Source organism: Sinohyriopsis cumingii, chromosome 9 (genome assembly GCF_028554795.1).
Source record: "Sinohyriopsis cumingii isolate HCF-2022 chromosome 9, ASM2855479v2, whole genome shotgun sequence".
NCBI classification, from domain to species: Eukaryota; Metazoa; Mollusca; class Bivalvia; order Unionida; family Unionidae; genus Sinohyriopsis; species Sinohyriopsis cumingii.
Window position 1 is genome coordinate 45,977,650 of NC_142969.1, and position 125,615 is coordinate 46,103,264.

The 125,615-nt window shown below is 39.4% G+C and overlaps 2 protein-coding genes across 5 annotated transcripts; both read right to left on the reverse strand.

Moving 5' to 3' along the window:
* Positions 1-32,279: 32,279 nt before the first annotated feature.
* LOC149791735 (ganglioside-induced differentiation-associated-protein 2-like) lies at positions 32,280-58,892 on the reverse strand. The gene is made up of 4 exons (XM_089969248.1): positions 58,448-58,892; positions 57,377-57,801; positions 35,937-36,126; positions 32,280-32,694 (listed from the first exon to the last, which is right to left on the reverse strand). The coding sequence occupies exons 1-4, from the start codon at positions 58,584-58,586 to the stop codon at positions 32,519-32,521; spliced, it is 930 nt and encodes a 309-aa protein (XP_089825374.1). The 5' UTR covers positions 58,587-58,892; the 3' UTR covers positions 32,280-32,518.
* A 124-nt stretch (positions 58,893-59,016) lies between these two features.
* On the reverse strand, positions 59,017-119,203 carry LOC149791736 (uncharacterized). 4 transcript variants are annotated; one of them, XM_089969252.1, is made up of 9 exons: positions 118,999-119,203; positions 114,649-114,765; positions 111,605-111,728; positions 90,807-90,943; positions 86,721-86,870; positions 85,920-85,997; positions 63,033-63,126; positions 61,597-61,650; positions 59,017-59,312 (listed from the first exon to the last, which is right to left on the reverse strand). In XM_089969252.1, exons 5-9 carry the CDS (start codon positions 86,832-86,834, stop codon positions 59,206-59,208), a joined length of 447 nt encoding a protein of 148 aa, XP_089825378.1. In that variant the 5' UTR covers positions 86,835-86,870; positions 90,807-90,943; positions 111,605-111,728; positions 114,649-114,765; positions 118,999-119,203; the 3' UTR covers positions 59,017-59,205. The 4 variants fall into 4 exon arrangements, with proteins under 4 accessions (XP_089825378.1, XP_089825375.1, XP_089825376.1 ...); XM_089969249.1 differs by having other exon boundaries at positions 85,908-85,997; XM_089969250.1 differs by lacking the exon at positions 90,807-90,943 and having other exon boundaries at positions 85,908-85,997.
* Between the last annotated feature and the right edge of the window lie 6,412 nt (positions 119,204-125,615).

Genomic DNA, 125,615 nt, shown 5'->3' on the forward strand with positions numbered 1-125,615 from the left:
GTAACAAGGTGGAAGATTTGGATTAGTTTGGAAATTCTCCTGTAGTCACGAGGAGATACCAGGGTCTCATTACTCCATGTCCAATGTACCCGACCAGGATTAGTTTTCCTACTACCACACTGATATTTAGCACCTGAAAGTTATAGCTTTGATCTTCATACGATATATTAGAACCATTGATCAGCAGGACAGAGCATCCCCGGAGCTGTATTTGTTTATTACACAGTCACCTTTGATAGTTATTGACATAGAAACCCAATGCACTTTTGTTATAAAACATGGCACTGGTCCCATCAAAAAGAAATGTTTTGGTCCACTGTTATCTATATTAATGACTGGCTGTGTACCTCGCACAATAAATGCGGAAGAGAGGACTTGTCATTGTTTATTTATTGCACACAACTTCATACATTTGAACATGCGTTATGCAATTTGCACCAAAAAAAATCACAGTGAGCAATCATGCTTCACTACCGTTTGACAAAATGTTATGTTGTACAAACTATAGCTGCCACTTGTTTTATATACATACATTTGTTAATCTTGCTCTCTATAATACGCCAGTTTGAATTTTGAAATTTGCATGAAAATTTAATTTTACATTAAAAATTAGTTTTGTTTTAATATATTTAAATGTTTATTTAAAATTCTATCAAAATTTAATTTATTAATGTATTATATTTCGAACCTATAAGAAATAATCTTGTATTACAATTAAGGTTTTACGGCATTGAAAAATTCATAAGAACGAACCAGAAAATTTTGCTTTTGCATCACTTAGCCCAAAACGTGCACCCTGTGTAACAATAATATTGCACACATTATGACAGCAGCCACAGCGGCGCGTGTTCAAGAATGAAAAATGTCTGTAGATATCATTAATGAAAGCACGAATAGTTTGTATGTCAATCTAATGCACGCATTGTTTAATATTTCAATATAGTAACATCAAGTTTCAAAGGGGCTGAAATAGAAGACCAATCCCTTCATCATTTTCATTTTTTGTTTCATTTCTCCCGTAACCTGGCTGGTGGTTAGGGCATCACTGCTGACTTTGCGACAATCAATCTTCGTTTTCCCCTGTTCTTCATTAACCTTTGGGACTTTGCGATGTCTATGCCTGTCCACATTTTGATGTTATGTTCCCATCTCTTCTTCTGTATGCCTCGTGTTCTCTTTATATAAGCGCAAATTATATCCCGGATATTTCATTGTTATAGTAGTCATAGGCTACTAGGCAAATTTAGAGAATTATTTAAAAGAAAATGTAAAGGCATCGACATTTTGATACAGATGACATCTTTTGCCAATAAGTTGATACATATTGAAAAGCATGTCACATAAACCCAGTTTTCGAGCTCAATAATGCCCATAACAAGCTGCTTTCAAGGTGTGAGTTTAATCTCAATATGTGCAATAGTATACGGTATTAGACGTATAGATGTACACAATGTTTAAGATTTGTGTAAAATGCGCCCTGGAAAGTTGGTGAGAAATATATAGTTTTGGTGTTCAAAACATATCCATTCTTACATGGACTTTTACTGCAAGTTGGTGGCAGTTATTAAAAGGATATAAGAACAAGATCCTGTACACGGATTTAATCATTTGATTAACACTCATGTAAAGCAGGTCACAGTGATTCAGTTTTGGTGCGCAACACGTTCATCCAAAATACAGCTGTGTTAAAAGTTTGATGCCATTAGATAAACCAGTATGCGATTTTTTAATCTCGCACCATTAGGATGGGCGTAAGTAAGCATGTCTGCCAATACAAGAGCACGTTTCCATTAATAGTGTAATCGTCCAAGGCCAACTAAGAATGAACATTTGTTTTATTATGAAAAAATAATATTTGTAGTTGTCACATAGTTGATACACTTTACCAATAGTGTGAGCCATTTAATATTTTTGATATTGCAACATGTGTACATGTCACTTTTTCTGTTTATGTTATTCTAATCGGTCCAAATAAGCACAAGAAATACCTGCTCATGTTTTCTCTTTCCTGACTGGCTGCGATCGTAGGGTAATTTTCAATCTTCGCCTTGGAACTTTTTTCTATTATTATCAACACTTTTTATTTTTTTTGGGGGGGGCAATTTTTGAATGGAATCCTAATTTGGAACTGGAAAATATTCATCTGTCTCGATATGGCTCATTTAAGCAACAGGCTTACAGCATATCATTCTTGTGGCCCCGAGTGGCCGAATGGTCTAAAGCGCTCTCCGTTACGGATCACTGCCATCTGGACATAGAAAACAATTAATTTTACTATATGTTCTCTATATTTGTTTCTCAATACTACCTTTCCACCGCGTGACAATCAATGCAAATCATATGTTAATCTACAATACCTTCAAAGATGACTTCATGGTGAAGTTCTTGTCAAAGGTTGACCTGCCCTTTTTTGAGATGCTGGACTGTCAACATAGCAGCATGCAAACAGAACACAGATTTCACTTCCGGATCATCACCAAGGCCTTATTGCTCACTGTGCACTGTCGCCGAAGTACACACAGACAACAAGAGCTCATATTATCAAGAATAAACAGTTACCTTTAAATCCCTACCAAAAATCCATAAATAAATCTCTTCTAACACTACCAAAATGAGAGAGGAAAAAATGTTCTTAAAATAGACTAGAACTACATTCGTGGATACTGAACTGGAAGTATTAATTGTAACCCAATTCCATCTCACCTCTGTCTGCGTGGGTTCGATTCTAGGATTCGGCCAATGTGGGTATGTGAGAAAGCTTGCCATTAGCTTCTCGTGGGTCGGTTGTTCTTCCCGGGGTTTTCACGGGTTCTTCCTCCACCATTAATACTGGCCGCCATGCTTAGCCTATCGTGTGCTGAAAAATGGCCTTAAACCCCATAACAACAACAACAACAACAACAACAACAGCATATCATTCTTTGAAAAATGGGGCAAAATTCTAACGACAAAGCAGCAACTACAAATAAAACTAAGGACATCGGTCAGTTGACAGCGGGTGTGGGAATATGGTGGAAGGTTCCGTGGAATCCACCCTATATACAATCGTAGTTTAAGTCTTCAATATACAATTTGCAAAATACAGGCGATATTTGAAACTTCAGAGGTGGTCTAGGGGAGGTAACTAATTTGCTCCAACCAATACAGAGAGTTGAAATTAAACCTGAAAATAAGCCAAAATAATAAAAAAATAATGTTATTTGGGTTTAAAGCAATCTCTCAACGCAAGATAGGCTATACATAGCGGTTGTATAACAGGTGGAGAAAGAATCCAGGAAAATCCCATTAAGGACCACAAACCCACGGGAAGCTACTGGCAAGCTTTCTTCTCATACCCACATTGGCCGTTTCTAGAGACTCGAACCCACGCGGACAGAGGTGAGATGGCATTGGTCTGTAAAGGTGAGAACTTTAGACCACTCGGCCACCAGGAGCAGCATAACATTTGATAAATGTTAGATTCAGAGACAGAAAGGGTAGTACAGTCATATAATTCGCGTCCGGTCCAGTGATAAAAGCTCATATAGCAAAGGAATAGCTAAGATCTGTGATGAAATAAGAAAGCGAATTTGCTAGGCATGTTTTAAAGCTTCTTAAGATTTATTTGTTTTGTTTGCTCTACTTACTCTAAATCAATCAATGCCACTAAAAGGAATGTAGAGATATGCATAGCTATAATGGATAAGCACTCTATCCCAACCACTACAGGGATCGAACCACTAATTTAGTATAAGAAAATCAGATTTTCTTCCTTAGGTTCGTACACCCCCCCCAAACCCCCCACCCCACATGCATCCATTGATTATAATTATATAAATTGTTTCAATCTCGAAAAACAGGTTAATCGCAGCACCTGAGTATTGTGCTCTGAAACGTGGCAATCCCATTTCTACACATAATACCACAGCCTTGAACTATTAGTCTATAAACTATTTTATCAGTAGGAAATGTAATACACAATATAAAAAAATAAAGTGAATATTTTGTTCGCAACTATAATGCATAGATCGAAGTGTATAACGGAATAAAATTAAACTCATTTACTAGCCAATTGGTGCATCTCAAAATATTTAGTATTTCTCTGGTCAGAAATGGGATGATTGTAATTAGATGTTGAACGCATTAAATATGCGTAATGTTTTAATTTGTATAATCTACTGTAATTAGTCTTGTTGGACGCAGGTCCATCTAGGAATGTGGTAATTATAACGCTAATCTCGTACGGTAGTTCGGATGAAATAATTTAAAGTAGTGACGAAATAAAATCAAGTGCGCACATGCGTAATGTATTCTATTCGCACTTGCCTAATATAACACGGCTCCGCCATCGTATTTTCATTTTTCCCTGTGGAATCGCAGAAAGCGGCATTCGCGTATTTCCCGATGCTGCGAACGTTGGTGACATTGACTTGGAGGACGGTATTGGTTTATTCATAGTGAGGAACCAACGATTCGGGATCTGCAGGGAACAAAGGGTTTGTACTGCAGACTGGGAAGAGCAGGGCATACATGGTTACTCCTTGACCATTCGGCGAGAGTTGTGGAACCGGAAATACATCATTAACTTCGAATACACGCCACGAGATACACGTACCCTGCTTTGCACCAATGTGATTGAATACGACTATATGGGTACAAATATAATTTAACATCGTCATATGAGTGAAAATCAATTATATATCTTGCTTTTTGATGTATATACATCGTTGGTATTTTTGTATAGTCTATACAATGAACACCTTTGATGATACAGCCATAAGATAATAAGTTTTATTACATGGTCATCCATGGTGATATACGCATATATCAATCACATTTATTTATGAAGTTCATACGTGATTCACATATGATTACCCGTTGAAGTTGCATGCTCTGATTGGTTATATTTTAGGAAGGATGCCATTTTCTTGTATCCATTCTGTGAAGTCCATTGTGGGACTTTATGCACACCAGTATGGTGATATATTTCAATTACAATATAAATAAACATCTCTTTCAAGAAATTGTGCTCAGTGTCTTCGCTAGATCCGACCCCGATCCGGCTTCATCCTGTTCCAGTATGTAACCACTCTCTGCCATATTAACAAGAAGATGGAGATATTGTGCGTGTGCAATTCAGGGATGTTTCCAAATCCCCGCGTACTCAGCAAAACTGTATTGCCTAGCAGCAGAGAGGGTGAACAGACCATAAAATTCCGACAAAACAAATAAAACAAACAAAATAAATCATCTCGTAGAAAGGTCAAGATTTTTACAAATGAACTTTTCCTTGAGATGTTTTATTTCTGTAATGACCGATTGTACTAATAAAACCTCAGTTCGAAATAGTAGCTGAAAAAATAAAATACTCTACGTGTTTATTTATTCTTGTTTATTTTTTTGACGACCAACGTTGGTAGGTACCCTCTCTGCTGCTCCCCTTCTGCTGATATTAATTAAATTATTATGTTATAATAAAATGATACATCCAGAATCTCATACTGCAAGAACAGCTCGAGAACGATTAGAAGCAATTAAAAAATTTCTTCCTGTCAAAGACTCATTTAGAAAAAATCTACAAGCGCAGCAAGAAGCACAAGTTGAGTATGAAGAAGAAACTAAAAAACTATTTAAACCCGTCACTGCAGCTACTGAGAAAGTTACAACTGTCATCAAAGAAGATCTTCTTCCGGTATCAAAACAAACTGCGGAGCAGGCCGAAAAAATAGCAAGAAGAACTAAACAGGCAAAGAAGATTTTACGAGATCTTCCACCTGGCATAGCCAGGGAAATAGCTGCGGCTCAGCCTCCACCTGTTGGTGAGGAAATACTTGAAGAAATTGGACAACTTCGTGCTGAGATAGGTGATATGAAAGATGATGAGGGGAGAACGATTATGCTGAGCAATAAATTTACCAAGGTGGGAATCAAATTCATAAAAAAAATTAAGGATATTAATACGTTATCAAAACTTGCAGTAGAAAGTTTTAATAAAAAAGAAGAACTTTTAAGACCTGAATATAGTTCCACTCGTATTAGTGATCCTGAAATCTGGTATAAATGGATATATCGTATATATTACAATAAAGATAGAGTTTACTCCAGTGATGAGGTATATAATGATTATCGCAGAAAAATAGACATGTATCTTGCACAAAAAGAACCAAAAGTATCACAATCTCTCAGAACAATAAGTGAGGAAGAAGAAGAAGTATCACCCTCAAGACTATTTGAGAAAAGATCACCCTTAAGACTATTTAAGAAATCAGAAGAAGAAGGAGCTACTGGCAGTGGTCTGGGAAATAATTTTATTTGTCCTGATAATATCCTCAATGACGTGTCACGGTTAGAAGTTCTCATAGGAGGAAAACGTGCCGGAAATAATTCACCAGAAATAACCAATGAAGCAGCTGATATTTGTCGGCGACTATTTCAAGGTGGTATCATGGATATTGGCGTTTACCGAGAACTTATTGATGAGCTCGTTGATGATTAGTCACCGCGATTAGATAAATGGTAAATAAAATAAGATGATTGTGCATGATAATCATCGTAAACCCGCACAGGTCAGAGCGGTAAACTCACGATTACCAATCTATAGTGTTATTTACGGAAATGGACTTGGTGATGTTATTCAGGGATTATTTACAAGGATAGCTCCCAAAGTAGCACCTGTTGCAAAACAATTATCGATGAAGGCTATTGATATTGTTCGTGATAAAGCTCCTGGTGCAATTGTCAATGTTGCTGGTAAGGCGTTCTGGGCGATCAAAGAAAGACTAGCACGATTATTGCGACGAAAACAACAACCACCGGTGAAACTGGCAAGTACTGAGGTGATGCCCGCAGACGTAAGTAAAATAATAAATCAAGCTGCAAATAAAAAACTAGCGGCGATATCTGAAGAAGCAGAAAAAAATATAACAGCAAATTTAATAGCAGGAAGCGGTCTTCGTCGACGATGATCATCATTTGAAAAATGGTAACTATAATAAAAATGTTCAGGCGCGAATCAGACCCAGCATTTGATATGGAGGCACCTGTTCTTAAGTATGAATCTATACGTGATTATCAATTTTATTCTTATGACGCAAGACTACCAAATCAGCGGGGGAGAATCGAATTACAGGTTCATGATACAAGTAGATATTTCTTGCCCGCTGAGGCGTTTATTGAAGTAGAAGGTAGACTTGTAACGAATGTTGTAGCTAATACGCCATATGCTGCTAATTTGCGTGTTGGTTTTGTCAACAACGGGATCATGGCATTATTTAGTGGCGCCACATATATGATTGATGGAAAAAATATTGAATCAGTTCAGAATGATGTCGACGTTGCTACAACAATAATTGGTCTGGCGAGATATTCTGACGACTTTACAAGATCAGCTGGTCCAACAATGATGTTTGCTAAGGATATTACTGACCACGCTGATCATGTTCAGTATACCAAAATACGAACACCACAAAATACTGCAGTTAATCCACAACCAATTGATTTTGAACACGCAGACAGACCAGGTGCTGATTTTGATATTATAGGAACCGTTAATGCGACTTACAACCTAGGATTTGCAACACGCCGATCAGCGCTGTTAGGAAATGATAGAAATTTTTCGTGTGCAATTCCATTATCTCACATCTTTGGATTTTGCAGAAATGTTAGAAAAGTCATCTTTGGAGCTAAACACACAATTGTGCTCGTAAGAAAAGGTGATGATAATGATGCAATCTGGCGAGGTGCTGGTGTTGGTGAAGGTAAAGTAAATATATCAAAACTTTCATTGTGGATGCCAGTAATGACTCCATCTATTACTGAGGAACAAAAATTACTTTCTTTTATGGATCAAGGCGGTAAATCATTGCTATCATGGTTAACAGTAACCACAGATGCTGCTCAAAGCAATATTAATGGTTTATTTACATGGCATATAGCATCACAACAGGGTGTTTCTGCACCACGACATATTTTTATTGCACTGCAAAATATTGACCGGATAAATAATCAAGAACTTTCACATATGATATTTGATAACCTTGGAGTTAATGAAGTTTCCTTACGGATAAATGGACATCAAGAACCAACAGAAAATATACAACTAAATTATGCACAAAATCGCGCATATCATCGTTTAATGTCATTCATGGGACGTGATCAAAATATAGATACCGGTTTGCAAATATCACAATTAGATTTTACAGGTCTATATCCGATTTATTATTTTTCGCTAGAACATCTTGATTTATCCAAACAATCTGTTGTTGATATACACTTTCGAGCTCATGTTACTAACCCACCACCTGGTGGTGCCTTCTACAGAGCGATCGCGGTCATACTTAGCGACAAAGCCATGTTACTTGAAGGTGGTAGTGGTCGAATGAGGGTCGTTGATGCACCAGTGGAAAATATTTAATTATTCAGAAAAAATATTATTTATATAAAAATGTCGTATAGTCATGTTAATGTTACTCTGACTCCCGGTCAGGTAAAAAAGCTTCAATCAAAAACCGCCAACAAATGCGGAACTAAAATATCACTAAAACGAGATCATATTAGTGGTGGTCCAAACAAATTATCGTTGACAAATAATCAGATTAAACATTTCAATAAAGCCCTAGAATCAAAACCTGGAGTTCAATTCCATCTCTCCCCGAGCGCCATCAAAGACATGGTTAAAACGGGTGGTATATTCCCACTTCTCGCGGCCATTCCGGCATTAATAGCTGCAGCTGCTCCAGCCGTAGCAAAAGCAGCCGCGTTAGGTGCTGTTGGAACAGCTGCTGGAATGGCACTAAAGAAAGCAACAGGGCAAGGATACAAAAAAAAGGGACGCGGCTTAAGATTGCCAGGATCTCGTTGGGGGAGAGGCCTAAGGCTTCCAGGATAATTTCGTTAGACGTTCCAGCATCAAATTTTGATTTACTTAATGCCGCTAAAAAATTAAAAATACCTGCCTTTAGAGGTGTTTTTATGCGAGATCAATTACCGAAACAACCAAACAAACTAGAAACAGGTATTATTAATCTTGACGAACGTTCCGGACCCGGTACTCATTGGGTATCATACGCGGTTGATCCACGTGGAATTGTTTATTTTGATTCGTACGGGTTAGCTCCACCTGTTGAATTTATCAAGTATGTCGCACCACTTCACGCAGGAACCTCTGGTTCCAAAGTTTGGTATTCAACGCTACCCACACAAACAATGACAGATCCGCCAATATGCGGCCGTGAAGTAATTAATGTACTCGACGCTATATCAAAATCATCCAGGCCGCCACATAAAGTCGTGCACGATTATACAAGCAACCGATATGTTGCGCGTAAGGCGTTTTAAACAACGAGTCTTATTATAATGGTTGATATTTACGGAAGATCTTCACGCGTTAAGAAAAAGCCCGGCGACGTTGATCTGTCGAAGTATGTGACTAAGGATGACCTCGCTGATATTATGAACCTGGCTGGAGTTGACCCAGATGAAGTTGTTATTTTTCAGGATCGATATGGAAAACTAAAAACCAGCAATATCAAATGGAATGATATAGTCCGGCGAGTACTTGGTGCAGTTACGGATAATATTCCCGTGTTTACTGACGGTGGTAGAATGAGAGATTCAAGTATGTCACTTAAAACCATCAGAGATGAAATTGCAAAAAGTGTTGCTAATCGCGTGAGAAACACCGGTGACACAATGATGGGTGAACTTAGCATGAACGGGAACAAAATAGTAGTTTTAAGAGATCCAACATCTGACGAAGACGCAGCAACAAAAAAATACGTCGACGTCAACTATGGCACCGTAGACGGTAAATTATCCACGTTACGGGCCGAATATGATATTCACGTAACCGGTTTTTTGAGGCTTCGAAGAAATTTTCAAAAAACCGATGATTCCATTGATAAGTTCTTTGGCACTCCTCCAGTCATCAACATGAAACTTTCTGATATCAAAACTGACCTAGACACGATCAAACAAAAACAGCAAGACATCGTAGCGGGAATTCCTGAGATTATCAATAAAACCAATTTGATTAAAATTCCAGCTGGAATAACTCCCGGGCATATCACAAACATCGTATGCACGGTATCATCGGGATTTGCAACATGGTCGCAGCAAAATAATACTATCAAATATACCGCAACAGTCACTGGCGTGTACAGGCTGTCTGTGTTTAGTGCTGCAAAATTTGAAATATTTACAACGTTTCCATGGCGTCATTCCACCGACAGGTTTTCCGGGGTTGTATCTGTTGTATTAAATAACGGAACCGAAGAAATATTTATTCTGGAAGCAGCTGATAAGAAATTAACCGCAACATCCTTCTGGTGGTGTTTGGAATTTGTAGCTGAAACACCTCAATTGGTTACTGCATAAAAATATATATGGACGGTGCACAATACAGGTACAATCAAGCGCGTCAATGGCAGGCGGCGCTAAAAGATCAAGTCGATCAATATACAGTAAAAGTAAAAAAATATCGACGACGATTGGTTATCGTTGATGTGATTGTTTATTCAGTATCCGCCGTTGTTGCTGGAACCGGTGTAATATTATCAGCGTTGACAACTATGGCACCAGTAGCTGTAACTATTTGTATTTCAGCAGCAACAACTATTGCAGGTGTGCTTAATATCATCACAAAAAAAATATGTACTTGCACGAACGAAAAATTATCCGATTACAAAATAAAATTACATACAGCGACGGTAGCATACTCGAAATTATCCTCGTTGTTATCAACGAGTCTCAGTGATGGAATTATATCTGATTTCGAATTTTCAATGATAACCAAAATATACGACGAAGGTATCGGTATTAAAGATACAAGTATCAATAATGACAGAATTACTCCAGCAGATCGTGACCAACACAACTCCGCCAAAGATAACGATGATCTCGGTAAGTTCAATTAATCCTGAATTTAGTGTTAATTTTCCTACTGCAATTCCAGTAAAAGAAATAGCACTAGCACAATTACGAGTATATTACAGCTGGCCAAATATCAGATCAAAATCATTTAATGGTACACCAGCAAATAATTCGCTTATATTTGCTAACAACAACAAACCCGATGGAACACCTGACTGGGTTGTTGTTGGAATACCAACTGGCAGTTATGAGATTGAAGAGATCAGTGAGGAATTTGCGCGTAGAATAAAATCAATAACGGGAAAAGAAGCAAAAATATCAATTAATGTTCATGAACCCACCCTGTCCTCGACGATTGAAATAAACTCGCCTGATTATGCCGTTGATATTTATCAATCCACGATAAGATCCGTACTAGGTTGGCCTGAAATATCACCACCGATAACACCGATACCACCAGAACCGAAAAAGTCTGATTATGTCACGGATAGGCAATCATATCATGAAATTAATCCATCATACGGGGAAGAACTACGTATTTTAAAAAATAAATCAATGCTCAGCAAGGTTTTAATTCACGATTTTGATGAGTTATGGGCTTTTAAAAATTCCGGGGAAAGAGCAAATAGTTTTGCTATTTATCGGAGTGATATTATTGAATATTTTCAGGAAATCAATCAAGAATGTAAAAAACAACTAGATCAACTAAATCAATATTTTAACGAACATATTTTTGACATATCAGCGTCATCGCGTGAAAAAATCATCACGCGTGTGGAAATATTAAATCAGCTTATATCAGATATGGAATATATTAATAACCGAATAGTTCAAGCGATGCTTAGTTTAGAACCATCTGAAAAATTTTTTGGAGGTAAATGGTTAGAAAAATATAAATTAACAGAAGCCGATGTACCAAATTTTAAATTTCCCGGGTATAGTGTAACCGAGTTAAGAAAATCTGTCAGTGATGTCATTGATGAGTTTTTTCCTAAAATACTCGATGCATGGAGAAAATTAATTCCACCAGCAGTTGTTCTTAGATATGATAATGATCCACATGGCGGCGGAAGACACATATCTCCGGGAATCGTTAATATAACACCGACGGTCGCGGTCAATCTGGTTTGTGACGTAATCGATGGCAGCTATCAAATAGATCTCGGAAGATCAAATCAAGCTCAACAAGGATACATCCTGTACACGTTCACACCACAAGTTCCCCCTGGAAGTTTAATCGTGCAAGAACCAACTAATCCTGTGTATCTGTGGTGTCACAATAATATGTTAACACGAATCAATTTTAAACTCACAGACCACCTTAATCGCTTAATTGACATACGTGGAGAAGAACTTGTGATAAATCTGTATGTAAAGTCGTAAGACTTTATCGTAGATCTTTATGTAATGGAGGGTTTTTTACACACGAGGATTTCTTAACAGTTAGAAGAACATTTGTAACAGAGATCAGACTCAAATTCGATCAACTTAAAAAAAATAAATAAAAAATATTTTATTATTACTGGCACAAATTTGTGTTTGGTACAAATTAATCGGCCTAGGCAACTAAAAAAGCTGGTCGATGAAAGTAAAAATTAAAATTTCTATCACAAAAAAAAATAAGATTTATTAATTTTCCTGATTTTTATTATTTTTTTACTGAAATTGTACGAATTACTTGATTTTGACTACCAACTACCCCGTCAGAAACATAAAAATGCACGAATTACTTGATTTTGACTACCAACTACCCCCTCAGAAACATAAAAATGCACGAATTACTTGATTTTGACTACCAACTACCCCGTCAGAAATAAGAAATTTTATTTATTATAAATTAATTTTATTTATTAATAATATTATTTTTACTGAGATTTTTATTTTTTTTTACTAAAATACAACGAAATTGCTCAATTTTCCTGATTTTGACTACCAACTACCCCGTCAGAAATCAAGTAATTCGTGCATTTTTCTTTGATTTTGACTACCAACTACCCCGTCAGAATCAAGTAATTCGTGCATTTTTCTTGATTTTAGCAAAAAAAAATAAATCCTCAGTAAAAATAATATTATTAATAAATAAAATTAATTTATAATAAATAAAATTTATTAGGAACAATTTGACAAAGTTAGAATTTTCTTGATTTTGACTACCAACTACCCCGTCAGGATCAAGTAATTCGTGCATTTTTCTTGTATTTTGTAAAATAAATATCAATTTTTTCTTATTTCTGACGGGGTAGTTGGTAGTCAAAATCGCGTATTTGTGAAAAAATATTATTTTTCCCTGATTTTTATTTATTTTTTTTTCTGAAAATTTGATCATTTTACACCACACATGGTCAGCGTTGACATGGACCCCAGTTACCAAAACTTTCATTTTCATTATCACCAGTAACGAAGTTACTCTGGATCGTTTCACCAGTAACGAAGTTACTCTGGATCGTTTCACCAGTAACGAAGTTACTCTCTGACATAATTTTTCTTAATAGTCTTATGCGAGTACTAATCGTTTTCTTTGCCTCATACTCGTGGGATAATAACGATTTAATTCTTTCTACGGCGGCAGAGAGAGGAACGAACTCCTTCACATGATCATCTTCTACGGTAGCTAGCGACTGAAACATTGCCGCCTGAATCCGCTTCATGAGCCTGTATTCAGATGATAGTGTGTGTGTCCCCTGGGTTTTACGTTCTTGTAAAATCTCAAAGTCAGAAACTATTTTTTCAGGATTTAGTTCATCAGATATATTAATTCCATCTTTTTTCAATTTTTTAATAGCAACAATTACATCATTGATATTTTCATGGTTCATTATATAATATATAAATCTTTAAAATAAAAAAAAATATCCCTAGAACCCCTATCGAGTGTTTAGCGAGTTCGTCGGGATGTTTCAAGGACAGCACAACATATACAATGAATGAAGAGCTCCTATCGAGTGTATTAGCGAGCTCAGATTATGAATGAAGAGCCCCTATCGAGTGTATTAGCGAGCTCAGATTATGCATTGGACGGCACAAACATATAACTTAACTAAGGAAATGGATATATACAATGAAATGGTTATATACAATGAATGAAGAGCCCCTATCGAGTGTATTAGCGAGCTCAGATTATACATTGGACGGCACAAACATATAACTTAACTAAGGAAATGGATATATACAATGAAATGGATATATACAATGAAATGGTTATATACAATGAATGAAGAGCCCCTATCGAGTGTATTAGCGAGCTCAGATTATGAATGAAGAGCCCCTATCGAGTGTATTAGCGAGCTCAGATTATGCATGGACGGCACAAACATATAACTTAACTAAGGACAGTACAAACATGTACGCTCAGCAAAAATCCCACCCACAATAATTAATCCAGTGGGTGATACGAAAATATGTATCAACCACAAGTCAATATTGTGGTTGAATTTTGCTGAGCGGGGGGGTTTTGCGGTTCCCCCATTATTATAAAAATCGCAATTATGCGCGCACCACCGACAAATTGTCAGCCATGGGGGTTCGATCCTGGACCGCGAGCGTCACAGTCCAATACCATATTGATTGAGCTATCAAACCTTGTTACGAACATGTGTTTCGGAAGTTAATATATAGTTAAGCTATATAGCTAAGGAACCAATATTTACACTAAAACAGCGGTTTCTGAATAATAACAGTTTCTGTATTTATAACAACAGTTTCTGAATAATAACAGTTTCTGAATAATAACAGTTTCTGTATTTATAACAACAGTTTCTGAATAATAACAGTTTCTGAATATAAAACAGCGGTTTCTGAATAACAACAGTTTCTGAATATAAAACAGCGTTTTTCCTAAGCAGACTGCGAATCAATAATAACAGTGGCATGAACACACACCTGCAGGTCGATTACCATGACAACGGTTTCTGTTCCCACACACAGCTTCCTACGGATCAATAACATTGTCATGATCTCTCGTAATGTTGTATGATGGGGAAATATTTAAAAAACATAAATAATACTTCTACGAGTAATTAATTACGATGTAATTAATTACGATGTAATTAGTTAAACTGACTAATTACTATCATAAAAAATCAAAAATCTACGAAGAAAACTATATATTACAAAGTAATCTCCCTTTTATATAATCAAAATTCAGTAGTGTATGGAGGACCTACTGTGACATAAATTAAAAAAATTAATTCAATGTGGTGATGATAGTTATTGATACTGAAAGGTAATTTTCTGTTTATATTTTTTCGAGAAAGCGGTTTTATATATATTTTCTGCCACTCTTTGTACTGATTGTGGGTGAATATCAAAATATTTCGCAGCAGAAGATATTGAACGAAATATAACTTTTTCGCCAGTTTCTATGTTTGTGGAAATTACCGCCCTCTTTCCGATTGTCTTACATCTTCCTGTATTACCACATGCAGAGTTCACGCTTCGAGTGACAACACGAAGGTTGTGTAGGGAGTTATTTTGAGTATCCCCGTCAATATGATCAATAACAAGACCGTCATTGATCATCCCATTATGACATTCATACGTAAATCTATGACATAGATAATGTTTTCTCTCCCCAGCAGTAAACCTTAGATAACCATGATTATTAATACAACCAACTTGTCTCTTCAACTTGCAGTGTCTGATGATACCATTAATATTTGATTCATAGTTTGTTATGACAGGATGTGGGACAAATTTATTTTGCTCCATTATAATAATATTATTCGTTTAAATCATTGTTTGTCTGAAATCTTGATATATAATCCTCCACGGATTTTATAGCGTTTTCACCGCTATTATTTTTTTTGTCATAATATCTTTTAAGTTCTCTGAACCGTTTTCCGCCGCACTTTCCACATAATTCTATTTTTCCTCGCACTCCAATACCACACCGCAGACATGATATTGGTCCTAGACTTCCTCGTCGTATGTTTTGTGAGTGCATCCAACAAAATTCCTTTCTGCAGGATTTGTTGCATCGATTTACTGAGCCGATCATCAACCATCTGCATTGAGACATTGTATATATATATATAATTTTCTTTATTTAAATATTTGTTTTAATTATATGAACGAGTTTGAGAGATTATCCCAAACTAGGCCTGTTAAATATAAATTCAACCTTGACAGATTATCTTCTGACTTGCCAGTGCGAGATTTGGTTGATCCGAAAAATAAAAGTTTGATCTCGAAAATTCACGACGCCAAGAAAGAATTTTACACGGATGGTGCATCTCATACATGGTCAACGTTCAAGATCATACGCCTTGACGGAGTCAAGAAAGCTGACAAAGTCAGTGTCGACAAAGTCACGGACGCCACAATGAACGACAAGCGAGCGGCAACTATCATTAACTACATCGCTGAATACGAGGGCAATCAAAAATATTTCTTCAGAGTAAAATTTATTGTATTAACAGAAACAGGTAGTTGGATTATCCGTGACAAATATGATCCTGTCCTTGGTAATAATAAAACTGTCATATTAAGTAAAAATTCCAGACCGGGTCTACTGACGGGTATTGACAAACCGTATTATGAGCGAGCATATCCTGTAACAGCGGTTATTTATGGAATCTATGAGATAAATAAAAAACCCAACGTTGATAAACTAGCGCCGATGAAATTTTCAAGGTTAAATTGTGTAGCCGAACGAGTAATAGAACACTTTACAAACGCGATGCGTGGAAATGGATTAACTGATTTAAGGCGTGAAAAAATAAACTCGTGGGCAGATTCAGTTAAGGATACCGGTGCTACAATAAAAGATGTTGCTGAGTTAGGAAAAATATTAAAATTTCCAATAACCGTAGCGACAATAACGAAATATAAATCGAAGGGAGCTCCAATAAATATTATCGATCATAACGCGCACGCATGGACTAACGCAGTAACAATATTTCCACGTGATCGAACTGTTAGATTTTACCCCACAGATAGTATGTTTGATTTTATCAACGAAATAAGTAAAACCGATCCTGTATCGGTATGGTTATTTAAAAGTAATGAAGAAGGTGAATTTGATCAGTTTGTCAAACCAAACGGTGAAATATATCGCACAGAATCCCTCCATGACGAGATGAAAAATCTCGCGACGTTTTTACAGTGCAAGCACGCAGAAAATACTGACAAATTACTAACTAATTGTTTTACCGTTCCATCTGTTGCGGCTCATTTCGCCAGAGAACGAAATTCATGGAAACCAACACGATTTGATTTACTCGAGGACGTACGAGCAAGTTGCGTCGAATATGGACATGGCGGATTATGGAATACCAAATACAATTACAATGATGTTATTTCGGTTGATATGGTTGCATGTTATCCAGGAAGTTTTCTGGGATACGGAGATTGTTCTGTGTACTTTGAAAGATTTGGTCACCCTACAAACGAGATGACGCGAGTGGCAATTAATGGACCATTACCTGATTTTGATCTGACTGGATTCGCCTGTATTGAATCATTCGAGTTTAACGAAAATCTTCACAAGATTTGTTATGTTTGGTTTGGCAGACATTTTTGTGAAAAACGTTGGGCACCTATAGTTTTGTTACGATATATGCTAGATTGTGCGATACTGACATCGTTGGTGGTCAGTGAGGCAATTATATCATATCATGCACAGACCAAAGTTTGGTTGCCCATGTCAGATTCTGAAGTTATTAGCGAGTTTAAGGAAAAATGTCCTGATGTTTCCGAAGATGATATTCCTAATAAACTCAAAACCGCAAAAGATCTCGGTAGAAAAATTATAGGTAAATTTACTCAAGGTGGTGCATATGATTATAAAAGACATCACGCACGATTAATTTTAGATGATGCCGAGTACGATTTTATAATCGCTGACACAACAGCGAAAAATATATTTGTAAATCGAGAAGGTGTTTATTTATCCGACGGAACAAAATTAGGTACGATCGTTAGTTACATAAATGATGTATCCCCGCAATATACTCATCTAAGATCTTCCATGTTGGCTTATGTTTCTATAAATTTATTATCGATGATTAATAGATTTCCTGAGACCGCAGTCAGAGTCGCAACCGATTCGTTTTATATTTCAAGTAAATATTTAGAACCTGTTATGAAATTTACAAGTAATGATGAACGATGGGGTTCGTGGAGAATAAAAAAGGAACTATTACACAATTACACAGAATCAGCAGATGTTCCAATGAGAGATTTTTATCGTAGGGGTAATAAAATATCAGAAATGTCGAAAGCACCATCGTTGAGTGATCCAATAACCAGATATAAGACAGTATATCTCAATGGACCTGGTGGATGCGGCAAAACAACTCGAACGATTAATGTTTTTAGAAATTCAGATATAATCGTGCTGACACCCACACATAGACTCGCACGTGAGATGAAACAGCGGCAAGTACAATCGTGTACGTATCATAGTTTCTTTCGGTGGCGCGGAGATACATGGACTCCTGAATGGATGGGAGAAAAATATATACCTAAAATAATTATTTGGGATGAGATATGCACGGTCTCATTGGATACATTAAAAACGTTTCTTGATTGGTTGTTGACGAAAAATACCGCTATAATAATGTGTGGCGATCATGGTCAACCGCCGCCTTTTGTTGGACCATCTCCACATGATTGGTTAAAAAATTTCGTTGATTATTATGAAGAAATAGATGATGATCATACAGCTCTTGATGCAAATTTGAGGGAGTTTAAAAAATTAATCAGATTACAATCAAACAAAATTCAGTATGAAATAATACGTGGAGTGATCTTAGAGACATCAATGAGTGATTTTTTGAAATTATGGAGACCCACCGATTTGATCGTAGCAAGTAGAAAAATAATCAGAGACGCTTTACAACAACAGTTATTTCAACTACATAAAGAAAAACACTCAGAATTACCCGTACCGTTGTGTTATAGACCATCATATACACGAAAACAGAATATTAATGTTGATATTCCAGGACCCTTGACAGAGTCAAGGAAACAGAATCTCGTATTAAATGATATTGTCGCCGTTGATATCAGTGTGGTCGAAGATGCAATACACGCTGACAAATCTCCATGGGTGTTGGGATACGCTATGACAATCCACTCGTCTCAGGGATTAACTATTTCTGATACACGAGTCTGGATTGTAGACGATCGCATCGAGTGGTCAAATTTAGTTTATTTAGCGGTATCGAGGGTCAGAAATATATCTCAATTACATAGAATCATAATTCCTGAAATCGTTGATAAATTTAACATCATCGATGACGATATAATAAGAAAAAAATTAATCGGATACAAACAATCTGATAAAAAAAATAAACGTGACTTTGATCTTGATGTTGAATTTATTATTGAGTTAAAACAGCAGGAGAATAATCATTGCACCAGTTGTAATTGTATAATGTTATGGCGATATTCGAGTAATGATTCAAGACAATTTACCGTAGATAGAAAAGATAATAGTCGCGGTCATACACGAGAAAATACCATGTTAACCTGTCTTGAGTGTAATCGACGTAGAGGCGCTAGTGCTAGTTAAGTGATCGAAATCACTGAAGTGATCGCGGTGGTAGTTGTGTATCCGCGGGAATTATTTGTAGTTGTTCACGTGTAAATCCACGTTGAGGAGCGGCCGAATCTAATCTGTAGATTGCAGGTCTGGAAACGCCTGCGTTTCTCCCAGTGGATCTTGTCACGGTAGATATTTTGTGTGTGGTAACACTCCAAATAGGATCAGTCGCTCTCGCTTTACCACCTTCAAGTTCACCAGGCTCATATAAATATCTGACTGTGACATCACCTAATATTTTTTGTTTTCCAACATCTTTTCGTTGTGTTGGTATATTTTTTTTTGTGAACGCGCTAATGGGTTTCATGTTGGTTGTTCGTGTAATCTCATTATTTAATGCAGCTATCACGCCTGGTAATCTTGCCACCCATTCGCGAGATCTTTTATCCTGAATAAATTCCCTCGCGTATTGATATCCAAATAACCGCTCAGCAAGTGTTCGATTAAATCGCTCAACAATTGCTTGATCACGATGAATTGCAGTATGACCTCGTCGTATTTTGGTATTATGTCGTTTCATCAGTGATGATACTGGACCAAGAAATTCCTTACCAGGATCAACCTGTAGTAGCTGTGGCCATCGCAGACCACCTTGTGGTCCGAGTCCTCGTTGATAAATTCGTTCAAACGCATCGGCTACTTCAGATGATGTTTTCGCTGATAGCGGCTCTGCTTCTTTATATCTACTTGCAACATCAACTACGGTTAACGCGTACTTGTACGTTTTTCCACGCACAGTATCATGCGGTAAAAACAGAATATCAGCTTGATGAACTTCATTAGGAACACTGACATCGAAATACGCGTACTGAATTTGTTTAGGACGTGGTAGATAAATTTGCCATATTGCCTGCCTGGACAACCACGCTTTAGCAGTAGAATGTTTAACCGCTGCTGCATCAGCGAGTTTACCAATTGCTGCTTTGCCTCTCCAGTATCCTCTTGGTGAATAATAAATCGATTCCATTATTAATTACCAGCTCCAAGCGCTAATTTACCTTTCATCGAGGATCTTACTAACCAATTAGCTAATGATTCTCTAATATTTTTATTTTTTATAGAATTTAATGCATGAATTAATTTTACATCTGCAATATGCCTATGTTGTAGATTTTGACTTTTATAAGCTACATCATGAGCATGACAAGCTCGATCAATAGCGTTTATTGGTTCCTCGCCTGGTTTTGGTTGATCTTGATTATCGAGCCTGATATCGAGTCGAGTACCAGGACCGCAATAATTATATCCTGGTAAATGTTTTTCTCCACTGTATTTAGCCCATGGAGCACCTGGAAACTTTGACATCAAATTAGCAATATCACCACCCCGCTTATTAGGTAAAAACGAAAATTTCTTTCTACCGCATATAGAACATTTTCCACCATACGCTATTTTTTTGTTTTTTGTTATAACCGTAGCTAAATCAGTAGTTGGAGTTTTAACTTTACAGCGTAAACAATATAAATTCATGTTATAATATATATGGATATAATTGATTTCTCAGCAACTCGGCAGCGAGAGCCAGTTAAGCATCATCCTGCGCTACCGAATTCCATCAGAATGATTATCATAGGACCATCTGGATCGGGTAAGACGCAATTATTACTTAATCTGATAATGAGATGGTTGAAATGGGATAAATTATATTTAGTAGCACCATCCGTTGATGATCAACGATGTTATGATGTACTTAAAGATTTCAATGAAAACGCACGATTACTGGATGAAGATAATGATGTTATAGAGTTTATAACCGATATTGATGAAGCACCATCCGTAGATTCCATAGACGGATTTATTAATAATTTAGTTGTATACGACGATGTGATGCTAGATAAACAATCAAATCCAGCCAGAATATTTTCCCGAGGTAGACACAAAAATACAGACGTGATCTATGTTACTCAACGATATACACAAATTCCGAAGGTGATCAGAGACAACTGCAACATTTTAGTTGTGTTTAATGGCGTAGACACACACACGTTGCGAAATATTCATCAAACTTGGTGTGGTGGTGACATGGATATAATTAAATTCAAAAATTTCTTCTCACGAGTGCAAGCTACTCCGCATGGATTTATAACAATAAATTTACATGATCCAAGAACAAGATATCGTGTGGGTCTTGATAAAATATTTGGGTAACAGGGGTGATGATAAAATTAAATTTAATTAAACAGATATCATTAATATAATGAACAACTGTGCGTGGCTGCGTCAAGGAACCACTAACAAATGTAATAAAAAATGCCGTGGAGAATATTGCAAGAAACATAATTATCTTATAAAGAAAAATCTTCATGCTGGTCCACGAAGTTGTGTTGGTTGTAACAACGGCGTTAGAGGATTATATCAGATTTGCAAAAATTGCGGTGGAGATCGATACAGAAGTTTGATGAACTATTACAGAAAAAGAAAGAACATAAATCCAAAAATAGAAAAACCACCATCAGAACTTGAATATTACTTGAAACATAGAACAAATTCCGAAGATTCAGATGAAAATGAAACAGATGAGGAAAAACGACAGCGAGAACGCGTTGAAAAATATTCATCAAACTTTGTATGGTGGTAAATTAATAGCAGCAGAGAGGGTACCTACCAACGTTGGTCGTCAAAAAAATAAACAAGAATAAATAAACACGTAGAGTACTTTATTTTTTCAGCTACTATTTCGAACTGAGGTTTTATTAGTACAATCGTCCATTACAGAAATAAAACATCTCAAGGAAAAGTTCATTTGTAAAATCTTGACCTTTCTACGAGATGATTTTATTTGTTTGTTTTATTTGTTTTGTCGGAATTCTATGGTCTGTTCACCCTCTCTGCTGCTTGCCTAATTAGGACAAATGTGTACCGTCATAGCAGAAGAGATCATTTTTCACTAAATGGTATAGCTGGTTTTTGTAATTCGAAAACACAGGACTGAAGGACATAAGCTCCTATAATTGTTCATACATGTATTAACTTTGTTTACCACCTACAGGGTCTTGATGTTATACCAGTATACACCTGGGAGAATATCAGAACATATTACTTCAATATGAAGGGTGAGTGTAATAAGTCTTAACATTTTTATTCTAACGTCCACAATGCTGTCCTTTGATTCCCTTTTTGTAAAGCCATTACATTCCAGGCGATTCAAAAGTGAGCTAGGTGAAGGGCTGCGTAATAGAAATGTCTCAGTTGTTTTGTCTCATTGGATCTACTAGATACCTCTCTTTCCGTGCCTCTTGATTTTCCTCGAATCCATTAAAAGATTCAGTCTAAATGAACCTTTTTGTTGTTAGCCTTCCAGATGTGGATGTGCTTATGTGTGTGTGAAGAACCACCCACCAGATCAATAGTCTTGTTGTCGGTTTGGCCTCAATAATTCTCTTATGTCTCTTTACCAGAACACGAATATAACAAATACATACACTAGATTTTCATCTACCCCGTCATTTTATGGCAACGTCAGGTACCCTGTCCCCTACACAGTCGCCTCAGGTACACCTCCCTCATTTGCTTTTTCTTTTAAAACTCAAAGCTCGTTTGAGAGCTGCAAACGAGTGAGAGAAGATAGATCAAAATGGATGCATAAGTGTGAATTGTCAAGACATATAAGGTGCATCATTATATAGTGATACACCGAGTCAACTGGACAAGGGAAAATTGTACGCATGGTTTATAAAACTAGGTTACTTCCATTGCATATTCGGTCAGTTATGTAGTCTAATGCGTATATTAGGTTTGGTGGACATAGTTTATCGAAACATCACAAGAACATAGAGAGCGGGCATCAGGTTTATGAAATATGGATGTAATTTCACCTCCTTTAAGAAAAACCAAAACAGCTGAAGTAAGAAGTGCACAGAATGGTTTGCATTTCTTTTTTGAATAGTAGAATAAATCAAGACACATACAATCCTTGTTTAGAGATCAAGCGTTATTTGGACACGTTTATACATGTATTTCCTTTTGGTCCCTACATTTTAGTCTCTCTACATGGTTTTCTACTGTGAAACATTTTGCCTTGGCAACTCAAAAACTTGATTTATGTGTTAAGCAATATCATCTATGTAAGTGCAGACTGGAGGCTGTAACCTATTTGTATGATATAAATGTAACCACGTGGTCTATCCGAACAAAGCGTGCTCAAATGTCACTAAACTTTTTTTTTTTTTTGGGGGGGGGAGGGTTAGCAGACAGATGCCCCCCACCCTCAAAAATTTAAAAGTGTTGTTACAGGTTTTGTATCCCCAAAAGGTATATTTTATATATTTTATTATAGAATTTTGATTAAAAAAATTCAAATTTAGATTTTTATGGGGTCTTATATCCCTAGTGTGATCTGCAGGGTTGTTCATCCGACTCTGGGTTTCAGTCCCCAGTGTCGGAATTCCTTCCCTTGTTTGTTTGATGACCTTTGCCAGAGATCGTCTTAGTTTCGTGTATGCTATATGTGTTTGCTATATTGTGGGTGTGCTATATATTTATATGTTGAGACAACATACATAATCAAATTGTTGCCAAGTTGTCTTATCATATTATTATAGTTTTAGTTATTTGGACATTTTTTTCTCCAAATTGTTGAGGTTGCTTAGATTTTAAATAGTTTTAAATAACAAAGACAGTAGGAATTTTGTCGAGAAAACGGTGTAATATATAGTTTAAAAAAAGAAATATATTGTTTTAGATAAGTGATCATTATGTGTCGTTTTCTCACTATTTCTTAAGTATTTCAGATGACACCAAAATGTACAAATCTAGCCACCATATAGAGAGGTGTATTTCTTATGTGAAATCATGGATGACATGTAACAAGCTGCAGATGAATGATGATAAAACTGAGGCATTCTGATCACAACAAAAAGACTTTCTCATTCACATCCTTTACCTCAAACAATAAATATCAGCAACACCAACATTAAATTCACACAATCAGTACGAAACCTAGGTGTTACTCGGGACAGTACTCTCACATTGCACCAACATGTCATGACTATATGCAAGGCTGCAAATCTTGAGCAGAAACGCATTAGTTCCATTCGCAAATATCTTTCATTTGATGCCACTGAACACTTGTGTGTTCATTAGTACTTTCAAGACTGGACTATTGTAACTTAATTATGTCTGGTTCATCTCAATATCCAGAAACTTCAAAAAGTTGAAAACACAGCTGCTCGGATCATACTTAGTGTACCACGATCAGAGCACACGTTCTCGCTGCTCTGTACCATACACTGGCTATCCATTCGATCCAGAATTAAACACAAAATTTGTTATCTGTGTTACGTTTCACTGACGGACTCCAGTCCAACATACCTATCCGACCTCACCCATGTCTACACACCAGCAAGATACTTACGCTCCTCTTCTGACAATCGTATACTCATTATTCCCACTATGAAAACAAAGACATATGGACAGCGTTCTTTTGCATACTAGGGCCCAGCAACGTGGAATGAATTGCCCACTGAACTTAGACACAAAGACACGGTGATCCCATTCAAGAATGCTCTCAGAACGCACTTATTTCTACTGCAGGAACAAACTTAAAGACATAATAATGTTTCCTACCTTAAATATTGTCAGCATGTTATTTATGTTTTCTAATTTCATGGTGTTTGTTTTTGTAATCATATCATTACATATGTTTTTTTATGTTATAGGTGTTGTCTAATGTTGCAACGCGCCTATAGCCTCTAAAGATTAGGCGCTCTACAAATTCCTCATTATTATTATTATTATTATTATTATACCTGAGTAAGGATCCACATTTTTCTGTATTTGTTAATTTTCCTCCTTTTGCAGAATTTAACCTTCTCCTTTATTTATGAAAGGTTATACAATTTCCAAAAGTATTTTTTTTGTGTATAAAATGGTGTTAGTCCTACATGTAAGTATGGGGAGGTTCTCATTTATTGTAAGTTTTTACCCTTTGTTTTTTGTTCTGTCTGTCCATTTCCACGACATGGATTTTTCTGTTGCTCTTTTGCAGGCCTGTTGACTTCGTGTAGCGCTTTGTGACATAGTCCTGCGACGTCTGTGCAACTTACTTCACCCATATGGTGGTTCCATGTTGCCCTTAATCGATCTTATATATTGGAGAAAAAAATTAATTTACAGTTCTGTAGTTTTGTATTTGAGTTTGATATTTTGATGCTATGAGGTGAGATATAGTGGCCGTGTTCCGGCTCGCTTTTGCGTTACTCGCCCCTAACGGGCGGTATTACCGAAAATCCTCCCCATCTACCCCTCCGTATCGAAGCTTCACAATTTTTTATTTAAAAAGTCATTTCGACAAAAACGTTTGTAATAGCATCTATTATTTGATAATTTGTATCACCTGGCCACAGGAAAGCATTGTTGTTATTATATAAACAATTATTTTTTAAACCACTTTTTTCGTAATCCAGATCTATATATAATATATTTTTCTATGGTATTTTTATTTTATAAATGCTAATTCCCATAATTAGTAGTATCATATTGTATTTTGTTTTATCACGTTGGGCAATCGTATGTAGTTTGGTAAAATTTACTGTTTATATAGAGTGCATTTTGCCCCGGATGGTTGCCTCTCCAGTTGCCTATTTTAAAAATTTCTTTCTTGGCGTGGTTTACTTTTGAACCAGACGTTTTTTCCAATTTTTCTAATTCTTCTTCTAGGTGTTTCTAAGAGTTTCCCTCTCTTATAAAGTTCGTACTATCGTCGGCATGTTGGAGCATTTTAAATTCTTTTTAATTTGGTAATTGTATGCCTTGTATAATACGTATAATAGCATTGATAGTGGGTACCCTTGCCTCACTGATCGTGGGATATCGAATTCTTTCGTGCATTTTCCATTTACCAGAGCACACGAGGTTGTTCCTGTTTATAGGCTTTCGGTCCATTTTTGGAAGTTCAGTCCAAAGCCATTTCTTTCGTAGATTCTGTATGCAGTTTTGTTCTAATCGATCGAAAGCTTTTTCCTGGTCGAAGCGTACCGTAACACCCTACGTGCATGTTTCATTTATGTAATCTATTATTGTTTTAATATTTAAAAAGTTGCTTTGAATATTTCGCCCTTTTCCCCCACAATTTTTAATTTTCATTAATTATTTTATTTATCCCACCCATTACCCTATTTGTTAAAATCTTACTCAAAATTTTGTAATCGGTATTCAAAAGTGATATTGGTCTCCAGTTTTTAATGTCATCATTGTCACCTTTCCCTTTGTAAATAGTAATAATGGTTCCTCATGGATTTTGATATTTGTTTCTTACTTAAAAATATGTTATTGTATGTATCATTCAAGATCGGCGTTAATTCACCGTGGCATGTTTGGTAAAATTCCACGGTGTGTCCATCTTTCCCTGGCGATTTTCTTTTCGTAAGTGTAGCAACGTTTTCTTTAATCTCTTCATCTGAGATGACATCATCACAAAGGTCTCTGTGTTCTGCTCACAGTCAACATTATTTCTAGATAGTTGTCTATTATATTGGGATCTATATTGTGTGTGGTTTATAACTATTTGTACTTTAGATAAATACTATTTAAAATTTCTTCTTTTGCCGTATGAGTTGCATTGTTTAGTTTTATTTTATTTAATAGTTTTTCACCCCCTTTCCTAAATAATTCCCGTTTATATAATCTGTTCGCCTTTTTATAGATTTCTGTGAATTTTCCAGCCCTTATTATTCTGTCCTGATTTTCATCTTCTTCGATGATTTCTATTTTATTTATAAGTTGCTTTTTTCTTCTTCATCTCTTCTCTTACTTAAGAATAGTTTAGTTTCATCTTTATCCTTTTTTTTCTTTTCCGCCCTCCTGTTCAAATATTCAACAGATTTTCTTTTTATTATATCTTTTAGTGCATCCCACTCATTTATTATGTTAATGGTTTCTTCATTTTTAAAAGCTTCATTCTCGTTTTTATTATGTCTATATATTGTTGTTTAATGTCCATTGTCCTGAGTCCCATTTACCTCTTTTAATTTTAAGTCCAACGTAACCATTTTGTGGTCGGATAATTTCATGTCTGTGATGGCTGCATTTATATATGTGAAAGGATCATAATAATTACCATAAAGTCTATCAAGTCCACTTTAATCTTCATGTTTATAGTCGAAAGTAAATTCCCTTTTCAAAATGTTGAGTTTTTATATATATGTCATGTAGTTTATGTTTATTTATTAGATTTATAATTTCTCTCTTATATATCCTGTCACTTGTTGTTAGATCAGACGTTCTGTCGATTTCATCCCCTACCCAGTTAAAATCGCCTCCTATAATTACGTTTTCCATTGAAAATTCTTATAGATACTTAAATAAATTATCAATAAAATTGAATTTCTTACTTTTATTTGCTGGCATATATCCATTTATTATGCGCCAGTTTTGTATTTTTACGTGTAGAAGGCGTCTCTTAAAAAAACACTCCCTCATCAAACCTTTCCCAACATGCTCCCTGTTTATTTTGCATAATTGTTGCAACCCCCCCCCCCCCGTGTCATTATTTATGAACTCGTTGCATATAACTATTGCATTTAGTTTTTCCTCTATTAAGTATTTGAGTTCCGGCGTAATTCCATTATGTTTTTCTTGTATCAAAATTACATCAAAGTTTGTTTCTTTGGTTATTTTGTCTGCTTTCGCTTTGTTTATTCCATTACTATTAATTGTAGAGATTCGGAAGTTTATTCCTTCAATTTATTTTGCTTCACTCCAGGTGCCGCATCACGTTTATTTATAACATTCTTTTTGGTTAAAATGTTATTCAAATTTATAATATACTATTTTATATTTGTGTGGGGCTATGGGTAGATCCCAGAGACTCGTTTAGCTGACTATTATCTCTTCGTGTGAGGTTCTGGGTAATTTCCAGAGCTTCATTTGACTGGCCAATATCCGTTTTATTTTTAATTCATTTTCGTCTCCGTTATTCGTTTCTGTGTCCGTGTCTATTATAATGTCCATGTTCGTGTCTTGGTCGTTTTCTGTCTTCTCTGACTCTTCTTTTTTCTTATTGTTTTTGATTTGATTGTTGGCTTTACCAGTGGGATTATGGTTTGTATAGTTAGATTTTGTCTATGGTCGTCAAGGTTCAACTCCCCTTCAGGGGACGAGCTGTGAGATAACGTCCCATATTTTCGTTTTATCTGGGCCGGTGTTGAAGTCAGGGGTTGGATCCCCAGTAGATTTACCGGTCCTACCTCCTCTAGCTTTTTCTCATTCTCTTGGTCATTTTCGTCCTCGTCCTCTACATGTAGGAGGCTATACGGGTTAGATTCCCGTGTTTTTCCTACGTATTCTACGGGCGCTGGGTGACATGTTTTCTTGGGGTCACGAAATCTTCCCACTCCAAGTCTTTGGCACTTGTTGTATTGATTGTTGGTGCTGTATTTTCATTCACCGAAGGTGTATTTGTTATATTTTCTTTGGATTGATTAGGATTCTTTTCAGTTTCGATCTAATTTTGGGTCTCTATATCTAGTTATTTTGCCCTTTCATCATCAATTCGGTTGTTATTTGTCACGGCTGCACGTGCGTATGTCTTTTGTGCGCCTGGGTTCTTGCAATTTCAGGTGCATGCCCCACCATTCTACATCTTGTGCACGCTCTTTTCTGCTCACAGCCTCTATACCATGACTGTACAGCAAATAAAAATGGTTGGTGTTTTTACTGCATCTTGCTTGGCCATCCTGATAATTCTGATTCCAGTTTTCATTTCCTGATAACTCCGTACTCTCGCTAATAGCATGTCTGAACCATCCCCTTTCTCTATTATTGTCTCCAAGTACTGTTCTAATCTTGCATCTCAGTATGTTTTCTTTGTACCTATATCTATGTTTGCTGTTTAAGGATAGTTACAGTATCTGTATAATGTAAAGCCACTTAACAAGCTAAAACAAGGAAGAGCGGTCTGGTTAGTTCTGTGCACCTGACTTGACTAAGGGAACCATATCGAGGGGTAGAATATACTACTGTAACGTGATAAGTTCAGAAATAAATCCATAATACAAACTTCATAGTTACATGTTTATTTACAATTTACATTATATACACTCCTACACCATAGTGTTGCATTACACATGAACGATCCCTAATTCTCTCTAGAATTATAACCTCACTATCTAATTAGGGGGATAAAATCCCTTTTAATCCTTCCTCACTGAAAGCCAAAAAGCTTTCCAGCCTGGGAGTCTAATTAAAACCCCAGTCTAGTTTAAACCTGATGTTTGACACATGAAAGCAGATAAAGGTCTTCTCTAACCCTAGCGTTATTGACCTCAGCAAGACGGTCTTCTTGTAATTGATAGTCCCTAAACCATTGCTACCGTGAAAACACAACTGCTCCATTCAATAAGGCTTCACGCTCCCCAATGTCATCAGGATATGATTATGCAGAATATACCTCGACTTCGTATGCAGATCCATTGTAAAAATGCAAGAATGAACAAAAGGGGTCAAAACATAATTATATATAAATATATATATATATATATATATATATATATATATATATATATATATATATATATATATATATATATATATATATATATATATATATATATATATATATATATATATATATATATATATATATATATCACGAAATTAAATGACCTGGATGGTTTATTATATATTATAAAAGTGGAAGTAGAGAGAGTACATCGTCACACTTTTAATTTCTTTAACTTGCCATTTGATTTCTTGTCATACAAGAGTTTCTGTGTATTGCTATATCATACATCAGCGGTGTTGTAATGAATGATATGTAACTATACCGTAAAATGTCATTGATAAGCGCTATCAGAATAGTCATTAGTGAGCGATGAAAAAGAGCGGTACGATCGGATTATTGTTACAATAAGTATTATAGTACAACAAGTATCAGGAAGTCGGACGCACACTTTCTGCCGATTATAAGACATTATATTCATTTGAAGCGTGCTAATCAACAGAAAGGTTTGCAAATTGCTTGACAAATACGTCCCTAGAATCATGGCATGTCGCTCTACTTTGGGAAATATATATATCTTTGATATTGTTAGCATATCTTGTTTAACAAAAACACATGGATAAGCAAAGACATAAAGATATCAGTAAATCAAATTAATTAATCATTGATTAATCATTAATTAATTGATTGTCAATTAGAACATTTAGAATCACATACAGGAATTAAACATTTTATGTATAAGTTATCGATTGACTTACACAAATACATAAAGATAACAAGATTAATAAAGCCGATGCATTCGGTTTTGGTAAAGCTTCTTTATATTCTACACAACACCATTTTAAAACATTTTATTACCGCATCATGCAAATAAAAAATAAACACGTTCTAACGGGGTTCGCAGGCTTACTATTATAACGCTGGCACAGACAGGAGTTATTCCTATGACCTTTTTGCCCGATTTCTTAACCTGGAGTGAACTTCCTTGTTCAGAGTAGAAATTTTAACAAAAAATGCAGATACTCAGAAGAAATCATATCAGAGTCTTGTGTGTGCAGTAATGCACCTTAGAATCGACATTGTTAACAAACTGTGGTCAACAAGCCTGGCTGGAACATCGCTACTATTTTCAGGGGGATATATCAATATAATTGACAGTGCTTGAATTAACAAACACAAATATTATTTTAACTGAATATTCTGAAATAATATCTGAGGCAAAAGTTTTCATAAAAGGTATTTATGATCAATTTCAAAGATGATGTCAAAGGGACAAATGCTTGAAGAAACGTAATTCATTGTTGGGTGACATTAACGCAAGTTTCCAAATAACTTTAGTTGAACGTTTTCAAAGTTTGAAAACAAATGTATTGCTTTTTGTGTTTTCAAAAATGGTGCAAATAAAACTTTCATGTGTCTTATTAATGTTTTATTAAATGTAAGTCCTCAAACTTATCAAGTCAAATTGCACCCAATTATCACTTCATAATATCATCATTTTTATCGATGTTTGTTCATATCCGAGTCTACGATAATGTGTCCTCCTGTATGCAATCATTGCTTACAATTCCTAATCTGAAATGATTTTCGCAAGTGAATATATTTTTTCCCTATGTGAATCCATTAATATATACTCAACCGGTTACTTGACTCGAGATCAAGCGATAATGATGACGGAATGGTGTATACTCCCCTCACACACACACACACACACACACGCACACACATATATATATATATATATATATATATATATATATATATATATATATATATATATATATATATATATATATAGTGATTATATAGTTTGAATATCTTTTTGTCCAAGAAAATGCTGCCGGATAGGTCCCTTGAAAGCCTGTAAAATTGTTATTGTTTATGTACCTTCGACATGATCAACTATCTTGAAATATTATAGTCAATAAGCCACACTGGATAATATCTGTCTTCTCCTGGCGCAACATCAACCGGATGTATCGTATAATTTTATGAAAGTCAAGAAAAAGCTCCGTTATGTACCGGAATATGATTTTTTAAAATTATAGTTTATTGCTCACGTATCATTTATCGCAGTTATTTTCTTCTTGATAACTACGTGCTCTGACTTTAAGTCATCATCTAGATCATTTCTTTGTCAGCCGATACGACATTCCTGCTGGAGAGGACTAATTTCATTTCAAAACGCTGATATCACACTAAATTTAATGACAATAGCCATCGTCGTGTACAATTTGTTTTATGAGTCGGTATTATATTTTCATCATCTTCTTTCTTCAATAATGTAGAAAACGTCATCATGGCTATGGATGCAATATATATATATATATATACATATATATATATATATATATATATATATATATATATATATATATATATATATATATATATATATATATATATATATATATATATATATATATATATATAATGCTTGAAATTAAATGTCCTTGTTTCGGATAGTTTCTTGAACAGAACACTGTGATTGCTTCGTAAAAGAAGCGCTTCTAGCAGCGCAGCATGTGGGAATCTTGCAATAAATATTAATTGATCATGCCTATATTTCGTGACTTTATGAAGGGTAAATCCTTAAAACTGTAACATGTTATATGAAGATACGCGTACAGAAAATCCGCTATATATCACCATCAGATTGAAGGAACTGGTCAGGCGATGTAAACTGGTTAGTCATTCCTGTAAAAACGTTGCATGTGACGTAGAAAACAATCGAGTAAAGTTTTGTCGCTACATGCGATATGTAATGTTGGCAGAGACCGTTGTCTGTGCCTGGGCTTAGGCACAGACTCAAGTGAGTCCATCAATGCTGAACAACACAGGTCCATGTCCGGATAGAACCTATCTGCAATAGTAATAATAATAATAATAATAATGATGGTATTGACAAACGTCTTGAGAACTAAAATACAAAGGTGTCTCCAAATATGTTCACATGGGCTCGTATCGTTGCTTATAGTCCACTTGTCATACTTGTACTATATAATAAAAACCAGGGAGGACACATGTCTTTATGTATATTACAAAATCAAATCATAATTGCCACTCTTTTTCCATTGGTTATATGTGATTACATAGGAATATATGTTTTAATTCATATATGCAATCCTATCCTATTTTAATACTTACCTTTGTTTGAGTGTGATAATGTGTCTGTATAACCAGTACGTGCGTATAAAAATGTTTGATGGCATTTATGCGTGACTGTATGAATGTTGAGATGAACGGCAAAATAATAGAACATTTTCACCTCTCCCTTCGTTTTCATTGTCTAATGTAGTGGGCATGTGATAGTCAGAAAAATGTGTGCCTTGAACGTTTTCTTAGTGTATGTATTTAACAGCTGTATCATCTCAAGATGACTCCGGCGGTTTTGTTACAATTTAAATGCTTTCCACACGTTTTTGTTCCCTGTGTGTGCAGATACATCATTGTTAATCATGCCATATTATAGATGTCCCAATCGTTTTCTAAATCTTACTGCAGTATGACAGTATCCTGGTATCCCTCAGACTGTAGGAAGTGTTTTAAACTCGTCGTGATAAATTATCATAAGTTGCCAGATAAATAATTGTTATTCCCATCTCAATTCCCCGTAGGACCTCAAAACGGACACAGATGCTACTACTGACGCACAATTTAACTTTTTCACTTCATAGGGATCTTCTATTTAAAGCACGGTCAGTATGTAATGTATATTGAAAAGCTTAGACCAAACATAACAAAATAAAAATTAAATCTGAGAAAGAAAATATATTTACTTCTAAAGTTAGTATCTATGTTAGATCTGATAAAATGCAAATGAACTGTATAAAATAGGACACACTATACGACACAAGATGAACAAGAGGACCAAATTTCTCTCACTTAGTGAGTTTTCAAATGTCATCCTGTCAAGCCAAATTCACAATGTTATAAAAATAGTATAATCGAAGAAAAAGCTTTAAGCACATAGACGTTACATTGTCAGTTAATGTTGTCATTTATATTCTTTCCTGGGCCAAATATTATGAACATTTTCTTGGCATTAACGGCAGGTCATTTATGCAGTCAGCAGTGCGTTCTGGATCTCTCCCATCATATGAGGACCAGGCGTTGGATCTCTCACTTTTCATAGGGATACACCCTGGATCTCTCCCATCCTAAGAGGATTAGGCGACGGATCTCTTTCTACCTATGGAGACTACGCCCTGGATCTCTCCCATCATATGAGAACCAGACTTTGGATCTCTCACTGCCCATAGGGATACACCCTAGATCTCTCCCATCCTATGAGGACTAGGCGTTGGATCTCTCAAATCCCATGGGTCTAACACACTGAATATTTCCTTGTTAATGAGGACTACACCCTGGTTCTCTCCCTGCCTATGGATACAAGGCCCTAAATCTGCTTAACAATTTACAAACTGTTGTGTGCCTATTTTTCTATGTTTATACATTACTTGACATGTCAGGTGGAGTTTATTTGCGCAAGGTCGTCGAGTGCTCTAAAGCTCCCGCCAGTACCGATCACTGCTGTCTCACTTCTGTCTGCGTGGGTTCGCGTCTCGGGCTCGGTTAATGTGGATACGTGAGAAATCTTGTCAGTAGCTTCCATTGGGACGGTGGTTCTTCCCGGGTTATTCCTCCACCAGTTATACTGGCTGCCATGTATAGCCAGCCTATCGTGTGCTGCAAAATGTCGTTACTTTTAATTGCACTGGATATATTTGTAATGCTTTTATGATTATTCAATGTTTACTTTTAATTGCACTGGAGGATAGTTTTGACTATTCAATCGTTACTGTAACGGTACTTGTGTATATATGTGATGCCTTCATGACTGTTCAATAACACCTTATTAGCTATCTGTTATTAAAATCTTTTAAAAGAATTATCGCAAGGCACTAGCAATGGGCATACTTTAAATCACTGCATTTAATTGGCTTGATCATTGCTCCCTTGGTTAACAATTACTATATCAGAAGTTATTAAAATGACAACAATGTGTATGATTTGTCTTTCGGCAGCGGCTTGCACATTTTATCAGAAGAGAGGAAGAGACATATATTCATATGATAGGTTCATGTAAATTTTCAAATCCAACCATGATAAAATTAAGTTCCATCACGTGAACGCACATTAACATCATCAGTAATTTAAAGTTAATATGCTTTAATTTTTCTTTCCCAAGATCCTCTTTGTAGTAAGTGAGCTTATTTGTAAACTGAAAAAGATATGAAATATTTATTATCATTCTTAGATTGATTGCTATTTTCACATGATTCGATAACTAGAGAAAGAAATTTAGCATGTGTGTCCACACACTGATTGACGGAAAAACATACAAGAACGTTGAGACGACACCCACGTTTGAGAACCACAACATGTCGTTACAGACAAGAACCTGCCTTTACAATCCAATGTCTATTGGCAGTAGGGGTATGATATGGCTTAATGTCCAACACATGTCCTTACAGACCAACACATAACCAATTTATATGGATGGTAATATCGCATAATAACTAACACCCATACATACAGAAAACAACGTTTATTCGTGGAACTAAATAATGTCTGCATTATCTTGGAAACGTAATTAAACTAATCCAATAACCTTTGATCTCTCTCTGTCTTTCTTTTTCGAATCCCTTTTGAAATCCCACCAATGTCTGATATATAATTGAACGCAATGACTAGTTTAAATCACATTAAATAATTTAAAAAAAAAAGTCATTGGAAGTTGTAGCAATGAGTTATATTAACACTAATGTATATATCATTTTTTATTTGTATTCATGCATATTGTGCTAACATATTCTGTACTTAGGCTAATGGATCTGTTTGACACAGTTCACTACCACAAGTGCGTTTTTTCTCGTTTGCATATTAATGAAGAGATATCATATATGTATGCAAAAACCATCAGAACGCTGCCGTATAGCTTCCTGACTGGTATCGTTTTGTTCATGCTGCTCCAAAAATCTATTTAAAATATAGATAATAATAGGGAAAACATATTCCTCCTTTTATATGACATACAAAAAAAAGATATGCAACATTTAAAAAAAAATATATTTAACGCATTTATGGGTGTAGAAAGTTTACCTGCTCCGAGCACATATAGTGTCATTCGAGGAATCCTTTTTTCGCAAGCAGTTTGAAAGACATTCTTGTAGCACTTAACAAGTTCATCCTTATAAGTTCCCTTGAATAGAAACCGCCTTTTTGGCACGACGCAACTGAATATATGACTGCGATATAGACCCCAAGGACCGGTAACTATGACATCTCCAGTCTGCAAGAGTTATGGCATGAATTTGAATACATACACGCTTAAATTTCGTGTTGATTTGAACTTAATTAAAAATAAGTGGCCACAATTAGTTTATCGCATAAAAAGCTGATGTCCATTAAACTGCAAAATAGAAAGAAATGCCTTCGATGTAAAGTTGGTTTAATACCCGCGCAGCTGCTAATTGGTGCCATTATATATATATATATATATATATATATATATATATATATATATATATATATATATATATATATATATATATATATATATATATATATATATATATATATATATATATATTGGGTACGTGTTTTGGTAAGCGAGGACGACATGCAGTACTTGCGACTGAATTTCGGGATCCAGAACCAAAGCTTGTCTTGCAGAAAGGGAACAAAAGTAATATATTCAAGGCAAAGTATGCTAGACATCAAACGATTCAAGTGTATATTACATACGGAAGCGCATAAAAAATATATATTGAAGGTAACTCACACAGATCTGTGAATCGTTACATGGAAGTCTGAGGCCATTAAATGAGATGAACTGGATCTCAGCGGAGAAAACTAAATTACTTTTCAAAGAAATCGTACTGAAAAAGGATAGGTAAGTGGATCAATTTAACGTAATTAATCAAGACCGCATGGACATACTAAGAATTAAAAAAAAATCATTAATTTGTCTGTAAAATGTAAAGAACCTGACTTTGTAAAACGCATCCTTTCATTTGAATGTGAAGATGCTGAACATATTCTATAAAAAAATTCACTAAACATGCAGTTGATTCAGCGTTAATAAATGAGCTAGAAAATAAGCGAAGGTGTGTGTCGCACAAACTAAAGGGCTTTGACGCAATAGGATGAAAAACCACTGGTCATATATTAATAAGCTCTGTAGGTGATGCTTTATAACATTTCTCCTCGTAATCGTAAACACATTTAAGAAGTAGATGGGTCATTTGTTGTTGAATCAACATACGTAGGTCATCATTATGTATAAAACCCGTTTTTCACATGCACACAGATTACTTAATTCCCAATGCTACAACCAATTATGTCAAAGCCACTTCAGGACAGGAAAGCACGACCAGTAGTTTGGAAAGCAAGTGATCGAGTTGCAACGATAAAAGCAAAATAGTGCTTTTGTAAACAAAATGAAATATAAGAAAATCATTTACTTTCATAAACCCAGATAGGAGGTTCTAAAGGAAAATGTAGGATTAGCTAATAAAGGTCGCCCCCAAACAATAAGTGATACATGTTATGATAAATATGATAGAGACGGCATTATTCATTCATCTCGTTTTGCTAATCATGCTTTCTATTTACAGTCCTGTTTGTGGTTCTGATTAGAGAAGTTGGGGGAAAAACAGACAAAAACATTTGTTTGTCTTCACTTTGGTTACACTATGTCTTTAAGACATTTTAAAGGCTAATAAAAAACAAATTAATAGATAACTTGCAAGCAAATTTTACCTTTTTCCTGAGGTATGTATTTATCGCGTATAAGTAGTGAATGGGGCCACCCTAGCCTCAATGGGAATTATCATTACAGAGACCCCTGGGCCACTCTAGCCTCAATGGAAAATTAACATGGAGAAAAATCGTGGGCCACTCTAGCCTCAAGGGGAATTTAACATGGGAAATAGTCTTGGGCTACTCTAGCCTCAAGGGGAATTGAACATGGAGAAAAAACCCTGGGCCACTCTAGCCTCAAGGGAAATTGAACATGGGATTTTTTTTTTTAATTTTTTTTAAATTTAAATTTAAATTTAAATTTAAAAAAGGGGTAGGCAATTGAATAAAGTCATTCTCTTTTCGAGAAATATGGCTGGCCCTGAAAAGGGCCTTTGGCTTTTCTTCTTCTTCTGCTTCTAATTTCTTCTTTTTCTCAACCAACTTCTTATTTTCTCTCCTACACTCTTTCTCTTCTTTTCTTTCTTTTTTTTCTCCTCCTCTTCTTTCTTCTTCTCTTCCTCCTCTTCTTTCTTCCTCTTCTCATTTTCTTCTTCTTTTTCAATTTTTTCGTTCCATTTGCGTATTCTTATCCTTTCCTCTTCATCCTCCTTCTCCTCCTTTATCTCTTTCATTACACCACTTATCTTATCCTTTACCTTTCTTAAGTTATTAATTTCCATCTTTACACGATGGGGACTATAGGAATAGTGGTCTTCAACGAGTCTTATTAACATCTGCTCCATCATTCCTAAATTGTCCAAAACGTCTTGCAATGTTTGCATTTTGTCAATTTGGTTAGAAGCCATCTTCTTTGTAGAATGGTTTGAACGACGAATACTGTGGGTTCTTATAGTGAAAGCGCGTACGTGATGGAAAACATCCCCCTAAAACATAAAATTGATATTACCTAGATCATGACCTAACATCGTGCGGACGTGAAAGAAAACATCCCCTACTTTTCTCATTTCATATAATATGCTATCCACATAAGTGAAGCAACAATAAACAAGCCCCAAATCTACTATTTACACACGCAAATCATTAAAACAAAATCCATAATCTACTATCCACACAATCGTACGTGAGCGGTTACAAAACCCAAACTATACTCTCCACATACGCTAAGAAACAATAAACAAAATCCATAATCTACTATCCACACAATCGTACGTGAGCGGTTACAAAACCCAAACTATACTCTCCACATACGCTAAGAAACAATAAACAAAATCCATAATCTACTATCCACACAATCGTACGTGAGCGGTTACAAAACCCAAACTATACTCTTCACATACGCTAAGAAACAATAAAGAAACCCATAATCTACCATTCACACAAACTTACGTGAGCAGTTACAAACACAAACACACAAACACCTACCCTCGCACTATGAAAAAAGAGTTAGTGTTTATAATCACACTACTCTACCTACACACACACACACACACACACACACACACACACACACACACATACACACACACACATTGGCAAATCGATAGTTATTTCTTTTCTAGAGTATTGGGTAGCCCTGAAAAGGGCTGTTTTTTTAAACTCCAGATGCAACTATCTAATGATTGCACCTTCCTGGCCTGGCGCCGAACTCGCATCTTCTTCCCCAGTCTCCTTTCACCTTTCTTCTGGGGAGCGAAGAGGGAGGATGATTCGCTTCAGCACCCCAATCCTCTGTCTCGGGAATATTGAACGACATCCTCTCTTCTCTTTTCTTTTCCTCCTCTTCCCTCTGTCTTCTCTCCTCCTCTTCCTTCTTTATTCTTTCTTCTTCTATTATAGCCTCCGCAGCCAGTTCATTTACCAGGCGCCTGACATATTCCAGATGTATCTGGAGTTCAAGAAGTTTACTTATTCTGCTACTATTCATTCTTGTGTTGATCAATCAACAAGGGTAGCTAGACTGCCGTAGAGTTTCAATTTATAGTGAAAGCGCGTACGTGAAGGAAAACATCCCCCTAAAAACATAAAATTGATCTTACCTAGATCATGACCAAAAAAAAAAAACAACAACGCGCGGACCTAAAAGAAACACTCACTCACTTTTTTATTCTACCCATCACTATTTTAAAATTTTTTATAAATCACTTCAATTGACTATCCACATACTCAAAGCAATCCAATCTAACCCCGAAATCTACACCTCAAACACCAAATAAAGACATCATTTTAATCTACTATCCACACCAACGTAGTTGATTACTTACAAACACACAAACTCACAAACACATACCCTCACATTTTTTTAAAAAGAGTTAGTGTTTATTTTCACACTACTCTACCTACACACATTGGCAAATGGATAGTTATTTCTTTTCTAGAGTTTTGGGTAGCCCTGAAAAGGGCTGTTTTTTTTTTTGTTTGCTATGGCAATCTTTTAGTTTCTAAGAATGCGATGTCCTCTGAGGATAGACTTTCTGGCGATAGGTCTGCTTCTTCGGAAAGAGAAGAAGAACTCTTTGGTGTCGATACGACAATCGACAAAGCCTCTGTCAGCTTCAGGTTCTTGTTGCTGCTGTTGTTGTTGTTGCTGCTGTTGCTGCTGTCCCTGAGGTCTGTACTTCTCTGTCCATTCTTCTTTTTCCCTGTTCATTTCTTCTCTGAAAAGCTCTTCTATCAGGTCTTCAGTGATTTTTAACATTCTCACATTCTCTTTTTCTTCTGGCTTCGGTATCAGACTGTGTCTGACCCTATGCAAATTCACGTAGGCTTCGTTGAGCTTAGCTAGTTTGGAACACATCTTCTTAGGAGGATGAGTCGACAATGGATGGTTAGACTGGAAACAAACCGGTTCTTAAAGTTAAAGCGCGGACTTGAAGGAAAACATCCCCCACACGGTTTTCGAGTCGCAATGTACAGTGAATGTCATGAGAGGGATAGTAAGAAGTCAAAGAGCATCAATCCAACATTCTTATAGCTAAACAAAAGAAAAAGGCATTTTTTTCAAAACACAACATTTTTATTAAAAAATCACTAACATTTTTAACAATAATCCAACACTATAACATCAAACAATTTTTTCAAATCACCAACATTTTTTTCTCAATTCACAATCTACTTTAAACAGGGCTGACAACGTTGTGAATGAAATTGTGATTTCCACTGTTGGAAATCATTAGGCCATTGATGGACACTACGTTTCCTAGCTTGAGACAAAAGATAAGCATAATGGTCACAAAACCATCGATCTACTTTCACATCATTTCTTGAAGAAGAACGAGGATCAAAATGAGTCACTAAATGTTCTAAGGAATAGCCCAGGCTTCGATGATGCAGAAAATACACGCAATATTGTCCACACACCAAGGAATCTGTGCCTTGTAATTTCACATTATTGAATCGGGTGGTCTGAGCAATTCTTCTCATAAAGTCGATGATATCGTCTTCTAAAGGGGGCAATCCGTACGAATCGAAATATTCCACACATCCTTCTTGAGGAAAGTAGATGGCTACCCAGTGGGTTCCTGGGAGATGACTGTCGTCCGTGTTGATCACGTAAGCTTGATGGTCTTGAGGTTTGCGATGAGGGAGTTCATCTTTAGCACAGACGACAGGATTCCAAGAAGCCGTATACGAACTGTGGTTCAAAAGGTAATAAAGTTCCCAGGTATCCATTGATTTGTGTATGTTTTTTTTCTTCTTCTTCTTCACAGGTAATAATAAGTCGTCAATTCGATCCTGACTTTTTGCTTGAAAATGTCTGACGAATAAACGGTTATTCGTTCTGTTTCCTCACTCTGATTCAGGAGAGCTTCGATACGATGGATCTCTTGAGTGGTTAATGGTGGACAAGAATGTTTACGCAAGTCTTTATACCACTGATGCAACACGTCTTTGTTCGAGATGAGACTCCAAGCTTCGTCGAGATACTCGTCCAATTTTTCTTCTTGACTCAACATCAGGCATTTATCGTGTTGAATTTGACTGGGATGATCGTTTTGACATCCATAGCAATTTTTCTTGATCAATTCCGTCATTTTGTCGACCAAGTGTTTGGCAAAACAGGAGACTAAATGGGCTTCTTGTTCTGGCCATCTTGACTTCATCATGATCACTTCTTCTTTTTCCACGGTCTCCTCACATTTCATGTCCAAAGTTTCTCCACTAGGTAAAGAGGGATAACAGTCTTCCATGGTTTCTAGGAATCTAGGATGACTTCTCTCAAACTGTTGATTTCTATCGTATTATCGAATTCTGCATACAGGATGACGTTCACCGTTTCATCAGGGTCTCGGTCTTTAAACTGAATTTCCACACGAATCTGGCCTGATTTTATAGGGTGGAAATGTCCCTCGTCGCTGCCTTGGTCTGGAGTGAAATCGAAAGCCCACAAAGCATAGCCTCCTGCATAATCTTCGTACGTAATGCCGTGACTGGTGTTGGTTCCTAACTGTCCGGTGGCTTCGTACAGGGACAAGTACGATCTCAAGTAATTCTTCTTGGTAAAGTCAGGTTCGAAAGGTCGGGTACACAAGGTTTTGCCATCGCGACTGACTTCGATTTTGGACACGCCAAAGTGATGAAAGTAGAAAGGATTTTTTTCGGCAGCTCCGTTGAAGGCTGTATTCTTGACGATACCAACGATCAAACGTTTGGGTAACTGTCCTTGGAACAGATGATCTTCGATCATGGATCGCTGTCCCTTGGGAATGGTGAAGGTTTTCACTTCCACGCGTCGTATGGGATACTTGGCAGTCGTTCTGCTCAACGTCTGATTGATGTCGTTTCCCACTTTAGGTAACACTTCCACACGGCGTACGTAGAGTCTGGCTTCTAGGATTTTGGTTTTGTAACCGTCACTATCAGCCAATAAATGGAAAGCGGCACTGCTACGATTCAGTCTCAGGCGGACATCCACCCCGTTCAGCAAATACTTTTCTTGCAACCACATGTCCAAATGCAAACGATCCATCAGTTCTAAACTTGTGTCGACTCCCGTGATTCTCTTTCTTCGTTCTACAAATCCATCATTGTTGTCTTTCTTTTCATCAGTTTCCAATATTTCAAACTTGGTAGGTTCGTCAGCTTCCCATACCACACAGGCATTGAGATGAGTGTTCTTGGCATCTATTCCGTACGTCAAGAGATTTTCCAGGTAGGCACGATAAGGGTAAGTATCCATGCTGCTACTGACCAGTTTGTTATTCAAGTACAAGTCCACTCCACTGAACAAGGAATGCATGAAATTGTTGACGGGAGCTACTGCTTCATCGTCTATAGCACCTCCAGTCTTATCTAGAATTTTGACTTTCAGGTACAAGTAACTGCTATTCAGATCGATGTAATCTTCGGGCTGTCCTTTGATTTCAAACTCGATGGGAGCGGAATCGGCCAATGAGGAGACGGGATGGTCATCATCGTGGGGGGCATGGCAAACAGATCCAGTTCCGTCTTGGAACAAGCACAAGACTCTCGGTGCATCATTTTTTTTTTTTGTTCTTTCTCAATAATCGAAAACGTCTAAGTCTCGAACGGTTCTTCTTTTCTTGGCCTTTCTAGCTTGAAGTCTGGTGAAAGGGTATTTTCTTCGTCGTCTCTTTCTGCCTTGTTCTTGCTGAATGCCTGACTCGGTAGCGTGCAAGGCATTTATAGGTGTTTCTCGGTGACCCAAAATGTCTTTGCCCGTTTGCAGCAAGACATTTCTGCCTGCCCTCATGAAGGCTTCTTTAGGGTTTTGTTTGTCGATGATGACATTTTGGAGAAATTCTTTGCCTTGCGTCAGTGCCGCATCTTTCGATGCGTGCAATCCGCGTGTCACCATCGGTTTCAACACCGGGGCCACCGAACGAAAGGCCGATTTTAACATATCTCCTAAACCGTGTCCTCGCTGTCGAGCAACCCCTCGGTACACTGGATACATGACTTACGAATCGTGAGAAAACCGTTTTCGAAAATGGAGTTTCACCGTGACTTTTCCTTTGGTGAATGGAATATTTTGTCCCAAATCTCCTTTTATAGTAATGTTGACCGTGTCCAAATACGACTTACTGACAGGCAAATAGTGAGGATGTACAAATTCGCGGTGGACGTGGTAAGTGTTTCCACCTTCCTCGTCAGTGTTCGTGGCAGAATCCACTTTGAAAGGAATGACACGCAGTAACGGTACGGAGGTGTGTCCCACCACGTTATACTCCACCACATCGGAGTACACAAACATCAAATTCAGTCCTTGGTTCAGTTCTACCGGGGCACGAAATAACTTGCTAAAAGACTCGTTGTCGTAAACGATGGGTAATTCGCTTTTCTTCATCATGCTCATTCTCAGGTTCATGTCTCCGCCCAACATGTCATACAATTCAGGACAAAATAAAATGGACAGGATTATACTCCGTTCAAATTTCATCAAGAAGCGACGAGCTGTTTTGTGGTACTCCATGGTGACACTTTTGTTAACATGCTCCAAAGCTTTCAGAAACACGACATTAAACCTGGAGGCTATGGTGCTGACCAAATGTTGACCACTAAAATAATAGCCTGGGGAAATGAACAAGTGATAGGTGGTGTACTTTTGTGTACGGGTTTTCTTGTCATATTTGACATTGCTATCCATCCACTGTTGCAATTGTTCGTCATGAACTTCCACATCAAAAAAATTTTGATTGGGAAGGACATTGAGGACTTGGGTCGGGTGAATCATTTCTACTAAAGCCACTTCCCAATGGGCTTCGTGATCTAAGGGGATGGCCTGAGATAATTTGGCCGTGTAACAGCACAACGTGTTGTTGGGAAACACCTCCATGGAACTGTCACTGGGTAAGGTTAAGTAAAATTGGTTTTGGTGACTCATAATTCCAGAGTTCTGTGGCTGTCCGAGGGGTTACTGGACGTCAGAGGCGTGTCTCCGCCCAAAATGGGGTTCTGATTGTGGTGATTGGAGTGGTGACTGGCACTGGCACTGGACACAAGGTTCCCGTTGGAAGAGAATTTCAGGGAGGGATTGGGAAGCAGGTAACCGATGCAACTGCTCAATAAAATGGTCCACAATTGTTTGTCTCCTTGTTGCAAACTCAAATTGGCGATGGCTGCCCCGATGACACAATACACCACGAAGATTTGGCAGAAAAAGACGATTTGCGTTTTAGGCACACGTTCTCCACACCACACCCACAAGGGTTGTTTTTGTAAATCTTGCACAGAAGAACTAGGTGAAGGAGGAGTGGTCGACGTAGCTGCGTCTGCTGTGTGAAAGGGCATGATGGTCACTTCTTTTTATAGTCGATGACTTGCGAAGCGTCGATCCAAGAATCAAAACTGGGTGGATATCCTTTCCAACGTACTTTGACTTCTTTGACACGTCGTTTGCCCACTTTACGGGTTCTGCGTTCGAGAATGCTTTCGATGTCGTACACGTCGTCTTCTTTTTTGGTGACACGTTGTAACTCGGGCAAATAAAACGTTCCTTTGAGCACTTCTCCGTTCATGTCTTCCAATTTATAGACGGCAGGATGACGGCCATGCACTCGTCCAGTGACGCGAAACAATTCGGTCGTCCAGTTAGGTAAGTAACCTTTGTCGAAAGTGCGTTTGGTTTTGCCAATGCGCACCCAATCTCCTACGGCCAAGTCTCCACTTTTCTTGGGGACAGCCCTCGTCGGGGACGTACCAAACAGGCGCTCAAACACCAACACTTCGTTGTCGGGAGTCACGTCTTGCGGGGCACGTCCAATGCTTCGATGGTAAGATGGTAAGATTGGTTGTACGCTTGCACCAGGTGCGGTAAGATGTCGATGTACTTCAGAGTGTGGTGATGCGTAAAATATTTCCACATGCGTTCTTTCAAAGTGCGTTGAAAACGTTCCACGATGCTGGCTTTGGTTTCGGGATTCTCGGTGGTAAAAAAATGAATGTCACGTTTCTTTAATTCTTTTTGGAAAGCTTGGTTCAGAAATTCGGTACCTTTGTCCATTTGCCATCGAAGAGGGTGACGACCTCTTTGTTTCAACACCCGTTGCAGGGCTCGCACTAACTCGCTGCTCGATTTGGAAGTCAAGGGTACGACGCAAGCAAATTTGGAAAAGACGTCGATGACACAAAACAAATATTTGTAGCCACGATTGTAGCTGGCCAAATGAGAGACATCGGCTAAATCGGCTTGCCATTGATGATCGATGCCTTCCACTCGGGTGCGACTTCTGGCAAACTTGCGTCGAATGGGTTTGTGTAAAGTGTAGGTAGCTTGTTCTTGTAACCATCGTTGCACTTGAGGTAAACGGAGACTTTTCAGTCGCGTTTTGGCAGCAATATACAATTTTTGAACTCCTGCGTAACCTGCAGGATGGGAGGGATCGTAGTAAATGCTGGCTAAGACTTTTTCCATTTTTTTGTGTTGGTTGGTGTGTTAATAAGGCACCCACTCTTGGAGGATGCTACTCTTTTTCTCTTGGGGTATTTTCTTGGATTGCAAGGCTTTGCGTGTGCGACCGGCAATATGTGTTGAAGAGGAGGAGGATGTCTGAGCGGGGGATATCGGTTCTTGTTTCACTTCTGTCTTCACTTCTGTCTTCACTTTCTTTTTCTCTTGTGATGAAGAAGGGGTGGCCATCATCTTTTTAATCCATCCAATTCTGGAGGTAGGTGGTGTTGTTAACTTGCGTACTTTTTCTGGTGGAGTTTGAAACCCTTCTTCTTCTTTTCCTTTTTCTGTCTTGGTCACTGGGACTGGTACTGGTACTGGTGATGGTGCTGGACTTTTCATCAAGGTCTTAAAATCTTTCAGAGTGGGTAGAGCTGTTTCGTCTAAAGCTTTCTGGTGAAAGAGTTGGAGTCGTTGCAAGAGTTGACCGTACTTTTGCGATTTTTCTGTTTCGGACAAATCTTGGCGATCCATCAAGGACTGCAATTCGTGTTGTAACTGGGACATCTCGCTCAAATTGGGATTGGGAGGTAAATGCGGGGTGTGTTGTTCTTGCCACCGATGGTATTCCATCCATCGTTTGTAAGGCACTAAAGCTAGTTTTCGTCCTTCCATGGGGTTGTCAGCGGTCGATTCTGAGATCTTGGAACTTCCGAGGCCTTTTTATCTTGCTCCCACCAGTCCTCCCAACATGGTTCCCAAGACTCCTTTCAGTATGGGGCCTAACAAGAGAGGTAAAATACCTCCACGTTGCACTAACATCTTCTTTTTTTGACGAATGGGAATTTTCTTTTGAACCATTTGGCGAAGAACGTGACGATGTTTGCCTAAGCATTGTTTCTGGTGTTTGGACAAAGGGATCGTGCCATTCAAAACGTTCAAACAACATTCGCACACGGTATCGATGACCTCTTTGGAGGCTGTTTGAATGAGTTTTTTTCGTAGGGGTGGAGAAGCTTTGGACAGGACAGATAACATGTCCCCATGTTTGGCTAAACGTGGTGGCAGTCCTTTCCTTTTCTTTCCTTGGGGTTTTCTGGAGGGTGACATCTTTGAGTCTTCAGGAGCACCAAAAAACACTGATACCCGACTTGGTCACAGGCCTTTTTTATACTGGAACGCGTCGCCACTGATTGTCTTTACGTCGTATTAGTTTGAGGACAGGCATGACACGTCGTGCAGGGGTACGTAACGGACTAAATCGAGCCAGTTCTTGCTTGGACAAATCCAGTAAACTTTGTAACATGCCCGATCTTTCTTGAACTTTGATTTTGGGAGAAGGTACTTTGTGAGCAGCAGCCACTGCCACTAAATTGGAAGGTCCTGCCACTGGGGAAGTTCTTTTAGGGGTCATCAACGGAGAAGTTATTGGTGTGATCAACGTCTCCAAGTACTCTTCAGTTCTGGGTGTCATTAACGGAGAAGTGGACAAACGTGAGGATGCCGGAGACGCAGTCACCGCCGTGGCAGGTCGTGGTTTGCGAGTGTAAGGTTGCGTCCTGGCCGAAGTGCCTCTCTTGCGACTAGTTTTCTGTGGACTTTTCTTTTTCTGGGGACTTTTTCTCTGTTTCTTTTTCTGGGGGCTTCTTTTCTTTTTCCGGGGTGGTGTCTGGTAAGGGGAGGGTCCTGCCACTGGAGAAGTTCTCCTTGGGGACCTGGTCTTTTTCTTCTTGGGGCTTCGTTGGACTTTTGTCTTGGGTATAACTTTGGGGGCATTAGGATCCCATCTTAAGAGTGAGCGAATGATGACCCCTGCTAGAGTACCGCTCCCTCCAGGTTTCAAAATGATTTGTTTTTTGGTTTGAGTGTCGATGCGGGGATCGGCCAGTTGGACCAAAGCGACTTTGTTTCGATCAAAAAAGCGTTTGGTTTGATGAGGAATCTGAATGATTCCTTGGAGTAATTGACGTGCCGTCACCGTGAACCATCGTAAGACTTCTTTGAGACTAGCTTCTAAGACACGAGCTCGTGTTTGTGGATTTTTTTCTCGACTGATGCCATACAAGGCACGAATCAATTTGACGGGAAGATGCGACTGAAGGGACGTCATGTTCGCACTGAGAGTGAGACAGACGAAAAAGGGTCTGAGGTTTTTATATATTTTTTTATGTGGAGTGAAATGAAGTCGAGGACGGAGACGTGGACAGGACAGGCCCTCCGTCTTGGCACCAGTGGTGAAACAAGTGGGTACGAAATCGCAAATACTCGGGGGTCGTAGGTTTCAAATCGACGAGTAAATAGGCGTGTGGATTTTGAGTGGCATCGTCGTACGCCTGAGTCAGCCAAGGCGTTCCTAACTGTTTGGCTAAGACTTGCACTTGCGATTTATCTCGAGGGCTTTTAAACAAGACCACGTAATGCGCATTGAGACTGATGGTGCGATGGGCTTTACTTTGTTGAAACAAATTTTGGGTGATGTAAACGACACTGGCATTACGGTGATGCCCTTTGCGCGTGAACCACAATTTAATTTCTTCTTCGTCTTCTCCTAACATGTCGTCAAAAATGACCAAATGGGTTAGACATGAGTCAGAGACGATGCCGTCGTCTTCTTTAGGAATGCCTTCCACAAACACGATGGAATCGCCTTGACTTTCTCGCAAGAGGCTGTGCGCCGATTGCCACTCTTTGTAACACCACACGATTCGTTGAGGGGGTAGATCGATCAAATGATGTTTATGTTCGATCAAACGTTTGACGAATTCGGTTTTGCCTGAACCGCTAGGTCCAGCAATGAGCATGTTAAAGGGATGGCGAAGATACAAAGCCTCCCAACTGGCACGATCTAAGTGTTCGTCGATGACTTTGACAGTAGAGGAAGAGGGAGCAGAGACAGCAGAGGTAGCCATAGTGTGAGAAATGTCACCTGTGACACGAAAACAAACAAGACAAGAGTTTATATACTTTTTTTCAGAAAACGTTTATTGAATGTTTTTTTTCAACATGAATACGAAAGACAAAAATACATAAAAGCCAAAGGCTTAAGTACAAGAATAAAAGGCACATGATAACCATGAACGTGGAATAAAAACAAGTGTCTGTACAACAACCACATGTTTTGGGTAAAGTTCTAACCAGTTCTATAGTAGGGGGTAAGGTCACACAAGTGTCCTCCCGAAAGGGTCTTTCAGGCCTGTCCACGACAGTCCTGTCCTGGGTGACGGGTTCTTCTGGCACCGTCACTAACACAGGTTGAAAAGTAACTTTTTTCCTTGAATAACTCTCGTGCATACTGGGCCACCTCTTGTGTCCAAGCCTCAAAACCCTGGTCTCGGTGATGTCCAACATTTGACTCCTAACCAATCTGGTTTCTTCTTCGTCAACGACATGGTAAGTTACTTCAATGAACAATGAACTATCGATCTTGCCTAGGGTTCCTTTTTATATACAGACCAATACCGACGTGACCGTACGGCAACGTAAAGTGATTGGGAAGTCGCACTCGCTTCTGGTATACAATTTGATAGACTTTTTCCAAGGGTCGACTGACGATGTGGTGAGTGGGTAAACGTACAATCTTGTTCGGTTGATAGGTGGTCACTTTAAAGTTTCCATCCTCTCCCGATTGCAAAGCTTCTTTCAATACCCCAAAGTTGACCACTCGACTGGTACGATAATTCAGAGTCAGTCCTTTCACTTTGCACGTCGTGTGCACTTCTCCTTGTTTGTCCCGGTATTCGTAGCCGTAATTTTTGGGGCCGCCACTGACGAAACGTAGAATCTTGTCGTCGGGATGCTCGTCTGTCCAGGCTCCTAAACGGTCTCTTTCGATGTCAGGGTGCTGTTGACTCGGGTGATGGATGTAAATGCAACTGTCCGTGTCAAAGTACAGGACGCGTTCTTCTAACAGTTCTAAAGCTTCGTACAATTTTAAGCGAGCATGAGCTGTCACGTAAGCCGCAATGATGACATTTCCAAAAGGGTCGTCTTGTACAAAGTCCAGATCTTCTTCGTAATTGACCAAGATCAAATCCTCTCGAACTACGTCCACGTGTTTCATGTATTTGGTTTTGTCGTGAATCATCTGGAAGTAGCGGGAAGGTTCTGTCAAATATTCCGTCTTGGGTAAACACGGTCGTTGTGCCATTTTACGCCACAAGCAATTTAACATCACTTTGGCAAACGATCGCCTGCCTTCGTTTTTTTCGATGTGGTCTAAAGTGATGCCTTCTTGTTCGTAGTATTTCTCTTTGAATTTTATTTGGTCTTCGGGAGTGTGACACCAGGAAGGATAGCCGCTGGCTTCTTGTTTCAGTTTCAAAAAGGCATCCACGTAGTCGGCGAAAATGCCTTTCTGAGTAGGGTCACCCTTGTGGTACTGTTGTGTCTTGGGAAAGTGGCAAATTTCGTACACTTCTAACAGTTGGTATCCCATGTCCAGAGCTTTGAACAATTCTATGCTGACCCAGGTTCCCGTCAAGGCCCGTTCTTCCTGGGTGTGCTGACAAGGCTGATCTTGGTTGCACGTTTCGGCACAAGTACGGCACAATGGAAACATCAGTTTGCCTTGACAATGGTGAGGTAAGACGGGATGGTATAGGTTCGTGGGAGGCAAAACTTTACACTTGATCAAGCCTTCGTATTGTCGAATGTTTTTCAGGTCGATGTGTTCCGTTAACAATTGCGGGTGCCCTACAGGAAAGCGACAATATTTGCACACGTAGGGATACAGCGAACACACGTCCAAGTATTTGATTTCTTCTCCTTTCTCTTCGTCGGCTTGGTACAGCAAACAGGTGGCATTGGTCCTTCCTCCGTACAAACTATCCCTCGGGTTCAGCGGGTCCATGAACTGGTAACCTTCCACGAGGCGTTTAAACTCGGGATCGGTTTTCATACGGTGATCGTACTCGTGTTCCCACATTTCCACCACTTGGTATCCTTCCTGTTCTAACTTTAGGCGCTGCTGACAAGTGTCCTGGTACAAGTCTTCCATGGTTCGTTGCAAAAACTGATTTTTAGTGCCACGGTCAGGGTAACAGACGGGACATCCGTGAAATAAGCAACCGTTAAACTCGTACACGATCTTGGGGTTTTCTAAGTCCCAGCCATCGACCGAATACGTTCCGATGGTCTTTTCGCCCCCTCCGTTGCGGGCATGCTGAATCCACTTGTCTTCCTTGTCGCACAAGTAATGTAACCAACGTAGGGCTTTGACCGAGTATTGACGTTTGACATAGTGGGTTGTTTGAGGACTGATGACAGCCACAGTGTTTTCAGGCATGAATCGTTGTCGATACACTAAGGAACACGCTTTGGCAATAGTGCAAGCTTCTTTCAAAGGATCGACCCCTCCGTGTTCCATGAACAGTTCTCGAAATTTTCCACAGCAACGCCGTAAAATGTCCACGTCGGAACGACAATACTTTAGCATTTCTTCCTGAAAGTCGAAAGGGTCCGAGGCGTGAGCTTGGTACCAAGCGTGGAAAGCTTCTCGTTGTTCGGTACGCATGTTGTCGGGGTCGTAATAGTGAGCCTCAGGTAAATGGGGTAGAACGGCATGTTGATGGGCTTCCGTATTGAAAAAGTGAGGAAAGTACCCTTTAGCCATTTCTGTCATTCCAAACGTTTTAGGCATTCGACTCAAAGGCATGGCCAAGTAACTCATCGAATCTTTAAACTGCACTTGTCCCACTTGCATGAAAATGATTTTGGCTCCGTTCAAAGTGACTTTAGGACGCTCGGTGCCTTGTTCCGTATAGTATCTGAGAAGAAACTGTCCATCGTATCCGGAGAAATTGTGAGCCATCACTGTGGCATGACGATGACAATCTCCGTAACGTTCGATGTCCTCTTGGCTCCACGTCTTGTCGATGGGACCTAAGACTCATTGGGCAAAATCGGCTAACGTGTTCGGTCCTCGAAAGATTTTTTCACGTCCTCCAGGAATCTTGCTGCAGTGAGGGCAATGACTGAAGATAGGTTCTTGAATGCACTTCTCGCACGCTCGATGAGCCACGCAGAAATTAGGAATGTGAATGCCGGTCTCTTGCATGCATTCGAAATCGAAAAAGATGAAATTGCTTTTCTTCTTGTGACCGTCCTCTTTCTCTGGTGGGGGTTGGTATTTTTGCACGTAGCATTGGTGTTCCAAGTCGACGATGTGGTGACAAATGTGACATTTTTTCTTTCCTCGACATACGTGTGCCTTGGTACTGTTGGTACGTATGCCTTGTCTACACGTAGGGCACAATCTCAGGAGTTGACAAGCACATTTCTTCTGTGAACCTTGTGTTTTCAAATGTTGTTGGTAACAGGTAGGGCTGACAAACGTTCGCAGACAAGTCGAACAAGGCACTGGTTCTTCGCTCAGACAGGGTGGAGAGGCCAAACATCCTGGGCATTTCCATCCACAATGCTTGTGTTGCTCTCGATTGTTATAACCATAATTACATTTCTCACAGTAATATCTGTATCCCAGGAATCCGGTGATAGTGGTAATGGTATCGAAACGGTCATCGTGATAATAAACATGAATGTATTTTCCGTCCTTAAAGTCTTGGCCTCGAAACAACAGAGGTCCGCGCATTTCTTGACGGTGCACTTTCAAGGTGTAGCGTGGAGCTAGGGCATCTTGTAATTTTTGCATCTCAGGAATGCCACAGGGTGTGTCTTTGGACAGACCAACTTGTTGCAACAGGAGTTCTGCTTCGTTTCGTTGTTTGGCTCGGTCCGATTGTCGAATAGTTTTCCAGGCTCTTTTCCATTCTACCGTGTCGTTCTTGTTGGCATAGGTTCGTCCCACCACGATGGCTCGAGCTAAACACATCTGGTCTTGAGGGTTGTTAATTCGGACGAGACTTGTTTTGGTGTTGCGAAGGTCGTCCACCAATAACATCTTTTTGCGTCCAGTCCCTTGAGGAGGAGAGACGTGGGCCATTTTCAGTGTGGCTTTACCATCGGTGATGTCAAACTGGTCATTAGATTGTTGTACGTGTTGAATCTTGTCCATGACTTTGGAAGGGGTTAGTTCTGCGGGTCTGCTAAACTCGATCCAAACAGGGGATTTCAAACCGTCGTGATCTATGGATAGTGTCAAGCGATCGTCTTCTTTGGGTTGATATTGTCGCTTGAGTGCGGTGAGCAAAGAATCCCACATCTCGGTGATAAACCCTTTTGCTTTCTCCAAGGGTACGTCGGCCTTGAAATCTTTAAACTTCAGTGTGTAGGTGTAAGCCGTGTTTCTAAATTTTCTAGAGGAGCGCTTTTCCGTCTCTCGAATGGAATAGTACTTTTCAGGGTTGACTAAGGGTGGTGAACTTGGTTTAGAGGGTTCTGATTCTGGTTCACTCATGTCCTCTTCAAAATCACTGGCATGAATTTGTGCCAAGATTTCAGCCCTGGTACGAGGCGATAGATCACGTTTCTGCCTCTTACTTTCTTCTTCTTCTTCTTTCTTCTCGAATGAATAGGATCGTTTCATCTTGAGTGCAAAACGTCAAATGACTAAAGTTTAAACACCATAGACTAATTTATAGTCATGACAAACCAGCGTATATAAAAGGGTGTGTGTCTTGTCCTTTCACTATTCATTTCACTCTCAAACCGAGCACAACGATGGAAGAGACTATCCAGATGGAACGTTTCGTCAGAGCTTTGCGAGGGGTCATTAGAAAATTCTCTTCAGACCAGCCTACGGACTACTCTCCTTCCTTTCGAGATAAAAGTCAGGATACTTGCTATATCTGTCAGAAGAAAGGGCATTGGTCTTCAGAGTGTCCAGACCGTCAAAAAAGAACAAAAACAGGGGCTAAAAAAGACAAAAGTCAAGATAATTGTTATTATTGTAAAGAAAAAGGACATTGGTCTCCAGATTGCCCAAAAAAGAAACAAGAGGAGTCAGAAGAAAAGAAGGATTCTTCAGAAGAAGAGAGGGATTCTTCGGAAGAAGAGAGGGATTCTTCGAAAGAAGAGAGGGATTCTTCAGAGGAAGAAAGAAGACAATTCTATTTAAAAGAAGCAAAGAAACAGGAGAAAAAAAGAAGAAGGGAAGAAAATGAGGAAAAAACGGTGAAGAAATTCAAAAAACAGAGAGACTAAACAAGGAGAAAGAAGAAGTCAATGAACTTTTAATTAAAGTGTTGTGTTGTGAATTGGATTGTAAAAAATGTATTAAAGAATACATGAATGATATAAGGTAAGTGTCTTTGAGTTTTGATTTTAAAATAAGAAGCTACACTCACGCACTCATACACAGACACGTACTATAAGGGTAAAATGGGTGGGGTTTATTTTTGAGTTATTGGCAAATTGAAATTGTATTTCTTTTCGAGAAATGTGGGTGGCCCTGAAAAGGGCCTTTTTTCTTTATGGTGTAGGAGTGAGTTTAACCAATCAACTTTAACTGCCTTAAGCCTTTGCCACGGCCAAGGCCTACTTCTGATGATTGGGTTGAAATCACTAAGGGTGGTACGATAGGCTTAGTCACAGGGTTGGCGTGTTTAGCTCGGGAAGGTCGTATTCTCTTCGGTCGTGATAAAGAAGTCTGATACATTTGTTTCAGACTTCTTAACTCCGCTAAAATGTCCAACAGTACCGTAGCCGTTTGATTTTCACCCTCTTGTTTCTTTGCTGCTACTTCTTCTTGCTGTTGTTGCTGTTGTTTTTTTCTTACCTCTTCTTGTTGCTGTTGCTGTTGCTGTAGGAGAAAAGCTTGTTCCGCTTCCTTTTTGTCGTTGCATAAATTTCTCCAATTCTTCTTTCTGTCTCTGTCTAAAATTCTCCACTTGCGGTAATGAAGAATGAGACGAAGGTTCCGGAACAAATTCTTGCGAGGTAAGAAAATCCACAAAATCCCAATGTACCTCTTCTGAAAGTAAGTCCGGGTTCCCTTGGGCGGTCTCCCCTGCTGGTGCACCCCAATGGATCGTTTTCTGAATTTCCGTCATGTTGAATCACTGTCGCATAGATTGACTGCACACAAGCGCTAGCGAATCTATATAGACCAACTGACGTCACAGACTAATCTCTTCGGATTGGATGCGGGCTGACTGAATTTTGTAACGCGTGTTTGGATTGGTGAATGAACTCAATCCGTTTCAATCCTACCTCTACCTATAAATAAGCGCAGTTCAGTGCATTGATTCACTTGTTCTCGTCGCTTCAAGATGTGGACCGATGTGCAATCTTCTACGCTTGTGTCTTCCATGATGTTCAGGACGGACATACCCATGTATGTCCGATCCAAGTGGACCGTTGTCCACAGGACAAACACCAGTCTGTGGATACGTAGGATCTACGTAGAAAGACAAGGATGCCTCAAAAGAGTCCTGATTTACGGTCCTACAGTGAAACGCAGCCTAAGGACAAGAAGAAGACCAATGCGGTGCCCTTTATGTTAATGGATACATTAACATAAACCCAAAGGCCCTTTTCAGGGCCAGCCATATTTCTCGAAAAGAGAATGACTTATTCAATTGCCTACCCCTTTTTTAAATTTAAATTTAAATTTAAATTTAAAAAAAATTATAAAATAAAAAAATCCCATGTTCAATTCCCCTTGAGGCTAGAGTGGCCCAGGGTTTTTTCTCCATGTTCAATTCCCCTTGAGGCTAGAGTAGCCCAAGACTATTTCCCATGTTAAATTCCCCTTGAGGCTAGAGTGGCCCACGATTTTTCTCCATGTTAATTTTCCATTGAGGCTAGAGTGGCCCAGGGGTCTCTGTAATGATAATTCCCATTGAGGCTAGGGTGGCCCCATTCACTACTCGTATAGAATTTGTTTCTTTTCTTGTTCGCTATCAAAAGTAAATGCTTAAGTGCAACTACAAGTTATAGAGCTAACACTACAGGTGTTGTTATCATTTGTCAATGTTCTGCAATTCTGAAACTGAATTGAATTTAATTTACTTTTTGTCATTGATCATTTCCTATTTCATTTGTTAAATATGTCCTTCATTTTAAGGCGTTCCTTTTTCATTTAATCTCTGTATTTTATTTTCGGCAGGTATTAATATGCTTTCACAATTATATTTTATTTTTATATGCTGATTGCATCATCCATTTTGTCATGAACTTAAATATTTGGCTAATTTAATTCCTGGCAAGGGGCGAGGCTTTTCGTGTTCACAAGTTTTATTTTCATATATATTGTACATAAACATTGAATTTTATCCGTAAAATAGTGTTTTTTCCCGATGGCAAAGCTTTGCAAGCTTGTGCGTCTGATTTCGACCGTGTGCATACTTTAGTTTCATGAGCGAGTTGTAATATATTTTATCCAAAGTTATGAGTATTTCTGCACTATTGTATCCCGAGTTCTATGAGTATTTCTGCACTATTTTATCCCATGTTTTATGGGTATTTCTGCACTATTTTATCCCAAGTTATATGGATATTTCTCTAACATCCTATTGAACTCTAATTATTTCTGATTGTTAAGCATTTTGTATGAATTATAGTTAGCATAAGATATATATAGTACAGCCGCTAAATTTGATGATTGTGGAAATATGTTTTAAAACGATCAAATATATGTTTCAAATCTATTTTGACTAATGTTTATTTCATCCACATTATACATTGCATCTCGTTTAATCTGTGAAAACTCTAAACGGACGTGTTCCCCATCTGTTTGCCTTAACAGTAACTAAGCTTGAAGATAAGAGATTTCACTTCACAACTACTACTTTAAATAATTTTAGAATCAAATGCTGATTGTCACTTATATGAAAGGCCTAACATGCTATATGGGAAGCACTACACTATTTGCATTGAATTATAGGCTGTTAGGGACACTTAGAAATGAAATAAAAACTATGTCAGATTTATACAGGTAATTATGTTAGGATGTACAAGAGTTACATTGATTTGCTACTTCAAATTTCAAAAATCAAGCACGGGCAATATAAAAATGTAGATACTTTTCAAATTATTAGCATAATTTTCTAGTGATGTAGCAATTTTATTGCAGGATGACTTTTAGTACAAAACATGGGGAGAAAATAAAAATAATAATAATTTAGTTCCAGATAAAAGTATTGAGGATTAAGGACATTCAAGACGCGAGCGCATTCTGAGAAAAAACAAACCAGGCCTTAATTAAGAATTAGCAAGGAAGATACAGACTTTCGTAATGACATAATAAATATAGCAGGTGACTTTGATAACCATGTGCATCCCAATATAGATGAGTTTTGATTTCTTTAATGCTGCTAATCTTAAATCAAAAGAAATAATTTAAGACATGTGTGATGAATTCAGTTGTAAATTTGGAGGGAACATCACGTGGTACTTTCATTAAACAAGCAAAGTTAGAGGATCGTTATCGTAGTCATATAATGGCCTTGAAAGGCTTTGATGTTCGGTATAAAGTTCTGCTGGCGCATAGTGGAAGCAGATGAATAGCAAAACTTTAAATATTCTACGGCTATCTAAATTAGTCATTTACGCAAAAACTGCACGAGAAAACTCATTGTTTATGTAGTACCTGGAATGTTCCTTTATGTTTGTGAGATAACTTCTTTTGAAACTCCTTTCCTGCCTGTTTAAATATCGACTCAGCTAATCTTCCACGTGGTTTTAAGTCTTCGTTAACAGCGCACAGTATACTGCAGCCCAAGAATAATGTGATATCCCCTTGAAATACTTTCACTTCTATTTTGCGGCCGATGTGGTAGGTATTAATTGGAAATAATTTGGCTAACTCTTCTTCGATGGAATCATCTAAATTATGAAAGTCTTTCTTGGAAGTAACGCTGAATGCTTTAGAAACGCAGGCAAGTGTCTCTGTATTAATGTCTACGAAATTTATGTTCAATTTTGCTATGCCGTTGGCTTTGCAATATTCATCCAACTTTTTGAATGCAAATAAATACACCAAAGAGCATAATTCTTGAGGAATGCCAGAATAACCTGAAATTTCAAATAATTAAATAGATTAGACAGTACACAGGACACACACACACACACACACACACACACACACACACATATATATATATATATATATATATATATATATATATATATATATATATATATATATATATATATATATATATATTAATTTTCCAGTCTAAGAAAATCCGTAGCAAACTAGAAATCATAGAAGATCGCCCACTTAAGGCTGCTTGATATGTAATAATTAGCCATTAATCTCAGTGCCAGGCGGTTACAAGATCAAGGACAGCAATAGTATTATAGCGTGCCATAAAGCGTACGACATCAATAACTATTATTTTTGTTTTAGAAGCTTTGAATATCAAATGCATGCAGTTATTCAAAACAGTAAGAAGCTTTCAACAAAGTGATAAAGAAATCCTTGTTGCATCAATATCATTTAAAATCCGATATATTGGAAATGATATTACTGAGCAATATAATAATTCGAAATCAAAGAACACATTCATGTATCTACTGCTCCATACGTAAGGCAATAAGAAAAACGAAGATGGGCAGTTATACATATGAATAATACTTAACTGCTGTTATCTTTATAGTTCACTGCATTCACTCAGTTTAAATGCAGTTCTTAATTGTGATTAAAAACCGAGTATACCTGTTCCAATCGCTGGAAGCGTAATCTCAGTGAAGGACTCATCAGCACATTCTTTAAAACAATCATAAAGGGCGGATATCAAACGATACACGCACGTCTTTTTTCCGGCATGGTGTTGAAAAGACTTCCATGTTGGCATCACTATGTGTGCGATTTGAGAAATATTTCCTTCCAATGCACCGGATGATGTAAATAAAACTTCTCCTACTTCAAGTTTTTTTCCTCTTGTTTTCTTTCTTATATCAGCCACTAGTTTGGCACCTGCGGCGTCGAATACAGTTTTAGCCACACCTCCTAAAGGAGACAACCTATCATTTCCCGAGATGATAATGACGTCAGCACTGATTTGGGTAATATCTCTTTGGATTATATTTACAGAAATGTGTTTCAAAGCATTCGGAGATGCATCTGTTTCAAAGCGTCTTTTCCCTGCCGGTTGAAAATTGCGATGTCAGAAAAATGGAGAAATTGTGTAGGTGATGTAGACATGAATTCACACTTTTGAAAATCTCATAGATTTTAAAGTAACATACATGTTGGTGCTATTTATAGTCAGACATTTCTCAGTAACTTTGTCACTGGTTTATTCTTTCTTTGAAGAAGAAAATAAAGGTGTTTAAAATATTTTTGTAATAAACTATTTTTGATAAAGTAGCTAAAAAATTATATGAGTGAATTTTGAAATATTTCAAAATGAATCGGTTCCTTTGGGAATCCACACTGCCTTAAAACCTACGCATCGACAGCTTGTTATCCATCTATCCTTTGTCGTTAGTCAGAAGATTACAAAGCAAAACAGACGTTTCTTTATCTTGGATATCTTGGTTTTCGTTATCTTCGATGGCATCACAGCCTGTTTCATGTTCTAAAATAAGGTGCGTATCAATTTAAGAATGTAAGATATTTACAAATGGCAAAGTTATAAGGCTTGAAAATGTCAATTTACTTTATAAAAATATCATTGGTAATAGTGGGGAAACGGTCATTTATTGTATACTTGTCAAGCTGCTGAAGAAACAAAAAATATTGTCTTATTTATCCAGAAATATCTACAATTGTAAAATCATTTCTTTACTGAAAGTTATCAAGTAGCGTTTACATGATGCACATAACAATTACGAACATTCTTTGTTTTCAAGTGTAGCTTACTAAAGATGGATGAAGCTTTTGTTTGCACAATTGCTCCGGTAGTAAGAACATTCTTCCATAGCAACAGGTTTAAACTGGAACAAGTAAAGAAACATTATCATTGCTTTCATAAAAATGCAAGAACACGACTCTAAAACAAGACCATAGCAATTGGCCAGGTTTGGCTATTTTAATCGAATTTATCGGGCAAAGAAAGATTCCAAATTGTCTGTGCGTTGAAGTGACACCACACGCAACAAAGACGGATATCAATAGATGTCCGTTTGTAATATTCTGCATAAAACTCAACATGTGAAGGAAACTTCATCTTTAGAACTCCATGTGCGATTTTAATATTCCAGGGAGAACAAACCATGACAATAACTATAAGTGAAGCACATCTAAGGTCGTTGTTCGAGGACAGATAGATAAAATTTGTCAATGATGAGCTACAACTTCTTCAGCCTAAAAGGAAAACATAGGAGTCCTAATTATTCACTAGTCTAAATAGAAAAGGTACGAGTCACAATAATTTCCACGTTATAATATTGATGTTCTTTAGGTGGCTGTAACCTAGTTTTCCTTCCAATTCCACCGCGTGACATAAAGTTACGTGGATAGTTAGGTTTCCCTCCAAAATCTCCGCCAATATATAAATTAATACATCTAAGTAAAATAATTATTTTTCCGGAGTAATGTAGACATAAATTCACACTTTTGAAAATCTCGTAGATTTTAAAGTAGAGGAAATGTTGGTGCACTTGATAGCCACATATTTCTCCGTAACTTTGCCACTAGTGTATTCCTTATTTGAAGACAGTGAAGGTGTTTCAAAATATTGTGTAATAAACTATTTTTGATAAAGTAAATTAAATTAAGGCTTTAATATATATATATATATATATATATATATATATATATATATATATATATATATATATATATATATATATATATATATATATATATCTGTTTGCTATAGGTCTTCGTTATAAACATTAAGCTGGAAAATGATGTCATGGCTTACTAATAATTTCGTCTTGATAATTATAAACACGTATGCATTTAAAGCCTTACTAAGTATATTCAATCTACGATTAAAATAAGACACTAATATATTTATCATAAACACAGATATTGACGTATTTATTTTTCGTATTTATGAACAACTTCTTCACAAAAAGAGCCCGACTTGTAATGTCAACGAAAATCAGTATATAATCTTTGCTTGAATGGAGAATTTGTTATCCCCTTAGTACAGCGACTTATCAATATAATATTTACTAAATATTACTATATATATATATATATATATATATATATATATATATATATATATATATATATATATATATATATATATATATATATTCAAATAGAGCTTGTTTTGAAAATACAAGTATGTTATAGTTTGCTTTTTTTCTATCCACTTCTTACCTTCTTTATATTTCTGGGTTCAGATAATGGATCCTGAAGCTTTGGGAATAAATTTAAAGCTAAGATCACAAGTCCAAGTTATTTGAAATCCTGTCACGTAAATAAGAGTATTATAGAACTTTCAGAATTTTCTTAATTTGGCGTTCGTTGCTGGCCGCTTCATTAATACTACTACTACTACTAATAATAATAACAATAATAATATCATTATTATTATTATTATTTTATATACTTTAGGCATTAATATTATCTTAGAAAAGATGTTTTCGTGGGGTGGGGGTGGGAGGCTGAGGCTGCTGTTGAGCTTTTAGTCTTGGTAATACAGGACCTGCTTCTAGTAATATGTGAATCAAGTTAAATTTTAACTTGTCACGGACACATAGGACCTTTAGCTGCAAACTTGAAATTTTGAAGGTCTACCTCGATGATCTGAGATCACACGATTTAAGAATGAGTGAATTTTGAAATATCTCAAAAGGCATCAGTTTCTTTGGGATTCACACTGCCTTAAAACCTACGTAACTACAGCTCGTTAACTATCGATCGAGTCACACGATTACGAAGCAAAACAGAAGTTTCTTTACCTTGGACATTCTTGCTTTCGTTATCTTCGATGGCATCACAGCCTGTTTCATGTTCTAAAATAAGGTGCGTATACATTTAAGAATGTAACATATTTGCAAATAGAAAAGTTATAAGGCTTGTAAATGCCAATATACTATATAGAAATATCATTGGTAATAGTGGGGAAACGATCATTTATTGTATAAATGTGCAGCAGCTGTAGAAAAAAACAAATATTGCCTCTTTATCCAGAAATAGTTACTATTTTGCACTCATCTATTCACTGAAAGTTAGCAAGTATCGTTTGCATGATACGCATAACATTTACGAACATTCTATGTTTTCAATTGTAGCTTTGTAAAGATGGATGAAGCTTACGTTTGCAAAATTGCTCCGGTACTACGAACACCTCTGACAATAACACGTTTAAAATGGAATAAAATAAAATATTTATCAATACCTTCATGAAAATGCAAGAACATGACTCTAAAACAAGACCATAGCAATTGCCCAGGTTCGGCTTTTTCAACCGAATATATCAGGCAAAGAAAGATCCCAAATTGTCTCTGCGTAGAAGTGACAACACACGCAACAAAGATGGATATCAATAGATGTCCCTTTGTAATATTCTGCATAATACTCAACATGTGAAGGAAACTTCATCTTTAGAACTTCATGTGCGATTATAATATCCCAGGGAGAACAAACCATGACAATAAATATAAGTCAAGCACATCTGAGGTCTTTTTCGAGCACAGATGCGCATATTTGCATCTTAGTTCAAATTTGTGAATGATGGCAATAACTTCTTCAGCCCTAAAGGAAAACATATGAGTCCCAATGATTCATCTGGCTAAACGGAAAAGGTACGAGTCACAATAATGTCCGGGTTATGATATTGATGTTATTTAAGAGACTGTAGGCTAGGTTTCCTTCTAATTCCACCCCATGATATAAAGTCTTCTGGACAGCTAGGTTTCCTTTTAATTCCACCCAGTGATATAAAGTTATCTGGACAGCAAGGTTTCTTTCTAATTCCACACCGTGATATAAAATTATCTGGACATCTAGGTTTCCTTCTAATTCAACCCCGTGATATAAAGTTATGTGGACAGGTAATTTCCTCCCAAAATATCTACCAATATATAAAGTAATACGATTAAATTACGTAATTATTTTCCGAAGTGCTGTGTGAAAATCACAGAGAACTGAAGTTGTTTCAAAATGACTGACTCCAATAAGCATTATGGAGTGACAAATCGCCAGCTTTTTCAGCCTTCCATGATACGAAGTCTTTCAGTTCAACATTTATCAAATAATCACTCCAATAATGCAAATAAAACAATTCACTTCGCCTATCGCATATTCCATTTAGAGGTGCAATCATTTTACATAATACATTGACTAATTATTTTTTCGAGAGTTTTTTAATTACTGGTTTAAAAATTAAACGAACCATCACTATCAGAGTTTTCACTGTCTTTTATAGCTTCATTCGTGTCGTCGGAACCCAGCTCAGTTTCGTCGATGCCACTTGCTTCCGATGCAGCCTTTGTGAGAAAAGATCAAATTGCATTTAGTGTCGCGATCGTAAATATCGTTTTTAGCATTATAACACTTGGCCTTTGACAAAGGGACGTTTTGTCATCATTGATATCCACAGGGGAATGATGTGCCAAATTCTGAGGCAAGTAATAAGTATATACATTTACTACTAATATTTATCCGACAGCTGACAGCAAAAGAGACAATGCTACCATTAACATCTAGTGAGAATATGTTATTGTTGTTGTGGGGATTTAACTCCATTTATCAACGCAAGATAAGCTATATATGGAGGCCAGTATAACTAGCGGAGGAAAACCCGGGCAAACGCGGGTAAGAACCAGTGACCTACGAGAGGCTAGTGGCAGCTTTAGCACATACCCACATTGAGCGAGCGCGGTACTCGAACCCACGTGGACATTAATCACACATTGTTATCGGTACGTAACCTATACATAGAATCAGACTTTGTTATCGGTGTGTGCGTGTGTGTGTGTGTGTGTGTGTGTGTGTGTGTGTGTGTGTGCTTTGAATTTTTAACGTAGCTTTAACAATTTTTCAGTCAATTTTACGATGTCTGTAGTGTGACAGTTTATAGTGATGTCTAGCACTGGGGCATCATGCCGCATTCATGTAGCATGATGTCCCAACCAGACACATTATCCTGACATCAGGTCGACCAGTCCTAACACTAACAGTAGTGAATGGGGATCTTATAGGGTCTATGGGACTTATCATTAAAAATACCCTTGGGACAATATAGGGTCTATGTAAATTTAACATGGAGAAAAATCGTGGGACAATATAGGGTCTATGTAAATTTAACATGGACAAAAATCGTGGGACAATATAGGGTCTATGGGACTTATCATTAAAAATACCCCTGGGACAATATAGGGTCTATGTAAATTTAACATGGCCAAAAACCCCTGGGACTGTATAGGGTCTATGTAAAATTGAAACAGGGAGGGTCTCTATTTTTTTTTAAAATAAAAAACAAAATAAAAAAGGGGTAGGCAATGGAAAGGCTATCTCTTTTCGAGAAATATGGCTGGCCCTGAAAAGGGCCTTTGGGTTTTTCTTCTTTTATCTTCTTAACTTTTTCCAACATCTTCTTAATTTGTCCATCATTCCTTTCTTCTTCTTCTTTTCTGTTTCCGGCAGCCAGTCCGGGTGGCCCATGGCCCGGAACTTCTCTTGGATTTTCATCCAGTTTGTGTTCAGTTTTTCTAGTTCATCCTTTTTTCTTCTATTTTCTTCGTCTTTTCTTTCATTGGACCACTTTTCTTTGATCTTCTTGACCTCTTTGGTCAGCACATTCCTCATTAGTTCTTCAGCTTTCTTAAGTTTTTCTAACCCCCACTTCGCGAAACACCAATCTGTCCATTCTACAATGTCTTCTAGAAAGCACCTTGCACTCGTCACATGATCTATTGCTTCTTTTAACTTACCCACTTTGACATACGGTGGGTTAATTAAACCTCTGATTCTCTTCTCCTCATCCTCTATCATTTCTTTCACGATGTTTACGGCTAAGTGCAGGCTGTTTACTTGTCTTGAGACGAAGTCTTTTGTCACTGCATACCTCCATTCCTGTTCAACCCTTTCTGCTACACTCAATCCATCTACCATCCAATACCAACTTCCCATAAGATCGTTGTATAAAGCTGAAGCTGCTGGCATCTTCTTGTTTGCTTATTCCGTAGAATGAGCTCCAATGGCCAACACTGTTAGTTTTATACTGAAAGTGCGGACGTGATGGAAAACATCCCCCTAAAAACATAAAATTGATCTTACCTAGATCATGACCCAACAACGCGCGGACGTGAAGGAAAACATCCCCCTACTTTCTCATTTCATATAATATAACCCTAACTATACTCTTCACATACGCTAATAAACCCATAATCTACTATTCACACAAACATACCTGAGCTCTTACAAACACAAACACACAAACACACAAACACATACCCTCACATTTTTAAAAAAGAGTTAGTGTTTATATTCACACTACTCTACCTACACACATTGGCAAATTAATAGTTATTTCTTTTCTAGAGTATTGGGTAGCCCTGAAAAGGGCTGTTTTTTTTTCAACTCCAGATGCACCTATCTAATGGTTGCACCTTCCAGGTCTGGCGCCACACACACATCTTTGACTCCAGTCTCTTTTTACTTTTTGTCTTGAGAGTGCAGAGGCGGGATGATTCGCTTCAGCACCCCAATCCTCTGTCTCGGGAATATTGTATGACATCCTCTCTCCTATTTTCTTTTCCTCTTCTTCCCTCTCTCTTCTCTCCTCCTCTTCCTTCTTTATTCTTTCTTCTTCTACGATAGCCTCCGCTGATAGTTCGTTTACTATGCGCCTGGCATATTCCAGGTGCATCTGGAGTTCTAGCAGCTTCACAATCCTTGTATTCATTCTCTTGCTGTTAACAGGTCGACGATGGGCCCAACTGACGATTAGTTTTTAAGTTATACTGAAAGCGCGGACGTGAAGGAAAACATCCCCCTAAAAACATAAAATTCATCTTACCTAGATCATGACCAAAAAAAAAACAACAACTCGCGGACCTAAAAGAAACACTCACTCACTTTTTTATACTACCCATTCCTATTCTAAAAATTTTTTTATAAATCACTTTAATAGACTATTTACATACGCAAAGCAATCCAATCTAACCCCAAATATACACCTCAAACACCAAAAAAAGACATTATTTTAATCTACTATTAACCTAAATTTACTTGAACTGTTACTAACACAAACACACAAACACATACACTGTCACTATCAATAAAGAGTTAGTGTTTATTTTCACACTACTCTACCTACACACACATTGGCAAATCGATCGTTATTTCTTTTCTAGAGTATTGGGGTAGCCCTGAAAAGGGCTGCTTTTTGTTTGCTATGGCATTCTTTTTTTAGTTTCTAAGAATGCGATGTCCTCTGAGGATAGACTTTCTGGCAATAGGTCTGCTTCTTCGGAAAGAGAAGAAGAACTCTTTGGTGTCGATACGGCAATCGACAAAGCCTCTGTCAGGTTCAGGTTGCTACTGCTGCTGTTGCTGCTGCTGTTGCTGCTGTCTCTGAAGTCTGTACTTCTCTGTCCATTCTTCTTTCTCCCTGTTCATTTCTTCTCTGAAGAGCTCTTCTATCAGGTCTTCAGTGATTTTTAACATTCTCACATTTTCTATTTCTTCTGGCTTCGGTATCAGACTGTGTCTGACCCTATGCAAATTCACGTAGGCTTCATTGAGTTTAGCTAGTTTGGAGCACATCTTCTTAGGAGGATGAGTCGACAATGGATGGTTAGACTACAAACAACCCCGGTTCTTAAAGTCAAAGCGCGGACGTGAAGGAAAACATTCCCCACACGGTTTTCGAGCCGCAACGTTCAGTGAGTGTCATGAGAGGGATAGTAAGAAATCAAAGAGCATCAATCCAACATTCTTATAGCTAAACAAACCACAAAGGCATTTTTTTTCAAAACACAACATTTTTTATTCAAAAATCACTTAACACTGAACAAAAACTCTAACATTTTTTAACAATAATCCAACACTATAACATCAAACAATTTTTTCAAATCACAAACATTTTTTTCTCAACTGACAATCTACTTTAAACAGGGCTGACAACGTTGTGAATGAAATTGTGATTTCCACTGTTGGAAATCATTAGGCCATTGATTGACACTACGTTTCCTAGCTTGAGACAAAAGATAAGCATAATGGTCACAAAACCATCGATCTACTTTCACATCGTTTCTAGCAGAAGAACGAGGATCGAAATGAGTCACTAAATGTTCTAAGGAATAGCCCAGGCTGCGATGATGCAGAAAATACACACAATACTTTCCACACACCAAGGAATCTGTGCCTTGTAATTTCACATTATTGAATCGGGTGATCTGAGCATTTATTCTCATAAAGTCAATGATATCGTCTTCCAAAGGGGGTAATCCATACGAATCGAAATATTCCACACATCCTTCTTGAGGAAAGTAGACGGCTACCCAGTGGGTTCCTGGGAGATGACTGTCGTCCGTGTTGATCACGTAAGCTTGATGGTCTTTAGGTTTGCGATGAGGGAGTTCATCTTTAGCACAGACGACAGGATTCCAAGAAGCCGTATACGAACTGTGGTTCAAAAGGTAATAAAGTTCCCAGGTATCCATTGTTTTGCATGTGTTGTTTTCTTCTTCACAGGTAATAATAAGTCGTCAATTCGATCCTGACTTTTTGCTTGAAAATGTCTGACGAATAAACGGTTATTCATTCTGTTTTCTCACTCTGATTCAGGACAGCTTCGATACGATGGATCTCTTGAATGGTTAATGGTGGACAAGAATGTTCACGCAAGTCTTTATACCACTGGTGCAGCACGTCTTTGTCCGAGATGAGACTCCAAGCTTCGTCCAGATACTCGTCCAATTTTTCTTCTTGACTCAACATCAGGCATTTATCGTGTTGAATTTGACTGGGATGATCGTTTTGACATCCATAGCAATTTTTCTTGATCAATTCCGTCATTTTTTCGACCAAGTGTTTGGCAAAACAGGAGACTAAATGGGCTTCTTGTTCTGGCCATCTTGACTTCATCATGATTACGTCTTCTTCCACAGTCTCCTTACATTCCATGTCCAAAGTTTCTCCACTAGGTAAAGAGGGATAACAGTCTTCCATGGCTTCTAATAGTCTAGAATGACTTCTCTCAAACTGTTGATTTCTATCGTATTGTCAAATTCTGCATACAGGATGACGTTCAACGTTGGATCAGCAGGGTCTCGGTTTGCAAACTGAATTTCCACACGAATCTGGCCAGATTTTATAGGGTGGAAATGTCCCTCGTCGCTGCCTTGGTCTGGAGTGAAATCGAAAGCCCACAAAGCATAGCCTCCTGCATAATCGTCGTACGTAATCCCGTGACTGGTGTTGGTCCCTAACTGTCCCGTGGCTTCGTACAGGGAGAAGTACGATCTCAAGTAATTGTTCTGGGCAAAGTTAGGCTCAAAGGGTCGGGTACACACGGTCTTGCCGTCGCGACTGACTTCGATTTTGGACACGCTAGAATGTCGAAACTCAAAAGGATTTTCGTTGTGAAGTCCATTGAAAGCTGAATTCCTGACGATACCAACGATCAAACGCTTGGGTAACTGTCCTTGGAACAGATGATCTTCGATCATGGATCGCTGTCCAACAGGAATGGTGAACGTTTTCACTTCCACACATCGTATGGGATACTTGGCGGTCGTTCTGCTCAACGTCTGACTGATGTCGTTTCCCACTTTAGGTAACACTTCCACACGGCGTACGTAAAGTCTGGCTTCTTGGATAACAGTTTTGTATTCGTTGGCATGGGCCATCAAATGGAAAGCGGCAGTGCTACGATTCAGTCTCAGGCGAATATCAACTCTGTTCAGTAAATACTTTTCTTGTAACCACATGTCCAAATGCAAACGATCCATCAGTTCTAAACTACGTCCTTGCAGAATTTTAGTTCTACGTGTGTTAAACCCCACATTGTGAGAATTGTCATCTTCTGTCAGGGCTGTGTCGCTAAACGTGCCTACACCTGCCGTGTCAGGTTTCCATACCACGCAAGCATCCAGATGAGTATTCTTGGCTTCTTTTCCGTACGTCAAGAGATTTTCCAAGTAGGCACGATATGGGTAAGTATCCATGCTGCTGCTGACCAGTTTGTTATTCAAGTACAAGTCCACTTCGCTGAACAAGGAATGCATGAAATTGTTGACGGGCGCTACCCTATCATTGGCTCCAGGATTGGTGTTGTCAGTTTTGATCACTTTGACTTTCAAATACAGGTAACTGCTATTCAGATCGATGTAATCTTCGGGTTGTCCTTTGATTTCGAACTCGATGGGAGCGGAATCCGTCAAAGAGGAGACGGGATGAAATTCCACCCACTGGGATTCTTGCATCGTCATCATGGTGGGGGGCATGGCAAACATATCCAGTTCCGTCTTGGAACAAGCACATGACCCTCGGTGCATCATTTTTTTCTGTGTCTCAATAATCGAAAACGTCTAAGTCTCGAACGGTTCTTCTTTTCTTGGCTTTTCTCGCTTGAAGTCTGGTGAAAGGGTGTTTTCTTCGTCGTCTCTTTCTGCCTTGTCCTTGCTGAATGCCTGACTCGGTAGCGTGCAGGGCATTTATAGGTGTGTCTCGTCGGCCTAAAATGTCTTTACCCGTTTGCAGCAGGACATTTTTGCCTGCCCTCATGAAGGCTTCTTTAGGGTTTTGTTTGTCGATGATGACATTTTGGAGAAATTCTTTGCCTTGCGTCAGTGCCGCATCTTTCAAGGCGTGCAATCCGCGTGTCACCATCGGTTTCAACACCGGGGCCACCGAACGAAAGGCCGATTTTAACATGTCTCCTAAACCGTGTCCTCGCTGTCGTGCAACCCCTTGGTACACTGGATACATGACTTACTTACGAATCGTTAGAGAACCGTTTTCGAAAATGGAGTTTCACCGTGACTTTTCCTTTGGTAAATGGAATATTTTGTCCCAGATCTCCTTTTATAGTAATGTTGACCGTGTCCAAATACGACTTGCTGACTGGCAAATAGTGAGGATGGACAAATTCGCGGTGGACGTGGTAAGTGTTTCCACCTTCCTCGTCAGCGTTCGCGGCAGAATCCACTTTGAAAGGAATGACACGCAGTAACGGTACGGAGGTGTGTCCCACCACGTTATACTCCACCACATCGGAGTACACGAACATCAAATTCAGTCCTTGGTTCAGTTCTACTGGGGTACGAAATAACTTGCTAAAAGACTCGTTGTCGTAAACGATGGGTAATTCGTTGTTCTTGAGTATGGTCATTCTTAGGTTCATGTCTCCGCCCAACATGTCAAACAATTCAGGACAAAATAAAATGGACATGATTTTACTCCGCTCAAATTTCATCGAGAAGCGACGAGCTACTTTGTGGTACTCCATGGTGACATTTTTGTTGACATGCTCCAAAGCTTTCCCAAACACGCCATTAAACTTGGCAGCTATGGTGTTGACCAAATGTTGACCACTAAAATAATAACCTGGGGGAATGAAAAAGTGGTAGGTCCACTTTTGAGTTTTCTCATTATAGGTTTTATTGTCATATATGACTTTCTTATTCAACTCCTGTTGCAATGGCTCGTCATGAACTTCCACATAAAAAAAATTTTGATTGGGAAGGACATTGAGGACTTGGGTTGGGTGAATGATTTCCACTAAAGCCACTTCCCAATGGGCTTCGTGATCTAAGGGGATGGCTTGAGGTAATTTGGCCGTGTAACAGCACAACGTGTTGTGGGGAAACACCTCCATGGAACTGTCACTGGGTAAGGTTAAGTAAAATTGGTTTTGGTGACTCATAATTCCAGAGTTCTGTGGCTGTCCGAGGGGATATTACTGGACGTCAGAGGCGTGTCTCCGCCCAAAATGGGGTTCTGGTTGTGGTTGGACTGGTGACTGGCACTGGCACTGGACACGAGGTTCCCGTGGTTCCCGTTGGAAGAGAATTTCAGGGAGGGATTAGGAAGCAGGTAACCGATGCAACTGCTCAATAAAATGGTCCACAATTGTTTGTCTCCTTGTTGCAAACTCAAATTGGCAATGGCTGCCCCTATGACACAATACACCACGAAAATTTGGCAGAAAAAGACGATTTGCGTTTTAGGCACACGTTCTCCACACCACACCCACAAGGGTTGTTTTTGTAAATCTTGCACAGAAGAACTGGGTGAAGAGGGAGTGGTCGACGTAGCTGCGTCTGATGTGTGAAAGGGCATGATGGTTACTTCTTTTTATAGTCGATGACTTGCGATGCGTCGATCCAAGAATCGAAACTGGGTGGATATCCTTTCCAACGTACTTTTACTTCTTTGACACGTCGTTTGCCCACTTTACGGGTTCTGCGTTCGAGAATGCTTTCGATGTCGTACACGTCGTCTTCTTTTTTGGTGACACGTTGTAACTCGGGTAAATAAAACGTTCCTTTGAGTACTTCTCCGTTCATGTCTTCCAATTTATAGACGGCAGGATGACGACCATGCACTCGTCCAGTGACGCGAAACAATTCGGTCGTCCAGTTAGGTAAGTAACCTTTGTCAAAAGTGCGTTTGGTTTTGCCAATGCGCACCCAATCTCCTACGGTCAACTCTCCACTTTTCTTGGGGACAGCCCTCGTCGGGGACGTACCAAACAGGCGCTCAAACACCAACACTTCGTTCTCGGGAGTCACGTCTTGCGGGGCACGTCCGATGCTTCGATGGTAAGATTGGTTGTACGCTTGCACCAGGTGCGGTAAGATGTCGATGTACTTCAGAGTGTGGTGATGCGTAAAATATTTCCACATGCGTTCTTTCAAAGTGCGTTGAAAACGTTCCACGATGCTGGCTTTGGTTTCGGGATTCTCGGTGGTAAAAAAATGAATGTCACGTTTCTTTAATTCTTTTTGGAAAGCTTGGTTCAGAAATTCGGTGCCTTTGTCCGTTTGCCATCGAAGTGGGTGACGGCCGCTTTGTTTCAACACCCGTTGCAGGGCTCGCATTAACTCGCTGCTGGATTTGGAAGTCAAGGGCACGACCCAGGCAAATTTGGAAAAGACGTCGATGACACAAAACAAATATTTGTAGCCACGATTGTAGCTGGCCAAATGAGAGACATCGGCTAAATCGGCTTGCCATTGATGATCGATGCCTTCCACTCGGGTGCGACTTCTGGCAAACTTGCGTCGAATGGGTTTGTGTAAAGTGTAGGTAGCTTGTTCTTGTAACCATCGTTGCACTTGGGGTAAACGGAGACTTTTCAGTCGAGTTTTGGCAGCACGATACAATTTTTGAACTCCTGCGTAACCTGCAGGATGCGAGGGATCGTAGTAAATGCTGGCTAAGACTTTTTCCATTTTTTGTGTTGGTGTGTTAATAAGTCACCCACTCTTCGGTGATGCTACTTTGGGTGGGACGAAAGGGTGGTTTGGAAACGGATTTACGTGTCCGATCGGCTACGGGAGTAGAAGTCGAAGGTAGCGGTGGAGGTGGAGGTGGCAATGGAATGGCTTTGGTCTTCTTTTCTTTTTCCACTTCTGGTTTCCCTTCTTTCTTTTTCACTTCTGTCGAAGGAGGCGTGAACATCATCTTTTTAACCCAAGCTTTCATTTCTTCTCGTTGGGGTGTGGGGGACGGGGTCAACAAGGATGCTGCAATCTTACTCGAAATGGGAGCTGCTGACGGTGTTTGAAACACTTCTCGCATCTCTTCTTCCTCAGGTCTTCGTGGGGTAGCATCTCTGGTGACCCCTGGGGATGGTAGTAGTGGTGGTGGTGGTAGTGATGATGGAGCTGGACTTTTCATCAAGGTCTTAAAATCTTTCAGAGTGGGTAGAGCTGTTTCGTCTAAAGCTTTCTGGTGAAAGAGTTGCAGTCGTTGCAAGAGTTGACCGTAGTTTTGCGATTTTTCTGTTTCGGACAAATCTTGGCGATCCATCAAGGACTGCAATTCGTGTTGTAACTGGGACATCTCGCTCAAATGGGGATTGGGAGGTAAATGCGGGGTGCGTTGTTCTTGCCACCGATGGTATTCCATCCATCGTTTGTAAGGCACTAAAGCTAGTTTTCGTCCTTCCATGGGGTTGTCAGGGGTCGATTCTGAGATCTTGGGACTTTCGAAGGCCTTTTTATCTTGCTCCCACTAGTCCTCCCAACATGGTTCCCAAGACTCCTTTCAGTATGGGGCCTAACAAGAGAGGCAAAATGCCTCCACGTTGGACCGACATCTTCTTTTTTTGACGAATGGGAATTTTCTTTTGAACCATTTTCCGAAGAACGTGACGATGTTTGCCTAAGCATTGTTTCTGGTGTTTGGACAAAGGGATCGTGCCTTTCAGAACGTTCAAACAACATTCGCACACGGTATCGATGACCTCTTTGGAGGCCGTTTGAATGAGTTTTTTTCGTAGGGGTGGAGAAGCTTTGGATAGGACAGATAACAGGTCCCCATGTTTGGCTAAACGTGGTGGCAGTCCTTTCCTTTTCTTTCCTTGGGGTTTTTTGGAGGGTGACATCTTTGAGTCTTTAGGAGCACCAAAAAACACTGATACCCTACTCGGTCACAGGCCTTTTTTATACTGGAACGCGTCGCCACTGATTGTCTTTACGGCGTATCAGTTTGAGGACAGGCATGACACGTCGTGCAGGGGTACGTAACGGACTAAATTGAGCCAGTTCTTGCTTGGACAAATCCAGTAAACTTTGTAACATGCCCGATCTTTCATGGACTTTGATTTTGGGAGAAGGTAATTTGTGAGCAGCAGCCACTGCCGCTAAATTGGAAGGTCCTGCCACTGGGGAAGTTTTTTTGGGGGTCATCAACGGAGAAGTTCTTGGTGTGATCAACGTCTCCAAGTACTCTTCAGTTCCTGGTGACATCAACGGAGAAGTGGATAAACGTAAGGCTGCCGGAGACACAGTCACCGCTGTGGCAGGTCGTGGTTTGCGAGTGTAAGGTTGCGTCCTGGCCGAAGTGCCTCTCTTGCGACTAGTTTTCTTCTGTGGACTTTTCTTTTTCTGAGGACTTTTTCTCTGTTTCTTTTTCTGGGGGCTTCTTTTCTTTTTTCGGGGTGGTGTCTGGTAAGAGGAGGGTCCTGCCACTGGAGAAGTTATTCTTCTTGGGGACCTGGTCTTTTTCTTCTTGGGGCTGCGTTGGACTTTTGTCGTGGGTATAACTTTGGGGGCATTAGGATCCCATCTTAAGAGTGAGCGAATGATGACCCCTCCTAGAGTACCGCTCCCTCCAGGTTTCAAAATGATTTGTTTTTTGGTTTGAGTGTCGATGCGGGGATCGGCCAGTTGGACCAAAGCGACTTTGTTTCGATCGAAAAAGCGTTGGGTTTGATGAGGAATCTGAATGATTCCTTGGAGTAATCGACGTGCCGTCACCGTGAACCATCGTAAGACTTCTTTGAGACTAGCTTCTAAGACACGAGCTCGTGTTTGTGGATCTTTTTCTCGACTGATGCCATACAAGGCACGAATCAATTTGACGGGAAGATGCGACTGAAGGGACGTCATGTTCACACTGTGTGAGACAGACGAAAAAGGGTCTGAGGTTTTTATAGATTTTTTTCATGGGGAGTGAAATGAAGTCGAGGACGGAGACGTGTACAGGACAGGCCCTCCGTCTTGGCACCAATGGTGAAACAAGTGAGTACGAAATCGCAAATCCTCGGGGGTCGTAGGTTTCAAATCGACGAGTAAATAGGCGTGTGGCGTTTGAGTGGCATCGTCGTACGCCTGAGTCAGCCAAGGCGTTCCTAACTGTTTGGCTAAGACTTGCACTTGCGATTTATCTCGAGGGCTTTTAAACAAGACCACGTAATGCGCATTGAGACTGATGGTGCGATGGGCTTTACTTTGTTGAAACAAATTTTGGGTGATGTAAACGACACTGGCATTACGGTGATGTCCTTTGCGCGTGAACCACAATTTAATTTCTTCTTCGTCTTCTCCTAACATGTCGTCGAAAATGACCAAATGGGTTTGACGGGAGTCAGAGACGATGCCGTCGTCGTCTTTAGGAATGCCTTCCACAAACACGATGGAATCGCCTTGACTTTCTCGCAAGAGGCTGTACGTCGATTGCCACTCTTTGTAACACCACACGATTCGTTGAGGGGGTCGATCGATCAAATGATGTTTATGTTCGATCAAACGTTTGACGAATTCGGTTTTGCCTGAACCGCTAGGTCCAGCAATGAGCATGTTAAAGGGATGGCGAAGATACAAAGCCTCCCAACTGGCACGATCTAAGTGTTCGTCGATGACTTTGACAGTAGAGGAAGAGGGAGCAGAGACAGCAGAGGTAGCCATGGTGTGAGGAATGTCACTTGTGACACGAAAAACAAACAAGACAAGAGTTTATATACTTTTTCAGAACACGTTTATTGAATGTTTTTTTTCAAACATGAATACGAAAGACAAAAATACATAAAAGCCAAAGGCTTAAGTACAAGGATAAAATGCACATGATAACGATGAACGTGGAATAAACACAAGTGTCTGTACAACATGTTTTGGGTAATGTTCTAACCAGTTCTATAGTAGGGGGTAAGGTCACACAAGTGTCCTTCCGAAAGGGTCTTTCAGGTCTGTCCAGGACAGTCCTGTCCTGAGTGACGGGTTCTTCTGGCACCGTCACTAACACGGGTTGAAAAGTAACTTTTTTCCTTGAATAACTCTCGTGCATACTGGGCCACCTCTTGGGTCCAAGCCTCAAAACCCCATTCTTTCCAGGCACGGACATCTGCCCAATGGGGATGTAAGTCACAAGCTACACACACATCGTCATACACGTCTTGGGTAGCTAAAAGTTGACGAATCTTTTTTGCCTGTTGAGGTCGAGAAGTATCCAGATGAAACCGCAAGGCTTTGAGCAAAAGGAGTTTTTCGTGACCATTTAAGGCCATTGAGGTGGTAAGTACTGATCGTAAAGAGTCCACAAAGAATCGGCTGGAAAACGAAATCCCAGAAAACAAGTCACTAAGACACACACCACTTGTCGTCCCAAATTGAATGGATACAGTTCTTGTAATAATCGATGGTAATGATCCACAGTTTGAATATGGTCATTGAGTTCCTTCCACGGAATCTGTTGGATGACATGTGACATAAACCGTGGCATGGCAGCCTGTTTTTATATTCTCTTTTTTTCGGATGCAATACACGTACTTTCTAGCCAGAGATCTTCGTTCTCCAGTAGCGAATCTAAATCTTGCATACTGTAACCGAAACGTCAGAGTTCGTTTAGGTGTTTCCTCTTCCGCTAAGTAGATTTTACGTAAAATATGTTTGTAATCCTTTAACTTGTCTTCCTCAATGCGTTGCACTAGGTGAATCTCGAAGTAACCATAATCATGAACATGTCGATCATTAGCGACCTCAAAGTTTTGAACAATGTCTGACCATTGAAAGAATTTCTGACGAATCAGTTCTCTTATACCATTCAGGTACCAGTGGTTAAAGATCTGGTGACGTATCGGATGCAATTGTTCTTTACGTTTCACTTGTATTTTGACCAGCTCTCGGTAAATCCTTTCTCTCAACTCCACAGGCAAAGCACGAATGTTCTCTTGTAAAGTATTCATGAATAGGCCAGTCCGTACAATTCACAAAAGTAATCCACATAGTGAGTAATTTCTGACCACTGCCATTCAGGGTAACGTCCAAGAATGTCACTGAACTCTTTTGATGGAAACGGTCTAAAGCGATACAATAGGAGGAATGCACCCTTGACCCAAAGAAATCTAACACACTGGTTGACTTTTTTCACTTTCCTCTTATGAATTTCTCGACACAAAAGTTCTACAGTGACCCATTGAGATTTCACTCTGGCAAACCCCTGCCAAACTTCCTTGTAAATCTGCTCTTGTAGTTCTTTAGGTAATGATTCAATATCGTTTTTGAAATGAAGTTTAAATACTGGTCTCGGTGATGTCCAACATTTGACTCCTAGCCAATCTGGTTTCTTCTTCGTCAACGACATGGTAAGAAGTTACTTCAATGTCTCGGTCCCACTAAGGGTAAGTAATGACAATTCGGTGACCATCGAGCATGTTCTACGTAGGCCGAATCTTGCGGTTCCCAGTGGTGAAGTGACACACCGCAACTGAAGCACTTGACTTTATCTCCTTCGCCCAAGTAGAAAAATCCGGCTCTGGCTAATTCTTCGGGGGTCGGTCCTCCCAGATACTTAGGCCATTTTCCTTTGAACGATTGAAGACGATTTTCAAAGTCGCAGTATTCCGACAAACGCACAGGAAACGAATATTCGTTTTTCACAGGTTCATTTCGATGAGGGTTGGGTGACAGGAACAGGAGTTTGCTCAGGGCTGGATGACATCCGTAGGGGGGTAGACGTGAAGGTGAACATTCCCCTTTAAACCCGGTAAAATGTCTAAGAGGACGAGCGGCATCGCTTTCGCATCCCTCAGGTTTGACACGCACAGCATCACTTTCCATGACAGGGGCAGTGAGAACAAAGTTCCCATGATGCTTTACGGCATCGCTCAGGTCACAAGGTACAGCATCGTATCCATCGCAAGGCTCACAATCGCACTCGTCTGCAAACTCCGTTACGCAATTACAATGGTAACCACATGGACAATCGCAGTTTCCTTCCGGACATTTTCCGTCGCAATGCATGGGTCTTATCCATCCAATATTAGTCACACTAGAGGAAGATACAACTTTTTTACAATCCCCAAACTGAAACGATGTCTCTTTCAAAGTATTCATCTTGTTCGCTCGGTCTTGGTAGTCACAATGAACTATCGATCTTGACCATAGCCCCCTTTTTATACTAGTCGCAATGCAGTCTCCAGCTTGTACATCTTTCCTTTTTTACGTTTTTTATGTCTTGTTTCGGAAGGTACCGTCTCTAAGGTACCGTCAACATTGTACCGTAGTGTGATGGGTGGAAAGGCCATAGAAAGGTAAGGGCAGTGCGGAGACCATCGAGTATGTTCCAGAATAGCTGAATCTTTATAGATACATAGATCCATTCGTAACTTCAGTCCGCAAGCGAAACACTGTACCTCGTATCCCAATCCTGACTCAGGTCCCAAGTAGACAAATCCTGTTCTAGCTAAAACATGCGAAGAAGGTAATCCTTCCCTATCCGTAGGCCATTTCTGAAACGTGTCCAATCGACGGGCACAATCACAATAGTCAGGTAAGAAGACTGGAAAATGGTAGGGTTTGAACTTGGAGTTCTCATCGGGTTTCTCACTCGATTCTTCCTGTGGCGAAGTCATCTTTCTGGTGGGTGGCTATCCTCTTACAACCAATGTTTTATACCAACGTGTCCATACGGTAAGGTGAAATGATTGGGAAGTCGAACTCGCTTCTGGTACACGATTTGATAAACTTTTTCCAAAGGTCGACTGACGATGTGGTGAGTGGGTAAACGTACAATCTTGTTCGGTTGGTAAGTGGTCACTTTAAAGTTTCCATCCTCTCCCGATTGCAAGGCTTCTTTCAATACCCCAAAGTTGACCACTCGACTGGTACGATAATTCAGAGTCAGTCCTTTCACTTTGCACGTCGTGTGCACTTCTCCTCGTTTGTCACGGTATTCGTAGCCGTAATTTTTTTGACCGCCACTGACGAAACTTAGAATCTTGTCGTCGGGATGCTCGTCTGTCCAGGCTCCTAAACGGTCTCCTTCGATGTTAGGGTGATGTTGAATCGGGTGATGGATGTAAATGCAACTGTCCGTGTCAAAGTACAGGACGCGTTCCCCTAACAGTTCTAAAGCTTCGTACAATTTTAAGCGAGCATGGGCTGTCACGTAAGCCGCAATGATGACATTTCCAAAAGGGTCGTCTTGTACAAAGTCCAGATCTTCTTCGTAATTGACCAAGATCAAATTCTCTCGAACGACGTCCACGTGTTTCATGTATTTGGTTTTGTCGTGAATCATCTGGAAGTAGCGGGAAGGTTCTGTCAAATATTCCGTCTTGGGTAAACACGGTCGTTGTGCCATTTTACCCCACAAGCAATTTAACATCACTTTGGCAAACGATCGCCTGCCTTCGTTTTTCTCGATGTGGTCTAAATTGATGCCTTCTTGTTCGTAGTATTTCTCTTTGAATTTTATTTGGTCTTCGGGAGTGTGACACCAGGAAGGATAGCCGCTGGCTTCTTGCTTCAGTTTCAAAAAGGCATCCACGTAGTCTGCGAAAATGCCTTTCTGCGTGGGGTCACCCTTGTGGTATTGTTGTGTCTTGGGAAAGTGGCAAATTTCGTACACTTCTAACAGTTGGTATCCCATGTCCAGAGCTTTGAACAATTCTACGCTGACCCAGGTTCCCGTCAAGGCCCGTTCTTCCTGGCTGTGATGGCAAGGTTGGTCTTGGTTGCACGTTTCCGCACAAGTACGGCACAAGGGAAACATCAGTTTGCCTTGACAATGGTGAGGTAAGACGGGATGGTATAGGTTCGTGGGAGGCAAAACTTTACACTTGATCAAGCCTTCGTATTGTCGAATGTTTTTCAGGTCGATGTGTTCCGTGAACAATTGCGGGTGCCCTACAGGAAAGCGACAATATTTGCACACGTAGGGACACAGCGAACACACGTCCAAGTATTTGATTTCTTCTCCTTTCTCTTCGTCGGCTTGGTACAGCAAACAGGTGGCATTGGTCCTTCCTCCGTACAAACTATCCCTCGGGTTCAGCGGGTCCATGAACTGGTAACTTTCCACGAGGCGTTTAAACTCGGGATCGGTTTTCATACGGTGATCGTACTCGTGTTCCCACATTTCCACCACTTGGTATCCTTGCTGTTCTAACTTTAGGCGCCGCTGACAAGTGTCCTGGTACAAGTCTTCCATGGTTCGTTGCAAAAACTGATTTTTAGTGCCACGGTCAGGGTAACAGACGGGACATCCGTGAAATAAGCAACCGTTAAACTCGTACACGATCTTGGGGTTTTCTAAGTCCCAGCCATCGACCGAATACGTTCCGATGGTCTTTTCGCCCCCTCCGTTGCGGGCATGCTGAATCCACTTGTCTTCCTTGTCGCACAAGTAATGTAACCAACGTAGGGCTTTGACCGAGTATTGACGTTTGACAAAGTGGGTCGTTTGAGGACTGATGACAGCCACGGTGTTTTCAGGCATGAATCTTTGTCGATACACTAAGGAACACGCTTTGGCAATGGTGCAAGCTTCTTTCAAAGGATCTACCCCTCCGTGTTCCATGAACAGTTCTCGAAATTTTCCACAGCAACGTCGTAAAATGTCCACGTGGGAACGACAATACTTTAATATTTCTTCCTGAAAGTCGAAAGGGTCCGAGGCGTGAGCCTGGTACCAAGCGTAGAAAGCTTCTCGTTGTTCGGTACGCATGTTGTCGGGGCGTAATAGTGAGCCTCGGGCAAATGGGGTAGAACGGCGTGTTGATTGGCTTCCGTATTGAAAAAGTGTGGAAAGTACCCTTTAGCCATTTCTGTCATTCCAAACGTTTTAGGCATTCGACTCAAAGGCATGGCCAAATAGCTCATCGAATCTTTAAACTGTACTTGTCCCACTTGCATGAAAATGATTTTGGCTCCGTTCAAAGTCACTTTAGGACGTTCGGTGCCTTGTTCCGTATAGTACCTCAAAAGAAACTGTCCATCGTATCCGGAGAAATTGTGAGCCATCACCGTGGCATGACGATGACAATCTCCGTAAAGTTCGATGTCCTCTTGGCTCCACGTCTTGTCGATGGGGTCTAAGACCCATTGGGCAAAATCGGCTAACGTGTTCGGTCCCCGAAAGATTTTTTCACGCCCTCCAGGAATCTTGCTACAGTGAGGGCAATGACTGAAGATAGGTTCTTGAATGCACTTCTCGCACGCTCGATGAGCCACGCAGAAATTAGGAATGTGAATGCCGGTCTCTTGCATGCATTCAAAATCGAAAAAGATGAAATTGCCTTTCTTCTTGTGACCATCCTCTTTCTCTGGTGGGGGTTGGTATTTTTGCACGTAACATTGGTGTTCCAAGTCCACGATGTGGTGACAAATGTGACATTTTTTCTTTCCTCGACATACGTGTGCCTTGGTACTATTGGTACGTATGACTTGTTCACACGTAGGGCACAATCTCAGGAGTTGACAAGCACATTTCTTCTGTGAACCTTGCGTTTTCAGATGTTGTTGGTAACAGGTAGGGCTGACAAACGTGCGCAGACAAGTTGAACAAGGCACTGGTTCTTCGCTCAGACAGGGTGAAGAGGCCAAACATCCTGAGCATTTCGATCCACAATGCTTGTGTTGCTCTCGATTATTATAACCATGGTCACATTTCTCACAGTAATAACCGTATCCCAGGAATCCGGTGATACTGGTAATGGTATCGAAATGGTCATCGTGATGATAAACATGAATGTATTTTCCGTCCTTAAAATCTTGCCCTCGAAACAACAGAGACCCGCGCACTTCTTGAGGGTGCACTTTCAAAGTGTATCGTGGAGCTAGGGCATCTTGCAATTTTTGCATCTCAGGAATGCCACAGGGTGTGTCTTTGGACATGCCAGCTTGTCGTAACAGGAGTTCTGCTTCACTTCGTTGTTTGGCTCGGTCCGATTGTCGAATGTTCTCCCAGTCTCTTTTCCATTCTGCCGTGTCGTTCTTGTTGGCATAGGTTCGTCCCACCACGATGGCACGGGCTAAGCACATCTGGTCATGAGGATTGTGAATTTGGACAAGGCTACGCTTAATGCTGCGAAGGTCGTTCACCAATAACATCTTTTTGCGTCCGGTCCCTTGAGGAGGAGAGACGTGGGTCATGTCCAATGTGGCTTTTCCATCGGTGATGTCAAACTGGTCATTAGATTGTTGCACGTGTTGAATCTTGTCCATGACTTTGGAAGCGGTCAATTCTGCAGGGGTGCTAAACTCGATCCAAACAGGGGATTTCAAACCGTCGTGTTGTATGGAAAGTCTCAAGCGATCGTCTTCTTTGGGTTGACATTGTTGCTTGAGTGCAGTAAGCAGAGAATCCCACACTCCGGTGATGAACCCTTCTGCTTTCTCTAACGGTACTTCGGACTTGAAATCTTTAAACTTCACCGTGTATTTGTAAGCCGTGGTTCTAAATTTTCTAGAGGAACGCTTTTCCGTCTCTCGAATGGAATAGTATTTTTCAGGGTTGACTAAGGGTGGTGAACTTGGTTTAGAGGTTTCTGATTCTGGTTCACTCATGTCCTCTTCAAAATCACTGGCATGAATTTGTGCCAAGATTTCAGCCCTGGTACGAGGTGATAGATCACGTTTCTGCCTCTTACTTTCTTCTTCTTCTTCTTTCTTCTCGAATGAATTAGATCGTTTCATCTTGAAAGCAAAAAGTCAAATGACTCAAGTTCAAACACCATGAGCTACTTTATAGTCATAGCAGACCAGCGTATATAAAAGGGTGTGTGTCTTATCCTTTCACTATTCATTTCACTCTCAAGCCGAGCACAACGATGGAAGAGACTAACCAGATGGAACGTTTCGTCAGAGCTTTGCGAGGGGTCATTAGAAAATTCTCTTCAGACCAGCCTACGGACTACTCTCCTTCCTTTAGAGATAAAAGTCAAGATACTTGCTATATCTGTCAGAAGAAAGGGCATTGGTCTTCAGAGTGTCCAGACCGTCAAAAAAGAACAAAAACAGGGACTAAAAAAGACAAAAGTCAAGATACCTGTTATTATTGTAAAGAAAAAGGACATTGGTCTCCAGATTGCCCAAAAAAGAAACAAGAGGAGTCAGAAGAAAAAAAGGATTCTTCAGAAGAAGAGAGGGATTCTTCAGAGGAAAAAGAGGAAGAAAGAAGACAATTCTATTTACAAGAGGCAAAGAAACAGGAGAAGAAAAGAAGAAGGGAAGAAAATGAGGAAAAGACGGTGAAGAAATTTAAAAAACAGAGAGACTAAACAAGGAGAAAGAAGAAGTCAATGAACTTTTTATTAAAGTGTTGTGTTGTGAATTGTGAATTGGATTGTAAAAAATGGAGAAAAGAATAAATTAATGATATAAGGTAAGTGTCTTTGAGTTTTGATTTTAAAATAAGAACGTACACTCACGCACTCATACACAGACACGTACTATAAGGGTAAAATGGGTGGGGTTTATTTTTTGAGTTATTGGCAAATTGAAATTGTATTTCTTTTCGAGAAATGTGGGTGGCCCTGAAAAGGGCCTTTTTTCTTCATGGTGAAGGGGGGAGTTTAAGCAATCAACTTTAACTGCCTTATGCCTTTGCCACGGCCAAGGCCTACTTCTGGACTGCGTAATGTTGATGATGATGATAATGATTGGGTTGAAATCACTAAGGGTGGTACGATAGGCTTAGTCACAGGGTTGACGTGTTTAGCTCGGGAAGGTCGTATTCTCTTCGGTCGTGATAAAGAAGTCTGATACATTTGTTTCAGACTTCTTAACTCCGCTAAAATGTCCAACAGTACCGTGACCGTTTGATTTTCACCCTCTTGTTTCTTTGCTGCTACTTCTTCTTGCTGTTGTTGCTGTTGTTTTTTCTTACCTCTTCTTCTTGTTGCTGTTGCTGTAGGAGAAAAACCTGTTCCGCTTCCTTTTGTCGTTGCATAAATTTCTCCAATTCTTCTTTCTGTCTCTGTCTAAAATTCTCCACTTGCGGTAATGAAGAAGGTAACGAAGGTTCCGGAACAAATTCTTGCGAGGAAAGAAAATCCACAAAATCCCAATTCACCTCTTCTGAAAGTAAGTCCGGGTTCCCTTGGGCGGTCTCCCCTGCTTGTGCACCCCATTGGATCGTTTTCTGAGTTTCCGTCATGTTGAATCACTGTCGCATAGATTGACTGCACACAAGCGCTAGCGAATCTATATAGACTACGTGACGTCACAGACTGCTCTCTTCGGATTGGATGCGGGCTGACTGAATTCTGTAACGCGTGTTAGGATTGGTGAATGAACTCAATCCGTTTCAATCCTACCTCCGCCTATAAATAAGCGCAGTTCAGTGCATTGATTCACCTGTTCTCGTCGCTTCAAGATGTGGACTACAGTTGAGTCATCCACCCTTGTGTCTTCCATGATGTTCAGGACAGACATGCTCATGTATGTCCGATCCAAGTGGACCGTTGTCCACAGGACAAACACCAGCCTGTGGATACGTAGGATCTACGTCGAAAGACAAGGATGCCTGAAAAGAGTGCTAATTTACGGGCCAACAGTGAGACGCAGCCTAAGGACAAGAAGAAGACCAATGCGGTGCCCTTTATGTTAATGAATACATTAACATAAAACCCAAAGGCCCTTTTCAGGGCCAGCCATATTTCTCGAAAAGAGATAGCCTTTCCATTGCCTACCCCTTTTTTATTTTGTTTTTTATTTTAAAAAAAAATAGAGACCCTCCCTGTTTCAATTTTACATAGACCCTATACAGTCCCAGGGGTTTTTGGCCATGTTAAATTTACATAGACCCTATATTGTCCCAGGGGTATTTTTAATGATAAGTCCCATAGACCCTATATTGTCCCACGATTTTTGTCCATGTTAAATTTACATAGACCCTATATTGTCCCACGATTTTTCTCCATGTTAAATTTACATAGACCCTATATTGTCCCAAGGGTATTTTTAATGATAAGTCCCATAGACCCTATAAGATCCCCATTCACTACTACTAACCTCTTAATGCCGAGCGCCAAGCAAGGCAACTGTTAGCACCATTTTTAAAGGTCTTTGATATGACTCAGCCGGGGATCGAACCCACGACCTCCCGCATCCGAGGCGAACGCTCTAACTGCTAGGTTTGTTATCGGTACGTAACTTTTACGTAGAATCACATTTTGTTATCGGTACATAACTTATACACATAATCACTTTGTTATTGTAACTTAACCTGTACATAGAATAATACATTTTTACATATTGTGTATGACGAAATATTAAACTGTACAGGCAGTGGCATACTAAGGGGAATGCGGAGGGTGGGGGTGGGGTTGGGGTCGTGTGTCCGCCCCGCATGACAGCCAGAAAGGGGGGTGGGTGCCATCGGCAGAGTTGAATACTAGTACAAGTTTTCAAACTGAATGAAAAAGTCGCCATTTATTTCCAATTTGCTTACGAAAGCACCTCACTGTTTAAAAATCTATTTGCAAACATAATATATAATTTCTGTGTGTTCACATTTTAACATTTTAAAATTTTTTTTATGGGGCTGCTAAGGGAAGGATCCGAACCGGGTGCCAAATAATTTAGGTACGTCCCTGTGAACAGGGCCACATAAGCTGATTACTGATATTCAACCTTACCGATAAAGAGAGATTGATGTAGACCAGGATATAGTTTCCATCCATCCATCCATCCATCCATCCATCCATCCATCCATACATACATACATACATACATATATGTACTTTGTGCATCTATGACTGCAGGTGGGGTGTACCTTTAGTATTCTCGCACTGAATATTTATCAGTCTCGTCAAATTAATATATAGGTTAACAGGTTAATATGTTCTAGTATAGGTTAATAAAATTTGCTGAATATTTGGGACAGACTGACCCAGATAAATAACTGCTATCTAACTGCGTACGTGCGTACGTCCATCCCACCTCATTTGTCGTGTCTGATTTGCCAAAGAAATGACTTATACATGGACACTTTGCTACGTCACTGGCAGACATGTGAAAATGATATCTTATAATGGGTACGTAAGTGATAGAAAAATCTTTAGAAATAATAAAGAAAACGTTTACAAAATATTGCAGATAAATGTTACTAAGTGATCATTGTGACTTTTACAATGAAAAAAGCATTAATGCGTAAAACAAACGGTGTCATCTCTATATCTATGCATCATTAAAATAAGGAATTTTGGACACAGCTGACAGAAAGGCTGAAAGAAAGGCTGACAGAAAGGCTGAAAGAAAGGCTGACAGAAAGGTTGAAAGAAGGCTGACAGAAAGGCCAAAACGACGGGTTATTTTCATTCGTATTCGCTTTAATGTAGTTGATACCATTTCACAAATATTGTCACGTCTTTTTTATAACACAGAATAAATCTAAAATGAGAGGGAGAATTGAGGAATAAAGCTACGCTTGCTAATTTTATCTCATATAAAAAAAATGGAAAGAAAAACGGCAAGATAGTAGCGTTCCAGGGTTACCGTATCATGTACAATTTCATTCTTTTGTAGTGAATCATATTAACTCAGGAACATTGTCTGATCCTCTGTCTTATTAGCCCATCATTTACCTGTTTACTTACATTCCTCCAACTGGTAGAAGGATCACAGTCTTCCAATGTGTTTGTATCAGCAGCATATTCCATCAGCTCATCACTTTCCTGACACGAAAATTGTATAAATCTGTATTCCATCTAAGAGACCTATTTTCGCACTAAGGCAGTTATTGGTATCATAAAACTTTTTATGCATGTATAATCATCATATATACATAACTTACATAGATACGTACTAACATAAAGACAGCATCATAAAACAACATCATCTTAGAAAACAACATACCAAAGATTTCATAGATATAATTAATAGGTCACAGTGATATAATTTTTCACAGTGAAAAATTATATCACTGTGACCTACTGATATTATAGTTTTCAGATCTGAATCATACAATCATAAGTTCTGACCTGCTTTTCAAAACTTATGATTGTAGGATTCAGATCTGAAAATTCCTTGTGTGAAGTGTATATAATCTCATCCTGGATGAAATGTGTAATTCTCGTCTATTCCCCTTGAATATCAAGTTGCAGACAAATACAGATGACCGATGTTTCATGTTGAAGCAATGCGGACATCATAAAGACAATTTACCAAATGAACCTATTGTCAACAAACATTACTATTTGAAGGAAAGGACAAAATAACAAATTTGTCGAAGTTGGAAATACATATTCGTGAACAAAGCAGCAATCATTCGACAATTGATTGATTTAATTATGTTTATGAAGTACATGCATTTACTTATGGCTCTTTCCCATTCCATTCTTATAAACTCTCTCTCTCTCTCTCTCTCTCTCTCTCTCTCTCTCTCTCTCAGATATTACCGCATTGATGTGGTTTTCTGTCCAATCTCTCCGAATTAAAGTCTCTTCCAATCCGTCCTCAGAATAGTAAATGGAAAGATTTCCTTTTTTTGCACGAGTCTTCGCTGCAGCCATGCTGACGTGATTGTTAAGGAGGTCACATCATCTTAACTATACAAATTTAATAAAAATGTCATTATATTTATTATTATTATTATTATTGTTATTATTATTATTATTATTATTATTATTATCATTGCTGAGAGACTGAAAATTTAACTCGCTGTATCAATATCACCATTCCTGCAGTTTATTCCACGATATAAACTTTTCTTAGGCTATTCAACAGCGTTGCCATGACTTGCAAGAGACGCAATGATGCATACAAGTGAATATTTCAGTTATTGTTGGGTAGAAGTGTAATTCAAAACTGCGATCTGATTGTAATAGCTTTACATCCTTTAAGATTTGCTTGATGTCATCATATACTGGGATTTAATTGAATATCCGAAGAGTCGGGTAGTGGAAACACCGTATTGATACGAATATTATGGTTTTCAGTTTGGCTGTTCTAGCTTTACGTATTTGTTTTGCCATATCGCATTCAAACATGAATTATGTGGATTTCAGAATAATTCAAGAGCAGATATGTACACAGATTTCATCACCTGATCTCGTTTTGCATTCAACACTCACACAAGCCAGATTTCTCAAGTTTGCTCTATATAAGTATGAATACGACGAGAGTTGTAGGCCCTAATAGATAATTAAGCAATTTTTTGAATAATATTCAATGCAGAGTTTTGCCTTAGACCTTGTATCGTTTATTGTGGTTTTCCTGTGAAGCATTTTGACAAATTGAATATAAACGGGTGATGATAAATCCAATCAAATATATGTGCAGGATTTACGTGGGCGTCTTTTTGTTCTTTATATAATAATAATAATAATAATAATAATAATAATAATAATAATAATAATAATAATAACAATGATAATAACAATAATAATATCAGAAAGAGACAGGTGCTTACATTCCAGTGGCAGATTCATATGTATCGCTGAGGCGCGTAAGCGATGTGTAAAGGGACTGGAGGGCGTAAACGAAGAGGTGACGGCCCTTTCAGGGGATCCGTTGGTTGCGTCATTTCATGCGTATCAGGGTGTAATTTGAACCATAATACTTATAAAGCAGATTTACTTTATAAAACTTTCAGGTTGTTTCATGTTCATTTATAAGGTTGGACAGATTGGGGAAGGGACGGCTCCTCCCCCCTCCCATTTGCCCCTGCTTTCTCATTGAGAAAAGGTAGCTGGCGTCAATATTATTCCTTAAAAATAACATTTTTACCAATCCTGATTGATGTATATGAGAGAACCACATAGTAAAAAACATTTGAAAAACTGCATTTAAAGTCAATACAGTTATGGTGGGTGATGTAAGAAACAAAATTATTAGGACTTAAATGTCAATTTATTCGGAAATTATGCTACAATGAACAAATATGAATTGTGCTTTGTGCAGTATCTAATGTGACCATGTTAAATGTACCACATTTCCGCTACAATACCCTATGAATTCGAGAGTCAGGATAGTTTCCACGCATTACTGTGTGTATACAGATACATATTAAGCATTTAAGGTGATGTATAGAGCGGTGAGGACTCCAACAGATATTTTACGAGAAAATGTATACTACAATACCCATTACTCCAACCCAGTTACAAATGTAACTTGTATTCTGATTGATTCAACATCAGATCTCATGCCCTAAAACCACTACTCACAACTGAATTTTTTTTAAGTTCGTTATATTCAAAACGTCTCTTAACACATGCTACACAATTTAATTAACGAAAGCAAAATGATAAATTCTTCATCAACGGGTCGCATAGTAAGTTATTTTAAGGTCCTAATGTTGTTTCGTGGTCGAGTGCGATAACCATTATGCCAAGTCCAAGGGACTAATTTGTAAAACAAGTGTAATTTTATCTATCTAAAGTTAAATATTAAAGATTTAAACATAGCTTTACTCTTCGAATGTGCTTATGTGTCATGTTTACTTCGGTCGGACTTCAAAGTTACGCCTGCTGAATGTTTTATATGTAAGTGAATTTATTTCTGATAGTGCTCATTGTTAATTTGTATATGAATGTACACATTACACTCGTAATAGGATATAATTCAATATATTGATCACAAATATTTCCTGAGTTCTTCGTGTTTAAATTTGAAATTTTTTGGTATGACCTATTATTGTTTCAATATCTAATCTTTTACTACGTATAATTCTGTCATTTAGTACTATCCAAGCGCACAGTAGTACGTACTAGGCATAATTAAAGAGATTTCAACATCATGGTTCAATCTAGGAAGTGTTCAAGCAAACATGCAGTGTAACGGTACAAAGAGCGCTGTGTCAGCTTAATCATTTACTGTTGTCTGAAATGTGAAGTTCGTACCTACTGAACAAGAGTAGAAACGACGAAGCGGTCGCCGTGCAGAAGTATAGAATGGACTTTGGGAAATCAGGGAGGACTTTGGGAATTCAGTACATCCATGCGGACTTGTAGTTTCCAAAGATTTTCCATTTCTGGTTGCTTCACAAGATGTTTTTTTTTTTCCTTTGTTGATCAAACTTACATTGTAGAAGCCAAATATCCATATCCGTCTAGGGATTAAATAATTACACCGCTCTCTGTACCATATTTAAAAACTAACATTAGACGTACATTTCCCTCTGAGGGAGAGTTATTCCTTGATAAAAGATTATGACTATCTTTTTTCAAATTCAATGATAACTTATTTGTACCGGTGCAAAGAAATAGACTTCATAAGTGAAATGGTCAAAATTTGTTTTTGTAAAGTCACATTTTAAATCAAAGCTTCCTGACAGTATTTTTATAAACCTTATTTAACATGAACGATCATTATTGCATAGGAAAACATTCTAAACTAAAGAATACATGTTTTAATCGTGTTTATCTTCGGAATAGCCTATTAAAAACCACGATTGCAAGCAAAAAATAGAATATCCACTTTTTTGGAAAAATAAGATTTATGCGTTAAAACAATACCAGTTCGAAAGTTACATAACGTAAAGTCAATACAAGTTGTTTGTGATGGTAATTTCCGTACCAGTTAAGTGATTGGACACAAATGCAAATGCTTTATCAAGACCAATATTTATTTCAATATGTAATATTTTATTACTTATTTTCCTGTCATTTAATACTTCCCAGGCACACCACAACACGTACTCAGCATAATTAAAGAAATGTTAACATCACAATTCAATCTTTGTGGATCGATTGAAGGTAACTACAGTAGTAATTAGATTGATGGACCGGTGGCTGTTGTGTCATCTAGGAAGTAACGATAACGCACTACTGGCTCCCATTACTTAAAATGGTTTCTAACTGCACCCGGTAAATTAATTCATTTATTTCAAGACTTTTCTTATTTGCAAAGAAAATGTATTAATGAAAATAAAGCAACTAAGCATAGAGTGATTGAACACTTTGTAAGCTGTAGAAATTTACAAGTGTATAATAAGAAAGGATGAGACTAACAAACATTGACATTAATTGGTTCTAATCATCAGCTGTCCTTTATCTATCTATCTGGTTCTAATCATCAACTGTCCTTTATCTATCTATCTATCTATCTATCTATCTATCTATCTATCTATCTATTTATCTATCTGTCTATCTAAACACATTGCTCATAATGAAGAGAAATGTACTATTAGGTGTACGAGAAAAATGAGAAAAAAAAGCCCTAAGTAAAACAAGTCTGTCAATATATGAGAAAAATAATGAAAGAAATGGCAAGATTACAGACATATTTTTTTTTACAAAGATGATGATGATGATGATGATGATGATGATGATGATGATGATAATGATGATGATGATGATGATGTGTGTGTGTGATCTGGATTTTTAACGTAGCTTTAACAATGTTTCAGTCATATCGCTACGATGTTTGCAGTGTGGCAGTTTATAGTGATGTCTAACACTGAGACATCATGCCTCAGACATGTAACATGATGTCCCACCCAGTCACATTATCCTGACACCAGGCCGACCGATCCTAAAACTAACCTCTTAATGCTGAACGCTTTGCGAGGCAGCTGTTAGTACCAGTTTTGTCAAGTCTTTGGTATGACTCAGCTGTGGATGGAACCCACGACCTCGCGCATCCGAGGCGAACGCTCTAACCACTAGGCCACCGGAGCGGTCTACAAATATGATGAGAAATGATGAAGATTATTATACTTGTGAGTATGACGAATAAGATAATCAGATTAGCCAATATTATCTAAGCTGGATTTGCAGTTTAAGAGCTGGATGAGCGGCTTATGTATAACTTCTAATATACGAATTGAAGTCTAAATACGGTAATAATATGCATAACTTTTAATACACGAATTGAAGTCTAAATATGTTAATACTATGCATAACTTCTAATATATGAATTGAAGTCTAAATACGATAATATTATGCATAACTTCTAATATACGAAATGAAGTCTAAATACGGTAATAATATGTATAACTTCTAATATACGAATTGAAGTCTAAATACGGTAATACTATGTATAACTTCTAATATACGAATTGAAGTCTAAATACGGTAATAATTTTTAAACTTTTATTAGCCGATAAGAAGCCAGTATGTATGTAAGAACTGATAATATATATGCTGATATTCAAACATTATATAATGATGTAATAGTAGTAAATGGGGTCACTTTAGGGACAATGGGACTTAGCATTAAAAACACCCCTGGGTCACTTTAGGGACAATGGAAATTTAACATGGAGAAAAATCGTGGGTCACTTTAGGGACAATGGGAATTTAACATAGAGTTTGGGTCTGTCTAGGGACAAGGGAAATTAACATGGGAATAGAGTTTGGGCTTGTCTAGGGAAAAGGGGAATTGAATATGGGATTTTTTTTAAAAAAAAAAAAAATAATTTAAAAAAAGGGGGTAGGCAATTGAAAGGCTATCTCTTTTCGAGAAATATGGCTGGCCCTGAAAAGGGCCTTTGGGTTTTTCTTCTTCTTCTTCTTTTATCTTCTTAACTTTTTCCACCATCCTCTTATTTTGTCCATCATTCCTTTCTTCTTCTTCTTTTCTGTTTCCGGCATCCAGTCCGGGTGGCCCATGGCCCGGAACTTCTCTTGGATTTTCATCCAGTTTGTGTTCAGTTTTTGTGTTCATCCTTTTTTCTTCTATTTTCTTCTTCTTTTCTTTCATTGGACCACTTTTCTTTGATCTTCTTGACCTCTTTGGTCAGCACATTCCTCATTAGTTCTTCAGCTTTCTTAAGTTTTTCTAACCCCCACTTCGCGAAACACCAATCTGTCCATTCTACAATGTCTTCTAGAAAGCACCTTGCACTCGTCACATGATCTATTGCTTCTTTTAACTTACCCACTTTGACCTACGGTGGGTTAATTAAACCTCTGATTCTCTTCTCCTCATCCTCTATCATTTCTTTCACGATGTTTACGGCTAAGTGCAGGCTGTTTACTTGTCTTGAGACGAAGTCTTTTGTCACTGCATACCTCCATTCCTGTTCAACCCTTTCTGCTACACTCAATCCATCTACCATCCAATACCAACTTCCCATAAGATCGTTGTATAAAGCTGAAGCTCCTGGGATCTTCTTGTTTGCTTATTCCGTAGAATGAGCTCCAATGACCAACACTGTTAGTTTTATACTGAAAGCGCGGACGTGATGGAAAACATCCCCTAAAAACATAAAATTGATCTTACCTAGATCATGACCCAACAACGCGCGGACGTGAAGGAAAACATCCCCCTACTTTTTCATTTCATATAATAGAACCCTAACTATACTCTTCACATACGCTAAGAAACCCATAATCTACTATTCACACAAACATACCTGAGCTCTTACAAACACAAACACACAAACACATACCCTCACATTTTTTTAAAAAGAGTTAGTGTTTATATTCACACTACTCTACCTATACACATTGGCAAATTAATAGTTATTTCTTTTCTAGAGTATTGGGTAGCCCTGAAAAGGGCTGTTTTTTGAACTCCAGATGCACCTATCTAATGGTTGCACCTTCCAGGCCTGGCGCCACACACACATCTTTGACTCCAGTCTCTTTTTACTTTTTGTCTTGAGAGTGCAGAGGCGGGATGATTCGCTTCAGCACCCCAATCCTCTGTCTCGGGAATATTGTATGACATCCTCTCTCCTATTTTCTTTTCCTCTTTTTCCCTCTCTCTTCTCTCCTCCTCTTCCTTCTTTATTCTTGCTTCTTCTACGATAGCCTCCGCTGATAGTTCGTTTACTATGCGCCTGGCATATTCCAGGTGCATCTGGAGTTCTAACAGTTTCACAATTCTGGTGTTCATTCTTCTGGCGGTGTTGATCAATCAACAAGGGTAGCTAGACTGCCGAGCGAGTTTCAATTATACTGAAAGCGCGGACGTGATGGAAAACATCCCCCTAAAAACATAAAATTGATCTTACCTAGATCATAACCAAAAACAACAACGCGCGGACCTAAAAGAAACACTCACTCACTTTTTTATGCTACCCATTACTATGGCAAAAAATTTTTATAAATCACTTCAATAGACTATCCACATACGCAAAGCAATCCAATCTAACCCCAAATCTACACCTCAAACACCAAAAAAACATGATTTTAATCTACTATCCACACCAAATTACTTGAGCGCTTACAAACTCACAAACACATACCCTCACATTTTTTTAAAGAAAGACTTAGTGTTTATATTCACACTACTCTACTTACACACATTGGCAAATCGATCGTTATTTCTTTTCTAGAGTATTGGGTAGCCCTGAAAAGGGCTGTTTATTTTGTTTGCTATAGCATTCTTTTTTTAGTTTCTAAGAATGCGATGTCCTCTGAGGATAGACTTTCTGGCGATAGGTCTGCTTCTTCGGAAAGAGAAGAAGAACTCTTTGGTGTCGATACGGCAATCGACAAAGCCTCTGTCAGGTTCAGGTTGCTGCTGCTGTTGTTGTTGTTGCTGCTGCTGTTGCTGCTGCTGCTGCTGTCTCTGAAGTCTGTACTTCTCTGTCCATTCTTCTTTTTCCCTGTTCATTTCTTCTCTGAAGAGTTCTTCTATCAGGTCTTCAGTGATTTTTAACATTCTCACATTTTCTATTTCTTCTGGCTTCGGTATCAGACTGTGTCTGACCCTATGCAAATTCACGTAGGCTTCGTTGAGCTTAGATAGTTTGGAGCACATCTTCGTAGGAGGATGAGTCGACAATGGATGGTTAGACTGGAAACAACCCGGTTCTTAAAGTCAAAGCGCGGACGTGAAGGAAAACATCCCCACACGGTTTTCGAGTCGCAACGTTCAATGAGTGTTATGAGAGAGATAGTAAGAAATGAAAGAGCATCAATCCAACATTCTTATACCTAAACAAAAGACAAAGGCATTTTTTCAAAACACAACATTTTTATTCAAAAATCACTTAACACTAACCAACAACAACTCTAACATATTTTTAACAATAATCCAACATGATAACATCAAACATATTTTTCTTCAAATACAATCTACTTTAAACAGGGCTGACAACGTTGTGAATGAAATTGTGATTTCCACTGTTGGAAATCATTAGGCCATTGATGGACACTACGTTTCCTAGCTTGAGACAAAAGATAAGCATAATGGTCACAAAACCATTTATCTACTTTCACATCGTTTCTAGTAGAAGAACGAGGATCAAAATGAGTTACTAAATGTTCTAAGGAATAGCCCAGGCTGCGATGATGCAGAAAATACACACAGTACTGTCCACACACCAAGGAATCTGTGCCTTGTAATTTCACGTTATTGAATCGGGTGGTCTGAGCATTTCTTCTCATAAAGTCAATGATATCGTCTTCCAAAGGGGGCAATCCGTACGAATCGAAATATTCCACACATCCTTCTTGAGGAAAGTAGACGGCTACCCAGTGGGTTCCTGGGAGATGACTGTCGTCCGTGTTGATCACGTAAGCTTGATGGTCTTGAGGTTTGCGATGAGGGAGTTCATCTTTAGCACAGACGACAGGATTCCAAGAAGCTGTATACGAACTGTGGTTCAAAAGGTAATAAAGTTCCCAGGTATCCAGTGATTTGTGTGTGCTTTTTTCTTCTTCTTCACAGGTAATAATAAGTCGTCAATTCGATCCTGACTTTTTGCTTGAAAATGTCTGACGAATAAACGGTTATTCGTTCTGTTTCCTCACTCTGATTCAGGACAGCTTCGATACGATGGATCTCTTGAGTGGTTAATGGTGGACAAGAATGTTCACGCAAGTCTTTATACCACTGATGCAACACGTCTTTGTCCGAGATGAGACTCCAAGCTTCGTCCAGATACTCGTCCAATTTTTCTTCTTGACTCAGCATCAGACATTTATCGTGTTGAATTTGACTGGGATGATCGTTTTGACATCCATAGCAATTTTTCTTGATCAATTCCGTCATTTTTTCGACTAAGTGTTTGGCAAAACAGGAGACTAAATGGGCTTCTTGTTCTGGCCATCTTGACTTCATCATGATCACTTCTTCTTTTTCCACGGTCCCCTCACATTCCATCTTTAAAGTTTCTCCACTAGGTAAAGAGGGATAACAGTCTTCCATGGCTTCTAATACTCTAGAATGACTTCTCTCAAACTGTTGATTTCTATCGTATTATCGAATTCTGCATACAGGAGGACGTTCACCGTCTCTGGTAGAGCACTCGAAAACTGAAGTTCCACACGAATCTGGCCAGATTTTATAGGGTGGAAATGTCCCTCATCGCTGCCTTGGTCAGGAGTGAAATCGAAAGCCCACAAAGCATAGCCTCCTACATAATCCTCGTACGTAATGCCGTGACTGGTGTTGGTTCCTAACTGTCCGGTGGCTTCGTACAGGGACAAGTACGATCTCAAATAATTCTTCGCGGCACCAAAGTTAGGCTCGAAAGGTCGGGTACACAAGGTCTTGCCATCGCGACTGACTTCAATCTTGGACACATTGTAATGTTGAAACTCAAAAGGATTTTGATCGTGGACTCCATTGAAGGCTGAATTCCTGACGATACCAACGATCAAACGCTTGGGTAACTGTCCTTGGAACAGATGATCTTCGATCATGGATCGCTGTCCAGTGGGAATGGTGAACGTTTTCACTTCCACGCGTCGGATCGGATACTTGGCGGTCGTTCTGCTTAACGTCTGACTGATGTCGTTTCCCACTTTAGGTAACACTTCCACACGACGCACGTAAAGTCGGGCTTCTTGAATGATAGTTTTGTATTCATTGGCATGGGCCATCAAATGGAAAGCGGCACTGCTACGATTCAGTCTCAGACGGATATCCGGGGTGTTCAGCAAATACTTTTCTTGTAACCACATGTCCAAATGCAAACGATCCATCAGTTCTAAACTTCGCCCTTGCAGAATTTTCTGTCGTCGAGCCATTTATCCCGCATTGTGAGGATTGTCATCTTCTGGTGCAATAGCTAGGTCGGTAAACGTGGTTGTACCCGCTGTGTCAGGTTTCCATACCATGCAAGCATCCAGATGAGTGTTCTTGGCTTCTTTTCCGTACGTCAAGAGATTTTCCAGGTAGGCGCGATAAAGGTAAGTATCCATGCTGCTGCTGACCAGTTTGTTATTCAAGTACAAGTCCACTTCGCTGAACAAGGAATGCATGAAATTGTTGACAGGAGCTACTCTAGCAACGTCTGCAGGATTAGTGTTGTCCGTTTTGCTCACTTTCACTTTCAAATACAGGTAACTGCTATTCAGATCGATGTAATCTTCGGGCTGTCCTTTGATTTCAAACTCGATGGGAGCTGATTCCGTCAAAGAGGAGACGGGATGAAATTCCACCCACTGAGATTCTTGCATCGTCATCATGGTAGGGGGCATGGCAAACAGATCCAGTTCCGTCTTGGAACAAGCGCAAGATTCTCGGTGCATCATTTTTTTCTGTGTCTCAATAATCGAAAACGTCTAAGTCTCGAACGGTTCTTCTTTTCTTGGCCTTTCTCGCTTGAAGTCTAGTGAAAGGGTGTTTTCTTCGTCGTCTCTTTCTGCCTTGTCCTTGCTAAATGCCTGACTCGGTAGCGTGCAGGGCATTTATAGGTGTGTCTCGTCGGCCCAAAATGTCTTTGCCCGTTTGCAGCAAGACAGTTTTGCCTGCCCTCATGAAGGCTTCTTTAGGGTTTTGTTTGTCGATGATGACATTTTGGAGAAATTCTTTGCCTTGCGTCAGTGCCGCATCTTTCAAGGCGTGCAATCCGCGTGTCACCATCGGTTTCAACACTGGGGCCACCGAACGAAAGGCCGATTTTAACATGTCTCCTAAACCGTGTCCTCGCTGTCGAGCAACCCCTCGGTACACTGGATACATGACTTACTTACGAGTCGTGAGAGAACCGTTTTCGAAAATGGAGTTTCACCGTGACTTTTCCTTTGGTGAATGGAATATTTTGTCCCAAATCTCCTTTTATAGTAATGTTGACCGTGTCCAAATACGACTTGCTGACAGGCAAATAGTGAGGATGGACAAATTCGCGGTGGACGTGGTAAGTGTTTCCACCTTCCTCGTCAGCGTTCGCGGCAGAATCCACTTTGAAAGGAATGACACGCAGTAACGGCACGGAGGCGTGTCCCACCACGTTGTACTCCACCACATCGGAATACACAAACATCAAATTCAGTCCTTGGTTCAGTTCTACTGGGGTACGAAAATACTTGGCAAATGACTCGTTGTCAGAAATGACTGATGATTCGGGTGATGTTTTTTGTTCTACTTTCTTCCTCAGCTCCATGTCACCGCCCAACATGTCAAACAATTCAGGACAAAATAAGAAAGACATGACTTTACGCCCCTCAGAAAATTTTATCAGGAAGCGACGAGCTGTTTTGTGGTACTCCAGGGTGACACTTTTTGGGCACTTTCCAAAGCTTTCAGAAACACACCATTAAACCTGGTGGCTATGGTGCTGACCAAATGTTGACCACTGAAATAATAGCCCGGGGGAATGAACAAGTGATAGGTGGTCCACTTTTAATTTTTTGTGGGAAGGGTTTTCTTGTCATATTTGCTATGGGTATCCATCCACTGTTGCACTTGCTCGTCATGAACTTCCACATGAAAAAAATTTTGATTGGGAAGGACATTGAGGACTTGGGTTGGGTGAATCATTTCTACTAAAGCCACTTCCCAATGGGCTTCGTGATCTAAGGGGATGGCCTGAGGTAATTTGGCCGTGTAACAGCACAACGTGTTGTGGGGAAACACCTCCATGGAACTGTCACTGGGTAAGGTTAAGTAAAATTGGTTTTGGTGACTCATAATTCCAGAGTTCTGTGGCTGTCCGAGGGGTTACTGGACGTCAGAGGCGTGTCTCCGCCCAAAATGGGGTTCTGGTTGTGGTTGGACTGGTGACTGGCACTGGCACTGGACACAAGGTTCCCGTTCGAGGAGAATTTCAGGGAGGGATTGGGAAGCAGGTAACCGATGCAACTGCTCAATAAAATGGTCCACAATTGTTTGTGTCCTTGTTGCAAACTCAAATTGGCGATGGCTGCCCCGATGACACAATACACCACGAAGATTTGGCAGAAAAAGACGATTTGCGTTTTAGGCACACGTTCTCCACACCACACCCACAAGGGTTGTTTTTGTAAATCTTGCGCAGAAGAACTAGGTGAAGGAGGAGTGGTCGACGTAGCTGCGTCTGCTGTGTGAAAGGGCATGATGGTCACTTCTTCTTTTTATAGTCGATGACTTGCGAAGCGTCGATCCAAGAATCGAAACTGGGTGGATATCCTTTCCAACGTACTTTGACTTCTTTGACACGTCGTTTGCCCACTTTACGGGTTCTGCGTTCGAGAATGCTTTCGATGTCGTACACGTCGTCTTCTTTTTTGGTGACACGTTGTAACTCGGGCAAATAAAACGTTCCTTTGAGCACTTCTCCGTTCATGTCTTCCAATTTATAGACGGCAGGATGACGGCCATGCACACGTCCAGTGACGCGAAACAATTCGGTCGTCCAGTTAGGTAAGTAACCTTTGTCAAAAGTGCGTTTGGTTTTGCCAATGCGCACCCAATCTCCTACGGCCAACTCTCCACTTTTCTTGGGGACAGCCCTCGTCGGGGACGTACCAAACAGGTGCTCAAACACCAGCACTTCGTTGTCGGGAGTCACGTCTTGCGGGGCACGTCCGATGCTTCGATGGTAAGATTGGTTGTACGCTTGCACCAGGTGTAGTAAGATGTCGATGCACTTCAGAGTGTGGTGATGCGTAAAATATTTCCACATGCGTTCTTTCAAAGTGCGTTGAAAACATTCCACGATGCTGGCTTTGGTTTCGGGATTCTCGGTGGTAAAAAAATGAATGTCACGTTTCTTTAATTCTTTTTGGAAAGCTTGGTTCAGAAATTCGGTGCCTTTGTCCGTTTGCCATCGAAGTGGGTGAGGGCCACTTTGTTTCAACACCCGTTGCAGGGCTCGCACTAACTCGCTGCTGGATTTGGAAGTCAAGGGCACGACCCAGGCAAATTTGGAAAAGACGTCGATGACACAAAACAAATATTTGTAGCCACGATTGTAGCTGGCCAAATGAGAGACATCGGCTAAATCGGCTTGCCATTGATGATCGATGCCTTCCACTCGGGTGCGACTTCTGGCAAACTTGCGTTGAATGGGTTTGTGCAAAGTGTAGGTAGCTTGTTCTTGTAACCATCGTTGCACTTGAGATAAACGGAGACTTTTCAGTCGCGTTTTGGCAGCACGATACAATTTTTGAACTCCTGCGTAACCTGCAGGATGCGAGGGATCGTAGTAAATGCTGGCTAAGACTTTTTCCATTTTTGTGTTTGTGTGTTAATAAGTCACCCACTCTTCAGTGATGCTACTTTGGGTGGGACGGAAGGGTGGTTTAGAAACGGATTTACGTGTCCGATGGGCTACGGGAGTAGAAGTCGAAGGTAGTGGTGGAGGTGGAGGTGGCAATGGAATGGCTTTGGTTTTCTTTTCTTTTTTCGCTTCTGGTTTCCCTTCTTTCTTTTTCACTTCTGTCGAAGGAGGAGTGGACATCATCTTTTTAACCCAAGCTTTCATTTCTTCTCGTTGGGGTGTGGGGGACGGGGTCAACAAGGATGCTGCAATCTTACTCGAAATGGGAGCTGCTGACAATGTTTGAAACACTTCTCGCATCTCTTCTTCCTCAGGTCTTCGTGGGGTAGCATCTCTGGTGACCCCTGGGGATGGTACTAGTGGTGGTGGTGGTGGTGGTAATGATGATGGTGCTGGACTTTTCATCAAGGTCTTAAAATCTTTCAGAGTGGGTAGAGCTGTTTCGTCTAAAGATTTCTGGTGAAAGAGTTGCAGTCGTTGCAAGAGTTGACCGTACTTTTGCGATTTTTCTGTTTCGGACAAATCTTGGCGATCCATCAAAGACTGCAATTCGTGTTGTAACTGGGACATTTCGCTCAAATTGGGATTGGGAGGTAAATGCGGGGTGAGTTGTTCTTGCCACCGATGGTATTCCATCCATCGTTTGTAAGGCACTAAAGCTAGTTTTCGTCCTTCCATGGGGTTGTCAGGGGTCAATTCTGAGATCTTGGAACTTCCGAGGGCCTTTTTATCTTGCTCCCACCAGACCTCCCAACATGGTTCCCGAGACTCCTTTCAGTATGGGGCCTAACAAGAGAGGCAAAATGCCTCCACGTTGCACTAACATCTTCTTCTTTTGACGAATGGGAATTTTCTTTCGAACCATTTGGCGAAGAACGTGACGATGTTTGCTTAAGCATTGTTTCTGGTGTTTGGACAAAGGGATCGTGCCTTTCAAAACGTTCAAACAACATTCGCACACGGTATCGATGACCTCTTTGGAGGCCGTTTGAATGAGTTTTTTTCGTAGGGGTGGAGAAGCTTTGGACAGGACAGATAACATGTCCCCATGTTTGGCTAAACGTGGTGGCAGTCCTTTCCTTTTCTTTCCTTGGGGTTTTCTGGAGGGTGACATCTTTGAGTCTTCAGGAGCACCAAAAAACACTGATACCCTACTTGGTCACAGGTCTTTTTTATACTGGAACGCGTCGCCACTGATTGTCTTTACGGCGTATCAACTTCATGACAGGCATGACACGTCGTTCAGGGGTACGTAACGGACTAAATCGAGCCAGTTCTTGCTTGGAAAAATCCAGTAAACTTTGTAACATGCCCGATCTTTCATGGACTTTGATTTTGGGAGAAGGTACTTTGTGAGCAGCAGCCACTGCCACTAAATTGGAGGGTCCTGCCACTGGGGAAGTTCTTTTGGGGGTCATCAACGGAGAAGTTCTTGGTGTGATCAACGTCTCCAAGTACTCTTCAGTTCCTGGTGTCATCAACGGAGAAGTGGACAAACGTGAGGCTGCCGGAGACACAGTCGCCGACGTGGCAGGTCGTGGTTTGCGAGTGTAAGGTTGCGTCCTGGCCGAAGTGCCTCTCTTGCGACTAGTTTTCTTCTGTGGACTTTTCTTTTTCTGGGGACTTTTTCTCTGTTTCTTTTTCTGGGGGCTTCTTTTCTTTTTCCGGGGTGGTGTCTGGTAAGAGGAGGGTCCCGCCACTGGAGAAGTTCTCCTTGGGGACTTGGTCTTTTTCTTCTTGGGGCTTCGTTGGACTTTTTTCTTGGGTATAACTTTGGGGGCATTAGGATCCCATCTTAAGAGTGAGCGAATGATGACGCCTCCTAGAGTACCGCTCCCTCCAGGTTTCAAAATGATTTGTTTTTTGGTTTGAGTGTCGATGCGGGGATCGGCCAGTTGGACCAAAGTGACTTTGTTTCGATCGAAAAAGCGTTTGGTTTGATGAGGAATCTGAATGATTCCTTGGAGTAATTGACGTGCCGTCACCGTGAACCATCGTAAGACTTCTTTGAGACTAGCTTCTAAGACACGAGCTCGTGTTTGTGGATTTTTTTCTCGACTGATGCCATACAAGGCACGAATCAATTTGACGGGAAGATGCGACTGAAGGGACGTCATGTTCACACTGTGTGAGACAGACGAAAAGGGCCTGAGGTTTTTATAGTTTTTTTATGGGGAGTGAAATGAAGTCGAGGACGGATACGTGTACAGGACAGGCCCTCCGTCTTGGCACCAATGGTGAAACAAGTGGGTACGAAATCGCAAATCCTCGGGGGTGGTAGGTTTCAAATCGACGAGTAAATAGGCGTGTGGTATTTGAGTGGCATCGTCGTAGGCCTGAGTCAGCCAAGGTGTTCCTAACTGTTTGGCTAAGACTTGCACTTGCGATTTATCTCGAGGGCTTTTAAACAAGACCACGTAATGTGCATTGAGACTGATGGTGCGATGGGCTTTACTTTGTTGAAACAAATTTTGGGTGATGTAAACGACACTGGCATTACGGTGATGCCCTTTGCGCGTGAACCACAATTTAATTTCTTCTTCGTCTTCTCCTAACATGTCGTCGAAAATGACCAAATGGGTTTGACGGGAGTCAGAGACGATGCCGTCGTCTTCTTTAGGAATGCCTTCCACAAACACGATGGAATCGCCTTGACTTTCTCGCAAGAGGTTGTACGCCGATTGCCACTCTTTGTAACACCACACGATCCGTTGAGGGGGCCGATCGATCAAATGATGTTTATGTTCGATCAAACGTTTGACGAATTCGGTTTTGCCTGAACCGCTAGGTCCAGCAATGAGCATGTTAAAGGGATGGCGAAGATACAAAGCCTCCCAACTGGCACGATCTAAGTGTTCGTCGATGACTTTGACAGTAGAGGAAGAGGGAGCAGAGACAGCAGAGGTAGCCATGGTGTGAGAAATGTCACTTGTGACACGAAAAACAAACAAGACAAGAGTTAATATACTTTTTCAGAACACGTTTATTGAATTTTTTTTTCAAACATGAATACGAAAGACAAAAATACATAAAAGCCAAAGGCTTAAGTACAAGAATAAAAGGCACATGATAACTATGAACGTGGAATAAACACAAGTGTCTGTACAACATGTTTTGGGTAATGTTCTAACCAGTTCTATAGTAGGGGGTAAGGTCACACAAGTGTCCTCCCGAAAAGGTCTTTCAGGTCTGTCCACGACAGTCCCGTCCTGGGTGACGGGTTCTTCTGGCACCGTCACTAACACGGGTTGAAAAGTAACTTTTTTCCTTGAACAACTCTCGTGCATACTGGGCCACTTCTTGGGTCCAAGCCTCAAAACCCCATTCTTTCCAGGCACGGACATCTGTTCAATGGGGATGTAAGTCACAAGCTACACACACATCGTCATACACGTCTTGCGTAGCTAAAAGTTGACGAATCTTTTTTTCCTGTTGAGGTCGAGAAGTATCCAGATGAGAACGCAAGGCTTTGAGCAAAAGGAGTTTTTCGTGACCATTTAAGGCCATTGAGGTGATAAGTACTGATCGTAAAGAGTCCATAAAGAATCGGCTGGTAAACGAAATCCCAGAAAACAAGTCATTAAGACACACACCACTTGTCGTCCCAAATTGAATGGATAAAATTCTTGTAATAATTGATGGTAATGATCCACGGTTTGAATATGGTCATTGAGTACCTTCCACGGAATCTGTTGAATGATATGTGACATAATCCGTGGCATGGCGACTTGATTTTATAGTGTCTTTGTTTCGGAAGCAATAAAGGTAATTTCTAACCAAACATGTTCGTTCTCCAGTAGGGAATTTAAATGTTACATACTGTAACTGAAACGTCAGAGTTTGTCTAGATGTTTCGTCTTTTTCTAAGCAGATTCCATGTAACAAATGTTGGTAATCCTTTAACTCGTCTTCCTCAATACGTTGCAGTAAGTGAATCTCGAAGTAACCAAAATTACGAACGTCTGGTCCATCCTCATTCATAAACTGAAAGTGTTCAACAAGGTCTGACCACTGAAAAAATTTCTGACGAATCAGTCCTCTTATACCATTTAGGTACCAGTGGTTAAAGATCTGGTGACGTAACGGATGCAATTGTTCTTTACGTTTGACTTGTATTTTCACCAGCTCTCGGTAAATCCTTTCTCGCAACTCCTCAGGCAAGCCCAAAATGTTCTCTTGTAAAGTATCCATAAGTATATACACTGTTTTTGGAATCGTTGGGTGGTGGCCAATAGCCTCGTTTACCTTTGTGCCTAATGTAATATCCACTCATAATCAGTCTTCTTGTACTTTGGAACATAGCATAATTTAAAAACGGACGAATCACTTTGAGTTTGCGTTTCACTTGTATTTTGATCAGCTCTCGGTAAATGCGTTCTCTCAACTCCACAGGCAAAGCACGAATGTTCTCTAGCAAAGTATCCATGAATAGGTCATACTAAATCCTCTTTGGTCTGACACAAGAAATGTACTCTTTGCACAAACATGGTTTTACTTCAGTGTCGAATTTAAATCGTTGAGTCACTAATCTACACATTACAATTCGTTCAGAAGTTTCCTCTTTCACTAAGTTGACATTGTGTTCAAGATGTTGGTAATTCGTTAACTCTTCCTCTGGAATTCGATGCAGTACGTTTACAATGATGTAGATAGAATCGTCCATACCAAACCAATCCTTTTTAAAACTAGAGGATCGTTGATCAATGTCTGTCCGATGGAACACTTTCAATTGAATCAATCCTTGTATAGCCTTCAGGTACCAGTGGTTCAAACACCGGTGACGTAACGGATGCAATTGTTCTTTACGTTTCACTTGTATTTTAACCAGTTCTCGATAAATGCGTTCTCTCAACTCCACAGGCAAAGCACGAATGTTCTCTTGTAAAGTATCCATGAACAGATTATTATGGTAAGAAGTTACTTCAATGTCTCGGTCCCACTAAGGGTAAGTAATGACAATTCGGTGACCATCGAGCATGTTCTACGTAGGCTGAATCTTGCGGTTCCCAGTGGTGAAGTGACACACCGCAACTGAAGCACTTGACTTTATCTCCTTCGCCCAAATAGAAAAATCCGGCTCTGGCTAATTCTTCGGGGGTCGGTCCTCCCAGATACTTAGGCCATTTTCCTTTGAACGATTGAAGACGATTTTCAAAGTCGCAGTATTCCGACAAACGCACAGGAAACGAATATTCGTCTTTCACAGGTTCGTTTCGATGAGGGTTGAGTGACATGGGTAGGAGTTTGCTCAGGGCTGGATGACATCTGTAGGGGGGTAGACGTGAAGGTGAACATTCCCCTTTAAAACGAAACCCAGTAAAATGTTCAAGAGGACGAGCAGCATCGCTTTCGCATCCCTCAGGTTTGACACGCACAGCATCACTTTCCATGATAGGGGTAGGGACACTAAAGTTCCCATGATGCTTTACGCCATCGCTCAGGTCACAACGTACAGCATCGTATCCATCGCAAGGCTCACAATCGCATTCCACTTCCGAAGCCCCACACTTGAATTGTGCCTTTCTAAACAACTTGTTTTGTGTTTCTCTGAAAGTATTCATCTTGTTCGCTCGGTCTTGGTAGTCACAATGAACTATCGATCTTGCCTAGGGTTCCTTTTTTATATACAGACCAATACCGACGTGACCGTACGGCAACGTAAAGTGATTGGGAAGTCTCACTCGCTTCCGGTACACGATTTGATAGACTTTTTCCAAGGGTCGACTGACGATGTGGTGAGTGGGTAAACGTACAATCTTGTTGGGTTGGTAAGTGGTCACTTTAAAGTTTCCATCCTCTCCCGATTGCAAGGCTTCTTTCAATACCCCAAAGTTGACCACTCGACTGGTACGATGATTCAGAGTCAGTCCTTTCACTTTGCACGTCGTGTGCACTTCTCCTTGTTTGTCACGGTATTCGTAGCCGTAATTTTTGGGACCGCCACTGACGAAACTTAGAATCTTGTCGTCGGGATGCTCGTCTGTCTAGGCTCCTAAACGGTCTCCTTCGATGTCAGGGTGATGTTGAATCGGGTGATGGATGTAAATGCAACTGTCCGTGTCAAAGTACAGGACGCGTTCTCCTAACAGTTCTAAAGCTTCGTACAATTTTAAGCGAGCATGGACTGTCACGTAAGCCGCAACGATGACATTTCCAAAAGGGTCGTCTTGTACAAAGTCCAGATCTTCTTCGTAATTGACCAAGATCAAATCCTCTCGAACGACGTCCACGTGTTTCATGTATTTGGTTTTGTCGTGAATCATCTGGAAAATAGCGGGAAGGTTCTGTCAAATATTCCGTCTTGGGTAAACACGGTCGTTGTGCCATTTTACCCCACAAGCAATTTAACATCACTTTGGCAAATGATCGCCTGCCTTCGTTTTTCTCGATGTGGTCTAAAGTGATGCCTTCTTGTTCGTAGTATTTCTCTTTGAATTGTATTTGGTCTTCGGGAGTGTGACACCAGGAAGGATAGCTTCTTGCTTCAGTTTCAAAAAGGCATCCACGTAGTCGGCGAAAATGCCTTTCTGAGTAGGGTCACCCTTGTGGTATTGTTGTGTCCTGGGAAAGTGGCAAATTTCGTACACTTCTAACAGTTGGTATCCCATGTCCAGAGCTTTGAACAATTCTACGCTGACCCAGGTTCCCGTCAAGGCACGTTCTTCCTGGCTGTGCTGACAAGGTTGGTCTTGGTTGCACGTTTCGGCACAAGTACGGCACAAGGGAAACATCAGTTTGCCTTGACAATGGTGAGGTAAGACGGGATGGTATAGGTTCGTGGGAGGCAAAACTTTACACTTGATCAAGCCTTCGTATTGTCGAATGTTTTTCAGGTCGATGTGTTCCGTTAACAATTGCGGGTGTCCTACAGGAAAGCGACAATATTTGCACACGTAGGGATACAGCGAACACACGTCCAAGTATTTGATTTCTTCTCCTTTCTCTTCGTCGGCTTGGTACAGCAAACAGGTGGCATTGGTCCTTCCTCCGTACAAACTATCCCTCGGGTTCAGCGGGTCCATGAACTGGTAACTTTCCACGAGGCGTTTAAACTCGGGATCGGTTTTCATACTCGTGTTCCCACATTTCCACCACTTGGTATCCTTCCTGTTCCAACTTTAGGCGCCGCTGACAAGTGGCCTGGTACAGGTCTTCCATGGTCCGTTGTAAAAACTGATTTTTAGTGTCACGGTCAGGGTAACAGACGGGACATCCGTGAAATAAGCAACCGTTAAACTCGTACACGATCTTGGGGTTTTCTAAGTCCCAGCCATCGACCGAATACGTTCCGATGGTCTTTTCGCCTCCTCCGTTGCGGGCATGCTGAATCCATTTGTCTTCCTTGTCGCACAAGTAATGTAACCAACGTAGGGCTTTGACCGAGTATTGACGTTTGACATAGTGGGTCGTTTGAGGGCTGATGACAGCCACGGTGTTTTCAGGCATGAATCGTTGTCGATACACTAAGGAACACGCTTTGGCAATGGTGCAAGCTTCTTTCAAAGGATCGACCCCTCCGTGTTCCATGAACAGTTCTCGAAATTTTCCACAGCAACGTCGTAAAATGTCCACGTGGGAACGACAATACTTTAGCATTTCTTCCTGAAAGTCGAAAGGGTCCGAGGCGTGAGCCTGGTATCAAGCGTGGAAAGCTTCTCGTTGTTCGGTACGCATGTTGTCGGGGTCGTAATAGTGAGCCTCAGGTAAATGGGGTAGAACGGCGTGTTGATTGGCTTCCGTATTGAAAAAGTGTGGAAAGTACTCTTTAGCCATTTCTGTCATTCCAAACGTTTTAGGCATTCGACTCAAAGGCATGGCCAAATAACTCATCGAATCTTTAAACTGTACTTGTCCCACTTGCATGAAAATGATTTTGGCTCCGTTCAAAGTCACTTTAGGACGCTCGGTGCCTTGTTCCGTATAGTATCTCAAAAGAAACTGTCCATCGTATCCGGAAAAATTGTGAGCCATCACCGTGGCATGACGATGATAACGTTCGATGTCCTCTTGGCTCCACGTCTTGTCAATGGGGTCTAAGACCCATTGGGCAAAATCGGCTAACGTGTTCGGTCCCCGAAATATTTTTTCACGCCCTCCGGGAATCTTGCTGCAGTGAGGGCAATGACTGAAAATAGGTTCTTGAATTCACTTCTCGCACGCTCGATGAGCCACGCAGAAATTAGGAATGTGAATGCCGATCTCTTGCATGCATTCGAAATCGAAAAAGATGAAATTGCCTTTCTTCTTGTGACCGTCCTCTTTCTCTGGTGGGGGTTGGTATTTTTGCACGTAGCGTTGGTGTTCCAAGTCGACGATGTGGTGACAAATGTGACATTTTTTCTTTCCTCGACATACGTGTGCCTTGGCACTATTGGTACGTATGCCTTGTCCACACGTAGGGCACCATCTCAGGAGTTGACAAGCACATTTCTTCTGTGAACCTTGTGTTTTCAAATGTTGTTGGTAACAGGTAGGGCTGACAAACGTGCGCAGACAAGTTGAACAAGGCACTGGTTCTTCGCTCAGACAGGGTGGAGAGGCCAAACATCCTGAGCATTTCCATCCACAATGTTTGTGTTGCTCTCGATTATTATAACCATAGTCACATTTCTCACAATAATAAACATATCCCAGGAATCCGGTGATACTGGTAATGGTATCGAAATGTTCATCGTGATGATAAAGGTGAATGTATTTTCCGTCCTTAAAATGTTGACCTCGAAACAACAGAGGCCCGCGCATTTCTTGAGGGTGCACTTTCAAGGTGTAGCGTGGAGCTAGGGCATCTTGCAATTTTTGCATCTCAGGAATGCCACAGGGTGCATCTTTGGACAGGCCAGCTTGTTGCAACAGGAGTTCTGCTTCGTTTCGTTGTTTGGTTCGGTTCGATTTTCGAATGTTCTCCCAGGTTCTTTTCCATTCTACCGTGTCGTTCTTGTTGGCATAGGTTCGTCCCACCACGATGGCACGGGCTAAGCACATCTGGTCTTGAGGGTTGTTAATTCGGACGAGACTCTTTTTGGTGTTGCGAAGGTCGTCCACCAGTAGGACCTTTTTGCGTCCTGTCCCTTGAGGAAGAGAGACGTGAGCCATTTTCAGTGTGGCTTTACCATCGGTGATGTCAAACTGATCATTAGATTGTTGTACGTGTTGAATCTTGTCCATGACTTTGGAAGGAGTTAGTTCTGCGGGTCTGCTAAACTCGATCCAAACAGGGGATTTCAAACCGTCGTGATCTATGGATAGTGTCAAGCGATCGTCTTCTTTGGGCTGACATTGTCGCTTGAGTGCAGTGAGCAGAGAATCCCACACCCCAGTGATAAACCCTTCTGCTTTCTCCAAGGGTACGTCGGCCTTGAAATCTTTAAACTTCACCGTGTAGGTGTAAGCCGTGGTTCTAAATTTTCTAGAGGAGCGCTTTTCCGTCTCTCGAATGGAATAGTATTTTTCAGGGTTGACTAAGGGTGACGAACTTGGTTTAGAGGTTTCAAATTCTGGTTCACTCATGTCCTCTTCAAAATCACTGGCATGAATTTGTGCCAAGATTTCAGCTCTGGTACGAGGCGATAGATCACGTTTCTGCCTCTTACTTTCTTCTTCTTCTTCTTTCTTCTCGAATGAATGGGATCGTTTCATCTTGAGTGCAAAACGTCAAATGACTCAAGTGTAAACACCATAAACTAATTTATAGTCATGGCAGACCAGCGTATATAAAAGGGTGCGTGTCTTGTCCTTTCACTATTCATTTCACTCTCAAGCCAAGCACAACGATGGAAGAGACTAACCAAATCGAACGTTTCGTCAGAGCTTTGCGAGGGGTCATTAGAAAATTCTCTTCAGACCAGCCGACGGACTACTCTCCTTCCTTTCGAGATAAAAGTCAAGATACTTGCTATATCTGTCAGAAGAAAGGGCATTGGTCTTCAGAATGTCCAGACCGTCAAAAAAGAACAAAAACAGGGGCTAAAAAAGACAAAAGTCAAGATACCTGTTATTATTGTAAAGAAAAAGGACATTGGTCTCCAGATTGCCCAAAAAAGAAACAAGAGGAATCAGAAGAAAAGAGGAATTCTTCAGAAGAAGAGAGGGATTCTTCGGAAGAAGAGAGGGATTCTTCAGAGGAAGAAAGAAGACAATTCTATTTAAAAGAGGCAAAGAAACAGGAGAAGAAAAGAAGAAGGGAAGAAAATGAGGAGAAAGAAGAGGAAAAGACGGTAAAGAAATTTAAAAAACAGAGAGACTAAACAAGGAGAAAGAAGAAGTCAATGAACTTTTTATTAAAGTGTAGTGTTGTGAATTGTGAATTGGATTGTAAAAAATAGAGAAAAGAATAAATGAATGATACAAGGTAAGTGTCTTTGAGTTATGATTTTAAAATAAGAAGCTACACTCACGCACTCATACACAGACACGTACTATAAGGGTAAAATGGGTGGGTTTTTTTTTTTTTTTTTGGAGTTATTGGCAAATTGAAATTGTATTTCTTTTCGAGAAATGTGGGTGGCCCTGAAAAGGGCCTTTTTTCTTCATGGTGTAGGGGTGAGTTTAAGCAATCAACTTTAACTGTCTTGAGCCTTTGCCACGGCCAAGGCCTACTTCTGGACTACGTAATGTTGATGATGATGATTGGGTTGAAATCACTAAGGGTGGTACGGTAGGCTTAGTCACAGGGTTGACGTGTTTAGCTTGGGAAGGTCGTATTCTCTTCGGTCGTGATAAAGAAGTCTGATACATTTGTTTCAGACTTCTTAACTCCGCTAAAATGTCTAACAGTACCGTGACCGTTTGATTTTCACCCTCTTGTTTCTTTGCTGCTACTTCTTCTTGCTGTTGTTGCTGTTGTTTTTTTCTTACCTCTTCTTCTTGCTGCTGTTGCTGTAGGAGAAAAGCTTGTTCCGCTTCCTTTTGTCGTTGCATAAATTTCTCCAATTCTTCTTTCTGTCTCTGTCTAAAATTCTCCACTTGCGGTAATGAAGAAGGTAACGAAGGTTCCGGAACAAATTCTTGCGAGGAGAGAAAATCCACAAAATCCCAATTCACCTCTTCTGAAAGTAAGTCCGGGTTCCCTTGGGCAGTCTCCCCTGTTGGTGCACCCCAATGGATCGTTTTCTGAATTTCCGTCATGTTGAATCACTGTCACATAGATTGACTGCTGCACACAAGCGCTAACGAATCTATATAGACCAACTGACGTCACAGACTGCTCTCTTCGGATTGGATGCGGGCTAACTGAATTTTGTAACGCGTGTTTGGATTGGTGAATGAACTCAATCCGTTTCAATCCTTCCTGTACCTATAAATAAGCGCAGTTCAGTGCATTGATTCACCTGTTCTCGTCGCTTCAAGATGTGGACCGATGTGCAATCTTCTACGCTTGTGTCTTCCATGATGTTCCGGACGGCCATACTCATGTATGTCCGATCCAAGTGGACCGTTGTCCACAGGACAAACACCAGTTTGTGGATACGTAGGATCTACGTTGAAAGACAAGGATGCCTGAAAAGAGTGCTGATTTACGGACCAACAGTGAGACGTAGCCTAAGGACAAGAAGAAGACCAATGCGGTGCCATTTATGTTAATGAATACATTAACATAAACCCAAAGGCCCTTTTCAGGGCCAGCCATATTTCTCGAAAAGAGATAGCCTTTCAATTGCCTACCCCTTTTTTTTATTTATTTTAAAAAAAAAAAAAAAATCCCATATTCAATTCCCCTTTTCCCTAGACAAGCCCAAACTCTATTCCCATGTTAATTTCCCTTGTCCCTAGACAGACCCAAACTCTATGTTAAATTCCCATTGTCCCTAAAGTGACCCACGATTTTTCTCCATGTTAAATTTCCATTGTCCCTAAAGTGACCCAGGGGTGTTTTTAATGCTAAGTCCCATTGTCCCTAAAATGACCCCATTTACTACTTATAATACAAGTAATTATAGAAAGATACTACTCATGGTATACCCCAAGGAATAAAAACGGCACTCCTTTGTTGAAAGGTGAACAATCAGGATTTCCAGTAAGCGAATTTGTGGCTGTTATGTTCAAAGATGTATTCGCTTAAGACTTATAAATCGGAAGAGCAAGTCTGTCGAAGAATAAACAAGAATAAATACATTTGTAATAAAATCTTAACATTAAGATGTGTATGAAGTGTTTGTTATGTTAAAGACTGTATTATTGTAACATGTATATTATCATTAGCATGAATACAGCAATATCCTGGTATTATGAGGATAAGCGATATCTCGCTGATTGTATCAGTACTTTATCCTTTATGTATTTATAGACTGAAACAATAATAAATATGCACATATACGTAATTATTTACCAAAGATACTAACAAAGTCTCTCAAAGACAATTCGTAAATTTATAACATGTGACTATTTAAAGTGACCGCTCCGGTTGCCTTGTGCTTAGAACATCCGTTTCGGATACGGGAGGTCGCGGGTTGGAACCCCGATCGAGTCATACCGAAGACTTATAAATATGGTACTAGCAGCTCCATCGCTTGGCGCTCAGCATTAAGAGGTTAGCGTTAGGACCGGATGGCCTGGTGTCAGGGTAATGTAAACGGGTGGAACATCATGTTACATGTGTGCGGCATGATGCATATGTGCTAGACATCACTATAAACTGCCACACTGCAGACATCGTAGCGATATGACCGAAAAATTGTTAACGTTGCGTTAAAAAATCCAAATCACACACATTATTAATGCCAGTAGTCTACGATTCATTGGACATATCAGTTAGCAATGGATACGGGAAAGTAGGTACCTGTGATCCAGTTTTGGTTCATCATAAGATGCATCCCACATAATAAGTTTAACGCCAGCACGTGGAACAGTATAGAGGTTCTAACCAGGAGGAAGATGACGGGTGGATTGACAAAGTGAATCCAGCATAAACATTGTGTGCAGCATGTGCAACTACCAAAAAATTATATTTCTCTTCTTTAAATAACATAATGGTAGATCAAGTGACCAAAGGAGAATGTCCATGCTAGTTATTTTGTGGGTTTTGTTATTCCACGCGGATTTACAAGTCGCCAAACAAAGGATTTGATCTGGAAACAGTATGTACATATAACATAAAGAACCCTTCAGCGACCGTAGCTCAATAGCCGCGAGAAATACCGGTAAGTGTATAAAATATACACAGATATGTGCAGGTTTTATTGCATTGGCGATAACTGCCCTTAAGACCCAGTCAATATCATTACATCTACGGGGCTGATTTTTGAGCCTACTCACCTCAATGGATTTAAGATCTGAGTTAAAGTTCTTATTTATATATTATTAACATATGTGCTAGCGAAATTGCAAAAGCACAGACGGAAACACATAGACAACTTAGTAGCCCATCGTTTTTTATGAAACAAAGTAGATAAAACACCCTTTGCAATAAAATATAATGATCTATCACAGGATTGATAATGTCGATTAGCTGTATTTTTTACTTTAATATGCTAACAGTTTAAATATCTTCTGTTCATATACACATGTCGATTATCTCTATATCACACGATAGGCCATATTAATCAATATGACGCTCTAGAATAAACATCATGTATATATGTATGTATGTATGTATGCGTGTATGTATGCGTGTATGTATGTGCATATGTATGTATGCGTGTATGTATGTATGTATGTATGTATGTATGTATGTATGTATGTATGCGTGTATGTATGTGCATATGTATGTATGCGTGTATGTATGTGTGCATGTATGTATGTATGTATGTATGCATGTATGCACGATAAGTGTCAATAGTACACTGTTCTAGAAAAATCTTAGTAGTAATTTTAGAAAGTTTTAAAATCAATAAAATATAAGACAATCATCATGTAGTCTAGCTATAAAAATGTCTTTTAACTCAGCTTAAGATAATAATCCTCACTCTGAGAGAAAGAAAAAAAAGTTGCTGACCAAAACTGTCACTGATTTTGGATAGGGTCAGCCACTAGATACACTGTGTCATTAACCACAGCATATAATAATAATAATAATGAAACTAATTAATATATGCAAACTAAATATACATAACACTATATTCTTCTCCTTGTACCGTTCGTATGCTATAATGTTAAATTATTCCAGTTTTTGATACACACCAGTAGCATTATAAAGGATAATATTAATGTACAGAGTTTTACTTTTGAAAATCTAGAGGTCTGAAACTTAACCAGTTCCATGTTATCTCAGGGTAAATGAGCTGAATCGAGTCCCTATATCTGTATTGGAATGGTGGTGGTGGTGGTGGTGGTGTGGGGTTTAACGCCATTTTTCAGCACACGATAGGCTATGTATGGCGGCCAGTATTAATGGTGGAGGAAGAACCCGGGAAAACCCTGGGAAGAACCACCGACCCACGAGAAGCTACTGGCAAGCTTTCTCACATACCCACATTGGTCGAATCCGAGACTCGAACCCATGTAGACAGAGGTGAGATGGCAGTGATCCGTAACGGAGAGCGCTTTAGACCACTCGGCCACTCGGGGCCCCTGTATTGGAATAGTCTGACCTCTAATGTTGTAATACTTTACCTAAGTCATCACCGACTATTAACTTATGTTTTGTATATTTCAATATCATTTATTTCCATAAATGTTATTTCACCGCAATTTAGGCTATTTTTTTAAAAAATAAATACGACTGTCTACATAATAACATGACTGACGATAATCTCAAGTTAGACGCTTGCAAAAAGCAATTAGGGGAAATCATACAAATCATAGGAAAGATGTAACCATTTTGCATTTCATAAAATTAAATGTTCCATTAATATGACAATCTTTTGACACGGCCTGGAGTCAGGATAATGTGACTGGGTGGGGCATCATGCTACATGTCTGCGGCATGATGCCCCACTATCAAATGCCACATTTGCCGACTTCGTAGCGATATGAATGAAAAATTGATAAAGCTGTGTTAAAAATCCAAATCACACACACACACACACACACACACACAAAAGTAAAAGTTACGAAATATATGTTACTTGTAATCTACCGCCTTCTACCGGTATCATCTGAGATTCGTTGAATATCGTCACTGCTTCCGGGTCAGTAACCAGCTAAGTAGTTCATATCTATGTTTCGTTTGGCTTTGCCGTTCACTGTAAAATAATTGCGAGAGGGACTGATTTTCACTATGGAATGATTTTAAAGGAGTCATTCGTTATTTTGAGACTGTAATGCGGATGTGAAAGCAGTGTAGCAGAAGTACAAGTCAAGTAAAGGTGAAATATAGTCACAAACACTGTTGCCATTAACCCGGAAATAGCGAAAATGACAGGAGTATGGTTTGATCAGCTGTTATTCGTAATTGTGTTGGGCATCAATTGACAAGTTTTTGTGTGTGTGTTGGACTATAATGGCAATGCAACCCTTAGAAATCCTAGTATGACTTGAATGTTGATCTGAGTTTATAATAAATATTTAATATTGTTATACATTTTGTATTTGAGTGCACCTCGAATAATAATAATAATAATACAAAGTATAACCACCGTCGAGTAGCCAAGCTGGTACTTCTCCTTCGCAGTCAGACACACGTGACAATAGCAATAAAACTGATTAGTAGGTGGTCTCCCTTTGAATCAAAGGCTATGAGAGGTTCAAGTACTTTACCAAATGAGGAGAATTAAAACAAGGCACTATTGCTATGTATATTTACTTTATATTGTGTACGTGACTTTTATCATTATCGTTATTGAGGGTTGTGAAGGAGTTATTGGAATAGTCTGACCTCTAATGTAATACTTTACCTAAGTCATCACCGACTATTAACTTATGTTTTGTACATTTTAATATCATCTATTTCCATACATGTTATTTCACCGCAATTAAGGCTATTTTTTATGAATACGACATTCTACATAATAACATGACTGACGATAATCTTAAGTTAGACGCTTGCAATAAGGTATTAGGTGAAATCAAACAAATCATAGGAAAGGTGTAATCGTTTTGCGTTTCATAAAATGAAATTTTCCAGTAATATGACAATCGTTTGTCTTGGGCTGGTGTCAGGATAATGTGACTGGGTGGGACGTCATGCTATATGTCTGCGATATGATTCCACAGTGCTTGACATCACTATTAACTACCACAGTTGCCGACATCGTAGCGATATGACTGAAAAATGGTTAAAGTTACGTTAAAAATGTAAATCATTACTCATATAAGTAACGGTGTGGCAGAGCGATCTATTACTCTTATCAGCCTGGTTATTATATCATTCGCAGCCTACCACGAAATTACATATTAAGGCAGGGGTGACGGTGGGGAAAGTAGGGCGGGCAAATGGATTTATGGGATATTATAGCATGAGGAACACGAGAAGGTGTGAAGAGGAATATATGAGTGAATAATACTGAGATATAGGGGTAGATTCGACACAAACTTGTTTGACCATCTTGAGTTTGATAGCGCTATCTAGTATAATCACAGAGTAATAGCGCAGTGTACATGAATCATCTATCACTACTAAGTTGGAGACAGTGATTCGACATCTTGATTCGGCTTAATTACTTTACTTACTGTAACGAATGAATGAGATGCTCAACTCGAAACCCAAATATTATTCATAAAACCCAATGCTCGTCATTATCATACCTTGCTCCGTCCGCATTTCGAGTCACAGCTAAATACGAAGAGTATTGTCTTGTGGGTTCATGTATTTTAAAATGCACACTTTTCTTCATGAAAGGTGAGCAAAATATAAAACATGGAAAAATTAGAAATTTCAATCGTTTCTGCGCTCTGGGTTACCTTATAATGAAATGTCCAAATAACATACAATAATATATCTTAAATCTAACAAACTGAGTCTAGAGCAATATTTTTTACGTGTAGAATGAATGCCATAGATTTTCAAAGTTAACGGGTAATATTAGACTATATTTTTATCATATGCTTTTTCAAACAGTTCCGTCTAGAATAGTGACAGAATATGATGTTTAATAACATTTTATATATTAAATAAATACAGAAATCGAGACTCTTGAACCAAAAATAAAATGTACAAATGCATCTTTAATAGTGGTATATTAGAAATCTGAAAACGTTCGTTCCTCACCTGTCTTTGAACGTTAGATCTATTCAAGAAAAAAGAATTCTAACGCAGCATAATCTGTAAAATTAGTTCCACCACAGACAGATAAAAGACTATACATTTAGTAATATAGTGGTTTTGGTTGAGATAGTCGCAATGGTGGCTGATTGAAATGTTATTAGTTTGAAAGCCAACAACGCAATACACAGCATGAAAACTACCCAATACATAGCATGGACACTACGCAATATATAGCATGAAAACTATGCAATACATAACATGAAAACTACACAATACATAGCATGGAAACTACACAATATATAGCATGAAAACTATGCAATACATATCATGAAAACTACGCAATACATATCATACAAACTACGCAATACATAGCATGAAAATTACACAACACATATCATGAAAGTTACACAATGCATAACATGAAAACTACACAATACATATCACTGAAGCACGTAATATTATTCAAAGACACTGTTAGCTGTTAGGCCTGTCAGTATTGCCTAGCTCATGATATCTTTAGTCTAGATGTAAGGGTCAAGGGGCCTTGACCGTGCTTATAGGAATATTGCGACTTCATTGTATCAACGATATACATGTATATCAAGTTATGAAAACATGATTAATTGGTGGTCTGTGGATGCACTTCAAATTAGATTAGGCTATGATTCTTAAATATTTTGATGGGAGGAAACGTGAATCTATCCTAAACATATTCAATTCCAAATCAAAACTTTTTCAGTTAATGAATCCTTTAAAAGTTATTCTGCATACAGGGTTAAAGAAGGACGGATAGATAGACATAACCAACATTTTACGTATTCCAGATAATATTACGACAGTGCAAAAGTCAAGAGGACGGAATGCACAAACGTGATACCCATCCTCCCTCACCTTGCAAGCAAACAATTACTAATGAAAGAAAGTGTATGTATCATTTTTGATGATATCATCACACATCTTCAAGCATTTCTTATCTCTGTCTTAATGTGTGTGTGTGTGTGTGTGTGTGTGTGTGTGTGTGTGTGTGTGTTTTCGGGTAAGAGAGAGACTACACTTAAGTCTTTGGGCTCAGATAAAAGCGTGACTACATTTAAGCTCAAATTTGAAAAGGAAGAGATTTCTATGTGATCCATTTTATTTCTGCCTTTGTGCACACACAAGTAGATGGCTACATATCATTGCTGCATGTGAATGTGTAAGCACTTGACCTAATTAAATATCCCAAAACTGTCAAAATCAAAATAAAACCTATGATTAGATTATTCTTCTGATAGAAACTGAGGACGATAATCTGAAGTATGGAGTCATATATAACGCGTATGCCGATAATAATAATAATAATAATAATAATATTATTATTATTGTTATTATTATTATCACATATAACACTATAATTATAACACTACTACTACTGTTACTACTACTACCTATTATTATTATTATTATCAATTTTTCTTTTTTCTTCTTCTGGATATCAGAAGCAAATCAGCACTATACAGATGCCAGTCTCATAAATGTGTAAATGACCCAAATCTGCAGGCTCCGTATCCAGGGAGATGAGCAAATATCAAACTGTTAAACATATTTACAGACCACTTATAGTGATATCCCAATTTTGTAAGACTTTATATAAAGAAATTGTTGAGATAAGGAGTTGCGCCCCACTTCTTGCGCATGCACAGACGTCAGGATGGCCCGGGTAGCATGCACTCAGCTTTTTGTTAGTGAAATGAGGGGATGATACTAATATTATCGATATTAATAATAATTCAAAATACCTTGATAAAAAGCGTTTGGTTTATTCTACGCTTACTTTTCTTCATCCACCTAATCAAAAACATTGTTGCCAATTGTATTTTTTATCACATACCCTAACGTCTTATGATGACTATATTCTACCTGCAAAGCTATCTTAGTGTGCAAATATTTCTTATTCGTATATCCGTCTTAAAAATCTTGCGAATGGTTACCAAATTTAGATATACAAACATGTGTGGGCTTGGATATGTACAATAGTCCCAATTAACCCTTGTACATGAAGAAAAAGATAAAAGGAGATAGGATCAGTCGGGAATCTTAGCTTAACTTTACTTCAGTTATCTCCGTGATCAACCTGTTTGTAATTATGTGCCTTAAAACAATAAACCAATGCAAACCACACGTGCAAAGTTTCTATCAGGTGTCGCATTAGCAGAGATTTCGATGCCATGAACCACACACGCCCCTTCCCCACGGTAATCTGAGTATCAGTTATGTGCGAATCTTTTCTTACCTAAACCGGCGGCCATTCAGGAATATTGTTCTAAGACACGTTCGTGACTATAGCTCCTGTATGTTATCCTCTCAACCAACCTGTTAGGGAAATGTACACGATGACTATTTAGGTTGAATATCAATTGAAATAACTCATTTTCAGGTAATAATATCAGTCACTATCGCAGGTAAACACTACTAGCGTTTGTTAAAGGTAGAATGGTGCTGGAGTGTATATTACTTCCTGAATACAAACCGCGTCACCCAACAAGCCCCAACATTTACATTCCGCGTTAAGTTGGGACACTAGGACGTTATATTGTCAATACATTAAACCCATAACATTATATGACGTATGAAAAGTTAAGTGTGTGTTTGTGTGCGATCTGAATTTTTAACATATCTTTAACAATGTTTCAGTCAAATTGCTACGATGTCTGCAGTGTGACAGTTTATAGTGATGTCTAGCACTGGGCATCATGCCGCAGACATGATGCATGATGTCCCACCCAGTCACATTATCCTGACACCAGGTCGACCAGTCCTAACACTAACCTCTTAATGCTGAGAGTTAAGCGAGGCAGCTGTGAGTAAGACATTTTTGTAAGTCTTTGGTATGAATCGGCCGGGGATCGAACCCACGACCTCCTGCATCCAAGGTGGACTCTCTAACCACTAGGCGACCGGAGCGGTGTGAAAAGTTAAGTTGTTGTTGTTGTTGTAGTTGTGGGGTTTAACGCCATTTTTCAGCACACAATAGGCTTTACGTGGCGGCCAGCAATAATGGTGGATGAAGAACCTGGGAAAACCCGGAAAGAACCATCGACCCACGAGAAGTTACTGGCAAGCTTTCTCACAAACCCATATCTCTTACCCACGCAGACGGAGGTGAGATGGCAGTGATCTGTAACGGTGAGCGCTTTAGACCATTCGGCTACTCGGGGCCCCAAAACGTTAAGAAATTTTATATCTAGTTTTGTATATAGAAATCTAATAAATTACAGTCATTTTTAGTATCAACTGAATGCATGTTACTTTCTATTTGAAAACCTTTATAAGAATATAAAAATTCACCTTAATAAATAAATTAATATTTTTTAAAAAAAATGCATTAAATAGTTACATTTTAACGTACTGGTGCTTTATTGTAATTTTGGCGCACTTATACAATTAATAGTGTATTTACAACAACAAACTGGTTGGTGTAAATATATAGTTAGCTTAAACTGGTGTGTTTGTGTGATTAGGACTTTCAACGTAGCTTTAACAAATTTTCAGTCAGTATTGCTGCGATGTCTGCCGTGTGTCAGTTTATAGTGATTCCAGCACTTGATGCATCATGCCCCATACATGTAGCATGATGTCCCACCCAGTCACATTGTCCTGATACCAGGCCGACCAGTCCTAACACTAACCTCTTAATGCTGAGCGCTTTGCGAAGCAGCTGTTAGTACCAGTTTTGTAAGTCTTTGGTATAACTCTGCCGGTGTTCGAACCCACGACCTCCCACTTCCGAGGCGGTCTCGCTAACCACTATGCCATCGGAGCGGTCAGCTTAAATGGGAAAACTACAGGTTACAAGTTTGTACGTATATAAGTGGCAAGCTTACTATAACAAATTGTTTCAGGCAACGTTTATTTAAGTTAAGATTACTTTTTCTTTTAGTAAATTGCGTTCGCATGATTTACCTGCTGTAATGGCTATTTGATTCCTTTTGTGGCTGGGGTAAACGAATGGTTAGTCACCCAGAACTTTGAAAACACGTAAACATGAACAATGCTAAACATCCACTGATCAGACTGGATCAGTTACCCTAAAGTAACGACCCGTACAGCTCCTCCGGTCTTTAAAGATAGTGCACATGTGAATGGGGAGAGACAGTTCTCGCATCGACCGCTGCTGATTTTGGGCAGATGGCGCAACGTATGTAGCGAGGCAGTACTTATGCATAGTACAGGATTTTTGATATTGAGTTTAGTTGTTTTATTGTTCAGGTAGGCATCTATTTCGTCTCTCTTTCGGCTTTTACTTTGCATAGGATGACCGCCTTCGTGTGAGGCAAGGTCACGATAAAATTTGCGTGAAGATTACGACTGCTATAGCACCAGCAACACATACTTATTAATAGTTTTTTACTTGGTGAGCTGGCGTGTAAAAGTAAGAAAGCTCTGGCGTCATTACAACACTTCGCGCGGTTCAGACACCCCGGTATCATTTCTTCCCGTCACAAGATTGTACAGACGGTCGGCCTAGTCGCCGTCCTTCAAGGTCCGATCATCATTGGTTTATACGTGTACAAAACAAAGTTTAAACAATAGAAGAAAGGTTAGCACACAATACTTCGGCTCATTCAGTATTCTGGGATTAACGTGTCTGAATGGAATATGGAAGTTTGTGGGGGTTTCTTGGGTAGACTGGATGGGGAGGGCCTTACGTGGTGGCTCCTTGACCGTTTCACGAGAGTTGTGGAATTGGAAATAGTGGACGCCACGAAAAACTTTGTTAATTTTTATCAATATTGAATATCACTAAATCAGTGAAATCACCAATTTAACATCGCTATATGTTCTGTTTAATTTCGCTTAGTAACGAGATCATTTCTTATATCAGTTGGTTAACTCGATGCGAATCATTTTGTTAAATCTCTTCTTGGATTGTATGCAGACGAGTTTGGTGACAGATTCATAAATCGTTAAATTACAGTAATTTATCAACATCTCATTCACTAAGTAGCTTTCATAATCTTGTTAAATTAACACTGTCTGCATTGTTTACATATATAGAAATAATTACGTAACATAGCATTAAAGGTTAACTACATTAAGTTACCCGTAAGGTATTTTGTGTGACATTTTATGCATTAATGTGGATTGGTAAACATTTATGATGATGAATGCATGTATGTATGTATGTCTGTGTGTGTGCTTGCGTGCGTGCGTGCGTGCATAGCTATGTATGTATGTATGTATGTATGTATGTAGTGCGTGCGTACGTGTGTGCGAGCGTGTGTGTGTGTGTGTGTGTGTGTGTGTCTTTGATCGAAGAATGTAGTTTGAGATAATGGTAATTCGTAAAGAATACGTATTTAGCTAACTTTCGTCCAGGATTGTAGGTTGTAAATAAGATGCTGACATTGTTTCGTTAGTTTAGAATACTCTAGAAATAGACAGGTTTACAATTTTATGAAATTTACCATTAGAAGTCGGAATGCGTATAAACCATACGATTAGATACGCTAACACCGATTACAAGTAAACTAAGTTACTGTTCCAAAGAAAGGCTGCAAAAGCATTTGAGACTGCATATATTAATGAAACATTAAAAGTGATTGTTACAGGATAGGTCGATAAACTGATGCTTACTTACTAAAATACTGTACCCATAAACTCTCCTGACAAGAATGATTCAGCTAAGGATAGACCTAAGTTACATGTGGACTCTGCAATGCATTGAACAGATGGGCATTCTCAGCTCTACTAACACACACAAAACCAAATGAGACTTTGAAAATCTATGGCATTCATTCTACACGTAAAAATCAGAATTTAAGACTTTAATTTTGTTGCATCACGTCTATATGTAGAATCGTTGATACTTAATTTAAATAATATTTTGTTCAGATGGAATTTGATATAACCATTTATAAATATCAAAACTATAATGAAATATTGGCTAGAATTTAATAAGTCATATATGTTAAATTCAAACAGAGCTAGTAATTTATTTTTACAATATGATTGAACACCTTTGAATAGCAGCTTTAAAAACACCCTTTGGATTTACAAACAAACTTGGACTTATTATTATTATTATTATTATTATTTTGTTTTATTGTTGAACTGAAATAAATTTTATTATTTTGAACAGGTATATAATAAAAATATTTCTCACCCATGCAGAGTAATCATGCCGTTTTACTAATCTTACTGTTCTTAGCTCAGTCCGGTCGTCTCAGGCAGGTTGTCTATGTTATGGTGTCCACGCGCTAGAACTAGTCTGTCACGGGATGCAACCGTTTTTGTCTTCTGCTTGGCTCAGTAGAGTTGTTTTGTAATTGAACAGACGTCAACACAATCGGAAATTTAAGGAAAAATATTTTACAGGTGAGAAACAAAAAACTTGAAAAATATTTCACGGAAACCAGTTGTGGCAAGAAACCTTAAGTTATTAATGAAAAAATGGCTATGAAAGGAAACTTGCAAGATTTAGCTCCTAAACGCATTAAAAATCTTAGCGTGCGAAAACACATTTGCAACTAATAGAAAGCAATGTTTCAGATACACAGGCTATTTACATCATAAAATAAATATAAATAGGTGGTTCCAGTCAAATAATACATATATGGACTTCGTAGTAAAGTAATGTAAAATCTTTCCACACGGACTGTATGGGCACAAATAATGTCCAAAAGTGACCCACAGAAACCTCCAGACATCTTTGAAACTGTTCATATGGCAGGAATAATTCTGCCGTGTGTTGGCTAGCAGTCACATAATAAATTCCCGCACACGTGTGCTTGCAGGGGCAACACCACTTTTCTACTAGTAACAACAGAAGCACACCTTACAAATTCTGATCAGTAACATTCAGTACATAAAGTGTTGCCTAAGTGTACATACATCGAATATATATCTAAATAATCAAAGCTTACAATATACAAGTTGTAATATGGACGATACCGTTTACGACCGCTAAGAAGTGTTCCAAATTGGAGAAACCTGGAAACGAGGCTGATACCTATGTTATATTTATATATTGATTCATTATATATTTTAAGCATGACGTATGATCATTTTAGATGTGAATATAGATAATAAAAGAGAACTGTACAAACCAGCACTTGTGTAACAGTAGGTACTGAATAAATTAATATTGTTTGTTAATGTTGACAATTGTTTTATCACTGAGAGCTCTGCGATTCAATTTATTTTAAGAGAAATGACGAGGTTAGATTTCCGGCACATTATAATATTCCAAAGATGTGTTTATACATATATAACTAAAATACACATTGAACAGTCTACATTTATTAATTTATCCTATCAAATGATGTAGTCTTTTAAGAATTGGTGTCCAGGTGAATAATGACGTGTTACTACGATACCCCTTTCCGTGTATCCTATCGTTCATGTAAATGTGGGGTCGACTTTAGTATGTCTTAGTTTCAAATAACAGATTATTCTGTGCAGTACAGACTTTATGTTGCTAGAAAAACGTCTTCCTGTCACATGGGGATATTGCAATGATAATTGGATACCTACACTTTCTTAAAATAATTGCATCAACTGCCGTAATATTGGTCTCCAGTTTAATAATGACTTTGGTCGTAAAGCTGGATAGGTAGGTGGTGGGGTGGACAGAGGGTCCTTTGTTCTCACATACATCGGCGGGCGATGATTTTAACTTTAAATTACTTCTGCTTTCATTCAAAATATTTGTTTTGAATTGTAGTGATATTTGATCTCATCCTAAGGTGTAGTGTTAGGCGACTAAACTACGCTTTGCAATTGCAACTAATAGTGAACGCTAAGCCTCACAGCCGCAACTGCTATTGCAACTGCTAAGACCGAAACATCCCTTCGGCTGTGAAGGCAGATGTCAAGGACTGCGTGGATAACACAGGGCATCAGCCCAGGTTTATAAGTACCCGAAGGCCATGCAATACATCCGAACTCTTCGCCAGACGTTTCGTAATTTTCGTAGTGCCACTGGACTATGACAGGTTTGGAAATGACAATGAGAGTGACTTTGCCTAATATTCTTAGACTCAATTCGAATTCAGGCACAATATATGATATTATCCCTCTCCCCTTCTAAATACCCTCATGCTCTAAGGCGATGGACGAGTGAAAAAGCAGCTCAGGTATGGATGCACTTAGAACTCTATCTATATCTCTAGCCTTGCACACAACCGGCTCAAGGCAGCAGTGGATCATTGTAGCTACCCTGCCCCCCCCCCCCAGCGACCGAACGGCAATACTTATATTTAGTATCACATGATTCATCTTTGTATCTTGAGGAAGGTTCTAAACATTTACCTTAAACGTTGCCTGCATGAACTTAAACCGGTTCAGTATACTACGGTTGATGGGACTCCCAACTTTGTCGTCAAAAGTTAACAGGAAGACAAAGGTGACCTCAAACACCATCGCTGTCTGGAAGCGACGGACACTAGTGCCATTTTATCAGCAGACAGACCAGAGAGCAAGGCGACTCTAGTTGGTAGCATACAACATACAAATATCTTTCCTGAGTGAAACCTTATATTGTAGTGACCTAAGTAAACAAGATGAATAGAAGCTGGTGTTGGGTTTGCCATCTAGATTGCAACTTGTCAGCAAGTTTACAAATCTCGTAAGTGGCATAAATGATTGACTAATGAAGCTTCAACTATCTGGAAGAACGCATGCAAATATTCTCAGTGCTTATGCACCAACCATAAACAACCAAGCGGAGATAAAGTGTGAACAGTATTTAAACAAGCCCATCATCCTTGATGTCGTCAATGCTAGAAATCACCACCAAATAGTCACCAACACACAGTCTTTTCCACCTAACTGCAAGAACTTGGATCGACCCGCACTCTAAGCATTTGTATCTTACTGAAGACGTCATCACCAGGCAGATTAGGCAGT

Excerpts from the sequence above, each read along its gene's own strand:
- LOC149791735 (XM_089969248.1), bottom strand. The coding sequence starts at position 58,586 with ATGCCAACATGGAAGTCTTTTCAACACCATGCCGGAAAAAAGACGTGC. Across the intron at positions 57,802-58,447 it reads GCTTCCAGCGATTGGAACAG|GTTATTCTGGCATTCCTCAA; the intron begins GTATACTCGGTT and ends TTGAAATTTCAG. Across the intron at positions 36,127-57,376 it reads AACATAAAGGAACATTCCAG|ACTGGAGATGTCATAGTTAC; the intron begins GTACTACATAAA and ends TAACTCTTGCAG.
- LOC149791736 (XM_089969251.1), bottom strand. The coding sequence starts at position 86,834 with ATGGCTGCAGCGAAGACTCGTGCAAAAAAAGGAAATCTTTCCATTTAC. Across the intron at positions 85,998-86,720 it reads CAGAAAACCACATCAATGCG|GAAAGTGATGAGCTGATGGA; the intron begins GTAATATCTGAG and ends TTTTCGTGTCAG. Across the intron at positions 61,651-63,032 it reads TGAAAACTCTGATAGTGATG|AACATGAAACAGGCTGTGAT; the intron begins GTTCGTTTAATT and ends ACCTTATTTTAG.